Raw genomic sequence first — 121896 nt, 5'->3', positions numbered from 1 at the left:
GCCCGAGGCTGCAAGAACCTCGCATCTGACCAACAATTTCATTTGTACAGATCCACTCCTCCGTGTGACAGATGCAGCTTCCGTGATGTCCGCCCTGTGTTTATGAGCTATGACGCGCCTCAGTGTGTTACAGCAGCCGTTTAACTTCACACTGGATCTCCACATTACCACTCTCATCTCGAAACTTCGACTTTATTCAAAAAATGATCAATAGTATATATTTTTTCTTAATGTGCCTCCAATACTCGTACTTTTACTCTGATTACTCTCAGAAGACACGTTCGGGAGATTTACTTTGAAGCTCCCACCGGAAGCTGTGTCAGGCTGTGTTGTCGGAAACGTGACGTCAGTGTCGACGGGCGCAACAATAGCTGGCTGTGTCTGTGCGCGTGTGTGAGCGGATCAATCAGCTGATCACAGATCGATCGGGATGTCGTTCCAGGGCAAGAAGAGCAGCGCGAGACACGCGGTAGGTCCACCCGAACCGGGCCGAGCCGGGGAAAACCGACCGGTGATGCTGCGGCTCCGCCGGTCAGTCAGAAGCAGGCAAGCACCGAGGCTGGGAAGCGAGCCGGGCCGAGCCGGGCCGGGCCGGGCCGGGCGGGGCGGGGCGGGGCTGATTAGACACGTCTACCTCGGCCTGGCTCGGCTCGGCTTGGTTTGCAGAGGTCACGGATGCTGACAGGTTTTTTCATGCTGCGTTCAGGGGAGGTCGATAAAAATGCACGGGTTAAAACCTGAGCCAGTTCCAGTCCTGGCACAGCACGGTTTGATTTGTCTCAGTTCACCTGTCAGGTGACAGGATCCACGTTTTACACGTGTTTTTAAAAACAGTTCATCCGTCCTGCTTACCTGTAGCAGTGGGAGGGGCAGCATTGGGCCTATCCAGGTAATTCAGGGTATATCACCATGATGCTGGAGACCTAACCTGCTCCAGAGCAGAGATCACCAACTCACCAGCACTAACCAATCAGATCTTTCAGAGCTCAGACAGTTGGAATGTCTGAAGTGTTTTAGTTTAAAACACTAATCTGCTGTTTTTTCATATTTCTCCATACTGGCGACTTTATTTCTGTAAATGTATTTTTTGATATAGTGAAACTGCAGGACCACTTTGAGCCACGCAGCGTATTTTTGTTCTTTGTTTTTATTCTTTCGTCAGTGCGATAAACCCGAGTGAGGCTCCAGGCCACAGGAGAAAACTACAGCTGGCCTAAATGTTCATTTTAATCAAACACTCGATAATCGATAAAATCCACCCGTGCTCACCAGTTTACCTCCTTTACTTCCTGCTTCATATAAACTTTATTCACACAGCAGCTTGTTTACAGTCTGACCGCAGTGTTTACAGCACTCACACATTCTTTATCTCCCTTTGTAAGGTCAGGTGACTGCACATCAGCTAAAAGCTGATTGGCTCTGAATGATGCTAGCATACATTAAAAACATGTAGACAGTGACAGTCGTGACAGCTCGCCAATCACCCACACGCACAAACCAAGCTAGCTGGTATCACCTGATAACTTACCTCCACCCCGCTGACCAAATTTGGTCACTTCGGGGACGTTGGGGTGGCAGGCTCCATCTTTCATACTCTCTGTGTTGTATCACGAGATTGGATTGCACCAAACAGATGTTCAAGTTCAACAAATGCAGGCTTTCTTTGAGTTACTCCTCCAATCAGGGACCTCGTCAAAGGAGATGCACATCTGTAAAACTGTGACTGCAGATAATCGGCTGAAATTAATGATCAGAGTTCAGTCCACTCTGAGGTCATCGTCCAGGATTTGCCATGACAGTGGGTAAATAAAGAGCACAGCCTCCATTTTAATCTAGAGAAACACCGGCTTCATCTTCAGAACCGGAGAGTCGTTTTTACCCGTCTTACGTGGATAATAACAGTAAATGTGTAATATGACATCATATAATATACATTTTATATGTTATGAATATTATAAATATTCACTCAGGCTGTTGAGGCAGCCCAGCATAGGGCACACAGGAGGTGACTGAGGGCAAAGGCATGTTATTCATGCACACAGACACACCGAGTGCTTATGAGGGGAAACACCTGCAACATGCAAAGTAAAAATAAATACAAGACATGAGACTATCAAAATAAAACAGGAAAGAACATAAATGCCAAACACAGAGATAAAGACTAGATCAGAAGCTACAAGGGGACCCAAGGAAGGCAGGAAACAACTAAAACATCAGGAATCAAATAAAAACTGTGACCCTGCCTCCTGACCAGTGGTAGTTTAGATAGGCCCCAGCCCCAACTTAATAAGGACAAGCGGAACGAGGATCATTTTGTGAGGAAGAAGAGTCACATGACCTGTGAAATGCCTCTTTAAACATGAGCGGGCTCAAATTCTAAAGCAGAGTCAGCATTACCAGAAAGATGATAATGTGGTGGGAGCTGCTAACTGTGACTTGTAGGTTTTGTGGATCCAGCTAACTCAAAGAAAGCGTTCTCAACTTGCTTGGTGGCCACGCCTCTCCTGTCGACCCCGTCTGAATCTGCAGTCAGAAGCTTCTTTCCTATGATCTATGCACCATCCTCTCTGTTTCCAGGGCGACCGTCTGATCATCAAAGGAGGAAAGATTGTCAATGACGACCAGTCGTTCTACGCTGATATCTATGTTGAGGATGGGACCATCAAGTAAATATATTCTCTTTTTTCTCACTGATGTAATCATTCTGATTTAAAGAGGAACAAACATGTCCTCGTGTTCCACACATGGTAAACGAAACGCGCAAATTCACTGAAGAAAAAACATTTTCCTCATCTGAAGAAGAACATAGCCCTTCATGTTTGAAACCAAGTGTTCTTTGACTCAAAAAGGTCAATATTTCAGGTATGTATTGGGGTTATTGGTTCCTCTGATGGAGCATGTGCAATGTATTTTCTGTAATTAGTTTTTTTTTTTGTGGGGGACATTCGGTCATTGAGAAGACCGAATTTCGCTGTGATCTTGAAAGTTCATTAATATTTGTTCACGTTTGTACTAATGCTGACACCCTGGATTCAGAGCAGGAGAGGCAGCTTCAGTGGAGTTTCTTGACAAATCATTTCCTCTGCATCTCTATGAGCTTTTCCTGAAACGTTTGAATCTTTGTGTCAAACCAGATGTTCTCATCCGAGTCATTGCTCACGTTTGTCTGTGATAGGCAGCACCTCTGACATGATGATAAAACTGTTCTCAGCAGATGTCTGTGGGAGCAGGAAGTGGATGATGGATGCAGACATAGAAACCCTTTTTCTATTCACTGTAAGTTTGTACCTCAGTTCTTAAGAGGCCATGAAAACATCAGAATTTGGATCATACTGACCTTCAGTCTAAAGGCTGCATCTGAAAACTGGTTTCCAGCTGTTTGGACTGCACTGAGTTCTTCACACATTCAGTTTATTCCATTTAATTTACTTTTGCATAAAATCTCACTTGTTGGGTGTCAGGTTTCTTCTTGTGGTCGGTGTGAATCACCTTCACTTTGTCCCTGTGTTTGAGAATCTTCATAATCAACCTTCTCAGTGTGGCCTAAGTATCTCTTCATCCCGTCGTGGTGCTCTCTCCAAAAGAATCAGCTGTCCACACTGAGGAACTCCTTTGTCCATTTTTATCCAAAAACCAGCACATCTGGTCCTTCAGCCTCTGCCACTTGAGGGCGGCTGTAGCTCAGGTGGTGGAGCAGGTCACCTACTAATTGGAAGGTTGGTGGTTTGATCCCCATCTGCTCCAGCCTGCATGCTTTAGGCAAGATATCAACCCCCATCTGCTCTCTGATGCATCCACTGGAGTATGAATGTGTGTAAATGTTACATAGAAAAAAGGCTTAAAGTGCTCAGAAAGAGTAGAAAAGTCAATTTACAAGCTTTAGGGTGTTCTTCATGACATCTTCAAACAAAAGTTTATCTTCCAAAGTTTTATTCCTAAACTCTCTTTACTTCAGAGAATCAGCATCATCTTGAGCTGTAGACAATCACAGCTCAGTCTCTGATAGAGCAGTCCTTCGTCTGCTTCTTCATCTTTAAAAAAGTCAAAGATGAGGTGCTGGTTTCTCTTCTTTGGCCATCATGAGCTCCAGTCGTCTTCTCCCAGGGTGTTCTTAGATCTGCTTCATTGTTTTTAACCTTTTGCTTGCTCGTCTTACCAGAGATGAAAACAAGAAAAACCAAAAGACCAGTTTACTGTAAGTCAGGGGTGTCCAACTCCAGGCCTCGAGGGCCGGTGTCCTGCAGGTTTTAGATCTCACCCTGGGTCAACACACCTGAATAAAATGATGAGTTCATTACCAGGCCTCTGGAGAACTTCAACACATGTTGGGGAGGTCATGTAGCCATTTAAATCAGCTGTGTTGGATCAAGGACACATCTAAAACCTGCAGGACACCGGCCCTTGAGTCCTGGCGTTCCCCACCCCTGCTGTAAGTATACTAGTGGTCTTCATCAAGCACCAGTACAACACAGCGAAGTATATTTCATCAGGTTACTCCTATAGTCAGAAGTCGAGTGAACATATTCTAATCGATAATTACACCAATGTTAGCTTGACCATCACACCTCGGACTTCCTGTCGTGTCCTGATTAGACAGATTGGCGAGAACTTGATTGTCCCATCCGGCGTGAAAACGGTGGACGCATATGGTCAGCTGGTGATCCCTGGAGGAATCGACGCCAACACAAACCTGTACTCACCGCAGAAAGGCCTGAACCCGGCAGATGACTTCTACCAGGGAACTAGAGCCGCCCTGTCCGGAGGAACCACCACCATCAGTCAGTAATCAATATTCGATCAATACCATCTGGCCTCAGTGTGATGTGCTAACAGTAAGCTGGTGTTGGCAGTGGACCACGTGCTGGTGGAGCCGGGGACTAGTTTACTAACGGCATTTGACCAATGGAAAGATGCGGCAGAGCAGAGGGCGTGCTGCGACTTCTCCCTCCATGTGGACATCACCCGCTGGCACGAGGGGCTGTACGAGGAGCTGGAGACACTCGTCAAGGACAAAGGTCAGGATCGCCATTTAATAATCAATAAACTCATTATCAATTATAGTCAGATATCGCAAGACGCAGAGGACGAACTATAGTCTGGCTGAGTATAAACTGCAGTACTCTGTGTTTCAGGTGTGAACTCCTTCCTCTTCTTCATGGCCTACAAAGATAAGTACCAGAGCTCCGACTCTCAGGTGTGCAGACAGAGTAACTTCTCACTGATTGTTTCTTTTTGTTAGTTTTGCTTTCATTTTACCGTTGTCATGGTTTCAGCTCTATGAGGCCTTCAGTGTCCTCCGGGATCTCGGAGCCATCGCGCAGGTCCATGCTGAGAATGGTGACATCATTGATGAGGTAATTGAACAAAACTCTGACTATTCATTTAATAAAGAGCAGAAAATTGAAAATTGGTGTTTCACAGTTAGCTTGAATCAGTTAAATTAGTCCAAACTAAGGATGAACATAATGCAAACAGAAGCTGGAGACATAAAATTGTAACTGTTTGTGCCTTGAGGTGACTGTTGATGTGATTTAGTGATATGTAAATAAAACAAAATCAAACTGAATTAAGTGTTTTAGTCAGAAGCAAAAACAAAGTTTTTTTGTTTTTTTTATTTAAGTGTTTCTTGAAGTTGTGCATAAAATAAAATGTACATTATCTGATGGCTTCCTTTGTTCTAAGACTCATATATGTACAATAGTCTGGGTGACCACCATCACTTCAAGTACTTTTTCTTCAAGCAGGTATGAAAAAAGAGAAAGAAAAGAAAAAAGAAACACAGAAACAAACATATCTACAGATAGATACAGTTTGTAACTATATATATCCAGAGAGAGAGCAATTGAAAAGCCAACAGTTGGAGAAAAGGAGTACGGAGGGCTCACAAGCAAATAACAACTCTGGTCCGGAAGATGTGATCAAAGCAAAGATTTATTGATAACACGCGTGGAGTCCGAAGCTGGGCTAAGTCAGCAATCGAACTGAACTCACAATGATTAGACAAAGGTTTTATATGGGTACAATAACAAAGCCCCCTCTTTTGCAAAAATAGACAAAGTACAGCTTACATCACTTAAACCACAAAATGTTCCTGCTAACTTTAACATAGTTTAAAGAACATTACGTCTCATCTCCATCCCGGTGTCGCCCCACGTACGCTTCCTTATCTTCCCGTAGATCAGGTATACTTCCTGTAAGCATCTGACAATCTGCCGGCACAATTTGCAATTGCAGCAAAAACACATCTTCACTTCTTACCTACCAAAATAGATCTGTTATGGTGTGTATGTGTGTGTGTGAGTGTGTGTGTATGTGGGTGCCTGCTGTGTAGGCTATGTATGTGTCATGACCTCGTCTGCACCCCTGCTAACCTCACACCTCTCGTCTTAGCCAGACATAAGGCCTGTGCACATACACAGCTGAACTCTGTGTGATTTCTAGGCTAAATGTCACACTCGAACCATGAAGGAAACTTACTCAAACTGAACTCTAAAGAATATAAGTAATAAAAGATAAAAATCACTCCAGGCGTATGTCATGTAAGCAGGTGTGTTGCCATTCCTTTCAGAGCTCCTGTCCTCACCGTGTATTGGCTGATCCTTAACGCCTGCCAAGAGTTTCTGACCTTCACTTGACCAGGAGCCACAGCTCTTTAATAAGCTCAAATGCAATCATGTGTAAAAGATTAAAATCATTTTCATAACAAAAGTTCTCTCTTCTCAGATCTACCAATATGTTTGCTCGTCTCTACTACAGTTCAATCATTGAAAATTACTCTGATCAGCATACTTTGTGGAAATTACAGATTACATCATGGCAAAAGCATTTTTCAGACCCCTCACAACACACTCAGTAGCAGATGGTGACATAGCATTAGTATATGTTATTATAACAAACAAACAAACAAAAACAAACAAACAAAAATTTAAACAACCATTCCTTCAATGATGAATATCAGCGATATCTGGCCTTATAGAACTCACATAGCGGAGCTGTTTTCCCCAATGTTTTACAAATTTCTCATACTCAAAATTCACTAAAAAAGTAAACTTTCCATATTATGAATCTCAAAAGTTACATCAATCCAGCTGTTTAATGTTGGTGGATCCTGTGTTAATAATCTTTTGGTCAGTGCCTTTTTACCTGCAGCTAGCAGCACACCAAGTAAGTATTTATCTCTACCCTGTATGTCTTAGGGTATGTATCCTAAAAATATGGATTTGAAATCAAAGGGTAAATATGTACTAAAGATGTTTTGCATCACTTTATGGACGTCTCTCCAGTACCTCTTAATATTCTTACAATCCCAAAACATATGGTAGTGTCATAGTGTCGTAGTAGTGTCACACTATGGTATGGTAGTGTCATAGCCACAGTTCCTCCAACATTCACAGCTTCCATCATCATAATGCGCCTTTAAAGCTGGGGTGCAAAAAAAAGCTTTTGAGAACAGGGGAACAATTCTCTGGTCTGACACCCTGCAGTGAACCACTGCTATGGTTTAGGTGTGGTTCACAAATATCTTGTAGGTACACTGCTGCCTCCTTCCAGAATGTGACATCCTCTAATGACATGGCAGACAGAGATTTTAACACAACAAACAGACTCACACCCTTTGATTTTGTCATTTGGCTGTTTCTGGAGAATAAGGTTCATGCTCAGTTTCACTGTTTGGTTACCCCAGGCTTTAACTGGTGTAAATAGGTTTTAACTGGTATAAACTTGTTTGTGTTTCAGGAGCAGAAGAAGCTTCTCTGTCTTGGCATTACTGGACCTGAAGGACATGTTATATCGCACTCGGAAGAGGTATGCACACCTGAGACACACTCCTGTGCAGATTGTGGCTGATGTGTTGGCATGTTGCATATTTCTGATGTGTGTGTTTTTGTGTGTGCTTCAGGTAGAGACTGAGGCAGTGTATCGGGCCATCACCATTGCCAAACAGTCCAACTGCCCGCTGTACGTTACCAAGGTGATGAGCAAATCTGCTGCTGATGTCATCGCCAAAGCCAGGAAGAAAGGTGAGGGCGTCAGCTTCGTCCTTTTGGCCTTTAATCCAGATTTAACTGGTTTCATTCAGACCCTTATTTGGGGTCCTGAGCCTTCAGAGTCATCGTTTTGTAAGAGGGTGAATGCTGAGCTCAGCTGGTGGTCCTCCCGTTTTCTGGCTCACCCATCTCTACAAGGTCTTAAATAATCAGGCCCCATCTTATCTTAATGACCTTGTAGTACCATATCACCCTATTAGAGCACTTCGCTCTCACACTGCAGGCCTACTTGTTGTTCCTAGAGTATTTAAAAGTAGAATGGGAGGCAGAGCCTTCAGTTTTCTGGCCCCTCTTTTGTGGAACCAGCTTCCAGTTTGGATTCAGGAGACAGACATTATCTCTACTTTTAAGATTAGGCTTAAAACTTTCCTTTTTGCTGAACATATTAACAACTGTTAAAATCTCCCAGTTCTTTTAATCTTTGGGCTGAAGGAAGGACAATACTCGGTGTATAAATGCTCAATCAACAATATTTTATTTCCATATAATTCAACACTTAAGAGCATAAGAACCATCATGATGGGGAGAGTTGCCTGCAGAGGGTCACAGCAAGTCTCAAAATGGTGACGGGTTACTCAGCCTTTTATAGCCCCTAGTGGCCCCCACCTAGTCATAAAAAGCCTAAACATTCACATGTTTTCTCTCTTACGGCGCCTAAGTTATGACCTCGGCTCCCTGTCTTTCTGCTCTCTGTAAGGGTGGGGGTATGGAATGTGGTCTGTTTCTCCCATTTATCAGTACAAGGTCTTCTGCACACAACATTCTCTTCATGATTCAGCAGTATGAAATGTCAAGAAACAATGTAACACATTCAACAGTGTCGAATAATACAGGTCACTCAAATAGATCTAATGATTTTCACACTCTTTTAAGTCAGAAGTATAATGCAAACTAAAACTACATACTGATCACACACTCTATATTAAGGGGTATAATATGATCTATAGCAGTATCATAATTCAACTACTTTGATTACAGATATAAGGTAACATATGATAACAAAATAATCTCACAATTCCCCCTTTTGATCTCTTAAAAAGAGATCACTTATAACATTCACTCCAGCGTTACAAGGTCCAGCTCTTCTTGGTCCTGAGGCCCTCTGTCCCCCTTTAACGGGTGGACCATATGTGGGATGACCTCTGTGTTTAGCAGTTCAGATGCAAGAAAAATTAGATTTACAACCATAACAGCAGTTACAGATGACACTCCCATCACTCCCCAATTCTCCCACAGCTTTATTTTGGTGTTACAGTTTCCCACTCCCATTTTTGGTGCCACCTTATACCTTTCAAATGTACTCAGACTAGAACCTCTGTCTAAGGAGCTTTTAACCTTTATTTTTATTGCTGCAGCTACCAGTATCTTCCAGTTGGGTGATTCTCAGCTTCTTTCTTCGACCTCCGGGGTTAGACCACCCTTTAGTCGTTGCACAGATCAGGGGATTATTCTGCCCCGATTTCAAACAAAGATCTGTGTATTTTGGGGTCATAGCCGTGTCCCCCTTTCTACCAAGATCCTCTCGAACCTCGTTGGTCTGGTGTTCCTAGATTTTCGCCAACCCCTTCATGGTTATTGCTGTGTTTATGGGATCCATCTTCTCAAGGAGCCCAAACGCCATGACCCTTGACCCCAGTTGCTGTCTCGGCAGTCCCTACATCTGTCTCTGCTGTGAAGGGTCCTCATATCTCCGTACCTCGTCTGGTGTCTGTTCCTTTCTCTGCAAGAGACAGAAAACCAAAACACCTCTCTCCCTAGCCTTGATAATCTATTATTGTTATCCATTGTCCTTCCGGTGCTGCAAATTTGGTTTAAAATATCATGTTCAGGACTCTCTGACCAAGGAACTTATTCTAATCATAATCTATGTGTGTGTAAGCGTGTTTGCATTTACCCTCTGCACTCAAAGTCAATACCTACAATTTATCAGTCCGGACAGTCACGCCCGAACGAAGCTTATGACCTTCAAAAGACTGAGTGTCAACTCATTATGAGCACATTTGCAATGTGTTTATGAAAGTGATTATAACCACTTAGTTTAATCAAGAAATCAAAACAAAAACAAATTAACCTTTTTTTTTTTTTTTTTTATTCTATTCTAACACATTATAAGCTTACCATACCTAAATTATTAAACACACAAATAAAGTCATAAACTGTTCATAAAACCATTGTTTGATGTTCAGACTCAACTCCCCTTTTGACACACTCCCATGTGTCAATCCATCGAGCTAGAAAATTAAAAGAGAAGGTTAGTGATATCATATCTCAGAACTCAAAATCAGCAACCAAAGGGTTAAGTCTGCAGTTCCACACTCTCATGTGAAGCTACCGTCTCCTCCTCTGCTCTCTCTTATCCTCCTGCTCCTGCAAAACAAAACAAAACAAAGCGAAGCATCCACCCTTCTCTTGCCGGCTAGGTGAATTGTTTGTTGGCATTTACTAATCCTAAAGTTGGTGCAGTCTTTGTCTCAGTATCAAGTCAGTCCATCACAGTCCAGTCACATGCATTCATTCACACCCATTCATACCAGATGTTGCTGACAATGGAGTCTCACGCGTGACCTATTCGAGCATCCATCACCAGCAAGATGACGTCATCATTTTAAAGGAAAACAATTCCTTGTTTTTGACTGGATTGACTCGCTGCAATCCTTTTAGACTCAGGACTTCTCACGTGATCAGTGTCCCCTATAAGTGAATTTCTCCCAAGCCAATTACAATCATGGAGAAGCACACTTTGCAACTGTTTACAGTAATAATATTTTATAGCGCTTTAAATCTCAATCTTTCAGGCCTGGTTTAAAGAGCTGATTGTTAAATCATGAACTCACAAAATATCACCACCGGTGGATCACACCTCTCAGATGTTCTTATCTGAGAGGTAACAAAACGAAAACAGACGTAACCAACAAAATACTAATAAAAATAACACAAACTAGGGCCCGTTGCAGACATGTCCAAACATAAAACTATCCCTCTCTCGCTTACGAGAAAGAACACAAGCCAAAGCTCACAGATAAAAATCAAGCTAGCGCTAAGCAAAACCAAAAAATCAACCAGAAATTCACAGGAATGTTTTGCTTCCTGCCGGGACAATATTGTGTGGGAATGAGAACCTCAGGTACCGTAGCACCTTTGTTCCTCCTTGTATTAAATTTCAATCACAGAAAATGCAGTACTCCGACCTAAAACTTACACTATTAATTCATCATTTTCACTCTGTGCCACTGCTCCTCACCAGGCTGTATGAAGCACAGCAAAGAATTCAGTCAAGGCCTTGAGCCATAAACAGACATCACGCACAGACATTGTTTTCATAACCAAACTGTTTCAGACCTTACCCCTAAAATCTACATAAATGTCCTCTGGGTGACATAAAACACATCCTAAATAATCAACGATAATCAATGGCTCCTCATAAAAATTATGTATTGGGATATTTGTGTGCAGCATTTTGCATATCAGCATAAGCATTTGTTAGCAAAGCATTCTTCATTGCATCAGCGTGTGTGTGTGTGTCCTTTTTCACTCAATCGACGAGTGCACATATATTCATGTGTGTGTTTCTTTTCATCAGTGTATGTAGATGTGTGTGTTTGTGTGTGTGTGTGTTCATCACTTTCCTGTTCTGGTGTCTTGGGTAAACCATGGCCTGAAGCGTGCCCTGGGGTCCTGCCCTCCTCCTTTTCAGTCTGTTTGCGACCATTGCTGCTGCTGCTGCAAAGTTCTGTCCGTCCCTGGTTCTGACCCCAATTGGGGCAGTCCTTTCTCCAATGTCCATGCTCACTGTAGGTGAAACCTGCATCTTCTTCTGTGTTTTTGTCCATTCTGAGGTGCCTTTTGACCTCACTTGCTCCTCCTGTCTCGGCCACGCCCCTTTTGCTGCCGTATTGGTCCATCACTGTCCTGCACAGTGTTAATGCAGAGTTATCAAGATCAGCATCCTTTTGCTCGGCCTTACTTTTCATTCGGGCTTGGCAGGCATCCCGTCACAGCTCTGTCAGCTGACGTAGTCTGAGAATTTTCCCCGTGTAGTGAAACGGGCCTTAGGTTTAGTGCTCTCCGTCTCTGCTGCATGAGATCGCATTCCTGCAGCACTGACATTTTCAGGTTGTTGTTGTGGGTCCAGCTGTTGCAGCATTTGGTCAGGGTCACGTAGAGGGGAGAGCAGGAGTCCAGGTCAGCCTCGGCTTTCAGGGCCGGCAAAGCAGCCTGTAATTAAACATAAAGAGAAAAAGAAAGAAAAAAAACAAAAAAACAAAAAAAACAAAAACAAAACAAAACAAAACAAAAACAAACCAAAGTGTACAAACAGGAAAATGATGTTGTGTTGGCTGTGTTACAACGAGAGGGGAGAAACACCGGACCAGGCCCTGTGTCAGCCTTCTCTCCCCCCTTTTTCTTTTTTTTTTTTCACAATATAATCAACTCATAACCCACCAAGTTGACAGGACAACATGCACATGTTCAAATTCTTAAGATCATGTTTAAACTCACAAAAGAGAATTTTCTTTCCGTCAGTAATCACTTGTGTTGTTCAATCATCAGAAAACATCTCACAATTTGACTCTTAACCACAAAATTTGTTATTTCATCACTGGTTGGTCATACCAGTCTCTTTATTTTCTTTTTCTTTGAAGCTAAATTGTTGTCCTGCAACCCAGAGGGTTTATTTGTTAGTAATGGATAAACTTCATCATTTAACAACAGAAGTATGTTGATTTTTGCTGCTTTAACCTTGCTGGAAAATCTTCACATGTTCATGAGTGTAAGCTGTTTCTTCATTGCATGTGTGTGCATTTGTAGGCAGGTTAATTTTAACTTTTTCTCGAACTAGGCGTTACCTTAAAAGGAGCCTTTCTCTCACATTTCTCTGCTTGTGTGTGTTTTTGTTTCACCCCTTGTTGTGATGCTCCGGACGCCTTCCCAACCTCCACAAGTCTGTTGGCCCCAATTTTGTGTTAAAACTTCTCTTAATTTCTCCTCTAATTCTCTCCTCGCTGCTGTCTGTTTCACAGCTGCTGATTCATGCTGGGTGTGGTTCCCATTACTTATAATTTTGCTTCGGCCGCCGTGCTTGTGGGGGCAGTTGGTCCAGGTCCATAGCTTCCTGTATTAACACACTAAGAGATTTATTTAATATCATTTTCATCACTGTTAAAAAGATAAGCAGGCAACACGCCCACCTTGACAGCGCAAACTGCACGCCAGTCTCCCAACACATTCCTCTCTCTGCTTCTCAATAATTCTCCACTACACACCTCTTACTCTCTCTCTCTCCTTTTTTAAATTATTTTTTATTACACCACAGAGTAATACACCCAATTATGCCCGTCTATCTCTATGTGGCTCCAAATTCCCTCTTTATTCGTAATTTCACGCTATCAGGGGACAGGCACACAACAATTTTAACCACTGAAACGTCACTGAAACGAGGACTCTAACCTCTATTTTAAGAAATGAGGACTCTAACCTCGGTTTTCTTTTTGACTAATATAGAACTCAACCTTAGATGTCAAAGCATTCTCTTGTTCTATTCCAGAATAAATGTGAACCCGTGATTACACGGCCGTACCAGTGTTATTCTGTAGCTATGCGGGAGTCCTCAGTTCCCAAGTCGCCACCTCGGCACCCAGACGACGCTGGACCAGCCTGTGCGTCCACAGACAGGGGTTGCCACACCTTGAACAAAATTAATTTCCACAGGTACACTAGGGCGTCAACCTTTGATCTTAAAGCATTCTCTTCGCACTAATGTCCTCCTATTCACACATCAACCGTCACTGTCACTGTGTTCACGCTTCACACACGGAAACACACCCAGAGCGCGCCTCACACAGAGCAGCACCCAGAGCGCGCTTCACACACACACACAACGCCCAGAGCGCGCCTCACCAGCAGTGAGACCCACAGAGAGCGCTTTTCATCAGCGGAAATTTACACAGAAACCTCTGAACTCAACTGTTAGAACTCTTCCGAGCACAACCGCACCATATACCAGGTACCCTTTCACTGCGCTTTTATGGCCGCCACCACGGGGCAAAATCGCATCGTAAAAGTGATGCTCGTCCCGAGAGGCTCAAAACCGACACCATAAACCAGCGTCTACTTTACCTTTAATCGGGGTGAAGTAAATATTTTACTTATAATGTTATGGCCGCAACCCTCGAGGCTTAACCGACACCATAAACCACCGTCTAACCTCTATTCAATGTGCTGAAACCAGCACCCCTCACTACTGCACTTACGACCGCATCACCAGAACACGGCCGTATCATAAACCAAAACCTACGGACGTGTTTCGCATTACGCGTTGCTAGCGCTTAACCGACACCGTAAGCCAGTATCTGCTTAACCTTAATTCTGTACTAATTTTATGACCGCATCAACGAGGGCTTATATCCGACACCATAACCGAACTTCAAAACCTCTATTCAATGTACTGGACATATGGCCGCGTCTCCAAAGATTCTAATGTATTATTGCTACAGAAGCCAGTCTTAGACAAAGTTAAATGTGGAAGGTAAAGTGGGCTGCAGCTAGACTCAACGTAGTATGTAATTAGTATCTTGCTAGAAGCAGTTTAGCTGCAACTAGACTCAACGTAGTATGTAATTAGTATCTTGCTAGAAGCAGTTCATTTAACACACTGGAATTTAGCCTCAACTTATGTTGTTAGTATCTTGCGCCAAAAACCAGACACCGACAAATTTAATGTGAAAATACGTGTAACTCAGCGAACAGATTAATTTGGAAAGCCCAATATGCACATTTGGTATTTATAATACAACAGGCTGTGCTTACCTTTTTGTTTAGGCCGGCCCTCTGTTCGCCTCGCCCCACGATCTCACCACAGGCCAAATCTGCCCCTCCTCAGCACGCCAAAGATCCGGGTCACCGGCACCAAGTTGTTAAAATCTCCCAGTTCTTTTAATCTTTGGGCTGAAGGAAGGACAATACTCGGTGTATAAATGCTCAATCAACAATATTTTATTTCCATATAATTCAACACTTAAGAGCATAAGAACCATCATGATGGGGAGAGTTGCCTGCAGAGGGTCACAGCAAGTCTCAAAATGGTGACGGGTTACTCAGCCTTTTATAGCCCCTAGTGGCCCCCACCTAGTCATAAAAAGCCTAAACATTCACATGTTTTCTCTCTTACGGCGCCTAAGTTATGACCTCGGCTCCCTGTCTTTCTGCTCTCTGTAAGGGTGGGGGTATGGAATGTGGTCTGTTTCTCCCATTTATCAGTACAAGGTCTTCTGCACACAACATTCTCTTCATGATTCAGCAGTATGAAATGTCAAGAAACAATGTAACACATTCAACAGTGTCGAATAATACAGGTCACTCAAATAGATCTAATGATTTTCACACTCTTTTAAGTCAGAAGTATAATGCAAACTAAAACTACATACTGATCACACACTCTATATTAAGGGGTATAATATGATCTATAGCAGTATCATAATTCAACTACTTTGATTACAGATATAAGGTAACATATGATAACAAAATAATCTCACACAACTATTCGTCAATCCCAGGTCTCTCCTCTGGTTTTAGGACACCCTTGGCTTGCTAAACAGAACCCTCAGATTGACTGGGCACGCTCGGTTTCTGCCTGGAGTAATTTTTATCACAAAAACAGTTTGAATTCTGCCACTCCACCCATTCATTCCTCACACGTGAACCTAGTGAAGCCCCAGATCTGTCATCGGTCCCTCAGGTTTCAGTTGTTCAGTTTTTTCGTAAAGATCTGGCCATTTCACTTCCACCTAATGTGCAATAGGCCTTCTTCCCATAGCTTCGCTACCTACAAGTCATAGTTACAGTCTCACCAAACCTGAACGGGACGCCATGGAAAAATATATTACCAAGGGTTTCACAGCTGGCATCATTTGCACTTCCACTTCTCCTGTAGGTGCAGGGTTCTTTTTTGTAGAGAAAAGGACAAGTTTCTTTGTCAATCTATCAGTTACCAAGGTCTAAATAATATCACCATCCAAAACAAATATCCATTCCCACCACTGCTGTCTCCCCCTTTTAGATAGATTTTATTTTTTTATTTTATTTCGAACATGCAAATATAACTGAAATAACAAGAGAAAAAATAAAAACCAAACTTAAAAAACGTCAAGTTTGAATGTTGAATTCCTACAGAGCACAACAGTGTTCTTTAAACTGCGAAACACCTAGCATCTCACTCCAAAGAAGAGGATGAGTGGAAGACTGCATTTAATAAAAATTTAGGACATTTTGAATACCTCGTAATGCCTTTTGGATTAATCAGTGCACCATCTGTGTTTCAATATGACATCATTTAATCACGTGGTGTGTGACTTCCTGAACTGTTTCTTCTTTGTCTACTGAGATGATATACTAGATTTCAATCCAGGGGGGCCTTCTTCCCAGGCTTTAATTTCACAATTACTCATCGACCAGGTTCTTGGAATGTAAAGCCCGATTTTCTCTCTCGGTTACACTCACCTCCAAGATGAAGTCACTGATCTGAATTGCCAAAAGGGATGAACTTTATCCAGGTGGCGGTCCACCCAACCGGCTGTATGTTCCATCCAACATCCATTAATGAGTCATCCACTGGCTCCATTCCTCTAAGTTGGCCTGCCATCCCTGTAAGAACCGCGCCATCACTCTTCTTCAGTGCTCCTTCTGGTGGCTGTCCTTGATCAAAGAAGCCTGGTAGCATTTTTCTGCATGTCTTGTGTGTGCTCAAAACAAATCTGTCAGTTCACCTCCAGCCAGCCTCCTGCACCCTCTTACAACCTCGGAACAACCTTTGTCTCACATCCCAGTGGACTTCATCATTGGTCTGCCTCCCTCAGAGGGTAAAACAGTCCTTCTCACCATCATAGACTATTTTTCAAAGGCTGTACATATTTTTGCCCTCTCCAAACTCCAGTCTGCCCTAGAAGCTGCTCAACTCCATGGTGCACCATGTTTTCGGACTTCACGGTATATCTCAACACATTGTGTCATATCGTGGCCCACAATTTACATCTCGAGTCTGGAGAGACGAGCAGGTGAGCTTGTCTTCTGGTTTCCATCCACAGACTAATGGGCAGGTGGAGAGGGCAAGTCAGGAGCTGGAGGCTGCTCTTCAGTGTCTCGCATCCTCCAATAAGGCAACTTGGAGCCAACTGATTTCTTGGATCGAGTTTGCTCACAATTCGCTGACATCTTCTGCTACGGGTTTGTCATCTTTCGAAGTGTCTCTGGGCTACGTCTGTTTCCAACTTTGGAAGGTGAGATTTCCTTCTGTTCAACTTCATGTCCGTCATTGCCGCAGGATCTGGAGGCCCACTCGAGCAGCACTGTTATGGACGAAAGAACAAAACAAGTTTCCTGACAGCCTTCGGTGTACCGCTGTTGCTACCTATCACCCAGGTCAGAAGGTATGGTTGTCCACTAAACACATTCTTAGATTCTGACATTCTCAGGTCAGAATCTGATTAATACACCTAACAGAGATTTGGTCATTAGCCGGTTCCTATTTATGCTGGAAGAAGGCAGTCTCTGAACGTTTGTAACGTTGGGCTTCCTCCATATCTGGTCGCTTGTCTCCTTCGTTTGCCAAACCAGCCACTTACCCTCTGCTCCTGTTCACGCAGGAATCCTGGACACTGAGAGAGGTCTGAGTGACTGTTCTGGACTGTCAGTAGTTTGGGGCCAATTTCTAGAGTTGTCGCTGGCCGCACCTGTGGCTTGGATCAGGAGCCTCTGGATTTCCAGCTGTCCTGAAACACAACATTTACATTTTTCTGGACTGGATTTTTTTCTGGATTGGATGTCGAGCTGTCTGAGCTTTTCCTTTGGTGCACTAACCACCATGTTCAAGTCATACAGAGAAAGGGGTCAACTAAGCCAGGATCAGTTTACTGTGACAGACTCCAAACAGCTCTGGGGTAACTTGTTACCATAAACAACATCCCCAGCCTCAGGTACTGATACTTTAAAAGCAACTTGGTGCCCTAAAGTTGAACCTCTTTGTCCACAGGCATGGTGGTGTATGGGGAACCAATCACAGCTGGCCTGGCTACCGACGGCTCCCATTATTGGTCCAAAGACTGGGCCATAGCTGCTGCCTTCGTCACAAGCCCGCCCCTTAACCCTGATCCTTCGACTCCGCAGTACTTGACCTCCCTGTTAGCATGGTAAGCATTACTGCCCCTCACCTGAACCATGGAGATGTCACAGGTGACCCTTACAGGTGCTTGCTGTGTGTTTTCCAGTGGAGACCTCCAAGTAACCTCCAGCGCTCAGGCCAGCTTTTCCACCGCTCAGAAAGCTGTCGGTAAAGACAACTTCACTTTGATCCCAGAGGGAACTAATGGCATCGAGGAGAGGATGTCGGTGGTCTGGGACAGAGCAGTGGTAAGAAAACTTGACCTTGGAACCCTGACCCTCAGTCCCATGGTATCATCAGTGTGAATGTGCTGCACGCCCACCCTGATTCTCCTCCTCCTATGCCTGATCTCCATCCCTCTGCTTTTACTGTGAGTCCCAGCATTCATGCTGTTTCCACTGTGTTTCTCAGGCCACTGGAATGATGGATGAGAATGAGTTTGTTGCAGTAACCAGCACCAATGCTGCAAAGCTCTTCAGCATGTATCCACGAAAAGGTATGACGTCAGTTGCAGGTAAATGTTGAAAAGGATAAATACTCCAGATAAATACTGGAGACATGTTTCTGGGACAAGAGGACAAATTTCAGGGGTGTCAAACATAGGATAGGTCAGGTGAAGACTCCAAGCCACCTCATTGGATGGCACTGAAAAATGTGAATAAATATACATAAACCTTTTATGAGTGTTAACTGTATTTTCACAAGTCTAACAACTTTTTCTATTAATAAAGCCTCTCTTCCATGGCTATTCATACTAGCTCAAAGTAATTACGTAATAAATAAACAATTCAGTGACAATGGACAACAAGTTACCAGATTTTACACAAGTATGTCTTACAATTTAAGCCCAAAGAGACGTGCTGACAAATTTCTTTCATTTACTACAGCAGCACTTCTTTTTCATCCAGAAAAATTGAGATACACTGCTAAAATTGCTCTTTTTAATAATTCGATATCTCAGAGATTGGCATGGTTAAAACTTCTTTACTCTCACAGAAAAGAGAGTTTCTTTGGTTCAGTCCACCCAGTGTATGAGTTTGACATACCAGCTTTACATCACAAAACACTCCAGCCGTCCTGAAGAACAATCTTACAAAGTCTTGCAGCCCTTTGTTCCCCAAACATTAGCTGTTTTTAAGGATTGATGCTTCTGTGCGCTCAGGTCGGATCGCTGTAGGATCTGATGCTGATATTGTCATCTGGAATCCGAAGGAGACACGAATCATTTCTGCAAACACTCACAACCTGGTAACAACACCGCTGTCATATCAATCATTTACATCTAGGGTCAAACCTCTTCAAAACTTCTCATCATGATCTATTTCCTGTGTGCAGAACCTAGAGGTCAACATCTTTGAGGGTTTGGAGTTTCGGGGAGTGGCATCGGTGGTGATCAGCGGCGGACGAGTTCTTCTGGAGGACGGAAAACTCAACGTGACCGAAGGTTCAGGACGCTTCATTCCCAGGAAGGCTTTTCCTGATATCGTGTACAAGAGGATCAAAGCCCGCAGCAAGGTAACCGGCAGTTAGTGGTCGCTGAGAGGTAGTTAGTGACAGATGCATGGTAACAGCCTCCACCTGTCCAATAGGCTAAATGATCCAGTAATCTGGAGGTTTATTTCTTCCCGTTTCAGATGGCCGAAGCTCACGGTGTCCCCCGTGGAAACTACGATGGTCCAGTCCATGATGTCATCAGCATGACTAAATCAGTCCCACCCACCCCGACCACCAGGGGGCCCCCATGTCCAAAAACCCTGACCGGCCCCCGAAATCTCCACCAGTCGGGATTCACCCTCGCAGGTGGGAAACCAAAACACGTCTGCTGTTTTCTGGTCAATAATCCGACCAGTTTAAGGATAGCAATAAAAAACAAGATAACAGTGACACTGAAATGATCATCTTCTTGTTTTTCTGTCCAGGAGCTCAGATTGATGACCACATACCACGGCGCTCTGCTCAGAGGATTGTGGCACCTCCTGGTGGACGATCCAACATTACGTCATTATCCTAAAACTGGAAGAATGAAACAGTCGCTGTGAGACTGTCCAACAGTCCTTACAATGACTACTAGCTCTTCATAATAGTAATATTTCATCATGAACTCAAATGCAACCCTCCAAACAACCCTACAGCTAGCTCCAAACAACTTAAACTACTAAATCCTAAATTGAAAGCTCCTGACTCGTTTAATGGTACTTTTATAAAGCTGTAGTATTTCAGCTAGTAGAAAATGGCAATACAACTCGATAAATACCAGTAAGCCCTGCTTACACTGAACTACTTCACGTTTCTAAGATAGCAGTACTCCAGCATATAAAAGCATCAAGTACAACTAAGACTGCAAGTTACTAAACAAGTATTACATCAGACAGAGTGGTACTTCTACAAGTACTAAAGCTACCTGACGTAAAGGATGGGTTATAAATTCTATGCCATTAGTACTTCAGCTAGTATTTAACCCAATACAAACCCCATGGTTACCACTAAGTACCACATCAGCATTAGAGCTGTTAGTACTCTGCCCTAAAACTACATAACGACTGTTTTACACCATACAGCAAATACTTTATTCTATAATAGTACTTTACCTAGAACTATGACCCGATAATACTTTAGCCTACTGAATCATTCTGCAGTAGAAGCCCAACAGCGAACCCTACAGTGTTAGTGTAACTAGTACTACACCCTAGAAACATGGTACTGAATGTTTTTGGTATTCTCATCTTCATCTCATTATTCGTCACTCCATCTGTTCTATCAGCTCTGATAAATGCAGTAGTTGTAGTTTCAGTCGTAGTAGCAGAAGTATAACCGAACATTTGTGCTTTCTGTAGTGCTTTTTGATTAGCAGGACTATGGTCATGCCACTTCATCATGAGAAAACTGTTGCAGTAGAACCAGTACTCCTTTCAGGTTAGGCTTCTGTTCCAGGTGGAAGCTACTCTGGTTGTTTTCAGATGTTGTCTCTGACAGCTGGTTGTGTCAAATGCTTCTGCTTCCTGTTTGTTAGACAGGACTCGGGCCTGTCCGAGTGCCCTTCTAATTCATTCATTTAATGGCGTTCTGAAAATCTCCAAATCAGAATTAAACTCCTTCAGATTCACGCAGATGTTCTCTTCTCTGGCTGTGAATGGTGCTAAGAAATCCAGATAGCCTCCAAGTAGCAATCCCTACAAAGCCCCGCCTCCTATAGGAGGCTAGCACAGCCACATAATATCATTACAGCAACTACAGCTTGATCTGATCACAGACTGCACATGCTCAGTAGGATTTCTGACTCTTTCATTGGACTTTACATAAAGGTCACTGTTCTCCTTCTTGGACACTGAGTGAAACACCGGGGCGAACCCTGAGCCATCAGTTAGGGTTATGTCCATGATCAGATCCTGCTGTAAGTATCCACCATGACCTCTGACCTTTGTCCTCTGATGACCTCAGATTTTTAACAGTGTGTTAGACTTGTACAAAGTTCATTTTGTATTTTTTACACTTTTTGTATCCTGGAAGTGTTAGCATCAGTGAGCTCACAAGTGTCCACGCAGCCCATGGCAACCATGTTTGTGGCAGGCTGTTGCTATAGTAACAAGATGTTGTTTTTCATCTGCACAGCAGCTGGTTAATCTAGCATGAAGCCAGGCTCAAAAATGGTATCTGTGTCGTGCAGTGTGTTTCTGTAGCAGTCGAACATGTTCCCGTCCTTACAGGTGCACCGGAGCCAGCATGGAGGGCATGAAGTCCTGGTGCACACAGGTCACCGTGGCAGTGGCGTGTCTGTCATTGTTGTTGTTGTTTCTGTTGGTGAATGAAAAAATTTGTTCCAGATGTGATGAGAGCTGCATGAATAAAGGAGGAAGAGAAAAACTGACCATAGAGATGTCTGTTTCCTGAATGTGATGAAATCTTCATCATTCAGACTGAAGTAAGAGCGCTTTAGCGAGCAAACATCAGAGACACTTAGAGTTTCTATGTTAAGTAGAAATCCAAACGGCACTCGGCCTTCTTCTGGTTTTGGATCCAGGTCCAGGTCCGTTCTTGACACCTTCCATGGTCCAGCTTCTGGGGGGATGTACCGAGTGTGTTGCGGAGTGCGAGGTTTAAGATCAGGTTCATTCTCCTAAAACTGGAGACTCTTTTACGTCTTACGTCTTTTAAACAACAGCTTAAGTTAATTTAGAACAATGTCATTTTGACTACACAAGGAAAAGGGAAATAAAAAGAAGATTGGACTGAGAAGAAGCAGGATTTGGTCTTATCCAGGTAACTGTAAAGCTTGGGGTTTTTGTACTACAAGCTCTTTCACCTCTTACTGGGGTAAATAACTATAGCACAGGTGAGGACAAAATTATTAGCCGCACTATGAAATTTGTTGAAGGTGCTTTTTCAGCAGAGCATTATTTCAGGAAAAAATCATCAGGGTCCTTAGCACAAGCCGTCGATGGGCTTTACCTTAGTAATACTCAAAGCTGTAAAATCAAAATAGAGTTAACATCCGATTTACACTCAGTTTAAAAACTTCAGCATCATGCCAAGAACTAAAGAAATCAGTTTATCAGACTACAGAGAAAGAACTGTTGATGCTCACAAAGATGCATATAAAAAGTTATTGCAGCGTTGTCGACTGAAGAACTGGAGTGAGAAGCATGATCGAGGAATTTTAAAAAACAGCCACACAGTACAGAAGGAGCCCGGCAGGAAGGTAGGAAGCAAACAGTTCAACGACACTGGAGAGAAAACTAGTGAATCTAAAAATCCCAGAACAACTGCGGAGACACTCCACCTTGTCAGGAATCCTAACCTCAAAGATGAGGATAGAGCTTTGCACAATCATTGACTGAGATGAGGAACAATGGGCTGGCCCAGCCCATTGTTCCTTCAGTGGTGCTAGTTTCAGTCATTATGCAAATGTACTGTTTATAAGACTGGGGAAACCTGCAGTCAGCTGAGACTGAAGAAGTCATTTGGATGAGTGACGAAACATTTCTCCCACTGAAAACGCTATGTCCAGATGAGCAGAATGAACTTTTGGGGGTTGCTAAAAAAAAAGCATTTCCAGACTCTTCCAGCTCTTAGAAGCTCTTAATGAAATCCAGTACTGTGGCATTTCTACAGATGGAAGTAACCATGGAGCAGAGAAAATATTCCCAATCATAATTCAGTGCTTTGACTGGAAGAATGGTGGCGTGCAAACAAAATTAATTAAGTTTAGAAACACAGCAAATGAGACCGCAGAAACCATTACACAATACCTCACTGAAACACAAAAAACAAATTGTATGAAAAATGTGTTGTGTTTACTGGAGACAAGTGCAACACAGATTTTGGAGGAATCCAATGAAGGAGGAAATGAAGTAGTGATTAAGGAGGAAAGAATCGCCAATTTAAAGAGGTTTCTTCAGAACAAGAATGTGATTGGTGTGGCATGGCCAGCACACCTTTTAAATAACTGTGTTCATCATGGGGTAGACGCAATGGACAATGACGATGAGAACATCATGTTCAAAATCTATCAGTATTTCCACATTTACACAGTGCGCACTGAGAACCTGAAGGATTACTGTGAATTTGTTAATATTGAATACAGAGCAATGGTTTGTCACAGCAAGACAAGGTTGCTGTCATTGTTCCCAGGCATTGAGAGGATGATACAGATGTTTCCAGCTTTAAACACATTCTTTCTCTCACAGCAAAAGTGTCTTAAAGTTAAGGGACTACTGGCACAAAAGTGTAGAGATGGACTTGGTAAGGAATATGACCAGTTCTGTGCTGATGTTCAAGGATGTTCAGTGCATGTCTGGAGTATCTTGAGAAGTGGATGGCTCCCATGGAAGAGTTTTCAACATTTATATGGAAGGATCTGAGAGACCCACCAGACTGGGGTTGAAGTCTGTCCACCAGTGAACCAGAAGTGGACCAAATAGTTGAGAAGGCCAAAAGCCTCACATGTTGCTCAGAATTACTGAAGATTGCACAGTTTGTCTTTGCACTTCCCTCATACAATGCAAATGTTTTCTCACTAATGCAGAGCCAATGGACTAAGGAGAGGAACCAGCTTTCCGTGGAGTCACTAAAGGGGATTCTGTTTGTGCAACATAAATTCAAAGACACTTCTTGCAAAGACTTTCATTCTTATTTGTTGAGCGAATAAAAACTGCTGAGAAAGTTCTGCTCCAAAGAAAAATATGGGTTGGGCAGAAAAGGAGGATGAAGAAAACAAATGACTTTTCTTGTTAAATAAATGTCATATGACTGCTGCTTTGCATTATTACTTTGAGAAGAAAGAAAAGAATGCTTATGTTGAAAACATATTTCAGATTTTTGTTTGTTCCGTAAAACTTCAAAGGAGAGGAAAATATTTTGTTACTGGTAATTTTTCTTATACAGATGACACATTATTTCTATATCATTATTTAATTCCAGAGGTTTTGAAGTTATTTTTTGCACTTGCTGACTTGTAAAAGCCTATATGACATTTTTATTTCACCATTCATTAACCGCACAGAGAAGGCATCATTTAAATATGTTCAGATTTTCTTTAAGCAAACAGAATTATTAGAGTTCTTCGCGACTGGGCCGAGTGTCTCTTTTTTGGAAATCAAAATATGGTCACTCTAACATGTATTCTGTTTTTTTTGTTTGTTTGTTTGTTTTTTTCCATTTTATTTTCGCGCCGTCTTAAATCTTCACTGAGCATTGCGGGGGGGAGGGAGGGGGGCGAGTTGCGGTGAAGTCACGTGCCCGGTCGTTCCTGCATAAACCTGCCTTGCGGAGCTAGACAGGTGAGGGCGGGGTTATTGATCAGTGATAAGAAACAGCTGCTGTGACGTCTGTGGCCACGTCCAGGTGATGTAACTAAAGCCTGTGCACGTGTTGTGGACATGAAGCTCTGCGTCACTCAGGTCAGTGTCTCCGTTTCTGCGCTGTGCACATCTAAAACGTTATTTAACCTGCTGCTTTAATATCCTGGCCGTCCTCAGGTTGTTTTCACGTGTCTGACAGGAAGGTGATGTCACCCTGTCACAAAAATACATAATTGGTGTTAAAATGAAATGTGCAAATCTCGAGTGAAAGAAGACTGATATCAGCTGGAATCAGCAATTCTATGTTACTGCACAGTAAGTGTGTGCTCTGATGGCATCGGCTCTTAAAAAAAAAAGTGTCAAGTTTTCAGCTCGATCCTGATTTTCTACACAATTTTCCAGCCTCGTTATTTTACGGGTCCATAAGGCATGGCTTGGGAACCACTGTGTCAAAAAGTCACTACCTGAAGCTTCATTCATTAAACTCCTGGGTGACACCTACTGGCAGCAGCGGTAATTGCACCGCCAAATGAAACCTTGTATGTGTGATGCGCCTTTCAAATGTTTTCTGAGAAACTTTTATAAAACTAGTATTGCAACAATTATTGTCCCAGCATTTTGACGTCATTTTGTAGTCTTTGTTGTTTGTGCTCGTATGGAAAAACATCTGCCTTAGTAATTCCATCAGTAACAGATTTGTCATTGATTACACAGGGAGATGTTTGTACATAGTGCAGTGAGGCAGCAGCTGATGTGCTGACCTTTGTGCTTGGTACTGTAAATATGTGCATTTGTAACTCAGGTGTTACATATGCACATATTTCAGAAATGTTACATTTTTCATAGTCGATGGGCTTAAAATGTTTCTCTTTTCTCAGACTACACCCTTTCACAAAGAAGAGAAAAATCATCAGAATACTTAATTAATCCCTATAAGGAAATTATGTCGATTACGTTTGTTCCAAGACCGTAAACTGTTACGGAACAGACTCAACTAATTAAATCATGCAATATGTTACAGAGTTTCCAAATTTAAGAAATGGCACTAATATATACAAATCACTCAATTACAGAGGCGATTGGTCAAGCGGAACAAGTCGGTATACTCAGCATTTGCCATAGCTTGAGCCGGGGGGGTGGGGGCAGAGTTTCCACAGGTTCATACTTGGAGGAAGAAAACTAACATCATTTTGATGACCTCGGTATATCGGGTGATTTTTGGCTTATCTGTGGAAGCGCCAACAGGTCCTGGCGTTCCATAGGTGATGATGGTGTCTTTATTATTGCAGCAGCACACTCCGCCTTCTCTCAGCTGTGTCAAAGTTCTGAAAGCCTGTTTGGGAACGCTGCTCAATCCACAGTTCAAATGTTAAGCAATGTCTTAACATTTCAGAGTGCATGTCTGAGCATGCAAGTCAGTGAAACAACTTTGGACCCTGACACATTTAGCTCAAGAGTGGCTGCTAGAAATGGAGACAAATTTTTACACATTGTTCTGTGGCCTGATATAATCGGAGCTGAAGGAATTTTTCGCATTCTTGATCTGATGTCTTCAAGACCGTTTGTTTGTTTGTAAATATCAGGTTTGGGCTTTGTGCTCTGCAGAAAGCCTGCTTAACTTTTAGAATTTTTGGCAGTGGCTACCATATTTTGGGGTTCATCTGTCACCAAGTATCTCACAATTTCCTCATTCTTGTATCAGCTCCTGCCCAACAGTAGCAATATTTTCTGTGTGACTATCGGGGGGGGAAGCGCAGACCCCCACTGAGGTCGTCAGCATCAACAAAATAGCAGCTAACAGTAACCTAGGCATCCATATTATCGGAGGTCCAGACATCCTCTGTGAGGCATGCTCAGTAATGTCACCCTCTCCTTTTCCTCCACACATCTTTCCACCAGAGCCTCAGCAGCCTTCTTAGATGGGATGGCTCATGCTACCTGGTTATAAAAATAGAGTAAAATCAATAAATGAGTAAAGAATATCTTTTTTTAAATTAATCGCAATTCATTAAATTCTTTTAGCTGACAGAAATGATATAAAGCATCAGATTTTTGGTAAGATGCTTCAGTCAGTGCTCAGCACTGATGACGTGTTGTTGTTGTACACCAGCAGTTGATGGCAAAAGCCAACAACACACCTGTAAAACCAACACAACAACGTGCTGTTTCAGCGACACCAACCCATGTTTTGTTTCCACTTGTATACAAACCCACAGTGATGTCATCAGTTTATGACTTTCACCCCACAGTTAATAATCTTTCTTTATCCTGTTTATCCAAACTCGTAATAAAGCCACCCAGTGTCAGCTGATTTGTTGTAAATGAAGCAGTGAAATGGTTCAGAGGTAATCAGTGACACTGAACTGAGCAAGCTCAGGCCCACTGCTTCATCATTAATAAATATGGAGTTCAAAGCGTCAGTGTGGGAGGTGAACACAGACAGATGATCTGAGGTTAGATTCCATCCGTGTCCATCATCAGCGTTTGCTGCTTTTCATGTTGTTTTCTTGTGCTCGGGTTTCTGGGAAAGGTGTCAGTGGGACTTGCTGTAAAATAAGCGAGGGTTCAAGACTGTGCTGTGACCTCTCTTGGCTCTCTTGCTGCTGCGTTACAGCTCCCGCCCTCTCTGACAGGTGGAGGCACATCTGGTCGTCAATGGCAGAGTCTCGGGTAATTGTGGAGGAGCTGCTGGCTCTGTGTCTCCAGAGGATCACTGTGGAGGAAAACAGTATGCGGACTGAGCAGGGTGAGAACAACACTCGACACCAATCAGCTGTCAGTAGATCACATGACATAACCCCTAAACTCACCTCATTCATGGATAAATCTGCATGTGGGCGCTCTCTGCTGACCTCTGACCTGTTTTTATATAAAACACCAAACTAAAGTTCGACAGGTAAGACGGGTTTGGTAGTTACACACTTTTAATTGGTCTGCTCTCTCAGAGTTGATTGAGCTGGTGAAGAACTTCGAGGAGGTCAGAAAGAAGTGGCTGCATGCCGAGCTGGAGCTGAAGAAGTACAAAGAGCTGCTGGTGAAGTCGGACGTGGCCAAAGCTGCTCTGGAAGTGAAGCTGAAACACGCTCGTAATCAGCTGGACGTTGAGATGAAGAAACGCTACAAGGTGGAGGCCGACTACCAGTACCTGGTGAGGCAAGACCTCGAGGTTGGAGGTGGAAATCACGGCTGGCTGACAGGTTTACATGTTTCTGATGATCCGTGTTTCATGTAACACAGGGACGTTTCTGCAGCTGTTGGATCAGTTGTTGTTTTGGAGCTAGTTCACTGTCATTTCTCTGATCAGTTCAACCATGTTAATGAGCTCTGACAACACAAAGAGCTTCTTTGGCACTGACAGAAAAACACACACAGCCCAGTCAGCCGACACACAAAAAAAATCTTGTCTTCTCCCGCATAATGCTGTATTTTACTGAAACTCAGAGCAGCAATGACCTTAACCCAGTTGCTTTTTCTCGGTAGTTTACACACAGAGCCACTTCTCTCTGCTAAATCCAGAAGAACACAAGTGAAATGCCATGAAAGTGAATCCTGTGTAAGTGCATTAGATTAATGCCTGAATCTTAATTAAATGGGGATATTATAAATAAAAAGCGATGCATGTATTTACCCATGTGTCACAGTAACCTGAGTTTTAATCCTCAGAGCTCTTTGCAGTGATTTCTTTCAGCAGAGGTGTTTCTTAAATCAAAGCATATTTATCCTCCGTCAGCCTCCTCTCATTGATCTACCCTGCCTCGCTGTTTTCAGACTGAAACACAGTAAAATGAGTGCACCATGGTTTATTTTATTTGTAGGCCTTCATCACTCTCTCCCTCATCAGGTCTGTTTATGAGCTGTTCAGCCTGTGTGGGGAGCTCACAGACCTCTGTCCTGTGCTTCCAGCAGAGGCAGATGCAGCTAATGTGCGACATCCTCGTCCACGACACTAAATCCAGTGCCTGTCTGAACGATGAGCAGAAGTCTCTCTTGGCCACGTTTGAGCACAAAGGGGGGAACATGACACTGCAGAGGAGCACCAGACGGTGAGGTGGCAGCCAATCACGGTCCTTGCTGAAGGGTCCGACACTCATGAAGGTGTTTTCCAGGTTTACAGGTTAAATCGTTGTTGAAATGAATCTGATGATAAAACATCGAGAATAAATTAAGAATAAACCACAGACTGTATAAAGAAGATGGAAGCAGCTACTGTGACATCACCCCCTGATTCATGAAGCCCACTTAAAAAAACAAATAAATAAATCTTTGAGCCAAGTGTTTTCACCATCAACAAAACCCCTTTTTGAAACTAGATTCAACATGCTGTGGGTACACCTGAGGGCACCTGCACGCTCACACAGCAATCACAGGTAGCCCCGCCCATAATCTGCCTCCTGCTCCTCTCTGACTTTAACAGGACCATAATTTCAACAATCTCAATCAGACCTTAAAGCAGGAAAGAGTTTACTGAGCTCAGGGATCAGTAATCAGTTCAGAGCTGCCACCTGCTGGGCGTTAGAGAGAATGCAGGTTAAAGAAGCAGAGTCCTCCTCTGTAAAGTCTGTGGTTGAAACGGAGTGAAGAGTTTTCACTAAAGATGATAAAAATCTTTTGTCAGGTTGCCAGTGATCGATGAGTCGTCCTTCCTGTCTCACTCTGACATCAGCTACGATCGCACGGACGACGATGTGGTACGAACATTAACTCGACACGTGCACCACGCCTGCAGTATAAGAACACTTTAACATTCTTTGTCATGGTGTTTCAGGATTTGGACACAACTGTGATCCAACCGCTGAGGTCTCGAGCAAGAGAGAGGAGGGTAACACGCCATCCTATATTTACTTGTTTGTTCATCCATCAGATTTTGCATGGAAACATTTCACCAGTGGTGCAGGGTACAGCCTCTGTTCCCCTGACTTTCTGATGATATGCTGTTCTCCACAGCGTTCCTCGATGGGTCTGCCTGTTGGTGCTCCGGTCAGGAAACGAAGCAGAGGCAGGAACTTGTCAGCAGAGCTTCTGGAGAGGAAAACTGTGGAGAAGGTGAACAAAAAAACAGAAATGGAAAACCGACTGAGATGTTATGTTCTCACTTGATCTCACCTTGTTAGTACTAGGCTGGGCCTTTTCTTAATTCTTTATGGGCCAGATTAACAAAGAGCTGGGAGGAACATGGCAATGATATCATTAGAAATTAGCTAGCTGCCAGGACAGGTGTGGTCTTCTGCTTCTCTGTAAACTCGGAGATGGTTGGTGGAAAAATCCCAGCAGATCAGCAGTTTCTGAAATGCAGACCAACAACCATTTAAGTTCAGACTCACTTTCTATTCTGAATGTAATGATTCACTGCTGTGTGATCTGATTAACCAATCAGTTGAACAGTTGTACCTAATGAAGTGGCTGGTGATTTTCTATGTTTATTATAAATCTACCACAACAAGAAAGTCATTAATGAACCAAAGAATTAACTGCTTAAAGTTCTGTTTGTTCCTACTGTACCTGAACGTTTCTGATGATTCCACTGACTCAAACTATGAAAGTCGTCCTGATTCCCCGAGTGAAAAGTAGCCTCTGCAGAGGAACCTCCATAAAACAACACGTTTTTAAAGGCTCTCCTGTGGCTCTGATTCTTTGAACTTACTCAGGAGGTGGAGACCATTGTGAAGGCCTCCATCATTTCTAATGACACTGGAGGCCAGGTCCACATGGTGCTGGGAATCACTCAGGAAACCTCCGACACCCAGGAGTGTACCGTCTCAGCAGGAGGTCAGCTCTACATTCAAGATACAAGATGTTTATTGTCATGTACGCAGAGCAATGAAATCCTTACTTTGCAGGTTCAATTCACACAACTAAAAGAAAGTAATAATAAGTAAAACAGTGCTTTGTCGATTTTGTAGCTTATATGTGGATGTAAACAGAATTTAAAGTGCAAGTAGTTTCAACATTGTCACAGTCATAATATATACAGAGTATGCAATATTAAGGTGTCTGTGCAGTCTTAAACACAACCCAGTTTGTAGCACCAAAGCAGTCTTGAAGCACCGAATCATACTCTTCATTCCAAACTTTTACTCACTGGGAGGACTCATTTGAGGTGCTGCCTGTATGCTGGATAGATAGATATTAAATTCATTTCAGCTTCATGTCCAAATGTGTCCAGACCAGTGACAGATTAATGACAAGACCTCTGATTTTAAAGAATGAGGATCTACCAGGTTCACTACAGTTGGACTGCTTTGGACAAGATTTCCCACCATGCTTTAGATGACCGATCAGAGAATCAGTCAGAGGTGTTCTGAGTTTCTCTTTGAGCCTATTTGTTCGTTTGCTTTTTTTTAATCTGTCGCTGTCAGAACAGGTGAGAAAACCCGTGAGTGTTTTGGACTCTGTCCTTCAGGCCAGACGTCGGTGTGGTTTCCCTGCAATGACTCGGTCACCGGTCCTGAAGGTGAAGCTCTGGTCGAGGAGAAAGTCGGGAACATTGGCAGAGATCAGAAAGCCTCCAAACACACCTTTGTGTCAAAGACGGTACGACGAGTGTTGGGCAATTTACTTTTTTGTGGAAGTAACTGAGTTAGTAACTTGGTTATGATAATATAAAAGTAACATTTGCATTACTTTGAAAAAATGTTTGGATATGTAAAACAATTTAAATATACTTGAATATATACATTTTAGTATGTTCAGTTGTTTATTATAAAACTGAATACATTGAAATAAATGAACTTACCAGAAGGAAGTAACAGGAAACACAATAATCTAAACTGTTCAAATGTCACTGTGACGATATGATAGACACAGATCAGATATCATGTAACTGTTGTGGAATTATTTCCACATGTTGTAATAATAGAACAATAAAAAAACAACCTTTTTTATGTTTATTCCACATCAGCAGGCTGCACCTGGCTATGTAATAAGTGTACAATAAAACTATGCTTTTCGAGCTATGTAGTCCACATTAAATGAGCCAAACTGTCACAACGTCAGATCATCATGGCCGAACAAGTGTTTTCTTCCACACGAAGGTAAACAGCTGAAGTGATTTCAGTCTAATACTGAAAAAAATAGGTTCACTGTATAACAAAACTAAGGAATCAAAACGTAACGTCCATGGCTGTCTTTGACAATCCATCTCAAGTCACATGAGTGCTGTTTTCACAGTAGAGGGTCCTGTTTTAATGTCCTCTGCTTATATTCAAATATAAAACATTCTTATTGGCCACATGCCTTTTACATCCATCCAACCATCCACTGTAGATAAAGCAGCATGTTCTTGATGACATACCTGCCTCTCAGGCTGTTTAATTCCGTCCGTGTCACAGATGTTTGTGGAGGAGAGAAATCAAGCTTGGATGGTGTCACCTTGTTGTTCTAAGAACTCGTGTTAGCCTCATCGGGGTTTGGACTGCGCCTGCTAGCATCACCGCCCTCATTCTTGGCGACTAGTTTTGTTGAAGCATGTGATGTTTCATGAGATTCAAATTGCTTACACATTCTTACAGATACAGATTCTTGCCTTTTTATCTCTTTGACAGAAAAGTGATGTCTGTACTTCCACTTAAAAATGCTTCCTTTGAATTATTGTCATTTATGTGCTCACTGTGCATATCTGTTTGTACGTGAACACCTAAGTTTGCCTCTGGCTGCTTTACCATGGCTACTCTACTCTTTCTCAGCCAATCGGCAGCACTCATGCCCACGCTGCATTTTCATGTTGGTAACACCATTGCAACAATAGGGTAACGCTGATATTCCCATCATGGGGTACAACCTCCTTCATGTTTACATTCAAGCTGCGCATGGAGCTCCGACATCACCTCTGATGGAGTAATGTGTCATTTCCCTCCAGGTGATCCGGCCGGAGACCTGCACGCCGTGTGGGAAGAGGATCCGCTTTGGGAAGATGGTGGTGAAGTGCCGGAACTGTCGTGTGGTTGCTCATCCGGAGTGCCGACAGAAGTTCGCTGATGGCTGCACAGCCTTCAATGCCACTGCAGGAAGTACAACTCAAACGGCAGCTAAGGTGTGAGCTGGAGGGAGGGGCTTCACTGTGACATCATAATGTGCATCACAATAAACCTGCGACAGTTCAGTGCCCTTGTGGTTTTAGGCTCCACTCTGTATGCAGACAGGAGCTCCTGTTTTTACCAGGACTAAAGATTAATCTCTGATAATTCAGCTTGTTTTGTTTCCATTACTGACGTGATTTTTTTTTTTTTTAGCGCCGTCCTCATAACACTGACACTGATGAGCTGCTCACGTCACAGAAATTAGTTTCCTCCCTCAGCACCAGATGGGCCCATACATACACAATATAATTACAACTTGATGTGCAGTTTTATTCTCATAAACCAAAACACACTAAAGACCTAAAACGAAATAAATATGCATTAAGGGGAAAAACCTGCAGCTCAACAATGCTTAAATAGTTTCATTGTTCATGAACCGAGTAGACGTCATCCAAACTCCAAACTTTGCTGTAAATATTTCATTTCAGTTGGTTGTGTTCATGGACAACAGGGCGACTTTAGTGAGCTGGTTTAGTTTCCGTTTGTTTTGCTCCTCTTCACTTGATTACTGTTGTATGTTTGGATATTTCTAGAAAAAGGTTCCTGGTGCAGGACTGTTTAAAACGTCGTCATAAATTGATAATTAAATGCACAACCCCGAAAGGCCAGTAGATCATATCTGGAGTTGAACAGGTCTGTTATTTTCAGGGATGGTTCTTTAACTGCTCAGGTGAAATACAATTCAATTTTATTTACATGGCGCCAAATCACAACAGTGGCCTCAAGGCTCCTTATATTGTAAGGTAAAGACGCTACAATGATACAGAAAACAATCGGACGACGCCTTGTGAGCAAACACTTGGGGACAGCAGGAAGGAAAAACTCCCCTTACAGGAAGAAACTTCCATCAGAACCGGGCTCAGGGAGGGGAGGCTATCTACTGCGACAGCTTGGGGGTGAGGAACAGAGGTGAAACAGCTGGACTAAATCTGTCTAAATGAAAGCCTGCTCTTGTACAGCCCCAAGACTTTTAGATCAGTTTGAAATCAGGAAAAACCCGGTGGGCTGGATTCTAGATATTTTAACAAATGGGTCACAAAGACTGAGAATAAATGGGGTTCAGTCTGACCCAGTGTTCTCCTCCTCCACAGGTTCTCCCCAAGGGTGCGTCTTATCGCCCTTATTATTCATTCTCTATACAAACATGTGTCAGAGCAGATATGAAAACAGGGCCATTATTAAACATGCAGATGACTCTGTTATTGTCAGCTTACTGAAAGAGGGTGAAACTGGCCACGGTCCAGTCATTGATGACTTTGTTCAGTGGTGTGAGGAGTCTTATCTCCAATGAACATATTTAAAACAAAAGATATGGTTATTGATTTTAGGAAACAACAAAACGGGCACGGAGTCACTTTGATTAAAGGTCAGAAAATCAAGCAAGTGCAGTCATATAAATATCTTGGGACCATAATCAATGAAAAACTGAACTTTGATCAGAATTGCAAATCAGTTTGTAAAAAGAGTCACAAGCACCTTTATTGCCTCAGGAAACTTGCTCATTTGACATTGACCGAAAAATTTTAACTTTGTTTTATTCTTTTAATTGAGTCTGTTTTATCTTTTTGTTTGGTGGCATGGTTCGGTCAGACCTCTGTCACAGAGAAAAACTCACTGACTCAGATAGTGAGATGGTCCAGTCGTCTGATAGGTGAGCCACAGTCTTGTTTAGCCTGCCTGTACTCTAAACAGGTACAGAGGATGGCTTTATCAATTCTTAAAAATGGTTCCGATCCTCTACGGGGTGAATTTAAGCTTCTTTCGTCAGGACAGAGATTTTCATTTCCAAGATGCCGGACAAAGCATTATATAAACACCTTTGCCCCTGTTCCTGTCACTGAATTAAATAAGAATTGTTTTTGTTTTCGATTTGAAATGTTTAAAGTACTAGATATGTGTTATAGTGAGGTTTTTATTAGGTATGTGTGTTTTTGAAGGGATGCCAAATGCTATCATTTTTTTTTTTTCTGTAAAGCAAATTTACCTATGGGTATAAATAAAGTAACCTTGCTCAGGACTCGTTGGAGGACTTTGCTCCTCAGACTCATCCCAGAGTGCCTCAGCTGATTGTGGACTGCGTGGCCGAAATCGAGAGGAGGGGCCTGCAGGAGGTGAGCCGTTACTGTTTCGATCATTTGGGTTTATGGATGTATCAATGAAGACAGCTGTTTGTTCTGATACTCTGGGAATAAATGAGGGTTGGATCCTCCTGTAGTACAATGCTGTGCATGCTCGAATGTGGGTAAAGAAAACTCCCTGGAGTCCTGTCCCCAGCATGCACTTCCTGTATGTCTAACCTGTGTCTGCAGAGAGGCCTGTACAGAGTTCCTGGAGGTGAGCGTCTGGTAAAGGAGCTCAGAGACTGCTTCCTTCAGGGGAAATCTGCTCTGATGCTCAGTAAAGTCCAAGATGTCCATGTGGTCTGCGGACTGCTGAAAGACTTCCTGAGGAAGTTGAATGAACCTATGATCACCTTCAGACTGCACAGGACCTTTATGGAGGCTTCAGGTATATTCAGACCTTTAAATTCCAGAGCTGAGACCAGCGCCTAACGTCACTGTGTTTCAGAACTGCCTGATGAAGACAACTGCTCAGCTACCATGTATCAGGCCATAGCAGAGCTGCCAAAGGCCAACAGGGACACGCTTGCCTTCCTCATGATTCATTTACACAAGTAAGTCCTTCCATGAAGTCTCCACACAGAATTCAAGCACACCTGAAGAGCTGCAGATGAGCACTTGGGATTTAAGGCTTTTTCTCTTCCGTGACCCTTTTTGAGCTCTGGTAATTTCTGGGTCCCTTTTCAGTTGGCAGTCACCTCGAGGCAGCTGTTGTGACCTAATGTAATATAAATAAATCACCAAAGTAAATTATATTTTTTTTTTACTTCTTAATGTTTGAGGGTGATGAGGAGTCCTCAGTGCCAGATGGACCAGAATAACTTGGCCCGGGTGTTCGGCCCAACCATTGTGGGTCACGGGATGCCTGAGCCATCACCCAGCACCATCTTGAGAGACACCAACACTCAGCTGAAGGTCAGCCTCTCTAAATATCCAGACTGGAAGGGGGGGCGGGGTAATTGAGTTGAATGTTGGATAATGGTTGGTTTCAGTCACTATAAAGTACAAACAGACTGAACCGGTCACTGCCAGCATTTGATATCTGACCTTACAGGTGCTACAAAGTAAGAAAAATTTTAATAAATACTTTATTATACAAGTGAAAGGTTGCTGCCCCTGTGATCCGTTCAGTCCAGCAGTGATGTCGTCCATGCTACCTTGTATTATAGAAGCTTTCGTATCAAAGTTTGTGCATGCAATGTGAAAAGTGTTGCTAGGCAACACTGCTTTCAAATGTTGAGCGTAGCATCTTATAGTATTAATTCCTCTATCCTCTGCATCTTCAGGGTTCATTTTGAGCGCTCTCGTTGCTCTCACTGCAGGTTGTCTGCCGCCTGTTGTCCCTCCCTGAAGATTGCTGGAGGCGTATCCTGATTGGCCAAATCCCCCCCCCTTCCTCCACCAGTAAGATGGGCCAGAATGAAGGGCAAGGTGAGTGTGCACCTTTTTTAATTTTTTGGGAAACCTGAGGCCTGTTTAACCATCAGTGAATCATCTGACTGCCTCAGCCTCCTTTGTTTTCTTGGATGGGAGAGTTTCCTTTCACAGTATAACTGGACTTCTTAATACAAAGAAGGAAGCACTGAACTTTTTTTTTTTTTTTTAATGTTTTCCTCTCAGGTTGTTTCTTCCAGCCGCTGACGTCTCCAGAGTTAAACAGTTACTACCAAGCTACAGCAGGAGGATCTGTGAGAGGGCGAGTCAGGAACCGGGCCAATGCGTAAGACCACGCCGCGCCAACGCAACATCCACAAACTCTTGAGCAAATACTGAGGAAGATCATGGGGCTGATGCGTATTAGTAAAATTAGCTTTAGTTCTAAGACTGTGGGAGAATTTCTGGGTTTTAGTTTTCCCAGCATAAGTGCAGCTCTTTAATGCAGGTTAAAGATATGAGATATTAGCGTTGTTGTTTCAGTTATCCCATGTCATGGTTTGTTTTTGTCCTCAGAGGTCGACCAGAGCCAGCGAGGAAATTCTTCACGTCGCCCAGCTGACAGATTTTGAACCTCTGACCTGTTTGAGCGCACTCTAATGCTGGACCTCGACCTGATGATCATTTTTATAGATTTCATGCTAACCACATAAAGTTTGTTATCAAGGCACTTCAAAAAATTACAAGTTGGAATAAAACGTGATGTCCTGTGCTTTGCTGTGGTTTTCATTTCATTTGAAACCGTTGATCTCCTTCCTGTCGAGATCAGCCCTTTTGGTTTTTTACTTCCTGGACACCTTTTTCTCCTTTCCTTCCTAGTCTCTGAGTTTCACATGAAGTTCGTTGATAATGAGCCAGTAAATAAAGGGTCTGTTCTGAAAAGGAAAATTGAACCAACATCATTATGAGGTCTGTTTGAGGTGACGTAAACGTTGCTTAGTTTGTATCTGTGGCGGAGGTGTGGTCCCTGGCTCGGCTGCAGGGAAGGAGTGGTGCAGTGAGCTCAACGGGGCAGTGCTGGGGAGGCAGGTGAGAACACAGCTGGTCGCGTCTGGTTTGATGACAGTCTTCTTTCCCTTTTTTTTTTTTTTTTTTTTTTTTTTTTTTTAGTGAGAAGGGAGACAAGAGGAGGGGTGCTTGGGGAAACCCAGAGACCGGTGCTGACCAGACTGTGAACTGTCACAGAAACGAAGTCGGAAATAAGTGACATCTCGCTATATCAAACTGTGGGGGGGGTGCATTCTACAGTATCATATCTAATAGACTCCAGTTTGTTCATGTAAATGGAGAGTCTTCTTCACACATTAAGGTTAATTATGGAGTTCCACAGGGTTCAGTGCTAGGACCAATTCTGTTTACATTATACATGCTTCCCTTAGGCAGCATCATTAGAAGACACAGCATACATTTTCACTGCTTTGCTGACGACAACCAGCTCTCTGTCCATGAAGCCAGGTAACACACACCAATTAGTTAAACTGCAGGAATGTCTTAAAGACATAAAGACCTGGATGGCCGCTAACTTTCTGCTTCTTAATTCAGATCAAACTGAGGTTGTTGTACTCGGCCCTGAAAATCTTAGAAACATGGTATCTAAGCAGATTCTTACTCTGGATGGCATTACCTTGGCCTCCAGTAATGCTGTGAATAACCTTGGAGTCATTTTTGACCAGGACATGTCCTTCAATGCACATATTAAACAAATATGTAAGACTGCTTTCTTCCATTTGCGCAACATCTCTAAAATTAGAAATATCCTGTCTCAGAGTGATGCTGAAAAACTAGTTCATACATTTATTACTTCCAGGCTGGACTACTGTAATTCATTATTATCAGGAAGTCCTAAAAACTCGCTGAAAAGCCTTCAGGTGATCCAAAATGCCGCAGCAAGAGTCCTGACAGGGACTAGAAAGAGAGAGCAGATTTCTCCTGTTTTGGCTTCCCTTCATTGGCTTCCTGTTAAATCCAGAATTGAATTCAAAATCCTGCTCCTCACATACAAGGTTTTAAATAATCAGGCCCCATCTTATCTTAATGACCTTGTAGTACCATATCACCCTATTAGAGCACTTCGCTCTCACACTGCAGGCTTACTTGTTGTTCCTAGAGTATTTAAAAGTAGAATGGGAGGCAGAGCCTTCAGTTTTCAGGCCCCTCTTCTGTGGAACCAGCTTCCAGTTTGGATTCAGGAGACAGACACTATCTCTACTTTCAAGATTAGACTTAAATCTTTCCTTTTTGCTAAAGCATATAGTTAGGGCTGGACCAGGTGACCCTGAATCCTCCCTTAGTTATGCTGCAACAGGTGATCTCCCATGTCTTGGATCTGGATTTCAGGTTTTATTAATAAACTTTATTCATGAAGCACATCTAAAAACCAAGGGTATACCAAGATGCTTAACACGTAAACATATAGAATAAAAGAAAGGTAAAAAGAAATAGGACCAAAGCAAGTACTAGGTATGCAAGCAAATCACTGTCACGGATACATAGGAGAAGGAGCAGATACATATCAATCAAAGAATTAATTTAATTAATTAAATTAAAAATATCCTTGTATCCGTACAACACTAAAATGTTTTGGCATCTCTGTTTGTGGAGTGAAGCTGTGGAACAGATTAAGTAAAGAAATGAAAAAGCAATGTCCAAGCATGAGTCAGTTTAAAAAGCGGTTCAAGGATATGGTTTTTACTGAGTACAGGGAGGTGGTAGAGCTCTGATAAGGTGTTCTTGTCAGAGAACACCTTATGTTTTAACAGAATGTTTTAACAGCAGGTGCATCAACATTATTCCCCTATTCAGCTGCTCGACGACTCAAAGGTTTGACAGTCTCCAATATTTGTCAGCAAAAAATCGACACCAATGGAGCTTCATGCAATCAGCGTAGATTAAACGCCGACGCGAGCCCACACACCACCGCCACTGCACCCACAAAAGCGGCTTTTTCTGACAGAGAAAGAGAAGACAGCTGTAAATAACCCTGTATGCTTTTATTTAGTTCCTTGCACCTTATTTTGACACTCATCGCTGTTTTCTACTACCAACTTCCTGTTTGGGTGTTGAGGCTTTTATTTTGATGGGATGATTTCCTGTTGAACTGTTGTTGGCGCAGTTTTCAGCGGCAGTCGCGGGAGTTTGAAATGTGATGGTTTAATGGAGCCTATGGAGATTTCTTTTGTCATTAGCAGCCAGGGCTGGACTGGGACAAAAAATTGGCCCGGGCATTTTGACTAGAGACCGGCCCACCAGGTATTATAGGAAAAGCCATAAAGCCTTTGAATGAAAACAAACGCTGTTGTCACAGTGATGTACACTGTCTTATTGGTATATATGTATCAATCTAATAAACTTAAACCTTCACCATCCTCCCTATTCTGGTATTCTAAACAGTACCCGGAAGTAGACTGCTTGGTCGAGTTAACCTCCTGAACTATCTACAACACATGCTGAAAACCTGAAATTAAGACAGAGAAGACTAGAGGTGAGACATGATCATTACTGATTACTGATGACAGATTTAGATATATTTTCATAAACCATTCATTTGCCACATGAATAAACAGCATGGCAGGGCAAAATATTTTTTCTAACATGGCAACCTTTAAAAAGTGAAAGGAGATAGAAAGACAGGTGAGAAAGAAAAACTTAATTGACTTTTTGATGGCATTTTACACACAGTACTGGTACAGAATCTAGAAAATGTGGGGAAATGCTGGCATCATATACAGTACTTACCTACTTCTGAAGAAATTATGATGGGACCCTAAAAAAAATACTATGTACAATAATGGATTTCTATACATTTTACATCAGATGAAAACGTTTGTTGTAAGATTCAGAGTGATAAACAAACAAGAGAGAAAAGCCGATCAGCTGATCACTGATCAGTTTCATGATTGAAGTAGAAACAGGAGAGGGAGGGGGAGAGAATGAGAGAAGAAGAGGCAGCTGTGCAGCAAAGACAGAATAACTCCAGCTTTGTGTCTTTTTCATTGTAGCTGAAGTCCGGGACAAACTGTGTTCCTTTTCACATCAATACGAAACGCGCAATATTTTCTCTGTATGCAAGACGATTCTGTTTTTTACGGGACGGTTGGAAACTCTAATAACTAACCTTATAAATATGATAAAACAAGTTCAACATAACATCATAGCACCCGCCTAGCAGTATATAAACTCCGTCATGCTAGCTAGCACGCAGTACGAGTTATTGTAACTGACTGTAAAAAGTCAGCATAACGAAAATAAACTCCACCTAAACTTGGTTTATATCTGACCCAGATAGACTGCAGGTCATAACTTCTTACCTGAAGTTCAGTTCACCGTCTCGGGTCTCTGCTCCTCCTGCCTTTCAGTCATCCACCTGCCAGCGTGTTGCATCTGCTGGCCTCCACCACTTGCTAATGTTACTGAATCTGTAGAAGCTCCGCAATAGCCACCACCAAACAATTGAGTTATTTTTACACATCTCCCTTCATCTGGCCAATCCACCAATTTCAGTGTTTATACCGTTACGGAAAAAAACGAAGAAAAACCCCCCATCGGCCCATAAAAACGAAAAATCACCATCGGCCCACCGGGCAAATGCCCGGTATGCCCGATGCCCAATATGTTAGCAGCCCCCTTGATAGAGGCACAAGGTATGGTTATGACATAAATAAGGACATGTTTAGATGTTTTTGTGACAGAGGCTACATTTGTTAAATGTTACGTTGAAACGTACTTTATGTTATAAGGTTTACGATTGTAAGAGTGTGGATTTTTTTTGCTTACACGCTGTTTCTATGTATACATCCCCAGCTCTTACGGTGAGATTGATGGTTTACTGCCATTAAACCTTAAAAACGTCATCAGTAAAGTGTCATCCTTCATTCGGGGGGGTTCGCTACAACAACGGTGGTATGTAAACTGTGTTTTGTGCTGCGTATTGTTTGGTTGAACGCAGTTTGGATTCTGACCACACGAAGATGTTGTTGTGACACGCCCCCCGCTGCGTTTGCTGTTGGATTTGGTGTGTGCGTGTGTGTGCTGTGGCTCTGCGGGTGTTCAACTGAATTTGAAGAAATTGGTGTTGCCTCAGTTTTGAATTTTGGCATGCGGCTTATATTGAATGCTTAAAATGAGTGGATCACAAGCTACATCTGTTATTGGAAAACTACTGTTATTTACTGTTAGCTAGTTTATTGTGATGGTTTGTGTTTATTATGTTGCTCTTTTTTGTTTGCTTTCTCTCCTGTTTTTTCTTCTCTCGACAGGTGATCCAGGTGATTTTTTTTCTTCTCCCCTTTCTCACTCTCTTCTCCCCTCTGTTTTTCTTTCTCTCCCTCTCTTTCTTTCATTCTTTCTTTCTCCCTGTCCTATCCCCCAGTCTGTCCCATCTGTTGTTCTACTCTGTCTCTCTGTGCAGGTATTGCTGTCTTCTGAGTTCTTCAGTTTCCCAACTGAGACATTCAAACCTCATCACAGAGCTCGTGTCCATCCTCACCATCATGTGGATGTGAGATTGCGCTGGATTCTGGTTATGTGGCCTGCAGCACCTATGAGGTATTTCAGTATTGTTCATTGTGTGACTTATTTGTAGTTTTTAGGCCTTAACATCAAATAAAATAGTGTTTTTTGTATTTTTCAGAACAAGTTCATGCCTATATTTCAGCTTCAACTCTACACAAGAGGAACTTCTTCCCTTTCTTTCATCACAGCTGTCCTGTGCCAGATTTTCAGTTGACCCACAGAGAGAGGCGTCATTTCAGAAGACTGAAGCTCATCACAGGGATCAAGGAGGACCTCATGATCTTACCTCACAGGGAAATCTTCAGCACTCCACTGTAGGCCCGTCCCAGAAGATGGATAAACCCGGCATTCCATCTTCACTGTGATAGAGACCTTTGCTTTGTGTAATGTTAGAAGTACTCCGGTAATCCTCATAGGCTTTGGACTTTTACATAAGAATATTATATTCAGTGCTGTAGAAAGTTATATATTATCCTCTCTGGTTACTCTGGGCAGGATTATCTGAGGTGACTCTGAATTACTTTACGGTAAACAACACAATATTGGCAAAAAGCAGTGAAAGAATTCCAGACCACAAGTTTTTAGTTCAACATACAACTGACGGACTTTGACCTTCATCAGGTTTTATTTAATTGTGTCAGAGAAAATCTCATGTGCTCTTCATGGAAATGGTCAAACTGAAGAGACTTAGAGCTTTTTATTGTCATTGTGCACTTTCTTGCACAGCGAAAGGTGCAAAAGTAAGAAGAAGAGAAACCAATATACAACGAGGGGGAAAAAATAAATAAAATAAAATAAAATAAAAAGTAATGTATATGTATACATATATGTGAGTGAAACTATATACATGGTGTATGTGTAAGAAACATTGGAACAGAAACATTGTGGGTCTGTATACAAGGGCAGTTATATAATATAATAAATAAATAAGGGTGGATGGGCTATGGTCGTTTAGGGTGGAGATGGTAGTTCTACTGGGACCAAAATATTGCACATACCAAGGATATTGCACATGAGCCAAAAATATTGCACAGAACATGGAAAGACTGAGATATAAGCTCTGTGGGTCTGAGATCAGCAACTGATATATAGTGACAGAGTTACATGGGTGATTATTCCTTCTGACTTTTTGTCATTACATTTATCTATAACAAGCTGCAGCTTTCACTGACAGCACATGTGGTACTTTAACCTTTGTGCATTCAGTTAATTTTGCAGTTAACATGTGAACATGTCTGCTGTCACTGCTGAGGTCTGAATTTGAGGGCAGCTCCTGTAATCACAAAGAACACAATCATCACAAACTGAAATATAAAGTTTATCTCTCAAATCTGAAATAAAGCTGATCGTTCTGTCCTCAAGCCTTACAGATTATATATAATGTTTACCTTTGAGTTGTTGGAGCTTTGTAAATGCAGATCTCAAAGATGAGATGATGGAGCAGGTCTGAGTCCTGGTTCAGTCTGCTGCTGCATCGTGCTCACCTGCAGGAGAACAGACAAACAGTTCAGTTATCAGCAGTGTTTGAGCTGCTGCCTTTTGACAACAAATTTTAACACTTTAAATTAAAAATAAATTCTAAAAGGATGCAAGACGTACGGAATTAACAATAATTCAGACCGTTGTTTGACCTGAATGGTTCATATAAAGATGAGGGGTTATTGATACAAGCTTTAAATGTAAATGATATTGTCATGTGGAGACAGAAACATGCTGCTGTTTGCTCATGTTTAATAATCAGCTCTGCACAGAAGCTGAAGGTCCAGCCTGTTGCTCTTACAGCCAGCAAACTGCTTCACTGCACGCTCTTCACCTTCTGCACACTGTCAGCTTACATCTCCTTCAGCCTGCCTGCAGCAGCCCAACTTAAAAAAGTCCTGACTGAGCTTACCTAGTAATTTTATCATTCACACTTCCTCCAAGGTTATTGCTATGACAGGGAAACGTCAACCTGCTGAATGCAGGTCGATTTAGCTCATGGCTGTCAACGTTCCCAGCCAGTTTGCCACAAAACCAACCCGATCTGCTCTGTTTCCACAAAGCAGGCGTGAGATGTTGTGATCAATGATTTATTTGAAATGATTAGTCTTGTTGTGCTAGCAGAGGGTTTTCATTATTCTATATTTCCTGTATTTTAGGATTAAAGCTCAGCTCTGTTCCTTTTCTCTCATGCTGTGCTCCTGAGCATTAATTAAACCACAGAAGAGGGGCCTGAAAACTGAAGGCTCTCCCTCCCATTCTACTTTTAAATACAACAAGTAAGCCTGCAGCGTGAGAGCAAAGCGCTCTAATGGGGTGATATGGTACTATAAGGTCATTAAGATAAGATGGGGCCTGATTATTTAAGACCTTGTATGTGAGGAGCAGGATTTTGAATTCAATTCTGGATTTAACAGGTATTTTTAACATGTATGAACATAAAGCTAACTTTGAACAAGTTTACATGGATTTTTATTTGATGGGAATAATGTAAATAACAATTAAACAAGAATATTTCTAATCTTCCAAAGCAAGATCAAACATGGATGGGGTGCTGCAAGTGAGACCTGCGGTTTGTCTTTTCTGGTCTGTGAGTGGAGAATCACACAGGGTGGTCTGCAAGGAGCTTTAGGATGCTTCTTCCCACTGACCACTGCATCGTCCATCCACAGGGTTTGCAGGGCTCACTCGACAGCTGCCACACCACTAAGATGTTTTCAGAAATATGCAAGCAGGAGATGGTGGATGCTATATTATTAGTATAATACTTGTAACTCTGTAGCAGGCAACAGTTTGATAAAGTGCTATGTAAAAAAGAAACCAAAAGATTAGTTTCTATGAGTTTCAAAGACATTTGGTTTAATACAGTAAATGTGTACGAATGACCTGCAATAATTCAGTCACTGAAATTATCCATGAAATTAGCCAAGTAGCTCCTAAATGCGTGTAGATTAAAGAAAATTATTTTACCTGGATATGATTGTCTCTGATAAACCTAAGGTACAAAATATGCTGGCAAAGTTTTTCTAGCTCCTCCAGAATTTAAAATGTACAAAAAAACGGAGCGACATTTCTGGGTCGTGACCGTAAATACACAGAAGTGAGGGCGGACTTGAACAAAGGCTACACTGTAACAAAAGTCAGTAAAATATACAGCAAAACACCGTCAAATTCCAACGGTAATGGAGCATAAAACCAAAAACTTCCTTTTACTGTATTAAATAGATTGAATAACCGTTAATTGTGAGACTGGATAAAACTAAAAAATGTTGAAATTATAAATATTGTCTGTGAAAACAAATAAATATGCATACATTTTACAATTAAATATTGTAATGTTGAAAATGTCTGAAAAACTTAGATTTTACGGTATTATTTGAGTAAAACTACATCTTTTGGGGTTGTGCACATTGGAATTCACAGTATAAAGCTGTGGATTTTTAAGCAAACAAAAACATTCATTTTTACAGAAGCAAGATGTTAAAAAATAGGGTCCACTGTAATAATACAACCAGTAAATACCTTTAAAAAAAAAAAAAAAAAAAAAAAGCAAATGTCAGCAGTGAAAGACAATAAAATTGATAGTATTTTTTTTTTTTTTTTTTAAATTCAGATACTGATATACAGATTAAAAGTTAGGCCTGCAGTATATCATTGTTAACCTTCTGATAAAAAAAATCAACCGCAAAAGAAGATGTTAAAAATAAAGTTCATGGTTGTGAATAAAATTGATTTCAATAATCTTTTTTAATTATTATTTTAAAACAACTTTATGTTGTTGTGTTTCACGTCATATTATCAGACCACCTTAAGTGGGTCCGCCTTAAATTTTGAGTTTGTGTGATCACTGTTGATTGGTAGCTAAACTGCTGGTAAACTGTGTACAGACGTTTTACGTTCGAATTGCAGAGAAAAAAAAATTCTGGTAGCAACATTGTGCAGTATGAGCGAACCATTTCACCAAAAAAAAGGGGAAGCAAGGCAAGACGTGGCTGCAGCGGTCTGCAGACGTGACTTTTGATCAAATTTGTATGGCAAGCCATTAGTGCCAAAATTCGCCACTGTTCTAACGCGTTTGGTTAAGAAACGGCGTAAAAAACGCCGTTTAATTTTTCAAAACGCCGAAAAAAACGGCGTTCTGTTTCGACAAACGCCGTTTTTTCCGACTCTCACATGGCGCCCTGAACGCACCATCCGAGTGACGTAAAAAGCGGCGTTCAAAGACAGACGGAAACGCCGTTTTTTCCGCCACTCGGCAGAAAACGCCTTTCAAAGATGCATAAAAACGGCGTTTTTTACGGCGTTCTGTGCCAGCTGTAACGGCGTTTAAAACGGCGTTTTATTGAAATTATGCAGGGCACTCCCCATGGTTCCCTCATCCAATTACTTTCAACTCATTTCACCCAATCAAAGAAGAGGAAGTGCAGACCACACTAATGCATCACCGATTCACCTTGCTGCTAAGTGATTGCCTATTCCGTACCAGTGCTTGTCACAGTATTGACTTGTATTATAATCCCACTATGCATTTTGATGTGTTTAAGGCATGATCAAGCAAACAAACGACAGAATACTTTTTCTGAAACCTTAACTGTGGTACCTGTTATGGCAGCTAACAGGTAATGAGCAGAGCTAGCTCTGCTAATTTCTGAGCTTCTTTCTTATTTTCCTCTTTACTTCTCTTAACCTTTAACTTATGTCTTAGCAATCAGATTCTGCCGTCATGCATTACCGCTCCGTGCTAGTTATGTTGACTTTTCTCTTCTTTTGTCTTCTCTTTTTTCACCCGTATTTAGACACTCGGCGCATGGCTCCTTTGTTTACGTTAGGGATCAGCTGTTAGCGCTGCGCCCTTCAGCTGCGCTACCGGCAGACAGACCCTACGTCCCCAGTGAGGGAAGAGACGGGGGTGATGTCTCCCGAGAAAGACACCTTACACACCATCTCTCCTTCCTGTAATCACTGTAAACGTGAGATCGCTCCCTGATATGATTGAGGAGCTAATGACGCTAACCCGGTCACAGTGGCAGTACCCCGACACTGCCCGGTACTCCCTCTGTGAGTAGGCTGCCCGGCTGCCAGCTGCTGCGGCCGGACAAGACGAGAGACAGCGGTGAGAGGAAAGGAGGGGGGCTGGCAGTGTTTGTTAAAGACAGTTGTGGTATCCCTGAGCACATTGCTGTGAAAGAACAACTCTGCAACAGAGACATTGAGCTATTAGCCGTTAGCATCCGTGGAGGCAGCCTGTGACTCTCTGTGGTCCGCAGACTGCAGACGCAATCTCCGAGAGCTCTTCTTCTAATATCAGGGGACTTTAATCATGTCTCGCTGGACTCCACACTGACCACCTTCACCCAGTATGTGACCTGCCCCACCGTAGGCAATAAAACATTGTACTTAATGTATGCCAATGAAAAAGTGGCATACAGTTCATCACCTCTCCCTGCCCAGGGAAGATCTGATCGTAACCTAGTGCGCCTTGTCCCTGTGTGCAGCACTTAGTGTGCACGGAGCCACTAATCACCCACGCAGTGCCGAGATGGTCCGCGGAAGGCATATGAATAAATAATAAAAGCAAATAAATGACAGAATGCATTTTCTGAAACAAACGGAGACCTTAACTTTTATCAAAATACCGTTTTACTCAGTTTAAAGTAATACCACTGTATAATAGCCTTCAAATTTAATAATGTTAACAGTATCTCAGGAATATTTTTGCCCCATCAACATGCATTAAAAATAGATATGCAGTTTTGAATCAGACCTGTATGTACGTTTTCTGAAAAGTGATGTAAATAAATAATCTCAAAAACATGAAATAATTGTTTCCCATGTAAACTGGAGTTGTCCTTGTCAATGTCATCAGAGTACTCTGGATGTCTTACATGAATTTGAAACAGAGAGTGGCACATGACAGCGTTGTACATAACATAACTAGTTTACCTGTATGACATGAAGTAATTAAAAAAAAAAAAGAATCCATGTAACTTGGTTATGTCTTCTTTCTGATAACTGTAGATACAAATGGGCTGCAGTGTGCATTATCTTGACATCAGTATAAGATACTGAACCCGCTGATATGATGTGGTGGAGGAATACAAATACCTGGACACCCACATATATACATTTGCTGAACTGGAAGATCAAAACAGAGGCTGTACACAAGAAGTGTATGGGCAGGCGGGTTTTTGAGAACAAGCTTATGTGTGCACCAAAATGTTAATGACAGGTGTTCTGTCAGTTCAGGTGAGTGCAGTGCACTTTGATGTGTTCTTCTTGGATCAGGAGAGCAAGCTCTGTGATTGGCAGCGCTTGAAGCTGTGGTGGAGAGGAAGTGAGTGAACAAACTGCCATGCATCATGGATATTCCTCTCAGTCCACCTCATCAGGCACCTCTCTAAAAGTGTGACTCTGGTCTGTTGCCCCAAAGGATACAGGAAATGCACTGATTTCCAGGACAGAATCGTGTCTGTTTAATGCTCCATGATGATAACTTTCCTATGAGCGTTTGAAGATCACTGACATCATGGCTTTTAGCCTCATTGTTTCTGCAAAGAGATTTCTCCAGTCACTGAATCTTTTGATAAAATATATTTTTATGCCTCTAGAGCAGGGGTGTCGAACTCCAGGCCTCGAGGGCCGGTGTCCTGCAGGTTTTAGATAACACCCTGGGTCAACACACCTGAATCAAATGATTAGTTCATTACCAGGCTTCTGGATAACTGCAAGACACGTTGGGGAGGTAATTTAGCCATTTGAATCAGCTGTGTTGGATCAAGGACACATCTAAAACCTGCAGGACACCGGCCCTGGAGGCCTGGAGTTCGACACCTGTGCTCTAGAGGATGGAATATTTTAAGTGTTTACAATTTTACACTTGGGAACATTATTCTGAAATTGTTGCACAATTTGTTAATGGAGTTTTTTTGCAGATTGATCAACCTCTGCCCATATTTCCTCCAGAGCAACTCTGCTTCTCTAAGATGCTTTTAATATCTAATCATGTAACTGACCTGTTACTTTTAAAATATCCCTGCAGCTGTTTCTTTTTAGTACCACTTTTTCCAGCCTTCTCTTGCCCCATCCCAACTGTTTTGAAACATATTGCTGCCATCAAATTAAAATGGACTTATTTTTAACGACATAGTCTCAGTGTAAACACTTGACATGTTTTCTATGTTCTACTGTGAACAAACTTTGCCTTTCACATTTGCAAATCAGTGCTTGCTCTTTTTTTATTCACATTTTACACTGGAGTCCAGTATTTTCAGAACTATGTTTGTACAAAGCATAATCTGTACAAAGCAAAACATAATGTGCTCGCTGTGAACTGTCACAACATCAAACACACGCTAAACCACTTTATATCTACTACACTATACTGAGCCACTTCAAGACCTACTATACAGTTTTTTTATTTTTTAATTATTTACTGTCACTGCTTTATAGTTGTATTTATCAATATCAACAGCTGTAACTTTTAGATTAATCAAGTTGACTTTATCGAGATTCAGTTTCAGTTGTATACTTTCCATTTCACAACTTCCATCTTATACACTTTAAAAATCACTCATCATTTTTTATTGTCAGTGTCACACAGCTTGTTCTTGTATCTCCACTACTCAATGGTACATAGTAAACACGTATTATAACTTTTCACATTATATGTATCCAGTCACCTAGATATTTTGAAGTCTTTCCACTTGCTGCTATTATGTTTCAGTCAATAATTGAACTGTCTCAATGATATGTCGAGTCCAGAAAGTATATTAAGCCAGAGATGAGTTCAATACCATGACTCCCTCTGGTGCCAGTTAGTGGATTAAATAGTTCTACCACTTGCTCCATCATCGGTCCGTCCAGAGTAAATTCAATGTCTGGCACAGTAATCCTCTCAGGCCAGTCGACCAGCAATCCCAGCTCATCTGTACCATGAGCACCACCACCAGAATCAGTACCTAAGCCCTGAGCAGCAGTCGTCTCACTCTCAGTGGCTGTCACACTACCATCAGCTGTCCCACCAATAGTCCCAGCAGCAGCAGCTGCTCTAGTCTGAAAGATGTCCTGCATGGCAGTTGAGGCTCGGCCCTGTTGCTGGAGGCTGCCTCGGACAAAAATCTGTAATGGGCTCAAGTGTCTCTCTGTCCGCAAGCCATGATTGTTCCACTGTTGAGTGAAGTCTTTCAAATCTCTGTTGATCCTTGGGAGATAGATGTAATGGAGAGCCCAAAGGTGCATTTCATTGTCAATGTCTATGATGCCTTCCTCCTCCAGGTGGTGAAATAAATCACACAGTAGACATTGGTCATTCCTCGCCACAGATCACCCCAGAGCCTCTCAATTCTCTGATTATGGGTACTCCTTCCTCTTAGGGCACTTCCACGATCAAAGCCTCTGAAAATGTTCATCATCAGGCAGACAGCATTGTTTTCCCCTCCTCTGTCTGTCCGGACCCTCGAGGGTACACCATAGGATACCACGGCTCTGATGAAACTTGATAAAACGGTACTGCTACGGTTGTTGTTTGAGGCATGAAGGAAGACCACAAGACGACTGTATCCATCAATAGCCCCATGAATGACTATCCTCCACCTAAAACCGTGGTCCATAAGAAGAAAAATATTATTTCTGCTTTGTTATTGAAACAATGGAAAACACACTCTTATTTGATTTACATGGCACTATTACATGTCAAGTTTGAATTTTTCTCTGTATGTTGCTTGCGCTGTCTGTGTTCTCTCATCTTCCCCTTTAAACATAACCAGTTGTGTTAGAGGACTGCCCATCCCAGGGCCTGGCTCTATTGGAGGTGTCTTATTGTTCAACAATTATATTTGATGTAATGCTGAATTTCACTTTGGTCAAAATAGGTGTTCAACAAATCAGTGTGGTTGGTTACCTTATCAGCTTGTGATTTCCATCAATGTGCCACAATGAGTTTGGACCTGCAACCTGATTTGTTCTTCGTTCTGGTCTCCGCAAAACTGCTCTAAGGGCAGCTGCTCCAGGATTTATCCGTAACATGCTTGCTCGAACCCTCCTTCGCTGTACACGTAGTCCACGTACTCGCAGGGAGGCTCTGACAGCCTCAGGACCAATTTGTTCATTGCCAGCAACAATGTCCTGCACATGTTTATCCAAGGCACTGTCAGTCAGTTCCGCATACATTGATGCACGGGTGAAATGATACTGTCTGAAATCAGACAAAAAAACATGAGTAATTTATCACTACCATAACAGCACACTTCATTACTTGACTAGTGGTGCACATTCAAATATACTAATGTTTACAATTTCACAATACCATTTAATTTGAATAAACAGTGAGTGTGTGTCACAAAGAAATGAAAGTCACACTGGTTTCAAAAGTCACTGACCGCAGACGTCTTCGAATTGTACGAAGTGAAACATTCAAAATATCAGCCATCTGAGGTGCAGTGAATCCACATGACTTCAGGAATGAAAGCTGTTCCCGAGTGATAAGGTAAAGGGATCTACCTCTACCTCTGTTGAAAACCACTGGTGCCTGGTATCCAAAACAGCCTGAAAATATATAAGCGTTTGGTAAATAGGTAAAGGCACCCCATATATCAGGTAAATATATCAGGTAAATAGGTAAATATTTGGAAAATAGGTTAAGACAGAGTCATAATTTATTTCACACTGTTGGTGAGTCAAGGAATCGACACAATATGTGCTTACCTTGTTGGCCATGCTGAGTAGACAGTTCGACCTCCTGAATCAATTCAGCCAAGTCACGCAGAAGTTGATCTGCTGCAGTTACATTGATCAGTCTTCCTCTTGCCCACTGAAGGCTTCTCTGCATAGTCTCCAACCTCAAAGATATCAAAAAATTACTTCTTAATTCATGTTATATTTTCAGGCCATATTCCCCTTAAACATTTTAAATGTTAAATGTTTTCGATCTTGCTTTGATCCATCCATCCATCCATTCGCTTCCGCTTATCCTTTCCAGGGTCGCAGGGGGCGCTGGAGCCTATCCCAGCTGTCATAGGGCGAGAGGCAGGGTACGCCCTGGACAGGTCGCCAGTCTGTCGCAGGGCCAACACACAGGGACAAACAACCATTCACGCTCACATTCACACCTAGTGACAATTTGGATTATCCAATTAACCTATCCCCTCAAACTGCATGTCTTTGGACGGTGGGAGGAAGCCGGAGTACCCGGAGGGAACCCACGCAAACACGGGGAGAACATGCAAACTCCACACAGAAAGACCCCGGCCTGATGGTGGAATTGAACTCAGGACCTTCTTGCTGTGCGGCACAGTGCTAACCACCGTGCCACCGTGCTGCGCTGCTTTGATCATACCTCCTTAACGCTAACTGTAGCACATCTGGCCCAACATCGTCCATCAGCAGCCGCCGTGTACAGTCATTAAGAATGTTCTTGCACCTTGAGATGAAAATCCTCCAGGCCATACTTTGTAATGGTCTAGTTGAGTCACAACTATTTTTCCACAGTGCCTGCTCTACTTGGGGTGCTGGCTGCTCTACTTCATCGCTCCTCTGAGGATCACCACCTGAGACAAATCAAGCCAGCTGTATTTAAGACCACCGTTCACAACCAGTCTTTGCCTTATTATCTGTTAACCAATGTCAGTTATTGGCCTCACGTTGCTCATAGCTCTAGTACTTACCTCTCTGTTCATGTCTTCTTAGTTACTTCCTGGACAACCTTTCACACTCGCAATAGCATCACTCCCCTGGACACGGATCTCCATTTGCTCCTCAACAGCTCACTCTTTTTTATCCATTCGTGCATTACTCCACCTGCAAACAAGTAAGACTGTTCAGACTGCCTATTTGGATCTTTTCTGAACTTCTTCCAAGACCCTCCTGACTCTGCTTTCCTTCTGCTGCAGTACCTGTAGAGGCTACGCCTACACTTGAAGCCACTGAAGGGTTTGATGGCAGGGGTGAGGCAATGTAACTGTTATGAATTAAACTTGTAACAGCCCAACTCAATCTATACTTGTCTTGTACGGTTAAGATTGTTTTTGTATTCATCAGTTTTATTTGCTTCTCTTTATTCAATGTCATTTATCATAACAGCGCAGATTTTACAAACTGTTTGCTTGTTCTGACCAAAAACACCTGGCTTGAGTTACGTTTATCTTCAATACATTTCCATAAACACACCATACGTAAAAACACAAAAGGTGACCCGTGGCGGCACACATAAGGTAACAATACAAAATGGGTCCCACAGTGCCGCTCCACCATCAACTCTCACACCACTGTTTCACTTGCCAAGCTCCGCAGCCACAGATCATGTTACTGTTCCCTCTAGTATGAACTACCGTAGTCCATGTTCATAGCATTTTGCTCCTAGTTGTAGAACTCAAAGTTAACATTCACGCATTCTAGCCTTGTTTTTAATTTTACCTTTTGCATCACATACACATACTTGTCTGTTTTTTCTATTTTATTACTATATTTCTATTTCTATTGTACAGCACTTTGGTCTACCAGGTGTGTTTTAAAGTGCTATATAAATGATGATGATGATGATGGTTATGATGTAAAGAACGTTTTCTGTTAACTTCACTCTGAGCCTGCGCTCGAATCTGCTCCTGAGTACACTTCATGTTTCTTGTTGTTTAAGGAAGAGAGTTTGATTACAGTCTTAGTCATTTACAGTGATACGATAGTTGTAGGACATACCCTGCTTGCTGGTGTTTTTTCGTGGACAAACTTGGACTGTATTAGAAATCTAAACATTACTGTGATCCTACAAAGACAAAAATTTAAATTATTACTTTCAACAGGTTTATATATTTAAATAAATCAAAAATTCCATGTTAGTCTTCTGAAAATTGTGACTGAGCACTTTTGGAAACACTCTGTCACAGTATTGAGACTGTGAACAGTTACAGAATACATCTGAAATAAATGTCAGATTCTAACAGGTTATAGTTCTGTTAATAGAGCTTTTGAATCTACTCTTCATACATATTCCTGTCTTTAATAACAGTATGTCAACGATGTCAACCAATATTTTCATATTTCAAACACACACCCAAGTTAAAAATTTGAATATCCACATCTTCTACTCTGCATATCTGAAAAATCAGTTTTGATAATCTATGTTATTCATTTTTTTTTATTTTAAATGCTGTCATTAGTTTTTATTTATTTCCAACTTATTAACAAAATGAACTTGGTCTACATTGTTTTGTTCACTTGAATAAAACAACATTTTTGTATTGTACTCTGGGTTCTTGAAGACCACGCTGTCTTTTAACTTTATTCTTTATTTTCTGCATATACTGTTCTTTATTCATTTCTTTATTCTTTGAGGCGGTTCTCCTGCCATTCAGTGTTCCTAGTGCAAAGTCTGCATTTCTGTGTCCTATCTTTAGTTGGTTACTGCTTTATATTGTTGACCTCTAGGCTTTTGTGCACTTGCTTTTACTTCAACTGGTCATACTTGTTTGATTCAATTCACCTGTGTCTTGTTTCTCCCAGCTGCGTCCTCTCTCCCTAATCAACTTGCGCAAGTTCTTAAGCCTTCAGCTTTCCTCAGCTCTCTACTCTGTTGTTATGTTTCAAGCTGTACACTTTGTTTGTCTACCTTATGGCTTCCTGTGCGTTAGTTTTGGAACTTTTTTCTCCTCACTGTGGTTTTGCCGCACCCATATTTAAGGTCAGTTTTCAGTTCATGGAGTTTGTCTTTCAGTCTGCAGTGTTGGGTTTTACTGGCTGCTTAACACTCTCATTTGGCTCTTTGTATACCCCACTGTATTACTAAATCCTGGTATTGTAGATACAACTATACATGCATTTAAAAAGGCACATGCGTGCTTATCGGGATGGACATCAAAAGCTGAAAATTCTGAACATCTGTCACGATCTAATTCAAATGAGTTTACTGAAATAACCTGTAAATAACGAATAGTAGCAAATGCATTCATTCTTACCTTATACTAATCGTGGTGCAGGCCAGTGGAGTGCATGAACTTATATGCTTTCTCAGGTCAATTCGGCTGAGAGTAAATGTAATGTCCCGCTCTACTGTACAAGACTTGTGAATGGTTACCTGGAGGGATGTACCACTGTGAAAGAGGCTGTTCAGATGATTGTCGCTTTGGTCTCTGGTCATCTATAAATAGACTTTTTTTGGGGGGGTCTTTTGTTTGTTTTCGATGTTGTTGTCACCTGTTGACTACAAAAAGATCAAATATCACTCACAAAAAAAAAACCAACGGTAAATCAACATTATTACAACGTTCCTACAGTGAGACCGTCGGTTTACTACAGCATTTCAATGTCAATTACAACATTGACATTTCAACCTTGACCATAACTACAGATCGGAAGAAAAAAATCAACATCAATTCAATGTCGTCTTGCTATCTGGGATGGCAGTGCAGTACCGTGTAGCCTAATCCGGCTAATGTAACAAGTGTTATAAAACCGTATTTTAAATAATATAAAGTGGCTAAACGGAGTACCATATTAAAGACCTTATTAACATGCCTCGCCTAAAATGGCATGTTGGCAACATTCCTAACGGACCAAGGTTAGCATGACTTTTTCTTTTTTTTCTCGCTTACTACAAAGCTAACATGTAACATGCGCTTAAAAGGACAAAGTAATGTTTTGGAATCATCGCTTAGCTTTTAGTTAGCAAAGTCGAACAGTAATTGAGATTAACTAGGGTACTTACGGTCAAATGTGTTTTGGGTTTTTCTGTTGTTTTTTTTGTTGGTGCAGAGATTTCGCATCCTTTCACCTAGATGTAGTTTGTCGCACATAGCTTGATTGAGACGACACAAATATGACGTTGACTCAGAATTGGTTACCACAAATTCTGATCACAGGTTGTGGTAAGGGGTGGATTATTTAAAAAAAAAAAAAAAAAAAAAAGACAACCTTCAGTCTTGCTGATCCAATCACAAACGATGTACCTTCTCCCGCCGTACTTTGAATTTTTGGGATGCTATATATATATATCTGCCCAGCCTTTTGGCAGACTTTATATGGACAGTCATGTCTGAACGGAGCGCTGCATTTCGACGGAGAGTCAATGATATTAGAGACAGAATGAATGCCCAATTTAACCGGCTACTAAATGAAGATGACAGCGAAGAGGGGACTTCTCTGCTACAAAGGTGAAATGCTTTGGTGGTGGTTACTCTATTGGCAAGCTTTTAGCTTTGCGCCTTTTTTGTTCTTGCAAAACGAAATTACTTTTACATTTTTAAATAATAAATGGCTCGTTTACTAATTATCTGTTACAAGTCAATCGACAGCATTTAACAACAAATTCTGTAATCATAAATGTCAGTCCTAGATTGATGACTTCAAATGACAGTCATTTTAATCCCTCTTATGTCCATTTATGCATAAAGAATTTAGTTTATAAATGTAGCATATTCCATATTTTCAGGGTGCATTTAATTTGCGAGATAATCGAAAAATGCATGCAATAAACACCGATATGATATGCCTTACACGGAGTGTGTGGGGTTTTTATTTATTTATTTATTTATTTATTTTTTTGGGGGGGGTGTCTCTGTCATATTAGTTTGTGACTTAAAGACTTACTTTATCTCTTGGTCTAATGATAGCTTTGGAGTTTTCCGCCAACAGCACGGGGGTGGACCAGTGCGCAGGCGAAGAGGCGGGAGAACCACACATCGCCAGTTAACTTTTAAGGTGTCAGTTCTAAGGAATCCGACACTGACCCACTACCGATCTCATCGGGGTAATCTTTAGTTTAATATTAATTATTTGGAGTGATTTTAAAAAAAAAAAAAAAAAACAGGAACATGGTGTCATTTGTTTACAAATTGTAGAATTTGGCATTAGATTTTTAGCACATTTGTAATCTTTATTTCCTTGCACCAATAAATTGATGTTGAGAAACTACAATGTGACAATTTACCCTGTTCCGTTTTTAGGGAAAGTTCTAAATAACATTGCCAGCTAACCTGGTTTAAATTTCTTTACAGATGCCACTCCTGCTACTCGGGTGGTCGTTCCTGTAAACCTAAATGCCGCTGAATTCAGGCAGGCACTACGGGACAATATTGCAGACATACCTTTTCAGTTCGACCTATGCAAAGTGAATGGACAGTGGCTCATTCTTCCTCTTGAAGAGGAGACGCCCCAAGGAATTAGAGCAAGAAACCTATTGGGTCGCTCCAATCTTTATATCCGTCCAAAGGTATTCAAATGTTCCACTGGGGTGGCTGACATATCATAATTGTCACTATTACTGTAACTCAGTGGTACTCCAGTCACCCTAATATTGTATAAGCCATCTTTAACATATCTCTGCTCAGAATAATAAATGCTGTGATTTCCCCAAAGGATGTGAGACATTCATCTGATCACTATGCCAGATGGCATAGTGCCCTGTCAGTTGAGTCACTGTTAATAACAGAAATGCAGTAGAGCAAGCTTGAACTGTGGTCTAACAGTTTTTTGTTTTTATGGGCTGATGTGCATCTTTCATAAAACAATTGTGTGTAAAGATTTATATTTTTTCATTTTGTTATTGTAATCCCAGTTTCCTGTGTTTTGGGGTCCTGGGTTTTTCATTCTCTTTTGTAATGTCCTTAACCTCTTTCTTCTTCATTTGTTGTTCAGTTTCATTTATTTTTTCATACTCTGTTTTAGATTACAGAAGCCAATGACAACTCAACTGGTGGAGAAGTGGTGCAGTCTGAAATGGCAATGTAAGTGTTTGACCACTGCCTTTGGACTGTAGCACTATAAATGCATTACACCCTCTCATCATCAATATTTACCATATTGCAGTGTGCTGCATGACACAGAGACACCTGACCATGGCAGGCACAATGTACAGGAGCCAGAGGTTATCAGGTAAATGGCACTCTGTTTGTTTATGAGTTGGAATTTTAATCTTAAAATATTGCACAAATTTTATTTTTTGGTAAAACAACTGTTGTACAAACTAATTCTATCATTATTAGAACTTGGATCATTTTGTGTTGTCTAGATCAAGAAATATCTGCGTTGGGGTCCGGTTCCTGTTCTTAAATATTACTGCTATTCCTTTGCAGTGGTCTGCATGAAAACCAGACAGCTCATTCTAGTAGGCATGGTCTCCAGGAACCAGAGGTTAACAGGCAAGTGGTAGTTGATGAATAACATGCCAAAACTGAAGTGTAAACTGTAACTTATAAAGCACACACCATAGGTAAATAGACAATAAGTACAATATAACAGGGTGAGACCAGCAAAATAAAATTTTAAAGGTTTCGTGTATTGAACTGAGTACATTTATGTACTCTGACTATAGACCAATGGTTTAATTGCCTCATTTGGTTTCTGTTTTGCTTTTTCACATTTTTCAGATTTGTTGATGTTGTGATATTAGTATTTTTAATTGCTGAAAATGCATCGATAACACTTTAGTCAGCCTGACCATTAAGACACTTGGAACTACAGATCACCCAAACTATTCCCAGTAAACAGTTCTGCCTTTACCAATTTCAGTGTAATTCCATAAATGGGCACTGTAGTGGCAGTTCCTTATGTTTCCCAAAACTTCTAACAAAAATATACAGAAGACACTGGTGTCCTGTGATAATCTTTTGTACGCAGGCAAAACTGTGCAAACTTGAAAGTTGCATTGTATAGTTTATTGATCCAGTTTGTCAACCAATAACAAGATCCATTTTTGTTGCTTCATGCTGCTTGTCACAAATTTAAAAAAACAAACATATTAAAAAATCAAATGCATTTGTTCTGTTTAGGGAAGAGTTTTACATCGACTCTGCCGAGTCAGAAGTATCAGACCTGGATGAGGCTGTCCTGGCTTCCCCTGAACAAAATGATTCACATGTATGTCTCATGAACAACACTGCCAGAACTGCTGTGGATGTTTTTTATGTAGTCGTGACCTTTCTCTCTCTCCCCCCCCCCCCTTCAGGACGAGATGGACCTTGCTACTGTGTTAAAAGATTTCCAGGAAACGCATCTTGACACCAGCAATTATTGTACAGTGATAGCCCGACGAAGGAAAATCCTACATAGTGCCTGCATGGCACTTTCGAAGTCCTATTTTTCCTGGCATAAATTGCCAAATATTGAATTCGTTGGTGAAATGGCCGATGATTATGGAGGCCCAAGGCGGGAATTTTTTCGGTAAGCCAAAGTCCCATCTCTCCCACACAATAATAGAATGCGTAAATGTGTTGTTGTGGTTTTTTTGGGGGTTGTTTGTTGTTGTTGCAAAGATGAAATCACAATTTGACTAAAAAAAATTTCTACCTTTTCCTGCAGCTTACTTATGGTCGAAACTCAGAATTCCCTAGGGATTTTTGAGGGGAAGCCTGGCAGCCTGTTGTTCTGTTATAGCCAGCAGTTGCTGTCAAGCAACAAGTGTTATACGGCTGGTAAACTGATTGCTTGGTCCATAGCACACAATGGGCCAGGGCCACGGTGTATCAATAGACACCTGTTCTGTTTGATGTGTAGCCAGGGGTTAGGGTTTGGGTAAAGAAAGGGGTCCCAGAAGCAGCTGGGCCCCTGATGCACTCTCACTCGAGTGGGTGGGCATTATTGCCCCCAAGTCAAAAAATTACCCACGAAGGGTGGTAGTGGCCATTTATTTTGTCTATTGAGCCCGTCGCGACGTTTCGGCGTTACTTCGCCTTCATCAGGCTGGGCTCAATGAGGGTAGGGACTGGTTTGTCCTCTATTTATACTCTTTCTGTTCTTAGTCTTTTCTGTTTCTTCTTTACTAAGGTTTTTTTCTGTTTCTTCTTACTTAGGTTTTTCTCTGTACTTTCTTTCTTAGTTTTTCTCCTTTTTTTCTCTATTTTTTCTATCTTCTAACCCTACTTTCTTCTCAACCCTACTTGGGGAGCTTTCTTCTGCTATCGCTCATCTCAACCCTACTTGGGGAGCTTTCTTTTCTTTCCTTTCTCTTTATTCATGGCACCCCCTATTCCTTAGTCCACTCTTTCTTTCATCTTGTTTTTCTGGCACCCCCATCCTTAGTAACCACTCTATTTAGGCTTTTTTTCTCTATTTTTTATGTTTTTCCATTTTTTTAGGCTTTATCCTTCTGTTTTTTATATTTTTCCATTTTGTTAGGCTTTTTTTCTGTTTTTTCTGGGGGGGGAAAGGGGCAGGGAGGGGGATAGGTTAGGGATGTGGAAGTGAGTCCGGTCCCTAAAGGGTCCAGACGGTGCTCTGTCCATCCCTCCGCCTCTGCCGCTTGTCCCCTGCTGGACACGTCTCACGGAAGGCAGCCGCCTCTCCCGTGACGCACCACCGTCCAGCCCTCCGAGTCCATCCGGGACCATGTTTTGGATATTTTAATTTTTTGTTTTGTGTGTCTCTTGATGTCGCCTTTGTTATCTTTATTTAATAATTGTTTTACTGTGCTATTTATTTCAGTTAGATATGAAAAATATGTGTATATGAATTTACAATCACAAACAAAGGCGAGAAAAAAGAAAAAACGTAAATGAAATTTGTGTTTTTAAATAAAAATAAAAAATAAATGAAATTAATAAAGTTTTTAATTTTAATAAGTGAAAATCAATGAGTTACTGTGCCCACTGCCATGACGTTTCGACCCAAGATAGGTCTTCCTCAGGCTGGGGCACAATGAATTATAAGCTGGGAATGCACAGAGAGAGATGTTGCCTCTTCAACGGTCAGCTCCCAAATGAGCTCCTCTCTGCTGTGCAGCCTTTTATAGGCTTGGTTTCGTGTACATTAGTTCTTTTGAGTTTTAGGTTAGGCAATGTGTTTTCAAATATGTGTGATGGTTTTATACTACTATGAATGTGTGTTTTTAACCTTTGTAATGAAATTGCATGAAATGTGTTTTATAAAATGTATTTTGCAAATTATGTGAATTTTTAAGAATTATGTTTTTCTGAAGTAATGTATATAAGATTTAGCAATTTGTGTTTGTATGTTTGTAATCCAATTAGGTTTTTATGAATTTTGTAGGTTTGCCGAGAAATATATTTATAATTTTAAACTTGGATGAGTATGTTTTTACCGAGTTATGGTTTTATGATTTTTGGGTTTGTATATTTTTCGGCCATATTGTGTTTTTAAGGGTTTTAATAAAGTTTGTGATTTTAATGACTGTTGTTGTGTTTTAACTGTAAATTATGAAGTGATTAAAAGGGTCATAAATCAAAATATCGTGGTTTTAATGGTTTTAATAAAGTTTTGATCCCCAATATGTCCCAATTCCCCATGTGTTGTTTGTTGTACATTATTGTTATTTATTGTAATCAGATAATTATTTATTTATTTATGTATTTAAAGAAATTAACCCCCCCAAAAATGGTTAGGGTTAGGGTAAGTGATTGGGGTGGGGCTAAAATCATAGTGGTTAAGGTTAGGGCAAAGTATGGGGGTGGGGTTAAATAAAACCATAGGGGTTAAGGTTAGGGCAAGTATGGGGGTGGGGTTAAATTAGGGTTAGGGGGTTAGGGTTAGGGTTAGGGGTTAGGGATGTGAGATAGAACGCAATAACCCTCCCCACCTCGTCCGACGACTGGGTGGTTGAGTGGAGGGTCACTGGAGATGCACGGGCCGGCGCACGTCATGCGTAGCTCCCCATTCCCCTACCTCACCTCACACCCCCGGAGGATGACCATGTAACCCCCAGGAGGCCCTGAGACAGTCACTACGGTCAGTCCCTATCATATGAGGTCCCTTATTTTAGTTTTTCAGGTCTGACGTTATGGATGTTCTCTTATTCTAAACATTTGTTTAATTATTTGTCGTTTATTTCTTATTATCATCCTCATCATTATCATCATTATTATTATTATTAGTTTATGTGTATTCGGTTTCTTTTTTTGGTTGAAGGTTAGTAACGGTCTATTGTTTGCTTATTGTTATTGTTTACGATTATGTTGTTGTGATCGTCTTAGTACCTTGTGTTGTCCTTGTCAAAAGTTAATTGTTTGTTCTAATTTTCTAGGGACACATCATCAGTAGTGGACCTTGGAATCATTGGGTGTTTCGGCCATTATCACTAGACACCCTCTCCCAAGGGAGGCCCTGCCAAGGTTGATCAAGCCTTGGAGTGTGTCCATCAATTATTGTTTGTACATCTACGTGAGTTTCCGGGTTGAGTTTTGCTATATCTTTTGTATTGTTTACATATTTGTATTATGATTAGATCTGCCCGGAAATTTATGAGGTATTAAGATAAAGGTTCTAACTTTTATGGAGAAATATTAAACTTTGTAGAAGTTTCCGCACGGTTTTTATGTTTTGATTCGCGATTAAAAACGGGGTCCATAGTTTTTATTGAGTTTTGTTTAGGTTTTTTTTTGGGGGGGGGGGGGGCCTTTGCAAGGTTAGGTTTCGGGTTAGTGATTAATGGGCCAGTTGGTTAAACACATCTTTGTTAAGGTATATAGAATAAGTCAAAATGTGTCCTAGGTCCCGTTGCATCTTCGGCCCGGTCACCTAAGCCGGACCAGGAGATGTGAAAAGCTAGGTCCCGGTGCATCCTCGGCCCAGTCACCTAAGCCGTACTGGGAGATGTGAAGAGCTATGTCCCGGTGCATCCTCGGCCCAATCGCCTAAGCCGGATTGGGAGATGTGGAAGTCTAGGTCCCGGTGCATCCACGGCCTGACCACCTAAGCTGGGTCAGGGGATGAGGTGAGTCAAAAGGAAAAAAGATCCTAGGTCCCGGTGCATCCACGGCCTAGCCGCCTAAGCTGGGCTAGGGGATGAGCTTTGGAGAGGGTGGCAATTTAAAGGAGCCCAATGGTTTTTTTTGGGGAAAAGAGAATTCGACGTGTGTGGTGCAAAATGGTCTGTTGCAGTGGTGAGGCTAACCCTCATAGAAGACTGGGCCACGTTTAAGGTCCTGACGCCCTGGACCACCACATCCCACGTGCTGTCCTAGAGTCGGACCTGGGAGGGTCGCATACTTACCCCTTGTTCAGGTTAACAGACTGGTTGTTAGCACCGTTAGGTTAGCCCCAAATCTGCCCAGACAAGGTTGAGGTTGTCGGTCTATTTCCTCACAATTCAGTCTGTTGTCCATTGATCCTTCTTTTTCTTTCTTTTTTCTCTAGGGTCCTCTGACCTGTGCCGAGACCTCAATACAGGGGCTCATGGGCCAGAGGTCCCCGGCCAGCCGCGGCAAGCCGCTGCCTCCAAGGACCAACTGGGCCCAAACGCCCCCCAAGGAAGGGCCAGGAACAGCCACGGCAAGCCATGACTACCCCCACCCCCCCAAGGGGAACGAGAACACCCGGGACCAGCCGCAGCGAGCTGCTGCCTTCCCGGGGGCCTCTGGCGTTAGCCCCTAGAAGGGCATGCGGGCCAGTAGTCCAGGGCCAGCCGCGGCGAGCCGCTGCCCTCCAGGACCATCTAGGCCCGAACGCCCCCCAAGGAGATCCCCAGATCAGCAGCGGTAACCGCTGCCTCTCCAGGCCCCCCAAGGGGAACGAGGACCCCGGGACCAGCCGCAGCGAGCTGCTGCCTTCCCGGGAGCCCTCTGGCGTTCGCCCTTCTCTGGCTGCTTCCCGGGCCAGGGAGCCCCGGAGCCCTCAAAGGGGGCTCCAGGGCTCCCAGGCCCGCAAGCAGACCAGAGTCCCTAAGGCTATCTCCTGTGACACCATACACCGCACGACCCCAGGAGATGCCGTAACAATAAAAAATACAGTCAAATGTGCAATGAACTCACCCTCGGTGTCGTCTTCGAGAATCCTCCTGGCGACGTCCCCCGACGAGGTAACCAGAACGGGGGTACCGTATGTTCGGGTCAGTTTTTGTAAGGACCAGTTTCGTAACGGTTTTGCACTTCAACTGTCATTCTATCATTAGGTTTGCCTCCCAGGTAGATTCAGGTTCCGTGTCCTGATCGCTTGTTAAAAGACGAGCGTTTTGATGTATAATATGTCCCACCTATTCCGTGGGAAACATAGTTAAAATTAGGTTAAAGATCATAAGTCATACAGTCCGGGTATCATGGGAAATTTATTCAGAGTGGTAGGTGTGTCCCTTTCTGAGGTCCTACTTCCTGTTTCCCATCATGCCCTCGCATTTCCGACGTGTACCGTGAGTAAGCTTGGTTTGTACCTGCATGGGGTTGGCTATTTTCCCACGGCCCTGTGCATTCATCTGGTCTCCCTCCGGGGGGATCTCTGCCCCAGTCCCATGGGTCTCTCTCCCCTCAGTTCCTGAGGGGTTGGCTGTTCAATAAAAATGTTGATTTTTTAATAATCCCTAATGTTTATCCGATTTAGGGTTTGGTAATTAGGGATGTGGAATTGAGTCTGGTCCCTGAAGGGTCCAGACGGTGCTCTGTCCATCCCTCCGCCTCTGCCGCTTGTCCCCCTGGACACGTCTCACGGAAGGCAGCCGTCCTCTCCGTGACGCACCACCGTCCAGCCCTCCGAGTCCATCCGGGACCCCATGTTTTGAATTTTTAATTTTTGTTTTGTGTGTCTCTTGATGTCGCCTTTGTTATCTTTATTTAATAATTGTTTTGATGTGCTATTTATTTCAGTTGGATATGTAAAATATGTATATATGAATTTACAATCACAAACAAAGGCGAGAAAAAAAGAAGAAGAAAAAAAACGTAAATGAAATATGTGTTTTTAAAGAAAAATAATAAATGAAATTAATAAAGTATTTTAATTTTTAGTAATTGAAAATCAATGAATTAATGTGCCCACTGCCGCGACGTTTCGACCCAAGATAGGTCTTCCTCAGGCTGGGGCACAATGAATTGTAAGCTGGGAATGCACAGAGAGAGAGAGATGTTGTCTCTTCAACGGTCAGCTCCCAAATGAGCTCCTCTCTGCTGTGCAGCCTTTTATAGGCTTGGTTTCGTGTACGTGAGTTTTTGAATTTTGGGTTTGGCAATGTGTTTTCAAATGTCTGTGATGGTTTTTAGACTACAGTGAATGTGTGTTTTTTAACCTTTGTAATGAAATTGTATTTTGTGAAAATGTATTTTGTAAATTATATGAATTTTTAAGAATTTTATGTTTTTGAAGTGATGTATATAAGATTTAGAAATTTGTAGTTGTATGTTTTAATCCAATTAGGTTTTTATGAATTTTTAGGTTTGCAGAGAAATATATTTATAATTTTAAACTTGAATGAGTATGTTTAGTCACCGAATTATGTTTTTATGATTTTTGGGTTTGTATATTTAAGCAATATTGTGTTTTTAAGGGTTTTAATAAAGTGTGTGATTTTAATGACTGTTGTTGTGTTTTAACTGTAAATTATGAAGTGATTAAAAGGGGCATAAATCAAATGTCGTGTTTTTAATGGTTTTAATAAAGTTTTGATCCCCAATATGTCCCAATTCCCCATTTGTTGTTTGTTGCACATAATTTGTGATATGTAATAATACATTGTTGTGTATTGTAATCAAATAATTATTTATTTATGTATGTATTTAAAGAAATTAACCCCCCCAAAAATGGTTAGGGTTAGGGTAAATAATTGGGGTGGGGTTAAAGTCATAATGGTTAAGGTTAGGGCAAAGTATGGGGGTGGGGGTAAATAAAGCCATAAGGGTTGAGGTTAGGGCAAAGTATGGGGGTGGGGTTAAATTAAGCCTTAAGGGTTGAGGTTAGGGTAAAGTATTGGGGTGGGGGTAAAATTAAGCCATAAGGGTTGAGGTTAGGGTAAAGTATTGGGGTGGGGGTAAAATTAAGCCATAAGGGTTGAGGTTAGGGTAAAGTATTGGGGTGGGGTTAAATTAAACCAACCCGAATAGGTTGGAGCTAGGCTAAGGTACGGACCGGGATCAGGACTCTCACCGGATCGTGGTCACCAGAATTTGGGTTGTATTTTGGGTTGTATTTTGGGTTCAGAATAAAGTGCCTAATTTTATTTCATATTCAGTCCCCCCGGTTCTCGTGTGTCCAATAACCGTATCCATTTCCTCTCCATTGTCTTTCGTTCTCCCTCCGTCCAAGTCGAATTACTTTGCAGTCCTAATACTCTTAGCGAATGATATCCATGTGCAATGAAATGTTTTACTAAAAGTGTGTGTGTTTCCTTTTTGTTTTTGATGTTATACCTGTGTTGCATCATCCTGGTCGATATTGAGTTTCCGGTTTCTCCAATATACTGTTTGTCACATTTGGAACAGAGAATCATGTACACACAATTGGCCGTCCGTGGCGTAAAAGTCTGAGGGATCTTAAATATAGTTTTATTGAGCCTATTTTGCACAAAGTCCAGTTTAATGAAGGTGCCAGCCAAGACTGTGGTTTTCTGCAACGCCTGTAAGGGAGCAAGCCTTGCCCTCACCAGGTGGTCCTTGAGGTTGCTGTTTCTCCTGTATGCCGAGATTACTTGACATCTACTCAGGAGACCCTGGTTTTCCATGATCATCTTATAGTTACTTTTGAGTTTGCAATTGAGTAACCTGCTCCTAGGTGAAAAGGTGGTGATGAGTGGAATCCATTCTTTATTGATCTTCGGTCTTTGGATGTGGAAGGTCTTAAGACAATGTCTCAGGAAGGACCTTGAGTATCCCTCTTCCTAAGAGCCCGGAAGAGAGTTCTGACTGCTTCGAAAAAGTCTGTCCTTTGAGTGCAGATCCGATGGAACCTAATGAGCTGGGACTTGACGAGACCTTTGTAGGTGTGCCTCGGGTGATAACTGGATTTAAACAGCAATGAGTGTGTGTCTGTCGTTTTGAAATATACCTTAATGTCCAGTGTTTGTTGGTTGTGAAAAGACTGTCCCTTGTACACAGTAGTGTCTAAGAAGTCAATTGACTGATGATCAAATTCGTATTTAAGCCTAATTGAGGGGTCATGAGTGTCCAGTATATTAATGAATTTCTTGAAGTCCTCCTCCGAGTGGTTCCAAATGCCAAATATATCATCTAAGTACCTGAGATATGTGAATGGTTTCTTCTCACACTTGTTGAGGGCTGCTTCCTCCCAATCCGCCATGAAGATATTGGCATAGGCGGGGGCGAATTTTTTGCCCATGGCAACACCTTTGACCTGGAGGAAGTACTGATTGTTGAATTCAAAGTCATTTCGTCCCAAATTTATTTCCAGTAGAGTCACAAGTTCTGTATCAGGTCTTTGATGGTCAGGGTATTTGCCAAAGATCTTTTTAACTGCTCTTAAACCAGCTTCCGTTTCAATATTGGTATATAAACTGTCTATATCAATGGAAAAGAAGAATGAATTTGGAGGAATTTTTAACTTTCTAATTACGGAAATGAAATGGTAAGTATCTTTTATGTAGGATGGATGCTTTGTTGAGAGTGGATTTAGAAAGTGATCGATGTACTCGGCCGTGGCGTAGGTCTCACTCCCACAATCAGAGACAATTGGTCTCCCAGCCGGTATCTTGAATGGTATTGTCCATTTATCGGGGTCCTTGTGTATTTTGGGTAAGATGTAAAATCGTCTTATTCTGGGTTCCACTTCCCCTTTTAAATACTGTTTCTGCCTAATGTTAATGAATTTCTTATTGTACAATTGATCTATCACCTGTTGCACCATAGGCACCGTGTGCAGGTAAATTGGGCTGTCTAATTTCCGATAATAATTTGTATCCTCCAACTGACGCATGGCTTCAAAAATATATTGATCCCTACTTAAAATGACAACCGCACTCCCCTTGTCTGCGGGCTTGATTACCATGTGTTTGTTGTGTTTTAATTCTGTGAGTGCCTGAATTTCATCTTCTGTTAGATTTCTTCTGTCTTTGTGTATCTTTTCATGTTTATGAATTTCCTTATTATCTTGTTTAATCAAAAAATGAACTTCTGGTGGTAATTTGTGTGGTGGTGGTGTCCAATGTGATGGTGGTGTAAATCGTGGTTTCTCCCGTTTTCCCTTATTTCCAAAATATGTGGCCAATTTTATCTTTCTGTGATAGTTTTGTATGTCCAATAACAATTGTGTCCTTTGTTTCCTATTGTCTCCCACTGTAGGGATGAATGTCAACCCACGGTTCAGCAGATCTAGCTGCGCTTTGGATAAGCTGAAGTTCTCAGCTACCACCATTACATTCTGAAACATACGGGGTCTGACACCCCCGTTCCCCTCCTCCACGAGGCTTAAGGGGATTTTAAGTTTAAATGGGAAACCCAGTGTTCCAGCATGGCTCTCCCAGTTTGTCTGGTCCAATGCAGGTTGTCCCATTCAGTCTGAAAGGACGAGCTGGGAAGGGCCGGGATGAAGGGCTGGTTCCTCATGATATGAGCGTTCAGAGTGTGCAAAGTAGTTCGTTCTGCCAACGAAAGCGAAGGAGAATAATTGATCACCGGGACCCAAATTTCGGAATATGGGAAGTGTTTTTTTGCAGCTCTGACTGCCCCTTGCAGCTGCTTAATTGCAGTCTCCTTGGCCCGCTGCCCTTTGCAGTTGAGGCCAAACGCCAAGACTACCTTTTCCACAACCACTTCACTCGTGGATTTTGCCATCAAGGCCTGGGCATGTCTGAAGTTTGCCCCAGGGTAACTGTCAATTTGCAGGTCAGGGATACTGTATCCCGGAATCCTAGCCAGATTGGAGTCCCCTATCATGAGCCACTTCTTTCTTACACTAAGGCCCCAATCTATCATCTTCCGCTCAGTTCTGACATGTTTTGTCACTCTCAAGAGTTGCGGTTTCGGTGTGGAAGTGAACATGTCTTCAGACGTGTTTCGTGGAGAAACTGCTCCTACTGTACTCGTCTGTCCCATTTGTTGTTCCATCTCTTGGGATTGTTCCCTGGAACGAGCGTGAGCACTCACCGGTGTCAACATCTCACCTTCCCCAATGTGCTCCTGGATTGCTTCATCCAGCAACCAGCTCCCTTCGGCTGGTGCTGGCTCACCACGGCCCCCGTCACTTGGGGAGTCCTGCCGGATCTCCTCAATCTGTAGGAGATCATCCTCTTGTGGAATGACACAAGCATTTTGCAACCCTCTACGTTTCGGTCTTTGCTCCAAGGGTCGCTCATATTGTGGAACAGGAGAAGGAGGCACTGCATGCACCATCACCTCCGTCATGGTACCAACCGTCTGGCGAGGTGAGGATTGTTGTTCACTGCTCACGGTCTGCGGGTGTGCAGTTTGCACCATCGATGTCTGCTGTTGGGCATCTTGCCTTTCCACCCTGGTGCTCTCTACCACAAGTTCCTGTCCAGGACCCTGTGCTTCATGCTGTGCAGGCACATCTCCTTCTCTCTCCCGTCTGGAAGAAATCAAGGCCTCCGCATGGTCCAAGACATCTTGAGTTATGCGGGGCAGGTTCCTGCGGGCCCAGCGTGCGGCCACTTCAAAGGCCGTCTTCCAGTCCGGAACCAAGTCCCCTTCTAAGTCCACTAACATGGTCTCCAGGCCTGCCATGTAGTGTTCTTCCAGAATCAGCAAAGTGTTATAACCCCAATTTGTTGCATTCCCCCAAATGAGATCCACCGTTCGTGGTGTGGGAGATGCGGGCTTAATCATTGAGGCCAAAACCTCCACCATTCGAGCAATCATCCGTGGATGAGCTTTCCCTGGTTTGGGGGAAACATTTTGCAGATGGTGAACCATCTTGATCACTGCGTGCAACTTTCGCACTAATTTTCCAAAAGCGGGGTCTGTGGGCTGCTGCCTAAAACGGTCCCCCAACCTAGGCTGCCCTTGTCGACCCCCCGATCCAAATCTGGCATTCATCCCACGTGTCACTGCCGCATATGAACGAGATTGTGGTCCAAGGTAGCGGCTAGAAGCGAAGGGAGGCACTGGCTGGTTAGGGATGTGGAATTGAGTCTGGTCCCTGAAGGGTCCAGACGGTGCTCTGTCCATCCCTCCGCCTCTGCCGCTTGTCCCCTGCTGGACACGTCTACGGGAAGGCAGCCGTCCTCTCCCGTGACGCACCACCGTCCAGCCCTCCGAGTCCATCCGGGACCCCATGTTTTGAATTTTTTAATTTTTTGTTTTGTGTGTCTCTTGATGTCGCCTTTGTTATCTTTATTTAATAATTGTTTTGATGTGCTATTTATTTCAGTTGGATATGTAAAATATGTATATATGAATTTACAATCACAAACAAAGGCGAGAAAAAAAGAAGAAGAAAAAAAACGTAAATGAAATATGTGTTTTTAAAGAAAAATAATAAATGAAATTAATAAAGTATTTTAATTTTTAGTAATTGAAAATCAATGAATTAATGTGCCCACTGCCGCGACGTTTCGACCCAAGATAGGTCTTCCTCAGGCTGGGGCACAATGAATTGTAAGCTGGGAATGCACAGAGAGAGAGATGTTGTCTCTTCAACGGTCAGCTCCCAAATGAGCTCCTCTCTGCTGTGCAGCCTTTATAGGCTTGGTTTCGTGGTACGTGAGTTTTTGAATTTTGGGTTTGGCAATGTGTTTTCAAATGTCTGTGATGGTTTTAGACTACAGTGAAGTGTGTTTTTAACCTTTGTAATGAAATTGTATTTTGTGAAAATGTATTTTGTAAATTATATGAATTTTTAAGAATTTTATGTTTTTGAAGTGATGTATATAAGATTTAGAAATTTGTAGTTGTATGTTTTAATCCAATTAGGTTTTTATGAATTTTTTAGGTTTGCAGAGAAATATATTTATAATTTTAAACTTGAATGAGTATGTTTAGTCACCGAATTATGTTTTTATGATTTTTGGGTTTGTATATTTAAGCAATATTGTGTTTTTAAGGGTTTTAATAAAGTGTGTGATTTTAATGACTGTTGTTGTGTTTTAACTGTAAATTATGAAGTGATTAAAAGGGGCATAAATCAAATGTCGTGTTTTTAATGGTTTTAATAAAGTTTTGATCCCCAATATGTCCCAATTCCCCATTTGTTGTTTGTTGCACATAATTTGTGATATGTAATAATACATTGTTGTGTATTGTAATCAAATAATTATTTATTTATGTATGTATTTAAAGAAATTAACCCCCAAAATGGTTAGGGTTAGGGTAAATAATTGGGGTGGGGTTAAAGTCATAATGGTTAAGGTTAGGGCAAAGTATGGGGTGGGGTAAATAAAGCCATAAGGGTTGAGGTTAGGGCAAAGTATGGGGTGGGGTTAAATTAAGCCTTAAGGGTTGAGGTTAGGGTAAAGTATTGGGGTGGGGTAAAATTAAGCCATAAGGGTTGAGGTTAGGGTAAAGTATTGGGGTGGGGTAAAATTAAGCCATAAGGGTTGAGGTTAGGTAAAGTATTGGGGTGGGGTTAAATTAAACCAACCCGAATAGGTTGGAGCTAGGCTAAGGTACGGACCGGGATCAGGACTCTCACCGATCGTGGTCACCAGAATTTGGGTTGTATTTTGGGTTGTATTTTGGGTTCAGAATAAAGTGCCTAATTTTATTTCATATTCAGTCCCCCGGTTCTCGTGTGTCCAATAACCGTATCCATTTCCTCTCCATTGTCTTTCGTCTCCCTCCGTCCAAGTCGAATTACTTTGCAGTCCTAATACTCTTAGCGAATGATATCCATGTGCAATGAAATGTTTTACTAAAAGTGTGTGTGTTTCCTTTTGTTTTTTTGATGTTATACCTGTGTTGCATCATCCTGGTCGATATTGAGTTTCGGTTTCTCCAATATACTGTTTGTCACATTTGGAACAGAGAATCATGTACACACAATTGGCCGTCCGTGGCGTAAAAGTCTGAGGGATCTTAAATATAGTTTTATTGAGCCTATTTTGCACAAAGTCCAGTTTAATGAAGGTGCCAGCCAAGACTGTGGTTTTCTGCAACGCCTGTAAGGGAGCAAGCCTTGCCCTCACCAGGTGGTCCTTGAGGTTGCTGTTTCTCCTGTATGCCGAGATTACTTGACATCTACTCAGGAGACCCTGGTTTTCCATGATCATCTTATAGTTACTTTTGAGTTTGCAATTGAGTAACCTGCTCCTAGGTGAAAAGGTGGTGATGAGTGGAATCCATTCTTTATTGATCTTCGGTCTTTGGATGTGGAAGGTCTTAAGACAATGTCTCAGGAAGGACCTTGAGTATCCCCTCTTCCTAAGAGCCCGGAAGAGAGTTCTGACTGCTTCGAAAAAGTCTGTCCTTTGAGTGCAGATCCGATGGAACCTAATGAGCTGGGACTTGACGAGACCTTTGTAGGTGTGCCTCGGGTGATAACTGGATTTAAACAGCAATGAGTGTGTGTCTGTCGTTTTGAAATATACCTTAATGTCCAGTGTTTGTTGGTTGTGAAAAGACTGTCCCTTGTACACAGTAGTGTCTAAGAAGTCAATTGACTGATGATCAAATTCGTATTTAAGCCTAATTGAGGGGTCATGAGTGTCCAGTATATTAATGAATTTCTTGAAGTCCTCCTCCGAGTGGTTCCAAATGCCAAATATATCATCTAAGTACCTGAGATATGTGAATGGTTTCTTCTCACACTTGTTGAGGGCTGCTTCCTCCCAATCCGCCATGAAGATATTGGCATAGGCGGGGGCGAATTTTTTGCCCATGGCAACACCTTTGACCTGGAGGAAGTACTGATTGTTGAATTCAAAGTCATTTCGTCCCAAATTTATTTCCAGTAGAGTCACAAGTTCTGTATCAGGTCTTTGATGGTCAGGGTATTTGCCAAAGATCTTTTTAACTGCTCTTAAACCAGCTTCCGTTTCAATATTGGTATATAAACTGTCTATATCAATGGAAAAGAAGAATGAATTTGGAGGAATTTTTAACTTTCTAATTACGGAAATGAAATGGTAAGTATCTTTTATGTAGGATGGATGCTTTGTTGAGAGTGGATTTAGAAAGTGATCGATGTACTCGGCCGTGGCGTAGGTCTCACTCCCACAATCAGAGACAATTGGTCTCCCAGCCGGTATCTTGAATGGTATTGTCCATTTATCGGGTCCTTGTGTGTATTTTGGGTAAGATGTAAAATCGTCTTATTCTGGGTTCCACTTCCCTTTTAAATACTGTTTCTGCCTAATGTTAATGAATTTCTTATTGTACAATTGATCTATCACCTGTTGCACCATAGGCACCGTGTGCAGGTAAATTGGGCTGTCTAATTTCCGATAATAATTTGTATCCTCCAACTGACGCGATGGCTTCAAAAATATATTGATCCCTACTTAAAATGACAACCGCACTCCCTTGTCTGCGGGCTTGATTACCATGTGTTTGTTGTGTTTTAATTCTGTGAGTGCCTGAATTTCATCTTCTGTTAGATTTCTTCTGTCTTTGTGTATCTTTTCATGTTTATGAATTTCCTTATTATCTTGTTTAATCAAAAATGAACTTCTGGTGGTAATTTGTGTGGTGGTGGTGTCCAATGTGATGGTGGTGTAAATCGTGGTTTCTCCTGTTTTCCTTATTTCCAAAATATGTGGCCAATTTTATCTTTCTGTGATAGTTTTGTATGTCCAATAACAATTGTGTCCTTTGTTTCCTATTGTCTCCCACTGTAGGGATGAATGTCAACCCACGGTTCAGCAGATCTAGCTGCGCTTTGGATAAGCTGAAGTTCTCAGCTACCACCATTACATTCTGAAACATACGGGTCTGACACCCCGCTCCCCTCCTCCACGAGGCTTAAGGGGATTTTAAGTTTAAATGGGAAACCCAGTGTTCCAGCATGGCTCTCCCAGTTTGTCTGGTCCAATGCAGGTTGTCCCATTCAGTCTGAAAGGACGAGCTGGGAAGGGCCGGGATGAAGGGCTGGTTCCTCATGATATGAGCGTTCAGAGTGTGCAAAGTAGTTCGTTCTGCCAACGAAAGCGAAGGAGAATAATTGATCACCGGGACCCAAATTTCGAATATGGGAAGTGTTTTTTGCAGCTCTGACTGCCCCTTGCAGCTGCTTAATTGCAGTCTCCTTGGCCCGCTGCCCTTTGCAGTTGAGGCCAAACGCCAAGACTACCTTTTCCACAACCACTTCACTCGTGGATTTTGCCATCAAGGCCTGGGCATGTCTGAAGTTTGCCCCAGGGTAACTGTCAATTTGCAGGTCAGGGATACTGTATCCCGGAATCCTAGCCAGATTGGAGTCCCCTATCATGAGCCACTTCTTTCTTACACTAAGGCCCCAATCTATCATCTTCCGCTCAGTTCTGACATGTTTTGTCACTCTCAAGAGTTGCGGTTTCGGTGTGGAAGTGAACATGTCTTCAGACGTGTTTCGTGGAGAAACTGCTCCTACTGTACTGCCTGTCCCATTTGTTGTTCCATCTCTTGGGATTGTTCCTGAACGAGCGTGAGCACTCACCGGTGTCAACATCTCACCTTCCCCAATGTGCTCCTGGATTGCTTCATCCAGCAACCAGCTCCCTTCGGCTGGTGCTGGCTCACCACGGCCCCCGTCACTTGGGAGTCCTGCCGGATCTCCTCAATCTGTAGGAGATCATCCTCTTGTGGAATGACACAAGCATTTTGCAACCCTCTACGTTTCGGTCTTTTGCTCCAAGGGTCGCCTCATATTGTGGAACAGGAGAAGGAGGCACTGCATGCACCATCACCTCCGTCATGGTACCAACCGCCTGGCGAGGTGAGGATTGTTGTTCACTGCTCACGGTCTGCGGGTGTGCAGTTTGCACCATCGATGTCTGCTGTTGGGCATCTTGCCTTTCCACCCTGGTGCTCTCTACCACAAGTTCCTGTCCAGGACCCTGTGCTTCATGCTGTGCAGGCACATCTCCTTCTCTCTCCCGTCTGGAAGAAATCAAGGCCTCCGCATGGTCCAAGACATCTTGAGTTATGCGGGGCAGGTTCCTGCGGGCCCAGCGTGCGGCCACTTCAAAGGCCGCCTCTTCCAGTCCGGAACCAAGTCCCTTCTAAGTCCACTAACATGGTCTCCAGGCCTGCCATGTAGTGTTCTTCCAGAATCAGCAAAGTGTTATAACCCCAATTTGTTGCATTCCCCAAATGAGATCCACCGCTCGTGGTGTGGGAGATGCGGGCTTAATCATTGAGGCCAAAACCTCCACCATTCGAGCAATCATCCGTGGATGAGCTTTCCCTGGTTTGGGAAACATTTTGCAGATGGTGAACCATCTTGATCACTGCGTGCAACTTTCGCACTAATTTTCCAAAAGCGGGTCTGTGGGCTGCTGCCTAAAACGGTCCCCAACCTAGGCTGCCCTTGTCGACCCCCCGATCCAAATCTGGCATTCATCCCACGTGTCACTGCCGCATATGAACGAGATTGTGGTCCAAGGTAGCGGCTAGAAGCGAAAGGGAGGCACTGGCTGGTTAGGGATGTGGAATTGAGTCTGGTCCCTGAAGGGTCCAGACGGTGCTCTGTCCATCCCTCCGCCTCTGCCGCTTGTCCCCTGCTGGACACGCTCACGGAAGGCAGCCGCCCTCTCCCGTGACGCACCACCGTCCAGCCCTCCGAGTCCATCCGGGACCCCATGTTTTGAATTTTTTAATTTTTGTTTTGTGTGTCTCTTGATGTCGCTTTGTTATCTTTATTTAATAATTGTTTTGATGTGCTATTTATTTCAGTTGGATATGTAAAATATGTATATATGAATTTACAATCACAAACAAAGGCGAAAAAAAAGAAGAAAAAAACGTAAATGAAATATGTGTTTTTAAAGAAAATAATAAATGAAATTAATAAAGTATTTTAATTTTTAGTAATTGAAAATCAATGAATTAATGTGCCCACTGTCGCGACGTTTCGACCCAAGATAGGTCTTCCTCAGGCTGGGGCACAATGAATTGTAAGCTGGGAATGCACAGAGAGAGAGATGTTGTCTCTTCAACGGTCAGCTCCCAAATGAGCTCCTCTCTGCTGTGCAGCCTTTATAGGCTTGGTTTCGCGGTACGTGAGTTTTTGAATTTTGGGTTTGGCAATGTGTTTTCAAATGTCTGTGATGGTTTTAGACTACAGTGAATGTGTGTTTTTAACCTTTGTAATGAAATTGTATTTTGTGAAAATGTATTTTGTAAATTATATGAATTTTTAAGAATTATTATTTTTTTGAAGTGATGTATATAAGATTTAGAAATTTGTAGTTGTATGTTTTAATCCAATTAGGTTTTTATGAATTTTTTAGGTTTGCAGAGAAATATATTTATAATTTTAAACTTGAATGAGTATGTTTAGTCACCGAATTATGTTTTTATGATTTTTGGGTTTGTATATTTAAGCAATATTGTGTTTTTAAGGGTTTTAATAAAGTGTGTGATTTTAATGACTGTTGTTGTGTTTTAACTGTAAATTATGAAGTGATTAAAAGGGGCATAAATCAAATGTCGTGTTTTTAATGGTTTTAATAAAGTTTTGATCCCCAATATGTCCCAATTCCCCATTTGTTGTTTGTTGCACATAATTTGTGATATGTAATAATACATTGTTGTGTATTGTAATCAAATAATTATTTATTTATGTATGTATTTAAGAAATTAACCCCCAAAAATGGTTAGGGTTAGGTTAATAATTGGGGTGGGGTTAAAGTCATAATGGTTAAGGTTAGGGCAAAGTATGGGGGGGGGTAAATAAAGTCATAAGGGTTGAGGTTAGGGCAAAGTATGGGGGTGGGGTTAAATTAAGCCTTAAGGGTTGAGGTTAGGGTAAAGTATTGGGGTGGGGGTAAAATTAAGCCATAAGGGTTGAGGTTAGGGTAAAGTATTGGGGTGGGGGTAAAATTAAGCCATAAGGGTTGAGGTTAGGGTAAAGTATTGGGGTGGGGTTAAATTAAACCAACCCGAATAGGTTGGAGCTAGGCTAAGGTACGGACCGGGATCAGGACTCTCACCGGATCGTGGTCACCAGAATTTGGGTTGTATTTTGGGTTGTATTTTGGGTTCAGAATAAAGTGCCTAATTTTATTTCATATTCAGTCCCCCGGTTCTCGTGTGTCCAATAACCGTATCCATTTCCTCTCCATTGTCTTTCGCTCTCCTCCGTCCAAGTCGAATTACTTTGCAGTCCTAATACTCTTAGCTTAATGATATCCATGTGCAATGAAATGTTTTACTAAAAGTGTGTGTGTTTCTTTTTTGTTTTTGATGTTATACCTGTGTTGCATCATCCTGGTCGATATTGAGTTTCCAAGTTTCTCCAATATACTGTTTGTCACATTTGGAACAGAGAATCATGTACACACAATTGGTCATCCGTGGCGTAAAAGTCTGAGGGATCTTAAATATAGTTTTATTGAGCCTATTTTGCACAAAGTCCAGTTTAATGAAGGTGCCAGCCAAGACTGTGGTTTTCTGCAACGCCTGTAAGGGAGCAAGCCTTGCCCTCACCAGGTGGTCCTTGAGGTTGCTGTTTCTCCTGTATGCCGAGATTACTTGACATCTACTCAGGAGACCCTGGTTTTCCATGATCATCTTATAGTTACTTTTGAGTTTGCAATTGAGTAACCTGCTCCTAGGTGAAAAGGTGGTGATGAGTGGAATCCATTCTTTATTGATCTTCGGTCTTTGGATGTGGAAGGTCTTAAGACAATGTCTCAGGAAGGACCTTGAGTATCCCCTCTTCCTAAGAGCCCGGAAGAGAGTTCTGACTGCTTCGAAAGTCTGTCCTTTGAGTGCAGATCCGATGGAACCTAATGAGCTGGGACTTGACGAGACCTTTGTAGGTGTGCCTCGGGTGATAACTGGATTTAAACAGCAATGAGTGTGTGTCTGTCGTTTTGAAATATACCTTAATGTCCAGTGTTTGTTGGTTGTGAAAAGACTGTCCCTTGTACACAGTAGTGTCTAAGAAGTCAATTGACTGATGATCAAATTCGTATTTAAGCCTAATTGAGGGGTCATGAGTGTCCAGTATATTAATGAATTTCTTGAAGTCCTCCTCCGAGTGGTTCCAAATGCCAAATATATCATCTAAGTACCTGAGATATGTGAATGGTTTCTTCTCACACTTGTTGAGGGCTGCTTCCTCCCAATCCGCCATGAAGATATTGGCATAGGCGGGGCGAATTTTTTGCCCATGGCAACACCTTTGACCTGGAGGAAGTACTGATTGTTGAATTCAAAGTCATTTCGTCCCAAATTTATTTCCAGTAGAGTCACAAGTTCTGTATCAGGTCTTTGATGGTCAGGGTATTTGCCAAAGATCTTTTAACTGCTCTTAAACCAGCTTCCGCTTCAATATTGGTATATAAACTGTCTATATCAATGGAAAAGAAGAATGAATTTGGAGGAATTTTAACTTTCTAATTACGGAAATGAAATGGTAAGTATCTTTTATGTAGGATGGATGCTTTGTTGAGAGTGGATTTAGAAAGTGATCGATGTACTCGGCCGTGGCGTAGGTCTCACTCCCACAATCAGAGACAATTGGTCTCCCAGCCGGTATCTTGAATGGTATTGTCCATTTATCGGGTCCTTGTGTATTTTGGGTAAGATGTAAAATCGTCTTATTCTGGGTTCCACTTCCCTTTTAAATACTGTTTCTGCCTAATGTTAATGAATTTCTTATTGTACAATTGATCTATCACCTGTTGCACCATAGGCACCGTGTGCAGGTAAATTGGGCTGTCTAATTTCCGATAATAATTTGTATCCTCCAACTGACGATGGCTTCAAAAATATATTGATCCCTACTTAAATGACAACCGCACTCCCCTTGTCTGCGGGCTTGATTACCATGTGTTTGTTGTGTTTTAATTCTGTGAGTGCCTGAATTTCATCTTCTGTTAGATTTCTTCTGTCTTTGTGTATCTTTTCATGTTTATGAATTTCCTTATTATCTTGTTTAATCAAAAATGAACTTCTGGTGGTAATTTGTGTGGTGGTGGTGTCCAATGTGATGGTGGTGTAAATCGTGGTTTCTCCCGCTTTCCCTTATTTCCAAAATATATGTAATAATTTTATCTTTCTGTGATAGTTTTGTATGTCCAATAACAATTGTGTCCTTTGTTTCCTATTGTCTCCCACTGTAGGGATGAATGTCAACCCACGGTTCAGCAGATCTAGCTGCGCTTTGGATAAGCTGAAGTTCTCAGCTACCACCATTACATTCTGAAACATACGGGTCTGTCACCCCTGCCCCCCTCCTCCACGAGGGCTTAAGGGATTTTAAGTTTAAATGGGAAACCCAGTGTTCCAGCATGGCTCTCCCAGTTTGTCTGGTCCAATGCAGGTTGTCCCATTCAGTCTGAAAGGACGAGCTGGGAAGGGCCGGGATGAAGGGCTGGTTCCTCATGATATGAGCGCTCAGAGTGTGCAAAGTAGTTCGCTCTGCCAACGAAAGCGAAGGAGAATAATTGATCACCGGGACCCAAATTTCGAATATGGGAAGTGTTTTTTGCAGCTCTGACTGCCCCTTGCAGCTGCTTAATTGCAGTCTCCTTGGCCCGCTGCCCTTGCAGTTGAGGCCAAACGCCAAGACTACCTTTTCCACAACCACTTCACTCGTGGATTTTGCCATCAAGGCCTGGGCATGTCTGAAGTTTGCCCCAGGGTAACTGTCAATTTGCAGGTCAGGGATACTGTATCCCGGAATCCTAGCCAGATTGGAGTCCCCATCATGAGCCACTTCTTTCTTACACTAAGGCCCCAATCTATCATCTTCCGCTCAGTTCTGACATGTTTTGTCACTCTCAAGAGTTGCGGTTTCGTGTGGAAGTGAACATGTCTTCAGACGTGTTTCGTGGAGAAACTGCTCCTACTGTACTGGTCTGTCCCATTTGTTGTTCCATCTCTTGGGATTGTTCCTGAACGAGCGTGAGCACTCACCGTGTCAACATTTCACCTTCCCCAATGTGCTCCTGGATTGCTTCATCCAACAACCAGCTCCCTTCGGCTGGTGCTGGCTCACCCCGCCCCCGCCACTTGGGAGTCCTGCCGGATCTCCTCAATCTGTAGGAGATCATCCTCTTGTGGAATGACACAAGCATTTTGCAACCCTCACGCTTCGGGTCTTTGCTCCAAGGGTCGCTCATGTTGTGGAACAGGAGAAGGAGGCACTGCATGCACCATCACCTCCGTCCATGGTACCAACCGTCTGGCGAGGTGAGGATTGTTGTTCACTGCTCACGGTCTGCGGGTGTGCAGTTTGCACCATCGATGTCTGCTGTTGGGCATCTTGCCTTTCCACCCTGGTGCTCTCTACCACAAGTTCCTGTCCAGGACCCTGTGCTTCATGCTGTGCAGGCACATCTCCTTCTCTCCCTTCTGGAAGAAATCAAGGCCTCCGCATGGTCCAAGACATCTTGAGTTATGCGGGCAGGTTCCTGCGGGGCCCAGCGTGCGGCCACTTCAAAGGCCACCTTCCAGTCAGGAACCAAGTCCCCTTCTAAGTCCACTAACATGGTCTCCAGGCCTGCCATGTAGTGTTCTTCCAGAATCAGCAAAGTGTTATAACCCCAATTTGTTGCATTCCCCAAATGAGATCCACCGCTCGGTGGTGTGGGAGATGCGGCTTAATCATTGAGGCCAAAACCTCCACCATTCGAGCAATCATCCGTGGATGAGCTTTCCCTGGTTTGGGGAAACATTTTGCAGATGGTGAACCATCTTGATCACTGCGCGCAACTTTCGTGACTAATTTTCCAAAAGCGGGTCTGTGGGCTGCTGCCTAAAACGGTCCCCCAACCTAGGCTGCCCTTGTCGACCCCCGATCCAAATCTGGCATTCATCCCACGTGTCACTGCCGCATATGAACGAGATTGTGGTCCAAGGTAGCGGCTAGAAGCGAAGGGAGGCACTGGCTGGTTAGGATGTGGAATTGAGTCCGGTCCCTGAAGGGTCCAGACGGTGCTCTGTCCATCCCTCTGCCTCTGCCGCTTGTCCCCTGCTGGACACGCTCACGGAAGGCAGCCGCCCTCTCCCGTGACGCACCACCGTCCAGCCTCCGAGTCCATCCGGGACCCCATGTTTTGAATTTTTTAATTTTTTTTTTGTGTGTCTCTTGATGTCGCTTTTGTTATCTTTATTTAATAATTGTTTTGATGTGCTATTTATTTCAGTTGGATATGAAAAATATGTATATATGAATTTACAATCACAAACAAAGGCGAGAAAAAAAGAAAAAAAAAACGTAAATGAAATATGTGTTTTTAAACAAAATAATAAATGAAATTAATAAAGTTTTTTAATTTTTAGTAATTGAAAATCAATGAATTAATGTGCCCACTGTCGCGACGCTTTCGACCCAAGATAGGTCTTCCTCAGGCTGGGGCACAATGAATTTCAAGCTGGGAATGCACAGAGAGAGAGATGTTGTCTCTTCAACGGTCAGCTCCCAAAATGAGCTCCTCTCTGCTGTGCAGCCTTTATAGGCTTGGTTTCGTGTGCACGTGAGTTTTTGAATTTTGGGTTTGGCAATGTGTTTTCAAATGTCTGTGATGGTTTTAGACTACAGTGAATGTGTGTTTTTAACCTTTGTAATGAAATTGTATTTTGTGAAATGTATTTTGTAAATTATGTGAATTTTAAGAATTTTGTTTTTTGAAGTGATGTATATAAGATTTAGAAATTTGTAGTTGTATATTTTAATCCAATTAGGTTTTTATGAATTTTGTAGGTTTGCAGAGAAATATATTTATAATTTTAAACTTGAATGAGTATATGTTTTTTCACCGAATTATGTTTTTATGATTTTTGGGTTTGTATATTTCAGCAATATTGTGTTTTTAAGGGTTTTAATAAAGTGTGTGATTTTAATGACTGTTGTTGTGTTTTAACTGTAAATTATGAAGTGATTAAAAGGGTCATAAATCAAATGTCGTGTTTTTAATGGTTTTAATAAGTTTTTGATCCCCAATATGTCCCAATTCCCCATTTGTTGTTTGTTGTAAATAGTTTGTGATATGTAATAATACATTGTTGTTTATTGTAATCAAATAATTATTTATTTATTTATGTATTTAGAGAAATTAACCCCCAAAATTGGTTAGGGTTAGGGTAAATAATTGGGGTGGGGTTAAAGTCATAATGGTTAAGGTTAGGTTAAAGTATGGGGTGGGGGTAAATAAAGCCATAAGGGGTGAGGTTAGGGGCAAAGTATGGGGTGGGGTTAAATTAAGCCTTAAGGGTTGAGGTTAGGGTAAAGCCATTGGGTTAGGGTAAAGTATTGGGGTGGGGTAAAATTAAGCCATAAGGGTTGAGGTTAGGTAAAGTATTGGGGTGGGTTAAATTAAACCAACCCGAATAGGTTGAGCTAGGCTTGGGTACGGACCGGGATAAGGACTCTCACCGAATAGTGTTCACCAGAATTTGGGTTGTATTTGGGTTTTGAATGAAGTGCCTAATTATATTTCATATTCAGTCCCCCGGTTCTCGTGTGTCCAATAATCGTATCCATTTCCTCTTCCATCTTCTTTCGCTCTCCTCCGTCCAAGTCGAATTACTTTGCAGTCCTGATACCCTTAGCGAATGATATCCATGTGAAATGAAATGTTTTACTAAAAGTGTGTGTGTTTCTTTTTTGTTTTTGATGTTATACCTGTGTTGCATCATCCTGGTTGATATTGAGTTTCCGGTTTCTCCAATATATTGTATGTCACATTTGGAACAAAAAATCATGTACACACAATTGGCCGTGCGTGGCGTAAAAGTCTGAGGGATCTTAAATATAGTTTTATTGAGCCTATTTTGCACAAAGTCCAGTTTAATGAAGGTGCCAGCCAAGACTGTGGTCTTCTGCAACGGCTGTAAGGGAGCAAGCCTTGCCCTCACCAGGTGGTCCTTGAGGTTGCTGTTTCTCCTGTATGCCGAGATTACTTGACATCTACTCAGGAGACCCTGGTTTTCCATGATCATCTTATAGTTATTTTTGAGTTTGCAATTGAGTAACCTGCTCCTAGGTGAAAAGGTGGTGATGAGTGGAATCCATTCTTTATTGATCTGCGGTCTTTGGATGTGGAAGGTCTTAAGACAATGTCTCAGGAAGGACCTTGAGTATCCCTCTTCCTAAGAGCCCGGAAGAGGGTTCTGACTGCTTCAAAAAAGTCCGTCCTTTGAGTGCAGATCCGATGGAACCTAATGAGCTGGGACTTGACGAGACCTTTGTAGGTGTGCCTGGGGTGATAACTGGATTTAAACAGCAATGAGTGGGTGTCTGTCGTTTTGAAATATACCTTAATGTCCAGTGTTTGTTGGTTGTGAAAAGACTGTCCCTTGTACACAGTAGTGTCTAAGAAGTCAATCGACTGATGATCAAATTCGTATTTAAGCCTAATTGAGGGGTCATGAGTGTCCAGTATATTAATGAATTTCTTAAAGTCCTCCTCCGAGTGGTTCCAAATGCCAAATATATCATCTAAGTACCTGAGATATGTGAATGGTTTCTTCTCACACTTGTTGAGGGCTGCTTCCTCCCAATCCGCCATGAAGATATTGGCATAGGCGGGGCGAATTTTTTGCCCATGGCAACACCTTTGACCTGGAGGAAGTACTGATTGTTGAATTCAAAATCATTTCGTCCCAAATTTATTTCCAGTAGAGTCACAAGTTCTGTATCAGGTCTTTGATGGTCAGGGTATTTGCCAAAAATCTTTTAACTGCTCTTAAACCAGCTTCCGCTTCAATATTGGTATATAAACTGTCTATATCAATGGAAAAGAAGAATGAATTTGGAGGAATTTTTAACTTTCTAATTATGGAAATGAAATGGTAAGTATCTTTTATGTATGATGGATGCTTTGTTGAGAGTGGATTTAGAAAGTGATCGATATACTCGGCCGTGGCGTAGGTCTCACTCCCACAATCAGAGACAATTGGTCTCCCAGCCGGTATCTTGAATGGTATTGTCCATTTATCGGGTCCTTGTGTATTTTGGGTAAGATGTAAAATCGTCTTATTCTGGGTTCCACTTCCCTTTTAAATACTGTTTCTGCCTGATATTAATGAATTTGTTATTGTACAATCGATCTATCACCTGTTGCACCATCGGCACCGTGTGCAGGTAAATTGGGCTGTCTAATTTCCTATAATAATTTGTATCCTCCAACTGACGATGGCTTCAAAAATATATTGATCCCTACTTAAAATGACAACCGCACTCCCTTGTCTGCGGGCTTGATTACTATGTGTTTGTTGTGTTTTAATTCTGTGAGTGCCTGAATTTCATCTTCTGTTAGATTTGTCTTGTCTTTGTGTATCTTTTCATGTTTATGAATTTCCTTATTATCTTGTTTAATCAAAAATGAACTTCTGGTGGTAATTTGTGTGGTGGTGGTGTCCAATGTGATGGTGGTGTAAATCGTGGTTTCTCCTGCTTTCCTTATTTCCAAAATATGTGGCCAATTTTATCTTTCTGTGATAGTTTTGTATGTCCAATAACAATTGTGTCCTTTGTTTCCTATTGTCTCCCACTGTAGGGATGAACGTCAACCCACGGTTCAGCAGATCTAGCTGCGCTTTGGATAAACTGAAGTTCTCAGCTACCACCATTACATTCTGAAACATACGGGTCTGTCACCCCGCTCCCCTCCTCCACGAGGCTTAAGGGATTTTAAGTTTAAATGGGAAACCCAGTGTTCCAGCATGGCTCTCCCAGTTTGTCTGGTCCAATGCAGGTTGTCCCATTCAGTCTGAAAGGACGAGCTGGGAAGGGCCGGGATGAAGGGCTGGTTCCTCATGATATGAGCGCTCAGAGTGTGCAAAGTAGTTCGCTCTGCCAACGAAAGCGAAGGAGAATAATTGATCACCGGGACCCAAATTTCGAATATGGGAAGTGTTTTTTTGCAGCTCTGACTGCCCCTTGCAGCTGCTTAATTGCAGTCTCCTTGGCCCGCTGCCCTTTGCAGTTGAGGCCAAACGCCAAGACTACCTTTTCCACAACCACTTCACTCGTGGATTTTGCCATCAAGGCCTGGGCATGTCTGAAGTTTGCCCCAGGGTAACTGTCAATTTGCAGGTCCGGGATACTGTATCCCGAATCCTAGCCAGATTGGAGTCCCCATCATGAGCCACTTCTTTCTTACACTAAGGCCCCAATCTATCATCTTCCGCTCGGTTCTGACATGTTTTGTCACTCTCAAGAGTTGCGGTTTCGTGTGTGAAGTAAACATGTCTTCAGACGTGTTTCGTGGAGAAACTGCTCCTACTGTACTGGTCTGTCCCATTTGTTGTTCCATCTCTTGGGATTGTTCCTGAACGAGCGTGAGCACTCACCGTGTCAACATCTCACCTTCCCCAATGTGCTCCTGGATTGCTTCATCCAACAACCAGCTCCCTTCGGCTGGTGCTGGCTCACCCCGCCCCGCCACTTGGGAGTCCTGCCGGATCTCCTCAATCTGTAGGAGATCATCCTCTTGTGGAATTACACAAGCATTTTGCAACCCTCACGCTTCTCGGTCTTTGCTCCAAGGGTCGCTCATGTTGTGGAACAGGAGAAGGAGGCACTGCATGCACCATCACCTCCGCTCATGGTACCAACCGCCTGGTGAGGTGAGGATTGTTGTTCACTGCTCACGGTCTGCGGGTGTGCAGTTTGCACCATCGATGTCTGCTGTTGGGCATCTTGCCTTTCCACCCTGGTGCTCTCTACCACAAGTTCCTGTCCAGGACCCTGTGCTTCATGCTGTGCAGGCACATCTCCTTCTCTCTCCCTTCTGGAAGAAATCAAGGCCTCCGCATGGTCCAAGACATCTTGAGTTATGCGGGCAGGTTCCTCTGGGGCCCAGCGTGTGGCCACTTCAAAGGCCACCTTCCAGTCAGGAACCAAGTCCCTTCTAAATCCACTAACATGGTCTCCAGGCCTGCCATGTAGTGTTCTTCCAGAATCAGCAAAGTGTTATAACCCCAATTTGTTGCATTCCCCAAATGAGATCCACCGTTCGTGGTGTGGGAGATGCGGGCTTAATCATTGAGGCCAAAACCTCCACCATTCGAGCAATCATCCGTGGATGAGCTTTCCTGGTTTGGGGAAACATTTTGCAGATGGTGAACCATCTTGATCACTGCGCGCAACTTTCGCACTAATTTTCCAAAAGCGGGGTCTGTGGGCTGCTGCCTAAAACGGTCCCCCAACCTAGGCTGCCCTTGTCGACCCCCCGATCCAAATCTGGCATTCATCCCACGTGTCACTGCCGCATATGAACGAGATTGTGGTCCAAGGTAGCGGCTAGAAGCGAAGGGAGGCACTGGCTGGTTAGGGATGTGGAATTGAGTCTGGTCCCTGAAGGGTCCAGACGGTGCTCTGTCCATCCCTCCGCCTCTGCCGCTTGTCCCCTGCTGGACACGCTCACGGAAGGCAGCCGCCTCTCCCGTGACGCACCACCGCCCAGCCCTCCGAGTCCATCCGGGACCCCATGTTTTGAATTTTTAATTTTTTGTTTTGTGTGTCTCTTGATGTCGCCTTTGTTATCTTTATTTAATAATTGTTTTGATGTGCTATTTATTTCAGTTGGATATGAAAAATATGTATATGAATTTACAATCACAAACAAAGGCGAGAAAAAGAAGAAAAAAACGTAAATGAAATATGTGTTTTAAAGAAAATAATAAATGAAATTAATAAAGTATTTTAATTTTAATAAGTGAAAATCAATGAATTAATGTGCCCACTGTCATGCGACGCTTTCGACCCAAGATAGGTCTTCCTCAGGCTGGGGCACAATGAATTTCAAGCTGGGAATGCACAGAGAGAGAGATGATGTTGTCTCTTCAACGGTCAGCTCCCAAATGAGCTCCTCTCTGCTGCGCAGCCTTTATAGGCTTGGTTTCGTGTACGTGAGTTTTTGAATTTTGGGTTTGGCAATGTGTTTTCAAATGTCTGTGATGGTTTTAGACTACAGTGAATGTGTGTTTTTAACCTTTGTAATGAAATTGTATTTTGTGAAAATGTATTTTGTAAATTATATGAATTTTTAAGAATTTTATGTTTTTGAAGTGATGTATATAAGATTTAGAAATTTGTAGTTGTATATTTTAATCCAATTAGGTTTTTATGAATTTTGTAGGTTTGCAGAGAAATATATTTATAATTTTAAACTTGAATGAGTATGTTTTTTCACAATTATGTTTTTATGATTTTTGGGTTTGTATATTTAAGCAATATTGTGTTTTTAAGGGTTTTAATAAAGTGTGTGATTTTAATGACTGTTGTTGTGTTTTAACTGTAAATTATGAAGTGATTAAAAGGGTCATAAATCAAATGTCGTGTTTTTAATGGTTTTAATAAAGTTTTGATCCCCAATATGTCCCAATTCCCCATTTGTTGTTTGTTGCAAATAATTTGTGATATGTAATAATACATTGTTGTTTATTGTAATCAAATAATTATTTATTTATGTATGTATTTAAAGAAATTAACCCCCAAAAATGGTTAGGGTTAGGGTAAATAATTGGGGTGGGGTTAAAGTCATAATGGTTAAGGTTAGGGCAAAGTATGGGGGTGGGGGTAAATAAAGCCATAAGGGTTGAGGTTAGGGCAAAGTATGGGGGTGGGGTTAAATTAAGCCTTAAGGGTTGAGGTTAGGGTAAAGTATTGGGGTGGGGGTAAAATTAAGCCATAAGGGTTGAGGTTAGGGTAAAGTTGGGGTGGGGGTAAAATTGGGTTGAGGTTAGGGTAAAGTATTGGGGTGGGGTTAAATTAAACCAACCCGAATAGGTTGAGCTAGGCTAAGGTACGGACCGGGATCAGGACTCTCACCGGATCGTGTTCACCAGAATTTGGGTTGTATTTTGGGTTGTATTTTGGGTTCAGAATAAGTGCCTAATTTTATTTCATATTCAGTCCCCCGGTTCTCGTGTGTCCAATAACCGTATCCATTTCCTCTCCATTGTCTTTCGCTCTCCTCCCGTCCAAGTCGAATTACTTTGCAGTCCTAATACCTCTTAGCGAATGATATCCATGTGCAATGAAATGTTTTACTAAAAGTGTGTGTGTTTCCTTTTTGTTTTTGATGTTATACCTGTGTTGCATCATCCTGGTCGATATTGAGTTTCCGGTTTCTCCAATATACTGTTTGTCACATTTGGAACAGAGAATCATGTACACACAATTGGCCGTCCGTGGCGTAAAAGTCTGAGGGATCTTAAATATAGTTTTATTGAGCCTATTTTGCACAAAGTCCAGTTTAATGAAGGTGCCAGCCAAGACTGTGGTTTCTGCAACGCCTGTAAGGGAGCAAGCCTTGCCCTCACCAGGTGGTCCTTGAGGTTGCTGTTTCTCCTGTATGCCGAGATTACTTGACATCTACTCAGGAGACCCTGGTTTTCCATGATCATCTTATAGTTACTTTTGAGTTTGCAATTGAGTAACCTGCTCCTAGGTGAAAAGGTGGTGATGAGTGGAATCCATTCTTTATTGATCTTCGGTCTTTGGATGTGGAAGGTCTTAAGACAATGTCTCAGGAAGGACCTTGAGTATCCCTCTTCCTAAGAGCCCGGAAGAGTTCTGACTGCTTCAAAAAGTCTGTCCTTTGAGTGCAGATCCGATGGAACCTAATGAGCTGGGACTTGACGAGACCTTTGTAGGTGTGCCTGGGTGATAACTGGATTTAAACAGCAATGAGTGTGTGTCTGTCGCTTTGAAATATACCTTAATGTCCAGTGTTTGTTGGTTGTGAAAAGACTGTCCCTTGTACACAGTAGTGTCTAAGAAGTCAATTGACTGATGATCAAATTCGTATTTAAGCCTAATTGAGGGGTCATGAGTGTCCAGTATATTAATGAATTTCTTGAAGTCCTCCTCCGAGTGGTTCCAAATGCCAAATATATCATCTAAGTACCTGAGATATGTGAATGGTTTCTTCTCACACTTGTTGAGGGCTGCTTCCTCCCAATCCGCCATGAAGATATTGGCATAGGCGGGCGAATTTTTGCCCATGGCAACACCTTTGACCTGGAGGAAGTACTGATTGTTGAATTCAAAGTCATTTCGTCCCAAATTTATTTCCAGTAGAGTCACAAGTTCTGTATCAGGTCTTTGATGGTCAGGGTATTTGCCAAAGATCTTTTAACTGCTCTTAAACCAGCTTCCGTTTCAATATTGGTATATAAACTGTCTATATCAATGGAAAAGAAGAATGAATTTGGAGGAATTTTTAACTTTCTAATTACGGAAATGAAATGGTAAGTATCTTTTATGTAGGATGGATGCTTTGTTGAGAGTGGATTTAGAAAGTGATCGATGTACTCGGCCGTGGCGTAGGTCTCACTCCCACAATCAGAGACAATTGGTCTCCCAGCCGGTATCTTGAATGGTATTGTCCATTTATCGGGTCCTTGTGTATTTTGGGTAAGATGTAAAATCGTCTTATTCTGGGTTCCACTTCCCTTTTAAATACTGTTTCTGCCTAATGTTAATGAATTTCTTATTGTACAATTGATCTATCACCTGTTGCACCATAGGCACCGTGTGCAGGTAAATTGGGCTGTCTAATTTCCGATAATAATTTGTATCCTCCAACTGACGATGGCTTCAAAAAATATATTGATCCCTACTTAAAATGACAACCGCACTCCCTTGTCTGCGGGCTTGATTACCATGTGTTTGTTGTGTTTTAATTCTGTGAGTGCCTGAATTTCATCTTCTGTTAGATTTCTTCTGTCTTTGTGTATCTTTTCATGTTTATGAATTTCCTTATTATCTTGTTTAATCAAAAATGAACTTCTGGTGGTAATTTGTGTGGTGGTGGTGTCCAATGTGATGGTGGTGTAAATCGTGGTTTCTCCCTGCTTTCCCTTATTTCCAAAATATGTGGCCAATTTTATCTTTCTGTGATAGTTTTGTATGTCCAATAACAATTGTGTCCTTTGTTTCCTATTGTCTCCCACTGTAGGGATGAATGTCAACCCACGGTTCAGCAGATCTAGCTGCGCTTTGGATAAGCTGAAGTTCTCAGCTACCACCATTACATTCTGAAACATACGGGTCTGACACCCCGTGCCCTCCTCCACGAGGCTTAAGGGATTTTAAGTTTAAATGGGAAACCCAGTGTTCCAGCATGGCTCTCCCAGTTTGTCTGGTCCAATGCAGGTTGTCCCATTCAGTCTGAAAGGACGAGCTGGGAAGGGCCGGGATGAAGGGCTGGTTCCTCATGATATGAGCGCTCAGAGGTGCAAAGTAGTTCGTTCTGCCAACGAAAAGCGAAAGGAGAATAATTGATCACCGGACCCAAATTTCGAATATGGAAGTGTTTTTTGCAGCTCTGACTGCCCCTTGCAGCTGCTTAATTGCAGTCTCCTTGGCCCGCTGCCCTTTGCAGTTGAGGCCAAACGCCAAGACTACCTTTTCCACAACCACTTCACTCGTGGATTTTGCCATCAAGGCCTGGGCATGTCTGAAGTTTGCCCCAGGGTAACTGTCAATTTGCAGGTCAGGGATACTGTATCCCGGAATCCTAGCCAGATTGGAGTCCCCTATCATGAGCCACTTCTTTCTTACACTAAGGCCCCAATCTATCATCTTCCGCTCAGTTCTGACATGTTTTGTCACTCTCAAGAGTTGCGGTTTCGTGTGGAAGTGAATATGTCTTCAGACGTGTTTCGTGGAGAAACTGCTCCTACTGTACTCGTCTGTCCCATTTGTTGTTCCATCTCTTGGGATTGTTCCTGGAACGAGCGTGAGCACTCACCGGTGTCAACATCTCACCTTCCCAATGTGCTCCTGGATTGCTTCATCCAGCAACCAGCTCCTTCGGCTGGTGCTGGCTCACCACGCCCCCGCCACTTGGGGAGTCCTGCCGGATCTCCTCAATCTGTAGGAGATCATCCTCTTGTGGAATGACACAAGCATTTTGCAACCCTCTCGTTTCGGTCTTTGCTCCAAGGGTCGCTCATATTGTGGAACAGGAGAAGGAGGCACTGCATGCACCATCACCTCCGTCCATGGTACCAACCGCCTGGCGAGGTGAGGATTGTTGTTCACTGCTCACGGTCTGCGGTGTGCAGTTTGCACCATCGATGTCTGCTGTTGGGCATCTTGCCTTCCACCCTGGTGCTCTCTACCACAAGTTCCTGTCCAGGACCCTGTGCTTCATGCTGTGCAGGCACATCTCCTTCTCTCTCCCGTCTGGAAGAAATCAAGGCCTCCGCATGGTCCAAGACATCTTGAGTTATGCGGGGCAGGTTCCTCGGGCCCAGCGTGCACGCCACTTCAAAGGCCGCCTTCCAGTCCGGAACCAAGTCCCTTCTAAGTCCACTAACATGGTCTCCAGGCTCGCCATGTAGTGTTCTTCCAGAATCAGCAAAGTGTTATAACCCCAATTTGTTGCATTCCCCAAATGAGATCCACCGTTAGTGGTGTGGGAGATGCGGCTTAATCATTGAGGCCAAAACCTCCACCATTCGAGCAATCATCCGTGGATGAGCTTTCCTGGTTTGGGGAAACATTTTGCAGATGGTGAACCATCTTGATCACTGCGCGTGCAACTTTCGCACTAATTTTCCAAAAGCGGGTCTGTGGGCTGCTGCCTAAAACGGTCCCCCAACCTAGGCTGCCCTTGTCGACCCCCCCGATCCAAATCTGGCATTCATCCCACGTGTCACTGCCGACATATGAACGAGATTGTGGTCCAAGGTAGCGGCTAGAAGCGAAGGGAGGCACTGGCTGGTTAGGGATGTGGAATTGAGTCTGGTCCCTGAAGGTCCAGACGGTGCTCTGTCCATCCCTCCGCCTCGCCGCTTGTCCCTGCTGGACACGTCTCACGGAAGGCAGCCGCCCTCTCCCGTGACGCACCACCGTCCAGCCCTCCGAGTCCATCCGGGACCCCATGTTTTGAATTTTTAATTTTTGTTTTGTGTGTCTCTTGATGTCGCCTTTGTTATCTTTATTTAATAATTGTTTTGATGTGCTATTTATTTCAGTTGGATATGTAAAATATGTATATATGAATTTACAATCACAAACAAAGGCGAGAAAAAGAAGAAGAAAAAAACGTAAATGAAATATGTGTTTTTAAAGAAAATAATAAATGAAATTAATAAAGTATTTTAATTTTTAGTAATTGAAAATCAATGAATTAATGTGCCCACTGTCATGCGACGTTTCAACCCAAGATAGGTCTTCCTCAGGCTGGGGCACAATGAATTGTAAGCTGGGAATGCACAGAGAGAGAGATGTTGTCTCTTCAACGGTCAGCTCCCAAATGAGCTCCTCTCTGCTGTGCAGCCTTTATAGGCTTGGTTTCGTGGTACGTGAGTTTTGAATTTTGGGTTTGGCAATGTGTTTTCAAATGTCTGTGATGGTTTTTAGACTACAGTGAATGTGTGTTTTTTAACCTTTGTAATGAAATTGTATTTGTGAAAATGTATTTTGTAAATTATATGAATTTTTAAGAATTTTATGTTTTGAAGTGATGTATATAAGATTTAGAAATTTGTAGTTGTATGTTTTAATCCAATTAGGTTTTTATGAATTTTTTAGGTTTGCAGAGAAATATATTTATAATTTTAAACTTGAATGAGTATGTTTAGTCACCGAATTATGTTTTTTTTATGATTTTTGGGTTTGTATATTTAAGCAATATTGTGTTTTTAAGGGTTTTAATAAAGTGTGTGATTTTAATGACTGTTGTTGTGTTTTAACTGTAAATTATGAAGTGATTAAAGGGCATAAATCAAATGTCGTGTTTTAATGGTTTTAATAAAGTTTTGATCCCCAATATGTCCCAATTTCCCATTTGTTGTTTGTTGCACATAATTTGTGATATGTAATAATACATTGTTGTGTATTGTAATCAAATAATTATTTATTTATGTATGTATTTAAAGAAATTAACTTCCAAAAATGGTTAGGGTTAGGGTAAATAATTGGGGTGGGGTTAAAGTCATAATGGTTAAGGTTAGGGCAAAGTATGGGGTGGGGGGTAAATAAAGCCATAAGGGTTGAGGTTAGGGCAAAGTATGGGGGTGGGGTTAAATTGCCTTAAGGGTTGAGGTTAGGTAAAGTATTGGGGTGGGGGTAAATTAAGCCATAAGGGTTGAGGTTAGGTAAAGTATTGGGGTGGGGGTAAAATTAAGCCATAAGGGTTGAGGTTAGGAGTAAAGTATTGGGGTGGGGTTAAATTAAACCAACCCGAATAGGTTGGAGCTAGGCTAAGGTACGGACCGGGATCAGGACTCTCACCGGATCGTGGGTTAGGGGGTTAGGGTTAGGGTATAAGGGTTTTCGGGGGTTGAGACACCTGTCTGGTAAACTTTGAAGCTTCATAACTTTTGATAGGAAGGTGGTAGAGACATGGGACCGTGCTCTCACCCCCGGTCTAACGGGTCTGGCTTTCTGCTGGTGGTGTCAGATTTGCGGTAGGAGCTTCCGGTCGGGAGATACGCCCACTTTTTTGACTTCCGGTGGTCTGTATCTCGGGAACGGAAGGTCGTAGAGAGATGCAACCACCTCAGGGACGCTCAGAAGGGTCGAATTATGGCAGGCGGAATTTGGTTTCAAGTCTCTACGACCTTCCGTTCCGGAGATATGTGGCGGTGAAGTATCCCCATTGAAATGAATGGGCTGAGAATTTGACAAGGGGTTAGGGGTCATGTGACCATCGACGGATGCGTGTCAAGCGGGATCCCGATATCCGATCCGTATCTGTCCTAGCGACGGGTGAGGGCAGATACGGTAGGTGTAACCAGAAAGGCAGTGAGTGCAGGGGGCTGCCTTTCTTGCTTTGTCCCACATGGGAAAAGCCAACCCTGGTGGTCAGTCAGGGTATGACTGGCTGCTGGCTGCCAGCAGAGGTCACCATTGGACATGCCCTTCACTATCACGGTGTTGTGTTGTAGGTTTTTGAGAGGCATGATGGGAAATATATGCAAATTAGGGAAGGGAGCCTACTTCCTGGTTCCCATGATGCTTTGCTGTTGCTAGCTTAGCATTGGGCTAGCTTAGCATTAGCATTTTTGCTAACTTTTCTGACATGTTTTGTCAAGTCAAAGGAAGTGACTTCCACTTGTTTCCCCTAGTGTTTGGTGATGTTTTCTTAGGTTTTCCCACTTGTTTCCCCTAGTGTTATGGTTAGGGTTTGGCACTTGTTTCCCCTAGTGTTATGGTCAGGGTTTGACACTTGTTTCCCCTAGTGTTATGGTCAGGGTTTGGCACTTGTTTCCCCTAGTGTTTCCCACTTGACTCCCTACTGTTTCCTGTGGTGCTAGCTTAGCATTGGGCTAGCTTAGCATTAGCATTTTTGCTAACTTTTCTGACATGTTTTGTCAAGTCAAAGGAAGTGACTTCCACTTGTTTCCCCTAGTGTTTGGTGATGTTTTCTTAGGTTTTCCCACTTGTTTCCCCTAGTGTTATGGTTAGGGTTTGGCACTTGTTTCCCCTAGTGTTATGGTCAGGGTTTGACACTTGTTTCCCCTAGTGTCATGGTCAGGGTTTGGCACTTGTTTCCCCTAGTGTTAGGGTTAGGGTTAGGGTTAGGGTTAGGATGAGGAAGAAAATCCCTTCTCCGGAAGGAAGGGTTAGGGGAAATTAAAGTTTGGGAGTCCAGTTCCCAAAGGGGGCTGGGCTCCAATGCACGGGCCACACCTGTTCTCATCCCGGATGTCCAGGTCACCCACAGATCTGCTGACAGGGCGTGTCAGGTGAGGTCCTGTGGATGAGGCTCAAAATGGGAGGGGGAGGGGAGGGAGGGGGGGGGAAGGGAAAAGAAGAAAGGAGAACAGAGAGGTATGGGGGTTCAATCCCAAATGAGGTCTTATGTGGGGTCCACTGAGGTTAAGATTAGGGGTCCGCTTGGAGGGTGGGGAATATCCAGCTGGGTTTCAAATTGGTTAGGTTTAGGGCCGGGGAAGGCTTTTAGTCCAGGGGCCACTGAGGTTAGGTTTAGGGCCAGTTACAGGGTGGAGTCCCCTCAATTAACCTTCACAGGAAATGAAAATATATACAACATCAAATGCAATCAATGGTACAACAGGAATGACCATAATGGCAATAACAATCACAATTATAACCACAAATGTAACTATCTACAGTCTCCAGGATTTGGTTCATCTGAACTTTTCATTAAGTCCTCTTGGATAAACAGTGTCTAATTTTGCTATCCAGATCTTTTCAGCTTTCCTCCTTTGCTGTACTGTCCACCTTGGATTGATCTGATTGCAGTTGCTGTCACAGATTCCCAACCGTGACAAAAAGTGTTCAACAAGGCACGTGTGTGTTTTCTTTTTCTGTAGGATGTTGTACCTGTGCTGGGTAAATCTAACCAAGAGTGTGTTTCCTGCTTTCTCCAACATATTGGATCCCACACTTCCTACAGGTGATAACATAAATACAGTTCTTGGACCTCGGGGTCCCTTTACACAAAGAGGGAAAACATACCCATTAGAGTGGCTGCACTCCATTTATGGTGCTGAAAAATTGCCCTGGTCTCTGCGCCTGGGAGCAGAGAGGGTGGAACCTTTGCTTTAACCAGGAGGTCACACAGGTTTCTGTTTCTCCTGAAAGCTGCAATTATTTTATGATCCCGTAACATTTGTGTATCCTGAGCAAACTTCTGAAAATTGTTTTTAATGACTCTGACCAGTTTGCAGGTAGCAGGAGCATACGTGATTACTAATGGGAGAGGAGGAGAAACATCAATGGGTTTGACCTCCAAGTAGATTTGAAGCATTTTCTTAGGAAGGACCAACAGTACCCCTAGTGGAAAGTGCAGAGAACAGAATTTTGACAGCTTCATCAAAATCAGTCCGCTGAGTGCAGATTCTGTGAAATCTCAGCAACTGGGACTTAATTATGCCACCAAATGTATGTTTGGGGTGGGTTAGGGGGTTAGGGGGGGGGGTTAGGGGTTAGGGTTAGGGGGTTAGGGTTAGGGTAGGGGAATTGATTAGGGGGTTAGGGTTAGGGGTTAGGGAGTGAGAAAGAACCTGTCCCTCTCAGAGTGGACAGGGTCACAGCAATCGAGTCCCTGTACGCACTCCAGGAGGAACAGAGCGTGCATCGGCCATCGCACCCGACGGTCCGCAGCCTCACATCCCTCTACCTCATAATTGTTCTTTAATTGTCCAGGTAAGTATTTCTTTACAGGTTTTTTCCTTTCAGGTAAGTATTTTTACTTTTTTACAGTAAGTATTTCTTTTTTACAGGTTGTCATATCACGTGTCCGTTACTTTGGCTCAATTCCAATAAGATTTCTAATTCCAATTTGTTTTCTGTGTCTTCTTTCAAATTTAGTTTTAATTAATCTCCAGTTTGAGTTTTTAAGGAAAACCAATAAAACATGAATTAAAATATGAAATAAAATCCCCAAAATAACAAACTAAAATAACAAACTAACATAAAGTGGAAAAAATTAAATGAGTATGCCGCAGAGAACAGAATTTTGACAGCTTCATCAAAATCAGTCCGCTGAGTGCAGATTCTGTGAAATCTCAGCAACTGGGACTTAATTATGCCACCAAATGTATGTTTGGGGTGCAAACTTGTTTTAAACAGAAGAGAATGGGTGTCTGTAGGTTTGAAAAAACTTTTATATCTAATTTATGGTCATTAAGGAAGTTGGGGCCCTTGAATGTGGTTGTATCTAAAAAATCAATTGAGGTTTTGTTGATGGTGGATTTAAGCTTAATGGAAGCATTGTGGTCATTTAGAGTCTTCAAAACACATCAAAATCTTGCTCGAATGTTGCCAGATTCCCCAGATGTCATCTAGGAATCGGTAATAGTGCAACGGTTTTTTCACACACTTATTTAAAGCAGAGGTCTCCCATTCTGCCATAAAATGTTGGCATACGCTTGGGCAAACTTTTTCCCCATGGCAGTTCCCTTGATCTGTAAATAAAAATCCCGTTAAACTCAAAGTCATTCCTTTTAAGATTTATTTCCAATAATTGTAGTAATTCCTTTTCCGGTCTTTTCTTCTTATCCGGATATTTTTGGAAGATTCTTTTAATAGAGTTAATCCCTCCCCAATGTCAATATTCGTGTACAAGCTGTCAATGTCAATAGAAAATAAAAAGCATCAGCAGGTATCTGTATCTGTTTCACTTTCTCCACAAAATCATATGTGTCTTTAATATAACTGCTATGTTTTGTGGACAGAGGATTCAGAAAATGATCAATGTACTCTGCTGTGTAATATGTCTCACTGTCACAGTCTGAGACGATCGGTCTTCCTGGGGAACCTGGAAAGGGATACTCCATTTTGAGGGATCCTTATGGATTTTTGGAAGCATGTAAAAAGTCTTCCCCTTGGCTCAGAGGACCCGAGTAAATAGCTCCTTTGTTTTATGTTAATGAACTTCTTTTGATGTAGATTGTTGATGATTTTTTCTACCATAGGTATTGTTTCATGATAAATGGGTTTTTTAGTTTGGAATAATATGTTTTGTCATTCAATTGTCTGTGGCCTTCCTCCAAATACTGTTCTCTGTCCAGAATAACAACCGCGCTTCCTTTGTCTGCCGGTTTTATAATAATGTGTTTGTTTTCTTTCAATTCTGTTAAGGCTTTTGTTTCTTCCGTTGTCAAATTAGGTTTAATTCGTTCTACTCGAAATTGGTTTTGAAAATAATCATTATCTGCTTTAATTAAGGTAAGAACCTCAGGTGGAAGCTGAGCAATGGGCGGAGACCAGGAAGATTTTGGAGTGAAGGGCTGTGGTTCAGACTCATTCTTATCCCTATAAAATACAGTCAATTTAATCCTTCTATGGTACTGCTGAATGTCATACTTACACTGTAACTTTAGATTTTTGTTATAGCCCTTTGTGGGGATAAAGGTCAGGCCTCTATTTAGAAGGGTCCGCTGAGTGGTGGAAAGTGTGAATTTTTGGACAAATTCATAACCCCATCAACAACATCAACAACAGCATTATCAACAACATTCAACTCACTTGTCCCTCCTGATGTATCAGGCTTATGGGGACTCCCCATTTACATACATCTCCCAGTGTTGTAACATTGCCTCTGAGGTTCCATATGACCAGTGAATGTCATCCTTTTCTGTGGTGAAAATGTCTGAGGCGAGGGCTGGAATGTGTTCTTTCAGACCTGTAATGAAAGTGTTCAAGTAGGTCAAGGTGTCCTTTTCCACCTGAGGAAGAGCAGAAGAAAAGTTAACCTCCGGCACATAAAGGTCAGCCTCAGGGAATTTCTCCCGGGCTACCTTTAGGGCCCTTTTCAGTTCAACCACTGGCACCTTTTTGTCTCTCTGGGACCTGTTGTTAATGCCAAAAGACAAGACTAGTTTTGTCACCGGCGTGAAATAGTGGCTTTCTCCAGGAGGTACTCTGCATGCCACCATTTGGCTCCCGGAAAGCCGTCGATCTGTAGAGTGTCAGCCGCAAAGGGAGGCAGTCTGCTAACATTAGAATCGCCGACGATGAGCCAGGGCTCTTTAACATGCAGATGCCAGTCTCTCAACTTCCGTGTGTGTGTTAGGATGTCTGGTCGGCGTCCGCACCTGCTGTTCCGGTGAGGCTGGTGAGGGAGGAAGAGATGATGAAGAAGATGATTCTTCCTCTGCTGCTTGAAGCTGAAGCCGGGTTTGCACACAGGAAGTCAGTCTGTCTAAGCCGCTGCGCGATGGTCCCGGGTGAGACACTGGTTGCGGTTTAGCCACTGTTAAAGTGTTAACCCGCTTTGTCTTTTGGGGTGACTTCCCCTGTGTGAGGTCCAGTCCCTCAGTGTCCATAATTTCACCAGATTGTGGTGGTTGGATGGAGGAGAACATGGCCGTTCCTGGGATGGCGTCTCTGGGATCGAGGCGGCGAATCTCAACACCCTCTGCTCCTTCGGTGTGGCCAGATTGGGCTCTGCTGGTTGTGAAGATTCTGGAGGGGAGGAAGGTGTCAGATCCCTCTCTTGCTCCTGCTCCATCTCAGAAGAAGGTGACCAGTATCCAGCGACGTGGTCCGTCATCGTTGCCGTCGTTGTTTTGGATGTTGTGCGGGTGCAGGTGGGCCCTGTATCTCATTAAAGAGTTCAATGGTGTCCTGCTGTATCCCTCTCACACTCCCTTGTGGCCGTCGTGTAGGTGCCCTAGTGGTGTTTACCTCCTCTGTTGAAGTGGCAGTCCCCAGGTCCCCCAGTTTGGCCACGATCTCAGCTCTGGCCTGTTCCAGAGAGTCAGGTTGGAGGCGGCGGCCCAGGTTCCTCTTGGCCCAGGATGTTGCTATCTCGAACGGGCCCTCCCAGTCCTGTTTAGAACACTCAGAGAGAGCTTTTAATTCCTCCTCTACGCTCTGAGTATAATGTTGCCAAGGATCACCATGGTTGTACGGGCCCAGTTTTTAGCGTTCTCCTCAATCTTATTTTGTGTGTGTTTGGTAGGGACGGCAGGTTTAATAACAGTCTTTAAATTGTGTGCTATTTTGTTTAAAGAAGGAGGATAAGTGTCACTAGTCACATTTTTCAAATGATGTACTGTCTTAATAAGTCTGTGAATAATGCGGACCTTTTTAGAAAAGTCCGGATCATCTGAAATTATTTTGTTAACAGGAGGTCCAGCTCGCTCAGCGCGAAAAGCGCCTCACATACCGATTGTCCCGAGCCGTTCTCCGTTCGAATCGTCGGTCCCGTCCGTCCGACTTCCTTGCCGGGCTGCATAGCGGTCTGTCGCCGGCTGTTCTCCCCTCCGGCTCCGCTGTGGTGCGTGGAAAAAGTCCGGCTCGTCGCTGCGGTGATCCTCTCCCACGGCCGCCGCATAGGTCCTCCGACCTTCTCGAGATGGGTAGCTGCTGCGTCGAGGTGGTCGGCGTACGTCCTCCTCAGCTCTCCAGCCGCGGTCTCCTCTCCAGCTCTCCTGGCGGGCTGCATAGCGGTCCGGTGCCGGACGGTCCCTCCCCCGGTCCCGCTGTGGCGCGTGGAAAAAGCCTGGCTGACCGCTGCGGTGTCCCTCTCTCACGACCGCCGCATAGGTCCTCCGACCTTCTCGAGATGGATGGCTGCTGCGCCGAGGTGGTCGGCGTGCGTCCTCGTCAGCTCCCCAGCCGCGATCTCCTCTCCAGCTCTCCTGGCGGGCTGCATAGCGGTCTGCTGCCGGCTGGTTTCTCCCCGTTTCCGCTGTGGTGCGTGGAAAAGTCTGACTCACCGCTGTGGTGATCATCTCTCCTGATCGCCGTGTGGGTCCTCCGACCCTCTCGAGATGGATAGCTGCTTCGGCGAGGTGGTCTGCGTGCGATCTCCTCAGCTCTCCAGTCGCGGTCCCCTCTCCGGCCCCTGCGTCGCCGAACGAGGGTCCACTCTCCATCCGTAGCATATGTGGGCATGGTTATGCGTCCACTAATACCTTTAGCTCTCTCCACTGGTCCCACTCGACCGTGTGGGTGATGCTAGGCAGCTCTATGCTAACGGATAACTCGTATACTGATCTTGATCACTGAGCGGTTTATTGTTGCTCAAAGTTGACAAATCAATACAAAAATGAACTATATACATATAATATACAAGCCAAAGTCGCGACGTTTCGGTTCGCATGAACCTTCTTCAGGCTGGCTTATTAAATAAGCAAAAAGTCCAATGTCAGTGTCCAGTGCAGATTGCGTGCCGTGCAAGTAGCGTGCATACAAGTTGCATGTGGGGTGAACCACACTTCCCACAATGCCTAGGGTGCCCGGGTTTTTTGCACCAATCAGCATCCGACCCTCACCAGTTCAAAAGTCTCTGTGAAGTCAGGGCCCTGATTGGTCACACCCAACCATGTTGCTTTCACGGACCTCTGGAGGACAGACATCGTAGTGTTCATAATCGAAAAAAAGCCTTACCCTTGAACATGGGTGTGTACAATGATTGAACTCAGATTTTTGAACAAGTAGAGACATTCAACATACATTCATCATGAAATATAGTCCAGTTCAACATCTTATCTTGTTTCTCACTCAAACAGACAGAAATATCAGTCCGATCATCTGTTATCAGCATATACCAGAATCCAAACAGTCCAGTGAAGCGTTCTAGTAAGTATATACAATATCAGTGTGGTATATCACATTTTGACACGCACCACAATGAAGTTGTGAGCTTCCATTTCTCTCATATAAAGGGGTTAGAGAAGCCATTACAGTCATAATGGCAGACCTGAGCATATCATAGTCTCTCAGAAATAGGGTCTCTTTCTGACCCTTCGACCTCCACATAGTTATTACACAGTACCTAATTGGAGTTTTTTTATCCCTTTCTGTGTAGGGCATTGCAGTAGGGGTCCCTGGAGGCACCCAAGCGAGCGGACAGGCGGCACAGGCTGGTCAGGGGAAATTAAAGTTTGGGAGTCCAGTTCCCAAAGGGGGCTGGGCTCCAATGCACGGGCCACACCTGTTCTCATCCCGGATGTCCAGGTCACCCACAGATCTGCTGACAGGGCGTGTCAGGTGAGGTCCTGTGGATGAGGCTCAAAATGGGAGGGGGAGGGGAGAGAGGGGGGGGGAAGGGAAAAGAAGAAAGGAGAACAGAGAAGGTATGGGGGTTCAATCCCAAATGAGGTCTTATGTGGGGTCCACTGAGGTTAAGATTAGGGTCCGTTTGGAGGGTGGGGGGAATATCCAGCTGGGTTTCAAATTGGTTAGGTTTAGGGCCGGGGAAGGCTTTAGTCCAGGGGCCACTGAGGTTAGGTTTAGGGCCAGTTACAGGGGTGGGAGTCCCCTCGATTAACCTTCACAGGAAATGAAAATATATACAACATCAAATGCAATCAATGGTACAACAGGAATGACCATAATGGCAATAACAATCACAATTATAACCACAAATGTAACTATCTACAGTCTCCAGGATTTGGTTCATCTGAATCCCTTTTCATTAAGTCCTCTTGGATAAACAGTGTCTAATTTTGCTATCCAGATCTTTTCAGCCTTCCTCCTTTGCTGTACTGTCCACCTTGGATTGATCTGGATTGCAGTTGCTGTCACAGATTCCCAACCGTGTGACAAAAAGTGTTCAACAAAGGTGCGTGTGTGTTTTCTTTTTCTGTAGGATGTTGTACCTGTGCTGGGTAAATCTAACCAAGAGTGTGTTTCCGTTTCTCCAACATATTGGATCCCACACTTCCTACAGGTGATAACATAAATACAGTTCTTGGACCTCGGGGTCCCTTTACACAAAGAGGAAAAACATCCCCATTAGAGTGGCTGCGCACCCATTTATGGTGCTGAAAAAATTGCCCCTGGTCTCTGCGCCTGGGAGCAGAGAGGGGTGGAACCTTTGCTTTAACCAGGAGGTCACACAGGTTTCTGTTTCTCCTGAAAGCTGCAATTATTTTATGATCCCGTAACATTTGTGTATCCTGAGCAAACTTCTGAAAATTGTTTTAATGACTCTGACCAGTTTGCAGGTAGCAGGAGCATACGTGATTACTAATGGGAGAGGAGGAGAAACATCAATGGGTTTGACCTCCAAGTAAGATTTGAAGCATTTTTAGGAAGGACCAACAGTACCCCCTAGTGGAAAGTGCAGAGAACAGAATTTTGACAGCTTCATCAAAATCAGTCCGCTGAGTGCAGATTCTGTGAAATCTCAGCAACTGGGACTTAATTATGCCACCAAATGTATGTTTGGGGTGCAAACTTGTTTTAAACAGAAGAGAATGGGTGTCTGTAGGTTTGAAAAAACTTTTATATCTAATTTATGGTCATTAAGGAAGTTGGGGCCCTTGAATGTGGTTGTATCTAAAAATCAATTGAGGTTTTGTTGATGGTGGATTTAAGCTTAATGGAAGCATTGTGGTCATTTAGAGTCTTCAAAAACACATCAAAATCTTGCTCGAATGTTGCCAGATTCCCCAGATGTCATCTAGGAATCGGTAATAGTGCAACGGTTTTTTTCACACACTTATTTAAAGCAGAGGTCTCCCATTCTGCCATAAAATGTTGGCATACGCCGGGCAAACTTTTTCCCCATGGCAGTTCCCTTGATCTGTAAATAAAAATCCCGTTAAACTCAAAGTCATTCCTTTTAAGATTTATTTCCAATAATTGTAGTAATTCCTTTTCCGGTCTTTTCTTATCCGGATATTTTGGAAGATTCTTTTAATAGAGTTAATCCCCTCCCCAATGTCAATATTCGTGTACAAGCTGTCAATGTCAATAGAAAATAAAAAAGCATCAGCAGGTATCTGTATCTGTTTCACTTTCTCCACAAAATCATATGTGTCTTTAATATAACTGCTATGTTTTGTGGACAGAGGATTCAGAAAATGATCAATGTACTCTGCTGTGTAATATGTCTCACTGTCACAGTCTGAGACGATCGGTCTTCCTGGGGAACCTGGAAAGGGATACTCCATTTTGAGGATCCTTATGGATTTTTGGAAGCATGTAAAAAGTCTTCCCCTTGGCTCAGAGGACCCGAGTAAATAGCTCCTTTGTTTTATGTTAATGAACTTCTTTTGATGTAGATTGTTGATGATTTTTTCTACCATAGGTATTGTTTCATGATAAATGGGTTTTTTAGTTTGGAATAATATGTTTTGTCATTCAATTGTCTGTGGCCTTCCTCCAAATACTGTTCTCTGTCCAGAATAACAACCGCGCTTCCTTTGTCTGCCGGTTTTATAATAATGTGTTTGTTTTCTTTCAATTCTGTTAAGGCTTTTGTTTCTTCCGTTGTCAAATTAGGTTTAATTCGTTCTACTCGAAATTGGTTTGAAAATAATCATTATCTGCTTTAATTAAGGTAAGAACCTCAGGTGGAAGCTGAGCAATGGGCGGAGACCAGGAAGATTTTGGAGTGAAGGGCTGTGGTTCAGACTCATTCTTATCCCTATAAAATACAGTCAATTTAATCCTTCTATGGTACTGCTGAATGTCATACTTACACTGTAACTTTAGATTTTTGTTATAGCCCTTTGTGGGGATAAAGGTCAGGCCTCTATTTAGAAGGGTCCGCTGAGTGGTGGAAAGTGTGAATTTTTGGACAAATTCATAACCCCATCAACAACATCAACAACAGCATTATCAACAACATTCAACTCACTTGTCCCCTCCTGATGTATCAGGCTTATGGGGACTCCCCATTTACATACATCTCCCAGTGTTGTAACATTGCCTCTGAGGTTCCATATGACCAGTGAATGTCATCCTTTTCTGTGGTGAAAATGTCTGAGGCGAGGGCTGGAATGTGTTCTTTCAGACCTGTAATGAAAGTGTTCAAGTAGGTCAAGGTGTCCTTTTCCACCTGAGGAAGAGCAGAAGAAAAGTTAACCTCCGGCACATAAAGGTCAGCCTCAGGGAATTTCTCCCGGGCTACCTTTAGGGCCCTTTTCAGTTCAACCACTGGCACCTTTTTGTCTCTCTGGGACCTGTTGTTAATGCCAAAAGACAAGACTAGTTTTGTCACCGGCGTGGAAATAGTGGCTTTCTCCAGGAGGTACTCTGCATGCCACCATTTGGCTCCCGGAAAGCCGTCGATCTGTAGAGTGTCAGCCGCAAAGGGAGGCAGTCTGCTAACATTAGAATCGCCGACGATGAGCCAGGGCTCTTTAACATGCAGATGCCAGTCTCTCAACTTCCGGTGTGTGTTAGGATGTCTGGTCGGCGTCCGCACCTGCTGTTCCGGTGAGGCTGGTGAGGGAGGAAGAGATGATGAAGAAGATGATTCTTCCTCTGCTGCTTGAAGCTGAAGCCGGGTTTGCACACAGGAAGTCAGTCTGTCTAAGCCGCTGCTTGTGGTGGTCCCGGTGAGAGACACTGGTTGCGGTTTAGCCACTGTTAAAGTGTTAACCCGCTTTGTCTTTTTGGGGGTGACTTCCCCCTGTGTGAGGTCCAGTCCCTCAGTGTCCATAATTTCACCAGATTGTGGTGGTTGGATGGAGGGAGAACATGGCCGTTCCTGGGATGGCGTCTCTGGGATCGAGGCGGCGAATCTCAACACCCTCTGCTCCTTCGGTGTGGCCAGATTGGGCTCTGCTGGTTGTGAAGATTCTGGAGGGGAGGAAGGTGTCAGATCCCTCTCTTGCTCCTGCTCCATCTCAGAAGAAGGTGACCAGTATCCAGCGACGTGGTCCGTCATCGTTGCCGTCGTTGTTTTGGATGTTGTGCGGGGTGCAGGTGGGCCCTGTATCTCATTAAAGAGTTCAATGGTGTCCTGCTGTATCCCTCTCACACTCCCTTGTGGCCGTCGTGTAGGTGCCCTAGTGGTGTTTACCTCCTCTGTTGAAGTGGCAGTCCCCAGGTCCCCAGTTTGGCCACGATCTCAGCTCTGGCCTGTTCCAGAGAGTCAGGTTGGAGGCGGCGGCCCAGGTTCCTCTTGGCCCAGGATGTTGCTATCTCGAACGGGCCCTCCCAGTCCTGTTTAGAACACTCAGAGAGAGCTTTTAATTCCTCCTCTACGCTCTGAGTATAATGTTGCCGAAGGATCACCATGGTTGTACGGGCCCAGTTTTTAGCGTTCTCCTCAATCTTATTTTGTGTGTGTTTGGTAGGGACGGCAGGTTTAATAACAGTCTTTAAATTGTGTGCTATTTTGTTTAAAGAAGGAGGATAAGTGTCACTAGTCACATTTTTCAAATGATGTACTGTCTTAATAAGTCTGTGAATAATGCGGACCTTTTTAGAAAAGTCCGGATCATCTGAAATTATTTTGTTAACAGGAGGTCCAGCTCGCTCAGCGCGAGTGCGTCTCACATACCGATTGTCCCGAGCCGTTCTCCGTTCGAATCGTCGGTCCCGTCCGGTCCGACTTCCTTGCCGGGCTGCATAGCGGTCTGTCGCCGGCTGTTCTCCCCTCCGGCTCCGCTGTGGTGCGTGGAAAAAGTCCGGCTCGTCGCTGCGGTGATCCTCTCCCACGGCCGCCGCATAGGTCCTCCGACCTTCTCGAGATGGGTAGCTGCTGCGTCGAGGTGGTCGGCGTACGTCCTCCTCAGCTCTCCAGCCGCGGTCTCCTCTCCAGCTCTCCTGGCGGGCTGCATAGCGGTCCGGTGCCGGACGGTCCCTCCCCCGGTCCCGCTGTGGCGCGTGGAAAAAGCCTGGCTGACCGCTGCGGTGTCCCTCTCTCACGACCGCCGCATAGGTCCTCCGACCTTCTCGAGATGGATGGCTGCTGCGCCGAGGTGGTCGGCGTGCGTCCCTCGTCAGCTCCCCAGCCGCGATCTCCTCTCCAGCTCTCCTGGCGGGCTGCATAGCGGTCTGCTGCCGGCTGGTTTCTCCCCGGTTCCGCTGTGGTGCGTGGAAAAGTCTGACTCACCGCTGTGGTGATCATCTCTCCTGATCGCCGTGTGGGTCCTCCGACCCTCTCGAGATGGATAGCTGCTTGGCGAGGTGGTCTGCGTGCGCGATCTCCTCAGCTCTCCAGTCGCGGTCCCCTCTCCGGCCCCTGCGTCGCCGAACGAGGTCCACTCTCCATCCGTAGCATATGTGGGCATGGTTATCGTCCACTAATACCTTTAGCTCTCTCCACTGGTCCCACTCGACCGTGTGGGTGATGCTAGGCAGCTCTATGCTAACGGATAACTCGTATACTGATCTTGATCACTGAGCGGTTTATTGTTGCTCAAAGTTGACAAATCAATACAAAAATGAACTATATACATATAATATACAAGCCAAAGTCGCGACGTTTCGGTTCGCATGAACCTTCTTCAGGCTGGCTTATTAAATAAGCAAAAAGTCCAATGTCAGTGTCCAGTGCAGATTGCGTGCCGTGCAAGTAGCGTGCATACAAGTTGCATGTGGGGTGAACCACACTTCCCACAATGCCTAGGGTGCCGGGTTTTTGCACCAATCAGCATCCGACCCTCACCAGTTCAAAAGTCTCTGTGAAGTCAGGGCCCTGATTGGTCACACCCAACCATGTTGCTTTCACGGACCTCTGGAGGACAGACATCGTAGTGTTCATAATCGAAAAAAAGCCTTACCCTTGAACATGGGTGTGTACAATGATTGAACTCAGATTTTTGAACAAGTAGAGACATTCAACATACATTCATCATGAAATATAGTCCAGTTCAACATCTTATCTTGTTTCTCACTCAAACAGACAGAAATATCAGTCCGATCATCTGTTATCAGCATATACCAGAATCCAAACAGTCCAGTGAAGCGTTCTAGTAAGTATATACAATATCAGTGTGGTATATCACATTTTGACACGCACCACAATGAAGTTGTGAGCTTCCATTTCTCTCATATAAAGGGGTTAGAGAAGCCATTACAGTCATAATGGCAGACCTGAGCATATCATAGTCTCTCAGAAATAGGGTCTCTTTCTGACCCTTCGACCTCCACATAGTTATTACACAGTACCTAATTGGAGTTTTTTTATCCCTTTCTGTGTAGGGCATTGCAGTAGGGGTCCCTGGAGGCACCCAAGCGAGCGGACAGGCGGCACAGGCTGGTCAGGGGAAATTAAAGTTTGGGAGTCCAGTTCCCAAAGGGGCTGGGCTCCAATGCACGAGCCACACCTGTTCTCATCCCGGATGTCCAGGTCACCCACAGATCTGCTGACAGGGCGTGTCAGGTGAGGTCCTGTGGATGAGGCTCAAAATGGGAGGGGGGAGGGGGGAGAGGAGGGGGGGGGGAAGGAAAAAGAAAGGAGAACAGAGAAGGTATGGGGTTCAATCCCAAATGAGGTCTTATGTGGGGTCCACTGAGGTTAAGATTAGGGTCCGTTTGGAGGGTGGGGGAATATCCAGCTGGGTTTCAAATTGGTTAGGTTTAGGGCCGGGGAAGGCTTTAGTCCAGGGGCCACTGAGGTTAGGTTTAGGGCCAGTTACAGGGGTGGGAGTCCCCTCGATTAACCTTCACAGGAAATGAAAATATATACAACATCAAATGCAATCAATGGTACAACAGGAATGACCATAATGGCAATAACAATCACAATTATAACCACAAATGTAACTATCTACAGTCTCCAGGATTTGGTTCATCTGAATCCCTTTTCATTAAGTCCTCTTGGATAAACAGTGTCTAATTTTGCTATCCAGATCTTTTCAGCCTTCCTCCTTTGCTGTACTGTCCACCTTGGATTGATCTGGATTGCAGTTGCTGTCACAGATTCCCAACCGTGTGACAAAAAGTGTTCAACAAGGTACGTGTGTGTTTTCTTTTTCTGTAGGATGTTGTACCTGTGCTGGGTAAATCTAACCAAGAGTGTGTTTCCCGTTTCTCCAACATATTGGATCCCACACTTCCTACAGGTGATAACATAAATACAGTTCTTGGACCTCGGGGTCCCTTTACACAAAGAGGGAAAAACATCCCCATTAGAGTGGCTGCGCACCCATTTATGGTGCTGAAAAAATTGCCCCTGGTCTCTGCGCCTGGGAGCAGAGAGGGGTGGAACCTTTGCTTTAACCAGGAGGTCACACAGGTTTCTGTTTCTCCTGAAAGCTGCAATTATTTTATGATCCCGTAACATTTGTGTATCCTGAGCAAACTTCTGAAAATTGTTTTTAATGACTCTGACCAGTTTGCAGGTAGCAGGAGCATACGTGATTACTAATGGGAGAGGAGGAGAAACATCAATGGGTTTGACCTCCAAGTAAGATTTGAAGCATTTTCTTAGGAAGGACCAACAGTACCCCCTAGTGGAAAGTGCAGAGAACAGAATTTTGACAGCTTCATCAAAATCAGTCCGCTGAGTGCAGATTCTGTGAAATCTCAGCAACTGGGACTTAATTATGCCACCAAATGTATGTTTGGGGTGCAAACTTGTTTTAAACAGAAGAGAATGGGTGTCTGTAGGTTTGAAAAAAACTTTTATATCTAATTTATGGTCATTAAGGAAGTTGGGGCCCTTGAATGTGGTTGTATCTAAAAAATCAATTGAGGTTTTGTTGATGGTGGATTTAAGCTTAATGGAAGCATTGTGGTCATTTAGAGTCTTCAAAAACACATCAAAATCTTGCTCCGAATGTTGCCAGATTCCCCAGATGTCATCTAGGAATCGGTAATAGTGCAACGGTTTTTTCACACACTTATTTAAAGCAGAGGTCTCCCATTCTGCCATAAAAATGTTGGCATACGCCGGGGCAAACTTTTTCCCCATGGCAGTTCCCTTGATCTGTAAATAAAAATCCCCGTTAAACTCAAAGTCATTCCTTTTAAGATTTATTTCCAATAATTGTAGTAATTCCTTTTCCGGTCTTTTCTTATCCGGATATTTTTGGAAGATTCTTTTAATAGAGTTAATCCCCTCCCCAATGTCAATATTCGTGTACAAGCTGTCAATGTCAATAGAAAATAAAAAAGCATCAGCAGGTATCTGTATCTGTTTCACTTTCTCCACAAAATCATATGTGTCTTTAATATAACTGCTATGTTTTGTGGACAGAGGATTCAGAAAATGATCAATGTACTCTGCTGTGTAATATGTCTCACTGTCACAGTCTGAGACGATCGGTCTTCCTGGGGGAACCTGGAAAGGGATACTCCATTTTGAGGGATCCTTATGGATTTTTGGAAGCATGTAAAAAAGTCTTCCCCTTGGCTCAGAGGACCCGAGTAAATAGCTCCTTTGTTTTATGTTAATGAACTTCTTTTGATGTAGATTGTTGATGATTTTTTCTACCATAGGTATTGTTTCATGATAAATGGGTTTTTTTAGTTTGGAATAATATGTTTTGTCATTCAATTGTCTGTGGCCTTCCTCCAAATACTGTTCTCTGTCCAGAATAACAACCGCGCTTCCTTTGTCTGCCGGTTTTATAATAATGTGTTTGTTTTCTTTCAATTCTGTTAAGGCTTTTGTTTCTTCCGTTGTCAAATTAGGTTTAATTCGTTCTACTCGAAATTGGTTTTGAAAATAATCATTATCTGCTTTAATTAAGGTAAGAACCTCAGGTGGAAGCTGAGCAATGGGCGGAGACCAGGAAGATTTTGGAGTGAAGGGCTGTGGTTCAGACTCATTCTTATCCCTATAAAATACAGTCAATTTAATCCTTCTATGGTACTGCTGAATGTCATACTTACACTGTAACTTTAGATTTTTGTTATAGCCCTTTGTGGGGATAAAGGTCAGGCCTCTATTTAGAAGGGTCCGCTGAGTGGTGGAAAGTGTGAATTTTTTGGACAAATTCATAACCCCATCAACAACATCAACAACAGCATTATCAACAACATTCAACTCACTTGTCCCCTCCTGATGTATCAGGCTTATGGGGACTCCCCATTTACATACATCTCCCAGTGTTGTAACATTGCCTCTGAGGTTCCATATGACCAGTGAATGTCATCCTTTTCTGTGGTGAAAATGTCTGAGGCGAGGGCTGGAATGTGTTCTTTCAGACCTGTAATGAAAGTGTTCAAGTAGGTCAAGGTGTCCTTTTCCACCTGAGGAAGAGCAGAAGAAAAGTTAACCTCCGGCACATAAAGGTCAGCCTCAGGGAATTTCTCCCGGGCTACCTTTAGGGCCCTTTTCAGTTCAACCACTGGCACCTTTTTGTCTCTCTGGGACCTGTTGTTAATGCCAAAAGACAAGACTAGTTTTGTCACCGGCGGAAATAGTGGCTTTCTCCAGGAGGTACTCTGCATGCCACCATTTGGCTCCCGGAAAGCCGTCGATCTGTAGAGTGTCAGCCGCAAAGGGAGGCAGTCTGCTAACATTAGAATCGCCGACGATGAGCCAGGGCTCTTTAACATGCAGATGCCAGTCTCTCAACTTCCGGTGTGTGTTAGGATGTCTGGTCGGCGTCCGCACCTGCTGTTCCGGTGAGGCTGGTGAGGGAGGAAGAGATGATGAAGAAGATGATTCTTCCTCTGCTGCTTGAAGCTGAAGCCGGGTTTGCACACAGGAAGTCAGTCTGTCTAAGCCGCTGCGCGATGGTCCCGGGTGAGACACTGGTTGCGGTTTAGCCACTGTTAAAGTGTTAACCCGCTTTGTCTTTTTGGGGGTGACTTCCCCCTGTGTGAGGTCCAGTCCCTCAGTGTCCATAATTTCACCAGATTGTGGTGGTTGGATGGAGGGAGAACATGGCCGTTCCTGGGATGGCGTCTCTGGGATCGAGGCGGCGAATCTCAACACCCTCTGCTCCTTCGGTGTGGCCAGATTGGGCTCTGCTGGTTGTGAAGATTCTGGAGGGGAGGAAGGTGTCAGATCCCTCTCTTGCTCCTGCTCCATCTCAGAAGAAGGTGACCAGTATCCAGCGACGTGGTCCGTCATCGTTGCCGTCGTTGTTTTGGATGTTGTGCGGGGTGCAGGTGGGCCCTGTATCTCATTAAAGAGTTCAATGGTGTCCTGCTGTATCCCTCTCACACTCCCTTGTGGCCGTCGTGTAGGTGCCCTAGTGGTGTTTACCTCCTCTGTTGAAGTGGCAGTCCCCAGGTCCCCAGTTTGGCCACGATCTCAGCTCTGGCCTGTTCCAGAGAGTCAGGTTGGGCGGCGGCGCCCAGGTTCCTCTTGGCCCAGGATGTTGCTATCTCGAACGGGCCCTCCCAGTCCTGTTTAGAACACTCAGAGAGAGCTTTTAATTCCTCCTCTACGCTCTGAGTATAATGTTGCCGAAGGATCACCATGGTTGTACGGGCCCAGTTTTTAGCGTTCTCCTCAATCTTATTTTGTGTGTGTTTGGTAGGGACGGCAGGTTTAATAACAGTCTTTAAATTGTGTGCTATTTTGTTTAAAGAAGGAGGATAAGTGTCACTAGTCACATTTTTCAAATGATGTACTGTCTTAATAAGTCTCAGAATAATGCGGACCTTTTAGAAAAGTCCGGATCATCTGAAATTATTTTGTTAACAGGAGGTCCAGCTCGCTCAGCGCGAAAGTCGTCTCACATACCGATTGTCCCGAGCCGTTCTCCGTTCGAATCGTCGGTCCCGTCCGGTCCGACTTCCTTGCCGGGCTGCATAGCGGTCTGTCGCCGGCTGTTCTCCCCTCCGGCTCCGCTGTGGTGCGTGGAAAAAGTCCGGCTCGTCGCTGCGGTGATCCTCTCCCACGGCCGCCGCATAGGTCCTCCGACCTTCTCGAGATGGGTAGCTGCTGCGTCGGGGTGGTCGGCGTCGTCGTCCTCCTCAGCTCTCCAGCCGCGGTCTCCTCTCCAGCTCTCCTGGCGGGCTGCATAGCGGTCCGGTGCCGGACGGTCCCTCCCCCGGTCCCGCTGTGGCGCGTGGAAAAAGCCTGGCTGACCGCTGCGGTGTCCCTCTCTCACGACCGCCGCATAGGTCCTCCGACCTTCTCGAGATGGATGGCTGCTGCGCCGAGGTGGTCGGCGTGCGTCCTCGTCAGCTCCCCAGCCGCGATCTCCTCTCCAGCTCTCCTGGCGGGCTGCATAGCGGTCTGCTGCCGGCTGGTTTCTCCCCCGGTTCCGCTGTGGTGCGTGGAAAAAGTCTGACTCACCGCTGTGGTGATCATCTCTCCTGATCGCCGTGTAGGTCCTCCGACCCTCTCGAGATGGATAGCTGCTTCGGCGAGGTGGTCTGCGTGCGATCTCCTCAGCTCTCCAGTCGCGGTCCCCTCTCCGGCCCCTGCGTCGCCGAACGAGGGTCCACTCTCCATCCGTAGCATATGTGGGCATGGTTATGCGTCCACTAATACCTTTAGCTCTCTCCACTGGTCCCACTCGACCGTGTGGGTGATGCTAGGCAGCTCTATGCTAACGGATAACTCGTATACTGATCTTGATCACTGAGCGGTTTATTGTTGCTCAAAGTTGACAAATCAATACAAAATGAACTATATACATATAATATACAAGCCAAAGTCGCGACGTTTCGGTTCGCATGAACCTTCTTCAGGCTGGCTTATTAAATAAGCAAAAAGTCCAATGTCAGTGTCCAGTGCAGATTGCGTGCCGTGCAAGTAGCGTGCATACAAGTTGCATGTGGGGTGAACCACACTTCCCACAATGCCTAGGGTGCCGGGTTTTTGCACCAATCAGCATCCGACCCTCACCAGTTCAAAAGTCTCTGTGAAGTCAGGGCCCTGATTGGTCACACCCAACCATGTTGCTTTCACGGACCTCTGGAGGACAGACATCGTAGTGTTCATAATCGAAAAAAAGCCTTACCCTTGAACATGGGTGTGTACAATGATTGAACTCAGATTTTTGAACAAGTAGAGACATTCAACATACATTCATCATGAAATATAGTCCAGTTCAACATCTTATCTTGTTTCTCACTCAAACAGACAGAAATATCAGTCCGATCATCTGTTATCAGCATATACCAGAATCCAAACAGTCCAGTGAAGCGTTCTAGTAAGTATATACAATATCAGTGTGGTATATCACATTTTGACACGCACCACAATGAAGTTGTGAGCTTCCATTTCTCTCATATAAAGGGGTTAGAGAAGCCATTACAGTCATAATGGCAGACCTGAGCATATCATAGTCTCTCAGAAATAGGGTCTCTTTCTGACCCTTCGACCTCCACATAGTTATTACACAGTACCTAATTGGAGTTTTTTATCCCTTTCTGTGTAGGGCATTGCAGTAGGGGTCCCTGGAGGCACCCAAGCGAGCGGACAGGCGGCACAGGCTGGTCAGGGGAAATTAAAGTTTGGGAGTCCAGTTCCCAAAGGGGCTGGGCTCCAATGCACGGGCCACACCTGTTCTCATCCCGGATGTCCAGGTCACCCACAGATCTGCTGACAGGGCGTGTCAGGTGAGGTCCTGTGGATGAGGCTCAAAATGGGAGGGGAGGGGAGAGAGGGGGGGGGGGGAAAAGAAGAAAGGAGAACAGAGAAGGTATGGGGTTCAATCCCAAATGAGGTCTTATGTGGGGTCCACTGAGGTTAAGATTAGGGTCCGTTTGGAGGGTGGGGAATATCCAGCTGGGTTTCAAATTGGTTAGGTTTAGGGCCGGGAAGGCTTTAGTCCAGGGGCCACTGAGGTTAGGTTTAGGGCCAGTTACAGGGTGGGAGTCCCTCGATTAACCTTCACAGGAAATGAAAATATATACAACATCAAATGCAATCAATGGTACAACAGGAATGACCATAATGGCAATAACAATCACAATTATAACCACAAATGTAACTATCTACAGTCTCCAGGATTTGGTTCATCTGAATCCCTTTTCATTAAGTCCTCTTGGATAAACAGTGTCTAATTTTGCTATCCAGATCTTTTCAGCCTTCCTCCTTTGCTGTACTGTCCACCTTGGATTGATCTGGATTGCAGTTGCTGTCACAGATTCCCAACCGTGTGACAAAAAGTGTTCAACAAGGTACGTGTGTGTTTTCTTTTCTGTAGGATGTTGTACCTGTGCTGGGTAAATCTAACCAAGAGTGTGTTTCCGTTTCTCCAACATATTGGATCCCACACTTCCTACAGGTGATAACATAAATACAGTTCTTGGACCTCGGGGTCCCTTTACACAAAGAGGAAAAACATCCCCATTAGAGTGGCTGCGCACCCATTTATGGTGCTGAAAAATTGCCCCTGGTCTCTGCGCCTGGGAGCAGAGAGGGGGGAACCTTTGCTTTAACCAGGAGGTCACACAGGTTTCTGTTTCTCCTGAAAGCTGCAATTATTTTATGATCCCGTAACATTTGTGTATCCTGAGCAAACTTCTGAAAATTGTTTTTAATGACTCTGACCAGTTTGCAGGTAGCAGGAGCATACGTGATTACTAATGGGAGAGGAGGAGAAACATCAATGGGTTTGACCTCCAAGTAAGATTTGAAGCATTTTCTTAGGAAGGACCAACAGTACCCCCTAGTGGAAAGTGCAGAGAACAGAATTTTGACAGCTTCATCAAAATCAGTCCGCTGAGTGCAGATTCTGTGAAATCTCAGCAACTGGGACTTAATTATGCCACCAAATGTATGTTTGGGGTGCAAACTTGTTTTAAACAGAAGAGAATGGGTGTCTGTAGGTTTGAAAAAAACTTTTATATCTAATTTATGGTCATTAAGGAAGTTGGGGCCCTTGAATGTGGTTGTATCTAAAAAATCAATTGAGGTTTTGTTGATGGTGGATTTAAGCTTAATGGAAGCATTGTGGTCATTTAGAGTCTTCAAAAACACATCAAAATCTTGCTCCGAATGTTGCCAGATTCCCCAGATGTCATCTAGGAATCGGTAATAGTGCAACGGTTTTTTCACACACTTATTTAAAGCAGAGGTCTCCCATTCTGCCATAAAAATGTTGGCATACGCCGGGCAAACTTTTTCCCCATGGCAGTTCCCTTGATCTGTAAATAAAATCCCGTTAAACTCAAAGTCATTCCTTTTAAGATTTATTTCCAATAATTGTAGTAATTCCTTTTCCGGTCTTTTCTTATCCGGATATTTTTGGAAGATTCTTTTAATAGAGTTAATCCCCTCCCCAATGTCAATATTCGTGTACAAGCTGTCAATGTCAATAGAAAATAAAAAAGCATCAGCAGGTATCTGTATCTGTTTCACTTTCTCCACAAAATCATATGTGTCTTTAATATAACTGCTATGTTTTGTGGACAGAGGATTCAGAAAATGATCAATGTACTCTGCTGTGTAATATGTCTCACTGTCACAGTCTGAGACGATCGGTCTTCCTGGGGAACCTGGAAAGGATACTCCATTTTGAGGATCCTTATGGATTTTTGAAGCATGTAAAAAGTCTTCCCTTGGCTCAGAGGACCCGAGTAAATAGCTCCTTTGTTTTATGTTAATGAACTTCTTTTGATGTAGATTGTTGATGATTTTTTCTACCATAGGTATTGTTTCATGATAAATGGGTTTTTTAGTTTGGAATAATATGTTTTGTCATTCAATTGTCTGTGGCCTTCCTCCAAATACTGTTCTCTGTCCAGAATAACAACCGCGCTTCCTTTGTCTGCCGGTTTTATAATAATGTGTTTGTTTTCTTTCAATTCTGTTAAGGCTTTTGTTTCTTCCGTTGTCAAATTAGGTTTAATTCGTTCTACTCGAAATTGGTTTTGAAAATAATCATTATCTGCTTTAATTAAGGTAAGAACCTCAGGTGGAAGCTGAGCAATGGGCGGAGACCAGGAAGATTTTGGAGTGAAGGGCTGTGGTTCAGACTCATTCTTATCCCTATAAAATACAGTCAATTTAATCCTTCTATGGTACTGCTGAATGTCATACTTACACTGTAACTTTAGATTTTTGTTATAGCCCTTTGTGGGGATAAAGGTCAGGCCTCTATTTAGAAGGGTCCGCTGAGTGGTGGAAAGTGTGAATTTTTGGACAAATTCATAACCCCATCAACAACATCAACAACAGCATTATCAACAACATTCAACTCACTTGTCCCTCCTGATGTATCAGGCTTATGGGGACTCCCCATTTACATACATCTCCCAGTGTTGTAACATTGCCTCTGAGGTTCCATATGACCAGTGAATGTCATCCTTTTCTGTGGTGAAAATGTCTGAGGCGAGGGCTGGAATGTGTTCTTTCAGACCTGTAATGAAAGTGTTCAAGTAGGTCAAGGTGTCCTTTTCCACCTGAGGAAGAGCAGAAGAAAAGTTAACCTCCGGCACATAAAGGTCAGCCTCAGGGAATTTCTCCCGGCTACCTTTAGGGCCCTTTTCAGTTCAACCACTGGCACCTTTTTGTCTCTCTGGGACCTGTTGTTAATGCCAAAAGACAAGACTAGTTTTGTCACCGGCGTGGAAATAGTGGCTTTCTCCAGGAGGTACTCTGCATGCCACCATTTGGCTCCCGGAAAGCCGTCGATCTGTAGAGTGTCAGCCGCAAAGGGAGGCAGTCTGCTAACATTAGAATCGCCGACGATGAGCCAGGGCTCTTTAACATGCAGATGCCAGTCTCTCAACTTCCGTGTGTGTTAGGATGTCTGGTCGGCGTCCGCACCTGCTGTTCCGGTGAGGCTGGTGAGGGAGGAAGAGATGATGAAGAAGATGATTCTTCCTCTGCTGCTTGAAGCTGAAGCCGGGTTTGCACACAGGAAGTCAGTCTGTCTAAGCCGCTGCGCGATGGTCCCGGGTGAGACACTGGTTGCGGTTTAGCCACTGTTAAAGTGTTAACCCGCTTTGTCTTTTTGGGGGTGACTTCCCCCTGTGTGAGGTCCAGTCCTCAGTGTCCATAATTTCACCAGATTGTGGTGGTTGGATGGAGGGAGAACATGGCCGTTCCTGGGATGGCGCCTCTGGGATCGAGGCGGCGAATCTCAACACCCTCTGCTCCTTCGGTGTGGCCAGATTGGGCTCTGCTGGTTGTGAAGATTCTGGAGGGAGGAAGGTGTCAGATCCCTCTCTTGCTCCTGCTCCATCTCAGAAGAAGGTGACCAGTATCCAGCGACGTGGTCCGTCATCGTTGCCGTCGTTGTTTTGGATGTTGTGCGGGGTGCAGGTGGGCCCTGTATCTCATTAAAGAGTTCAATGGTGTCCTGCTGTATCCCTCTCACACTCCCTTGTGGCCGTCGTGTAGGTGCCCTAGTGGTGTTTACCTCCTCTGTTGAAGTGGCAGTCCCCAGGTCCCCCAGTTTGGCCACGATCTCAGCTCTGGCCTGTTCCAGAGAGTCAGGTTGGAGGCGGCGCCCAGGTTCCTCTTGGCCCAGGATGTTGCTATCTCGAACGGGCCCTCCCAGTCCTGTTTAGAACACTCAGAGAGAGCTTTTAATTCCTCCTCTACGCTCTGAGTATAATGTTGCCGAAGGATCACCATGGTTGTACGGGCCCAGTTTTTAGCGTTCTCCTCAATCTTATTTTGTGTGTGTTTGGTAGGGACGGCAGGTTTAATAACAGTCTTTAAATTGTGTGCTATTTTGTTTAAAGAAGGAGGATAAGTGTCACTAGTCACATTTTTCAAATGATGTACTGTCTTAATAAGTCTCAGTGAATAATGCGGACCTTTTAGAAAAGTCCGGATCATCTGAAATTATTTTGTTAACAGGAGGTCCAGCTCGCTCAGCGCGAAAAGTCGTCTCACATACCGATTGTCCCGAGCCGTTCTCCGTTCGAATCGTCGGTCCCGTCCGGTCCGACTTCCTTGCCGGGCTGCATAGCGGTCTGTCGCCGGCTGTTCTCCCCTCCGGCCCGCTGTGGTGCGTGGAAAAAGTCCGGCTCGTCGCTGCGGTGATCCTCTCCCACGGCCGCCGCATAGGTCCTCCGACCTTCTCGAGATGGGTAGCTGCTGCGTCGAGGTGGTCGGCGTCGTCCCTCCTCAGCTCTCCAGCCGCGGTCTCCTCTCCAGCTCTCCTGGCGGGCTGCATAGCGGTCGGTGCCGGACGGTCCCTCCCCGGTCCCGCTGTGGCGCGTGGAAAAAGCCTGGCTGACCGCTGCGGTGTCCCTCTCTCACGACCGCCGCATAGGTCCTCCGACCTTCTCGAGATGGATGGCTGCTGCGCCGAGGTGGTCGGCGTGCGTCCTCGTCAGCTCCCAGCCGCGATCTCCTCTCCAGCTCTCCTGGCGGGCTGCATAGCGGTCTGCTGCCGGCTGGTTTCTCCCCCGGTTCCGCTGTGGTGCGTGGAAAAAGTCTGACTCACCGCTGTGGTGATCATCTCTCCTGATCGCCGTGTAGGTCCTCCGACCCTCTCGAGATGGATAGCTGCTTCGGCGAGGTGGTCTGCGTGCGATCTCCTCAGCTCTCCAGTCGCGGTCCCTCTCCGGCCCCTGCGTCGCCGAACGAGGGTCCACTCTCCATCCGTAGCATATGTGGGCATGGTTATGCGTCCACTAATACCTTTAGCTCTCTCCACTGGTCCCACTCGACCGTGTGGGTGATGCTAGGCAGCTCTATGCTAACGGATAACTCGTATACTGATCTTGATCACTGAGCGGTTTATTGTTGCTCAAAGTTGACAAATCAATACAAAAATGAACTATATACATATAATATACAAGCCAAAGTCGCGACGTTTCGGTTCGCATGAACCTTCTTCAGGCTGGCTTATTAAATAAGCAAAAGTCCAATGTCAGTGTCCAGTGCAGATTGCGTGCCGTGCAAGTAGCGTGCATACAAGTTGCATGTGGGTGAACCACACTTCCCACAATGCCTAGGGTGCCTGGGTTTTTGCACCAATCAGCATCCGACCCTCACCAGTTCAAAAGTCTCTGTGAAGTCAGGGCCCTGATTGGTCACACCCAACCATGTTGCTTTCACGGACCTCTGGAGGACAGACATCGTAGTGTTCATAATCGAAAAAAAGCCTTACCCTTGAACATGGGTGTGTACAATGATTGAACTCAGATTTTTGAACAAGTAGAGACATTCAACATACATTCATCATGAAATATAGTCCAGTTCAACATCTTATCTTGTTTCTCACTCAAACAGACAGAAATATCAGTCCGATCATCTGTTATCAGCATATACCAGAATCCAAACAGTCCAGTGAAGCGTTCTAGTAAGTATATACAATATCAGTGTGGTATATCACATTTTGACACGCACCACAATGAAGTTGTGAGCTTCCATTTCTCTCATATAAAGGGGTTAGAGAAGCCATTACAGTCATAATGGCAGACCTGAGCATATCATAGTCTCTCAGAAATAGGGTCTCTTTCTGACCCTTCGACCTCCACATAGTTATTACACAGTACCTAATTGGAGTTTTTTATCCCTTTCTGTGTAGGGCATTGCAGTAGGGGTCCCTGGAGGCACCCAAGCGAGCGGACAGGCGGCACAGGCTGGTCAGGGAAATTAAAGTTTGGGAGTCCAGTTCCCAAAGGGGCTGGGCTCCAATGCACGGGCCACACCTGTTCTCATCCCGGATGTCCAGGTCACCCACAGATCTGCTGACAGGGCGTGTCAGGTGAGGTCCTGTGGATGAGGCTCAAAATGGGAGGGGAGGGGGAGAGGAGGGGGGGAAGGAAAAGAAGAAAGGAGAACAGAGAAGGTATGGGGTTCAATCCCAAATGAGGTCTTATGTGGGGTCCACTGAGGTTAAGATTAGGGTCCGTTTGGAGGGTGGGGGGAATATCCAGCTGGGTTTCAAATTGGTTAGGTTTAGGGCCGGGGAAGGCTTTAGTCCAGGGGCCACTGAGGTTAGGTTTAGGGCCAGTTACAGGGGTGGGAGTCCCCTCGATTAACCTTCACAGGAAATGAAAATATATACAACATCAAATGCAATCAATGGTACAACAGGAATGACCACCATAATGGCAATAACAATCACAATTATAACCACAAATGTAACTATCTACAGTCTCCAGGATTTGGTTCATCTGAATCCCTTTTCATTAAGTCCTCTTGGATAAACAGTGTCTAATTTTGCTATCCAGATCTTTTCAGCCTTCCTCCTTTGCTGTACTGTCCACCTTGGATTGATCTGGATTGCAGTTGCTGTCACAGATTCCCAACCGTGTGACAAAAAGTGTTCAACAAGGTACGTGTGTGTTTTCTTTTTCTGTAGGATGTTGTACCTGTGCTGGGTAAATCTAACCAAGAGTGTGTTTCCGTTTCTCCAACATATTGGATCCCACACTTCCTACAGGTGATAACATAAATACAGTTCTTGGACCTCGGGGTCCCTTTACACAAAGAGGGAAAAACATCCCCATTAGAGTGGCTGCGCACCCATTTATGGTGCTGAAAAAATTGCCCCTGGTCTCTGCGCCTGGGAGCAGAGAGGGGTGGAACCTTTGCTTTTTACCCAGGAGGTCACACAGGTTTCTGTTTCTCCTGAAAGCTGCAATTATTTTATGATCCCGTAACATTTGTGTATCCTGAGCAAACTTCTGAAAATTGTTTTTAATGACTCTGACCAGTTTGCAGGTAGCAGGAGCATACGTGATTACTAATGGGAGAGGAGGAGAAACATCAATGGGTTTGACCTCCAAGTAAGATTTGAAGCATTTTCTTAGGAAGGACCAACAGTACCCCCTAGTGGAAAGTGCAGAGAACAGAATTTTGACAGCTTCATCAAAATCAGTCCGCTGAGTGCAGATTCTGTGAAATCTCAGCAACTGGGACTTAATTATGCCACCAAATGTATGTTTGGGGTGCAAACTTGTTTTAAACAGAAGAGAATGGGTGTCTGTAGGTTTGAAAAAACTTTTATATCTAATTTATGGTCATTAAGGAAGTTGGGGCCCTTGAATGTGGTTGTATCTAAAAATCAATTGAGGTTTTGTTGATGGTGGATTTAAGCTTAATGGAAGCATTGTGGTCATTTAGAGTCTTCAAAAACACATCAAAATCTTGCTCCGAATGTTGCCAGATTCCCCAGATGTCATCTAGGAATCGGTAATAGTGCAACGGTTTTTTCACACACTTATTTAAAGCAGAGGTCTCCCATTCTGCCATAAAATGTTGGCATACGCCGGGCAAACTTTTTCCCCATGGCAGTTCCCTTGATCTGTAAATAAAAATCCCGTTAAACTCAAAGTCATTCCTTTTAAGATTTATTTCCAATAATTGTAGTAATTCCTTTTCCGGTCTTTTCTTATCCGGATATTTTTGGAAGATTCTTTTAATAGAGTTAATCCCTCCCCAATGTCAATATTCGTGTACAAGCTGTCAATGTCAATAGAAAATAAAAAGCATCAGCAGGTATCTGTATCTGTTTCACTTTCTCCACAAAATCATATGTGTCTTTAATATAACTGCTATGTTTTGTGGACAGAGGATTCAGAAAATGATCAATGTACTCTGCTGTGTAATATGTCTCACTGTCACAGTCTGAGACGATCGGTCTTCCTGGGGAACCTGGAAAGGATACTCCATTTTGAGGGATCCTTATGGATTTTTGGAAGCATGTAAAAAGTCTTCCCTTGGCTCAGAGGACCCGAGTAAATAGCTCCTTTGTTTTATGTTAATGAACTTCTTTTGATGTAGATTGTTGATGATTTTTTCTACCATAGGTATTGTTTCATGATAAATGGGTTTTTTTAGTTTGGAATAATATGTTTTGTCATTCAATTGTCTGTGGCCTTCCTCCAAATACTGTTCTCTGTCCAGAATAACAACCGCGCTTCCTTTGTCTGCCGGTTTTATAATAATGTGTTTGTTTTCTTTCAATTCTGTTAAGGCTTTTGTTTCTTCCGTTGTCAAATTAGGTTTAATTCGTTCTACTCGAAATTGGTTTTGAAAATAATCATTATCTGCTTTAATTAAGGTAAGAACCTCAGGTGGAAGCTGAGCAATGGGCGGAGACCAGGAAGATTTTGGAGTGAAGGGCTGTGGTTCAGACTCATTCTTATCCCTATAAAATACAGTCAATTTAATCCTTCTATGGTACTGCTGAATGTCATACTTACACTGTAACTTTAGATTTTTGTTATAGC

General features: G+C 43.3%; 4 protein-coding genes and 1 long non-coding RNA gene across 9 annotated transcripts; 4 read left to right on the top strand and 1 right to left on the bottom strand.

Annotated features, from left to right (window-relative positions):
• The first annotated feature begins 312 nt into the window (after positions 1-312).
• On the top strand, positions 313-22067 carry dpysl4 (dihydropyrimidinase like 4). Its single transcript, XM_031754337.2, has 15 exons — positions 313-469; positions 2578-2666; positions 4594-4778; positions 4851-5015; positions 5133-5194; positions 5274-5354; positions 7738-7806; positions 7901-8021; positions 18073-18229; positions 18308-18449; positions 18613-18697; positions 19364-19449; positions 19537-19716; positions 19836-20001; positions 20121-22067. The coding sequence occupies exons 1-15, from the start codon at positions 431-433 to the stop codon at positions 20210-20212; spliced, it is 1719 nt and encodes a 572-aa protein (XP_031610197.1). The 5' UTR covers positions 313-430; the 3' UTR covers positions 20213-22067.
• A 2914-nt stretch (positions 22068-24981) lies between these two features.
• Positions 24982-37339, top strand: si:ch1073-416j23.1 (rac GTPase-activating protein 1). Of its 4 annotated transcripts, none has more exons than XM_031754339.2 (17): positions 24982-25097; positions 27632-27744; positions 27944-28146; positions 28902-29041; positions 29614-29686; positions 29764-29817; positions 29943-30041; positions 30644-30764; positions 31360-31529; positions 32854-33027; positions 35089-35184; positions 35383-35581; positions 35642-35747; positions 35976-36108; positions 36516-36624; positions 36814-36913; positions 37144-37339. In XM_031754339.2, the coding sequence occupies exons 2-17, from the start codon at positions 27654-27656 to the stop codon at positions 37187-37189; spliced, it is 1914 nt and encodes a 637-aa protein (XP_031610199.1). In that variant the 5' UTR covers positions 24982-25097; positions 27632-27653; the 3' UTR covers positions 37190-37339. The 4 variants fall into 4 exon arrangements, with proteins under 4 accessions (XP_031610199.1, XP_039472421.1, XP_031610200.1 ...); XM_039616487.1 differs by having other exon boundaries at positions 24985-25097; positions 27613-27744; positions 31399-31529; XM_031754340.2 differs by having other exon boundaries at positions 24985-25097; positions 27613-27744.
• Positions 37340-46222: 8883 nt separating this feature from the next.
• Positions 46223-48080, top strand: LOC120441439. The gene is made up of 2 exons (XR_005614088.1): positions 46223-46736; positions 46914-48080. It is a non-coding gene; the product is annotated as an uncharacterized LOC120441439 (long non-coding RNA).
• Positions 48081-50369: 2289 nt separating this feature from the next.
• On the bottom strand, positions 50370-55897 carry LOC120441491. Its single transcript, XM_039616755.1, has 8 exons — positions 55811-55897; positions 55062-55306; positions 52779-52911; positions 52451-52661; positions 51820-51953; positions 51495-51660; positions 51017-51310; positions 50370-50709 (listed from the first exon to the last, which is right to left on the bottom strand). Exons 4-8 carry the CDS (start codon positions 52558-52560, stop codon positions 50370-50372), a joined length of 1044 nt encoding a protein of 347 aa, XP_039472689.1. The 5' UTR covers positions 52561-52661; positions 52779-52911; positions 55062-55306; positions 55811-55897.
• A 106-nt stretch (positions 55898-56003) lies between these two features.
• On the top strand, positions 56004-60202 carry LOC120441538. 2 transcript variants are annotated; one of them, XM_039616858.1, is made up of 9 exons: positions 56004-56255; positions 56715-56851; positions 57099-57313; positions 57769-57827; positions 57910-57975; positions 58176-58241; positions 58872-58959; positions 59048-59262; positions 59401-60202. In XM_039616858.1, the coding sequence occupies exons 1-9, from the start codon at positions 56134-56136 to the stop codon at positions 59615-59617; spliced, it is 1185 nt and encodes a 394-aa protein (XP_039472792.1). In that variant the 5' UTR covers positions 56004-56133; the 3' UTR covers positions 59618-60202. The 2 variants fall into 2 exon arrangements, with proteins under 2 accessions (XP_039472792.1, XP_039472791.1); XM_039616857.1 differs by having other exon boundaries at positions 56004-56851.
• Positions 60203-121896: the final 61694 nt, after the last annotated feature.

Source organism: Oreochromis aureus, linkage group 8 (assembly GCF_013358895.1).
Source record: "Oreochromis aureus strain Israel breed Guangdong linkage group 8, ZZ_aureus, whole genome shotgun sequence".
NCBI classification, from domain to species: domain Eukaryota; kingdom Metazoa; phylum Chordata; class Actinopteri; order Cichliformes; family Cichlidae; genus Oreochromis; species Oreochromis aureus.
This window is presented reverse-complemented; position numbering and strand designations above follow the sequence as displayed.

Excerpts from the sequence above, each read along its gene's own strand:
- dpysl4 (XM_031754337.2), top strand. The coding sequence starts at position 431 with ATGTCGTTCCAGGGCAAGAAGAGCAGCGCGAGACACGCG. Across the intron at positions 470-2,577 it reads AGAGCAGCGCGAGACACGCG|GGCGACCGTCTGATCATCAA; the intron begins GTAGGTCCACCC and ends CTCTGTTTCCAG. Across the intron at positions 20,002-20,120 it reads GTCGGGATTCACCCTCGCAG|GAGCTCAGATTGATGACCAC; the intron begins GTGGGAAACCAA and ends TTTTCTGTCCAG.
- si:ch1073-416j23.1 (XM_031754339.2), top strand. The coding sequence starts at position 27,654 with ATGGCAGAGTCTCGGGTAATTGTGGAGGAGCTGCTGGCTCTGTGTCTC. Across the intron at positions 28,147-28,901 it reads AGGCCGACTACCAGTACCTG|CAGAGGCAGATGCAGCTAAT; the intron begins GTGAGGCAAGAC and ends CTGTGCTTCCAG. Across the intron at positions 35,748-35,975 it reads CTCATGATTCATTTACACAA|GGTGATGAGGAGTCCTCAGT; the intron begins GTAAGTCCTTCC and ends TTAATGTTTGAG.
- LOC120441491 (XM_039616755.1), bottom strand. The coding sequence starts at position 52,560 with ATGGCCTGGAGGATTTTCATCTCAAGGTGCAAGAACATTCTTAATGAC. Across the intron at positions 51,954-52,450 it reads CTACAGTTAGCGTTAAGGAG|GTTGGAGACTATGCAGAGAA; the intron begins GTATGATCAAAG and ends GATATCTTTGAG. Across the intron at positions 50,710-51,016 it reads GGAAATCACAAGCTGATAAG|GTGGAGGATAGTCATTCATG; the intron begins GTAACCAACCAC and ends CCACGGTTTTAG.
- LOC120441538 (XM_039616857.1), top strand. The coding sequence starts at position 56,590 with ATGCCTTACACGGAGTGTGTGGGGTTTTTATTTATTTATTTATTTATT. Across the intron at positions 58,242-58,871 it reads CAGGAACCAGAGGTTAACAG|GGAAGAGTTTTACATCGACT; the intron begins GCAAGTGGTAGT and ends TGTTCTGTTTAG. Across the intron at positions 58,960-59,047 it reads CTGAACAAAATGATTCACAT|GACGAGATGGACCTTGCTAC; the intron begins GTATGTCTCATG and ends CCCCCCCTTCAG.